Source organism: Dermacentor silvarum, chromosome 11 (assembly GCF_013339745.2).
Source record: "Dermacentor silvarum isolate Dsil-2018 chromosome 11, BIME_Dsil_1.4, whole genome shotgun sequence".
NCBI classification, from domain to species: Eukaryota; Metazoa; Arthropoda; class Arachnida; order Ixodida; family Ixodidae; genus Dermacentor; species Dermacentor silvarum.
In genome coordinates, this window is record NC_051164.1 from 56,610,850 (window position 1) to 56,755,028 (window position 144,179).

General features: G+C 44.9%; 1 protein-coding gene and 1 long non-coding RNA gene across 2 annotated transcripts; both read right to left on the reverse strand.

Moving 5' to 3' along the window:
- Positions 1-11,349: 11,349 nt before the first annotated feature.
- LOC119432602 (protein O-mannosyl-transferase TMTC1-like) lies at positions 11,350-112,612 on the reverse strand. The gene is made up of 18 exons (XM_037699763.2): positions 111,071-112,612; positions 60,780-60,957; positions 59,358-59,431; positions 54,863-55,069; positions 52,965-53,043; positions 37,215-37,318; positions 35,648-35,849; positions 31,857-32,032; positions 27,086-27,253; positions 26,824-26,937; positions 23,565-23,708; positions 21,199-21,410; positions 20,547-20,682; positions 19,420-19,564; positions 17,795-17,932; positions 16,873-16,995; positions 16,073-16,150; positions 11,350-14,642 (listed from the first exon to the last, which is right to left on the reverse strand). Exons 1-18 carry the CDS (start codon positions 111,769-111,771, stop codon positions 14,508-14,510), a joined length of 3,114 nt encoding a protein of 1,037 aa, XP_037555691.1. The 5' UTR covers positions 111,772-112,612; the 3' UTR covers positions 11,350-14,507.
- Positions 112,613-127,897: 15,285 nt separating this feature from the next.
- LOC125941405 (uncharacterized) lies at positions 127,898-129,604 on the reverse strand. The gene is made up of 2 exons (XR_007464242.1): positions 129,501-129,604; positions 127,898-127,997 (listed from the first exon to the last, which is right to left on the reverse strand). It is a non-coding gene; the product is annotated as an uncharacterized LOC125941405 (long non-coding RNA).
- Between the last annotated feature and the right edge of the window lie 14,575 nt (positions 129,605-144,179).

Consider the following 144,179-nt stretch of genomic DNA (forward strand, 5'->3'; position numbering starts at 1 on the left):
CGCGCTGTTCGGAATGCCTTCCATATTAAGAGTTGAGTGAAGTCTATTCAGGTCCCCCGGACTCTTTCTAATACTGATGCAGGTGTACTGCTTGATCACTATCAAATCAGTGGGGTTAAATGAGCGGGCAAGAGTAGATCTATAATCGAGAATACCCGCAAGGTGAATGTTGAAAAAAAATTCTTCATGCTCGCAATTGATTGAAGCAGGACACGTGAACAATAGAGAATAGACAAAGATGGAAGACGACACATGAATTCTCGTCCAAACGTCTTCTGCGCATTTTAATTCGATGAGCCTTCGCCAAGCAGGCGATATGAAATAGTGCGTTTGCGCGAAATGTCATTTCGTTTCTGGGTGCGAAGTCACCGGATCGGGATGGATGGGAGTCGCTCCGTGGCCCCCTGCGCTCGCGGTCACAACGTTGGCGTATGCTGATCGCCGGTAGTGCAGACTGCACGTGCTTATCGCAAAGCGATTCACCGTTTATTATGCTGCGCCTCCGACATCCCGGGACGTGACCAGATCCTATGATTACAACCTGGAAGATATGGCGTATCAACGCACTAGAGTTCGCGCCTTCGGTGTCATGATCTTGTCCTCAGCAGAACACGACCTCCAACAATCGGCGAGCAGGCCGCCCATGCCAGGTCGCACACCAAACAGCGCAGCGTCGGTTACAGCTCGAGCACGCCTCGATCACTACCAGCGCGGTAAAAAAAATAAAAAATAGAAGATATCGACAAATATTCGAAAGTTAAAATAGGGTTCCAATATGCTCTGTTACTTCAACCATGTCCTTTGCGAGAATTGTTATTCGAAAATTTGCATATCCGTTTCTGCTAATGTATTACAGGTTGAGAAGGTTCATTCGTGCCTATTGCGCTCTCTCACCCTCCCCCCCCCCCCCAAAAAAAAAAAGCTTTATTAGAAGGTTACTAGTCCTTGTGTGTTGAACTTTCACCTCTACTTGAAATATACGAATCTCATACCGAAATGCACCATCTTTGTGGGTAAGTCGTGGAACAGCGTCGTATTATCGCACGTGTTACTGTGAACACTTTCAAAAAGTTTTAGAAGTTGCGTTTGGAAATTTAAACAAAAGTAAATGTTATGCAATGGGGATGTTAGGGGGGCCTACCAGCACTTGATCTAGCTTTTCAGCGGAGAACTAAACAAGTCGGTGGGATCTGTAGCGAAGCGGGCGAGCAAGCGCTGCTTGTCTTCTTTTTCTACCTTCAACATCACCGTGGCCAGTGCCTTCGGTACAATCAATCCCCACCGCAAGAGGAGCCATACTGGCGAATTAGGGGTAGGAGAACACAGGGGGGTCGTGGCACTGTTTGAGCCGCGAGACGTGGACAGGTTCCTGACCGCGACGACGCTGGCCTGAAGACGCGTCCATGGGCTCAATAAGGTAGTTGACCGCGGAAGTTTGTTGCAGTACCCTGTAGGAACCGTGGTACTTGGAGTGCAGCTTGGAGGAAAGTCCCAGAGGAGTAGACGGCACCTCCAACCAGACCAGTGAGCCGGGGGCAAAGCATGTAGCCGTAGTGGATGTGTCATGGTGATGCCTTTGGCCCCACTGGTCCTGGTATGTGAACAAACGAGCCAGCTGGCGACATTCTTCGGCGTACGAAGCCACTCGGGAAGCAGTCGTCAACTCCGAAGCATCCGGCCAGTACGGTAGCATTGTGTCCATAGTGCATGAAGTTTCGTGTCCGTAAAGAAGAAAGAAAGGTGATAACCCAGTTGGCTTTGCGTGGCAGTATTATATGCGTATGTGACGAAAGGCAGAATCCGATTCCAATTCCAGTGGTCATAGGAAACATACATGGCCAACATGTCGCCAAGGGTGAAATTAAATCGGTCTGTCTTCCCATTCGTTTGGGGATGATGATATTAGCCGCGGTAGTGCGGTGAATAATGCGACACTGCTTTAGCAATGCTATAATGACGTTGGAGAGGAAAACGCGACCACGGCAGCTCAGTAATTTGCGAGGCGCTCCATGTCGTAATATCAGGCACTGAAGGATAAAACTGTCAACGTCTTTTGCTGTGGCAGGTGACAGGGCTGAAGCTTCAGCTTAACCGCGTAAGGTGGTAGATCGCAACAATAACTCAGCGGCTGCCGCTTGGAGTGCTGGTAAGTGGACCGTATAGGTCAATGCCGACGCGGTGAAACGCGCGAGCCGGTATGGTAAAGGTTGGAAGGATCGGCGGCATGTTGAGGTGGCGCCTTGCACCGTTGGCACAGGGGCATGACCGGACATACTGGCGAACTTAACGGTACATACCGCGCCAGTATTACTGAACCTGGAGGTGAGAGTATGTCTTTAGTACCCCAGTATGGCCGCATTGTGGGTCGTCATGCAAAGTGGCGCATGTGTCGCAGCAGAGGTTTCGGGGAACGACAAGCAACCACTTTCGGCCGCTGGAGCTTTAGTTGCGGCGGTACAGCAGGTTATCCCGAATGATGAAGTCCGTTGCTTGGAGACAAAGCGTCGGAGAGATCGGATCTGGCGACCGGCTAGGCAGGAAGTCTAGAAGCGAACAGATCCATGGGGCCTTGCGCTGCTCTGATGGTATGTCGGAAATGTTGAAGGCGAAGGCACCGCAGGTGGAAATAGACGAGCGCACAGGATCATAAGGCAGAGGGGACCGGGAAAGAGCATCTGCGTCTGAATGCTTTCGGCCTGAGCAATAAACAATGCAGATGTCGTATTCTTGTAGGCGTAATGCCCAACGAGCGAGCCAACCAGTCGGATCTCTTAGTGAAGATAACCAGCATAGGCTATGATGATCGGTCACAATGTCAAATGGACGACCATACACGTAAGGGCGAATTTTCCCGATTGCCCAAATAATGGCCAGGCATTCCTTTTCAGTAACGGAGTAGTTCGCCCCACATTTGGTAAGGGTGCGGCTGGCTTACGCTACGATTCACTCGTCGAAGCCATTCTTGCGTTGTGCAGGAACAGCTCCTAGCCCGATACCACTAGCGTCCGTGTGAATGTCAGTTGGAGCAGAGGGATCGAAGTACCGCAGTACTGGAGGCGAAGCGAGGAGGCGGCGCAGTTGTTGAAACGCGTCGTCACACGCCAAGGACCAGTTCGATAGGTCAGAACTGCCGGTAAGAAGCTCGGTCAAGGGGGCGATTATGGAGGCAAAATTACGGACGAAGCGTCGGAAATACGAGCATAAGCCGATGAAGCTGTGAAGTTCTTTCATGGTAGTTGGTTTGGGGAACGCGGATACGGCAATAAGTTTCGTAGGATCTGAGAAGACACCGTCTTTTGAAACCACATGACTGAGAATAGTAAGCTTGCGAGCGCCGAAGTGGCATTTCTTCAAATTTAGTTGCAGCCCTGCAGTGGAGGCACGCAAGGACTTGCTCGGGGGAGCTGAGGTGTGACGCAAATTCAGTAAAAAATCACGATGTCATCTAAGTAACAAAAGCACGTGTTCCATTTCAGGCCTCGAAGAATGGTGTCCAAAAGTGGCAGGCGCGTTGCAGAGACCGAAGGGTATAACGGTGAATTAATACATCCCATCAGGTGTTACAAAGACTGTCTTCTGGCGATCGGCCCCTGCCATTGGCACTTGCCAGTACCCGGAGCGCGGATCCAGTGAGGAAGAGAATTCCGCTCCCTGTAGACTGTCCAAGGCATCGTCGATACGCGGCAGAGGAGAGACATCTTTGCGCATTATATGGTTAAGGCGGCGATAGTTGACGCATAACCTCATGGAGTCGTCTTTTTTTTACGAGGACAACCGGAGATGCCCAGGGACTGTTGGAGTGCTGGATGATGCCACGCTGCAGCAGATCGTCAACCTGCTGGTCAATGATCAGACGTTCAGCGGCCGACACACGATACGGACGGTGGCGCAATGGGGTTTGTTGAGTGGTGTCGATACGGTGAACGACTGCTGATGATCTGCCCAAGGACGGTTGGATAATGTTAAATGAGGCACGAAAACGCTGGAGGAGCTTGTAGTTTCTGTGTGCTGGATCGGTGTGAGTTCGGCGTCGACGGCATGCGCGAAGACGTCCACAGGGGCATCGGTTGCGGCTGGAAGAGTGACGGAACAAATAGGAAGTGATGCCGTATCGTCAAACAATGTAGCCGGGAGAACGCAATAAAAAAATTTAGAGATCCCCAGGCACTCGCCGCGTTGTATGGATGTTGGGAAAGCGGAGGGATAAGACACGGACAGCGTTAACGTAAGTCAGCGGTCCAACAACGGGTTGCAGAGGCGGGGCAGGTGGCAACGACGCGGCCACTTGCGTTTTAAGTACTTGACAAAGCGAAGGAGCCAAGGATGTCCCCTGCTCAGGTGTTCTACTCGCCAGAGAGAGTTGACGCACGACTTCCTGGCGGAGGAACTATTGTATCTGCGGCATTAAGGAAGAAATGTCGGCAGCGGCGCGGCCGAACTCCAAGGGAGCAAGATCCGTGTGTCCTGCTGAGCAGCACACCGGTCGCGTTGAGGGACGCTGGTTGCACCGCTCGTCGTACTGCTAGCAGAGCTGTATTACCTCGACAACCCTCTGAGGACTCTTGGCGACGAGGATCTGGAAGGCGTGCTCATTGATGCCTTTCATGACGTTCTTTATCTTGTCAGCTTCGTCCATGGATGAGATGACGTGCTTGCACAGCGAGAGCACGTCTTCAATGTAGCTGGTAAAGCTCTCGTTCTTGCGGTGAGCTTCACGACGCAAGCGCTGCCCAGCACGAAGGCGGCGAACGGCGGTACGGCCGAAGACCTCAGTCAAAGTTGTCGTGAAAGCCGACCAGGTGGTAAGACTGGATTCCTGATTTCGAAACTATAGGTTCGCCACATCCGTCAAGTAATAGATTACAATAATGGACTTGGCGCAGTCGTCCCACTTATCATAGACGCTAGCACGGTCGTATTCGGCGAGTCAGTCCTCGACGATGAGGTCGTCGGTTCCGCTAAATTTAGCAGGATCGCGCTGCCGGATGACGCCAGGGCAGAAGATGGCCGTGGGCACGGGAGCAGCAGCCCGGGACGGTCCTGGATCATTCATCGCACGAGCTGGTGGTAGCGTGCGACTGCTAAGTTCCAGGCACTAACATACAAAGAACATATCCCCTTACATCCGACACTGTTTCTTGGCCCAGAACCTATGTTTGAAACCGAGGCAGTGCTGAACTTTTTAAATGATGTTCTGCTGCATATTATTAGCCTGAGAGATTCATAGCCCTCCCTATATCTAGAGGGTGTTGCTGCGAGCGTACTGTTCTTGTAGTGCCCGTCCCTCCAGGCCCTTGTGCCCAAGGATCTTAGTGAGGCGGTAGTGCTAATGGAAGCGACGCACCTATTCGTGTTATTTCTTTCTAGCGTATATTTTATGGTCATCGTTCTCATCACTCGCTATTGGCATTCTTATGCACCTTATAGTGAATTCTTTAGGCCTCTATACAGCCTCGTTACGTTTTGCACTTTCCACTCACCACGTCATCGAGTTCCCGATACCGTTTCTTGGCGCTCTTTGGCCATCCCTGGCCCTTGCGCCAAAAAAAAAAAAACAAAAACACTATGCATCATTATCACCATCTACCTTCACCAGCACCGTGGCCAGTTCCTTTAGTACAGTTACTTTTGTTTTTCAGTGCATAAATCCACGTTTTGTAAAGAAAGTAACTGGAACGCCAATGCATTTCGTCGCAATGTTCGGGAACTAACATCTCGAAACTTTTATTCATTAGTCGATTATCTATTTCAGTCTTTTGTGCAAGAAATGTCGCCTCTTCGAGTAGGCCAGCTCATGAGGTAGAATTGTGCTATCTGCCACAGGCAACCTTTAAAAAAATTTTGAAAGTGTTCGCCGAAACAACCTGTATATATCGTGTACCTGATCAAAAATATGCGTTCCTTAGTCGTTCTACATATTTTTTCGTCAATGTAGTGGCCGATGCCACTACCGGCGGCATATACGCAATATAGTATACGTATACTAAGCAATAAACAGCTTCTGTACTGCAATGTATGTTGGTTGGTATGTATTGTATTGTATGTTGGTACGTCCGTATCTTGGTTCTAGATTTTACGCAATTTATTCTCATAGAGTCGAACCAAGTTCCATTTAACTGCTACGTATATTGTGTAAAGTTTACCGCAGCACAGATGCAATTACTGGATTTCATACATTAGCGCTTCAGTAAGTTTTCGACAAGAATAATTAAGAAATGTGGTCCCAGGATTATTTGCAGGTCGGCTGTTTACAAGTCCTACTCGCTTTGCCCCGTTTCTACTTTGTCCTTTGAGTCATCGGTGAGCGCAGCGGTGATATGCGAATAATCTGGCCGGGAAAGTGTGCAGAGCCACAGGCTTAATCTGTAGACAGTGAGAATAGCATATCTAGACATTGTTGAGTTAATTCGGGAACGCATTACAAAAGTCCGTACTGATAGAACTGAATGAACTGATAGATCAGCCAGAACATTGGAAGCTTGGTTAGTCAGACTATGCTGAACACGGGTAACTGGCGATTGCGTTAGAAAACATGTATACGCACAGTCCTTGGAGGTAGAACAGCACATGTATTGTCATGGAAGTTTTTCTGTAATTATTTCGCCGAATTTTTATAAACTGTCATGGCGAGGGCGCAAGTCAGCGGCAAGCCTTCTCACTGTATTTAACGGTCTTCGTGTACGTGAGCCACAGCACTTTCGCTGATTTCTGGGAGGGCGGCGCCATCACGAAAGTATTGCGCATAGAAATGCTCACAGCCCTTTGGGCCTCGCACGTGTAGCGTTTTTTTTTTTTTAACACGAAAGTGTTTTATTCCGGGGTCCACCAAGACTTCACTGACGTATTTCCGTCACGGAAATACGTCATAGAACATAATACAAAGAAAGAAACCAGAAGAAAAAGTTCCACAAACATGCAAAATTTGGGAATCGAACCCACGACCTCTCGGTCCGCGACGATAGATCGCCGAGCGTTTAACCCATTGCGCCACAAACGCATTCGCAGAGAGCTACACAGACGCGCCTTATATATCTAACACTCCTCCGTGTACCCGCGCTCTTGCTCGGGGCGGTGCCGCCGCCTATGAGCAGAAAAGAGAAGTACTGCATTATGACACTAAAGCCCGGGATACATGGAGCGAACTTTCTCGACGAACTTCACGCGTCAAGTAACGACGCGGCGACACGACGCAGGATGTTTGCTGTGTTGCAATACATGCGGCGAACGCCGCCGCGCGTTGGCCGCCGTGTTGGCGGCGGTCCCGGCCGCCCGCTTCGAACTGAATTTGGCGTTGTCCTTGTAGAATTCACTTAGTTGGAAGCAAATGACTGCGTAAACGGCTTTCGCTTAGTCTCAGGCCGCTTCGACGACAGAGTATTATGGATAACCTTGAGTAGTTTTCGAGATCGCTTCTCGTTTCGAACGCGTCTAAGCCTAGCGAAAGAAATATCCGATGCCAACGCCATCTATCGGGGAAGTCGGGAGATAGGCATGACGACAGCATGTGGCCTCTGAGATCAGAAGATTTCTGTTGAAGGTTGTTGTAGAGAGCTTGCACTGCTTGTCTGTTTCCTCGCAGATCAGCGGATATGGGATGTACAAATACAACGCGATTCCTGAGAGATCATACTAGGAACTACTCAATCGGTGCAGAGACATGCAGACACGGCAACACCAACGCGATTGCAGACGACGCGAAAAGGCGCGCGCGCGCGAAACACCAGCATGCATTGCGACCGGAACTAGTGCCTCCTGATTGGCTGTCGTCCACCGCTGCGCGCTAGACGCTTCCGGCGGCGGCGTTCGCCCGACGAAAATGTTTGGACAGGCAGATCGGCTGGGGACGGCAAATTTCTTGACGCCGGCCGTCGGACGTTCGCCGCCCGACGAAGTTCTTCGCTCGGACGCCGGTTATTCGCTCCATGTATTCCGGCCTTAACGCGCACCGACAGTGAACGCTTCGGTGGTCTCAGTACTACGACGCCTCGATGCCAGCATTCGAAGGGACGCTGGCATCAAGAAGCACTACCAACGCCACCTAGGTGGCGTTCACCGTACTCAGCACAGCGGAGCGTGGCCTCCGCAATTAGCTCTGAAAATGTTTCTGAAGTTGATCGCGGAGGCTGCAATTACGACGCGCTGTACGCGCTGATTTGACTCGGTGACGATTCAGTTACGTGCTTTGTCTTGCGCGTTGTATTAGTGTGTCAGTTACGTGCTTCGTCTTTCGCGTTGTGCTAGCGTGTGCAGCGTAGTGCAGCTTCCATATGCACGACGGTTGCTCATGGTCATCGACGTTGGTAGTCGTGATGGAGGAGACGTGCCACCAGGCGTCAGCGTGGGTGCATCAACGCCTAAGGGCGCTTTAGCCACAAAACACCAATAGACATTATATATCAATGTGCAATAAACATTACACTACTTCTGTGAAGACACGTTTCACTTTCGTGTTCTATACCGATTCCTATATAAGAGGGATCAACCACATTTTTTTCTATATATGTCGGCTTGGAATTGGTACCTGTTGTTCTTCTAATGCATTTATATTATCGGGTGTCTACTTCACCGGGTATGTGTCGCTTTTCAATGAAGGCCTTTCCCGCCAGCGCTTTAACGAGCTGCTCCATTAATGCAGTGGGTACACGCCGCTCTTCAATAAACCTCTCGACCCCTTCGGTCCCTAACTATGCGCCACTTAGTGTGCGGCAAGGGAGGGAACAATTCTTTGCGGTCGCAGGCACCGGTGCGCCACGCTTCTTGTCTCAGAGGCCACGCGCGAACTTTTCGTCAGTGCCACTAGGCGGCGCAGCATGTGCAGAAGGAAGCACGAGATAAGAACCCTGTTACCGCATGACGCTAGCGCAAGACAGGGGTAATTGGAGATCGCAGGGAGAGGCCTTCGTCCTGCAGTGGACATAACTATAGGCTGATGATGATGATGACCGCATGACGCGTTTTTCAGCTTTCGCACGCACCGGCGCGCTGTGTATTTCGGAGACCACGCGCAGGCTTTGCGGCGGCGACGCTAGACAGCGCCGGCTGTTCTTAGGGAAGAACGACAGAGGAATCCTGCTGCAGTACACACCTCGTACATACCTCGCTTTGACGGTGGCAATACTTTCTGTCATTGTGTTGACTCGTGGACAGCCATCGTGGGAAGGGTTCTGCCGCAGTTCTATATGGTCTTCAGTATTGTGGGGTTAGAAATAGCCTGCATGGGCCGTATCCACGAGCCCGACATATGGCCGGATCCGGCTGCAGCATGAAATTCTTAGGCCCAAGCCCTGCCCTGATCGGAGTCAATAATTGCTTACCCGGCCCGAGCCCTACCTCCGGGTCAGGCCGGGCCCACGTTTTCTAGCCAGCCCCAGCCTGTGGAGTGCTTTACTCTATGCAGCCGGACTAATCTCACACGCGCCTCTGTGCACCCGCTGCACCATCTAGCGGAAGCGCAGCGAAGTCCGCGCATGGCGCGTGTCGAAATATTTGTTCAGGCAAGACTGTCTGAAACTATGTGACGCTGGTTGGATTGCACCGAGCAGTGGATAATTTTAAGATTTTCCTTGTAATTGAAGAGCGACACGTATGTAGTAGCCCATACCAGTGACTCAAGTTGGCTTGGTAGAGGTTCATTGAACAGCTGCGCGTATGCAGTGTCACTTACGCAGTGGCGCAAGTTGTTTCAACGGGTTTTTACACATTTATCTCAGCCAGCAGCCCAGTGATCTACCCATTAGATCCTGGAGTAGCCAAGTTGGCTAGACAATGGCTAGACATAGTTGGGTAGCAACATATTGAAACCTCAAAGTGGGTGAGCTGTTTTAGAAATTCTGATTTTATTAAAATATTTTATCATCTAGGGGCAATACAAGCTGTGTTCCTTGGTACTTGAGCTAGATAGTTCGCAAGTGGGCAACATCGACAAGGAAATTTGTAGGTTAATGTCCATGCTGCACGAATAGGTTACATAAAAATAGTTTACTCTAGTCAACAGTTTGAAGAAAACATCGCTTAGGATGAGACACGTGCTCACAATACGCCACACCTTGTTTCTTATCCTGAGCGCTGCTTCAAGGCTTTAGCAGTGCAGCAAGCAACTATTTTGCTTACTCAAGCTGTTACCTGTCATTACCAGAGTCTTTCATTACGGAACCTATCACAGCGCCGTCAGTTTTACCGCATATGACTTTTTCGCAATGTCTACCATCATTCGTCATTGCGTATCGAACTTTTCATGCCGCCAACTTATCACTCATCTGCGACCGCAACACTTTTCCTTATGCGTTCATACTACACACGTATGATTGGAACATCATTCTAGTCGACATTGTATCTTTTTCTGATCACTCTTTTATGTCATTCTTTATCTACGAACCTTAATTGCGATGGTCCTGCATGACCACATAATGTATCCCATCCCCCTACACACTTTTTTTTATACGTGTTGCAATGTTTGCACTTCGCCCGATATTTGTTCTGTATTTTATGATTTGCCGATATTATTGTATAACATGCCGTGTTTTTTATTTTGCTTTGTTTGACATTTATCTATTATGTAACCTACTCCCGTCTGCGATGCCTCGCCGCTTGAGGGCATGTCAAATAAATAAATAACGTAATAAACAAATCAAATATTTGATTATTTATAACCTGTTCATGCACTTGTCAATACCTTGAGTCCTACTACCCCTAGACTGTTTCAAGCGTCAATTGTGCTTGCTACGGCCTTTGTCTTTGCGCGCCTTCGGGGGCTTCCTTGCACCTAGAGCGTTTCTCGATTTATGTAGACTAAGAATTTGTATCTGATTTTCTTCTCACGCATTTATTTCCTTTGTTGTCTACGTCCAGCGTTGAATAAACTAGCCCCGTTTACACTCGCTATCCCTTTCCTTCACCGTCACCACATTCCTTTTCAGCCAGCCACCCCTTCACTATTGTAAGGTAGCAAACAAGGTGCAGCCTGGTTATCCTACCCGCCTCTCCTTTTCTTTCTTTCTGTCTCTGTCCTGAGCTCTAGAGCAAATATCTGCCAACACAGCAAACGGCAGTTCGGTGCGTTTTTCAACGGAATTATAATCCAGGACAAACTAAAGCCCATTGCCCTAGTTTTCATGACATCGAACACAATAGCCATTGATCTCTTATTTTGAGGCTGGCATAACTTAGAGAATTTTTTATTATTTATGCACTAATTTCTGTTGCAGCACCGCTATACAAAAGCACTCTTAATCTAACGTGGCAAGTTTCTTTCGAAGTGTAAAAAAACGTGCAAATTAAAAGGTAAAATGCTCTAGCGTAATGAAACAAAGCGGAATAGAAGAACACGTGAATAAATACATGACACAATGATTTCTTGAAGGCCTCGCTTTTTTCTTCCAAAATGTGGGATAACATGACAGCATGACATTTGCTACAAACTTGTTACACACAAATAACACTCAGCCACACACATGTGAAACGATACCTCCAACAATGGCACTCTTATACACGACGACAGACAAGCATACGTAAGGGGGCAGAGACACTGGCCATTTCAGTTCATTGTGCTATAGGAAAAATAACTCTATCAAACGAAGATTCAGTTATTGGATGGTAAGAAAACTATGCACTCCCATAGATACAAAACCGCGAAAACCATACACGGCTCGATGACATCATTGCTTGTGGCCTATAAAAACACAACTTTTGGTTGGAATGACTCTCTGACGGCAAGCAACAATATCGATGAACACCTAGCATTCGCGACAGTTGGCAAATTATTCACACAGTGAAACACTCTTCATGAAGGGGAGCTACCCTTGCTAGGCTCTGGCGAAGTAAGGCGACATGAGTAACGGCTCTTGTAAGGTCATCTTGCAATCAAGATGCCACTATGCAGCTATAGTGGAAGGAAGGCAACATATTCAATGCGTGAAATATTTTAGGTACGATAAACACCTACGGTACAAAGTTACCACCATCAAGTTTCTTGCTAAGAAGTCAGCTGCGAAGAACAGTTGGTTAAAACTGACCTTCAATCTTGGACAGCCTGTTTGCATTATATACAAAGGGCACGCACTCACAAAGTTACGCCAATGAAACACCACTGATTACAATTTTCAAGGAATAGAAAAACCGAGAGTAAGATAATAATATGGTGTTGTTCTTAGCACACTCCGAAAAAGGGTTGGCGTAGCCTAGGTTGACTTATTTGCGGTTTATTTTCTCTGTCATATCACAAGGTCCAACTTGAGCAATCATTCATTTCGTCAGCCAGCCACGCAAAAGGTCACATTCTTTCATTACCCTTTCGTTGTCATTCGTTTGCGCTGCCTCGAACTGTGCCGATGTAACGCAATCCCTATCGCACACTTATTTGATCACTGCAGATACACCCAACGCACTCTTTAAGAGTAGTATTCCTTGGCATCTCCCACACACGGCACATATTTTCGCACAGCGGGACATCGCAACGTTGTCAGTTTCTGACGTCACTGAAACTTCAGGTTGTAGTCACTAGGTGGGACACCAGTCAGACAAGTTATTTCATTGCGAATAAATGAACCTTCAGGCATGCACGCTTAACATCTAGAAATGAGCCCAGAGCTGTAGCAATGTACCGTGGCGCTCCTGACAACCTGTAACGAGGCTGTAGGTTAAGCAGCTTCGTCTTATATTATTATTTGGGAACTGGTGCTGACGATGACAATTTCTGGCAAACTTATGCAAACAGGAGCTTTCCAATAAACGCGTACTTCAACTTATGATCCTACAGTTTAAATGCAGGCTGACGAAAATCATACAATTAGCTCTCAAGCTCCTGAATCGGCCATGCCTGGTGCACAGACTGTAAATAATTGTCTCCTGAATCGCTAGCGCCAATTTTTTATCCGAAGGTGCAAATTGTGCCGACCAAATCAACAGCCAAACATAAATTCGTAATTTCTTGCCATACGCATGCATCACGCTGCTTCTAGAGCACCCTACGGAATTTAACTACCTAGAAGGTGCGTAAACACCTTCTAGGTAGTGAAAGAAATTTCCACCTAGCATTCCTAATTTACCGAAAAATGGAAGCCCTAGATAAAACATACTGAAGAAGTAGTGTTGCAGGGCAACAAAACGAGTCGTAGAATTTCACGAATGTGTAAAACTCGCTGTAACTAGAATTTATACCTTATACCAGTAGAGAGTTGATCCAGAAGCCTTAGAATTCTTTCTGCACGACGTCCCGTTACTAGACAGTACACCAGCTTCAAAGCTGGAAGTAGCTTCTGCAAATTCAATCAATATTTAGGCGCACGGCATGTGAAGATGAAATTAGACATTTTATTTCATAGGGTTTTCATTGAATGCTTCAGTTGTCACTTCGCACTTCCTCACTTCTATTCACTTAATCCGGAAGCGCCCATAAAAACGGTCCATCACGTCCAGTCACACAGCGACCCATCTGAGCAAATCTGTCACACTTTGAGAGTAACGTTGCAATGTCGCACTCACTCAAATGAGAGTAGGAAATCTAGGCACATTGTTGCATAGTCTTATGCCACCGCTCGAAAAAATGGTTCTTCGCTTCACAGGAATTCCAGAGCTTGTGGCAAGGAAAGGGCGAATAAACAGGACGACAAGCATGACACAGTCTGTAAGCAAGTTTCCATGCCTCACATTTTCTATGCTCGAAAAGGCGTAAGGACAGGCCTATGCGACAGCCGATCATAATCTCCATTCACTTTCACTCCCATTCGCCGCAGAAGCCACCAACGTGTGCCTAAGAAATTTCTTACTGGAAGGTGGCTGCTTCTGCACCACCAGTGGCTGCTTCTGCACCACCAGTGGCATTCGTGGCTCAGGTAGGCTTTACTCGTAAGTAGGGCCATAAACTCAGTGGAACGTGATTGTGATGTTTTCTTTTTTTTTTCGCGCAATCAGAACTCATTGGACTAAGCTTTTGAAGAGTGATATTTTTTCTAGATAATAAAGCAAATAACCAAATGTAAGAATACAAAGAAATACCTTTCAGGAGTCATGCATTTGACTAATATTAAAATTGATTAAAATGCTGAGATGACACCGGGATATGGTGTGAATGGATAAATAATCACACCATGCATTTACCAGAAGGGGCTTATGACGTAGACTGTTCGCTCATTTCGCCTAATTGCAGCCGACAGATTTACCCGGCTTCCAAGAACACTTTTGGAAAGTTATCAGCTTTCCAATCAGGGACAGGAAATTGCACTCTGGATCAGATTGGGAGGTAGCCTTAGCAGCACTCTAGAACGAGACGGGATGTTCCAGAGCACTATTTATGTCAAACATAACGTTAGAACACCAGAACTGTTGTTAATTAGCCCTGATGTCAATATACTACCCATCGACTGTCTTTATCAGACGTCTGCATTCTCATTTACAAAGTTACCTCGTATAGAAAGCGATAGAATGGGAATCCAGTCGAAAGTGCCGTCAAAACATGAATGCCACTATGCAGAAAAGCAACACAGTAAATGCATTTCGACGACGAATCCCCTCTAAACGCAGTCATGGAAAGGCAGTGGCCTAGTGATGCGCCGCCTTAACTTGGCCATGTTGTCAATGATGAGCTTGTTCTTTGGGTCGAGAGACAGGGCCACCTGGTAGTGTCGAAATGCGCCTGGGTAGTCGCTCTGGAATGAAAATTCAGAAGCACACATATTTCGAGAAATAAAACACCCTACAGGTAGCCCTCACTTTCAGCTCTCAAGCAAGAAGGTAAGGGGAAGGAGATTCGAGATGACACGAAATATAGATTCGGAACATTAGAAGAAAAGAAAATTGCGCAGCAGCAGAAAATGTAAACATAATAATAATAATAATAATAATAATAATAATAATAATAATAATAATAATAATAATAATAATAATAAGGAATACTTCAAGTTTCTTTATCTTTATCTTAACTTTCTTCAGGGATGGCATCAAATATCTGGCAAAAGTACTTTAACCAGTCCCCAAACAATAATCGCAATCTGTCTTGACCGCATTCCCTTTCTTTAACGCTGCGAGCCCGGTACTTCCTAGTCACAAAAGGCTTGCGCGTTATCAGCGTGACACAGCACTCTCGGAAGGAAAGTAGCGATAGCTGAGTTTTCAAGAAAGAAAACGCAAGCAAGGCAGACGATGATTATTGTTTGGGGACAAGATACGACCCAAAGGGCGTAAACTTTTTTTTAGAGTGCGGCTCTCCCGTAATTGAGAGTAAATGTAAGCATGAAATGGCTACCGGCAAAGCAGATTGATGCCGCAACGCAGGCCAGAAAGCTTACTGAGCCCAAGTGAACCTGTTTTGAACTGAACCTCGTCGCAAGTCTCGTCTCGGCCATACAACCATCCGGGCCGCACCGGACGCTGCCGGCCTTGTCACTCAGCGTGTCATTCAGGCGGCGCAAAACCCGCGCCACGGAATTCGCGGACCGCTGTCGTTGAAAAAAGCCCAGGCAACTCTGTCTCAGCGCCGAAAGATGACAATCAAGTGTATGGTTTACTGTACTGGCCTTTTAAACGTCGCTATTGGAAATGACAAATTAAACTTCAGCGTACTAGAAATTACAGCTTGAGTGATACTGTGAACAAACATTAGGAAGAAATCGGAAGCAATATTTTTTGTAACTTGTTCGGGCAGTCACCAGCGTATGTAATGCGATCCTGTACAAGGGCTTGGGGGCGAGAGACCGCATTTTCTGCACTTTTGAGTGGTTGCCCGGACATCGTTTTGCTCTTGCAACAATGCCTGTATGTTCTCGCAGGTTCTCGTTTTGTTCTCGCGCCCAATGTCGTTTTGAGTGCCCGGATAAAGGCTCTGGATTTTCGCTCAAGGTTTCTTGAAGGTCGCCGACAACAGGAGCTAAAAGCTTTTGACGCTTAATTACTTGTAATTTACCGCTGCGTGTATTTCTGTGGTCCGTGTCCCTTACAGCGATCATTATTTCACGCTCAGGTGGTATACGCCAGAAGCAGCTGCAGAACTCTGCCCCCATTTTACATGACGCGCTTTATAGAATTGTTTAAAATATAGCGCAGTTTTCAGGAAAAAAAAACATTGTAACCTAAAGCTCACCTCTAAGTGCCTTATCACGGCAAGGTTGAGATGAGCATGAGCGAGGTCTGGATCGAGACGAATAGCCACTTCGTAACTCTGAAAAAAGAAAAGGAAATTATTGTTTCATACTTCCTCACCTTTTCATTGTTGTTCTTTAGGAAACAAGCATTTCGATTGATAACTAAATAAGTTCTATCGCGTGCTTTCACATCAATATATGTACGACCGAAGCAAAAAACGCTTGTTAAACAAATGACATTTGCCCTATATTTATTTCCATTTCTCAGTGAGAGACATGAACACTACGTTTTGTGAAAGCGGTTTACATCACTTATAACTCAACGCCGTAGACATACGCTCGTAGTAAACGGGGGACAAGATTGATTGTGCCATGCGAAAACATAGTTTTGAAACGTATGTCGTCACATAACCAACGATTTATTACTAAATTGTAAAGACTAATAATGTTATTCATGAAAGTACATTTCTTATTATCTTAACATTTTCGCTGATCACTGTGGCGCAGCATTGCTTAATCTCATGCAAATGTCTAGTCAGAAATAAGAAAATGTTCTAATTTGCCAATGCCAGCTTTCGAAGCTCAAATGTTCTTTCCTTTATCATTTCGAATCGTTAGCCTGCTACAGGTGTCCATCCATCTACCTATCGAGCCTCGTTATTGTTTTTGTAAGAGCATCATACCAGAGCATGGTTATTATTTTGGCTGCAAGAGCATAGCTTGCTCGGGCAAACTACTTTCACGCACGAAAAGCTGCTTCGTATGCTACCATGAAGATTGCCGCAATCAGTGTACTAACCTGTGCAGACGAGCTGAGGTCGCCGATGTCCTTGAGAATGTCTCCATGATCACTGTGTATTCTTGCGCAATGCGGGTCATCAACGCCGCACAGTTTTAGAGCCTTCAGTATGTAGTCCAGGGCCTGCGATATCGCAGAACATTTAAAAGTCTGCGATAACTACTCTGCGTATCCTTGGGCCTAGACACGACTACACTCAGCATTGCCAGTGCAACAGCGTTATTCATTTAAAATTAATAGCAAAAATATCCGTAATTCAAGCCATTTCACAGCTTCTCCATAATTACTCTAGTGGTAAGTACAGCCCCCCGTTAAAAAATATCCGAGCAAATGATGCACAGCCAACCTGCAATGCTTTTGGAGAATTTAATCTGATAAAAGCAAATAATGCACAGCCAACCTGAAATCCTTTTAGAGAATTTAATCTGATAAAAGACATCCGCAGTCAGTGCATCCGTCCTAGAATCTACAGTGTGCTGTACACTTCCCGGCGCCATACCGCGCTGTGTGTGGCTAAGTCGCTCGGAAGTTTAACTTCTTTGCAGATTTATTGCGACGAATACGTTTTGCTGCGCTTGTCGCATTAAAAAAATTTGTAGAGCATGCACAACGCTCTTCACAAACGATAGAGGACCCAAAGTCAACTATTACAGTTCCCTTAAGAGATCAGGCTATTTGAGTGGCATACGGGGAGATCATTCTTACCGCGATAGGGGGATTATAAATTCTACAACACTATCTAACCTTTGAGAACGCGTGCAAGGCAAGCACCAATGATTCGTTTCTAAATCAGCATCACGAGGCAAAAGGAACAGTAGAACTTTTTAAGCGCAGGCATTCCGGGAACACCCTCGTCTAGGGATCTTATATACTCGTCAGAGTCCGATCTTCGTGCATCAGTTTGATATAAGGTAAAAGGTACCTCGACTGTGCGGTTGATGTGGTTGTACAAGAGCGCAGCCGTGTGCAAGGCCCCTCTGTCAGTGCTGTTATTCTCTATGACGTCTAGAAGGAGATCCTCAGCCGCTCGGAAGCTGCGGAGCCTAATGAGAAGCTGAGCCTGGAAATGAACATATAATAAAAAAACGTAAACTCAGCTGCCTCTTGACCCTCTTGACACAGCTCGAAGGAGAATGTATCGTCTTTATAAACCACCCAGGAAGATATATTTCGGCACGTACACATTAAAGCAAAACGGGGACACCTAAACAGTCACTGTACGTCAGCATGTTTGCAAAAGCATACCTTCAATTCCTCACAATACATTCCCTTCTGATTCAAAAAGTATATTTGCGTAGCCTCGAATCATGGGAACATCACGTCTTTAGATAAAGCTGCGTTATAACCGAAGTTTCTGTCATGGTTTCTCAATTGTAAAAATATATTTTTTTCTAATGTAGCTAGCGATAGAGTAATTTCAACTAAATGAATGTAGAAATGGCCATCATTCTTCTATGTTGGGCGGATGCGACGGTCTTAGCTTTTCACAGCACATGACTGTGAATGTGCTAAAAGTTTTTTTGAGCACAGAATATCGAGCACAAATCGAATAGTGCCAAAAGCAAGTCGATTTACGAATAGTTTTCGAACACTGAACAACAGTTATGACAAATAACCTAAAGGATGTTTACATCGAACTGATTTTCTTTGTAAGGCGCTAAAACGATGTTTACATCCTAGTATTCTTAATGTTAGCAAGTTTCTCTTATTACGTACTACATTATGAAGAATTGTTTATTAAATGCTCGAAGGAAGCACCGGGGGCAAACAAGTAGTTTATTCGCATGCACGCGACTCTTCAGACAGTGCGAATGCTCGCTGTAAAGCCTAAGCGAAGTAGCATGTTCCACTGCGCAAGTTCTCGTGTTTTATGTCTATACTATGCCCCGCAGGGTTGGAACGTTACCGTACCTTTGCTCCAGTTTTATGTGTAATTGAGCGCAGTTGGTATTTTGAAATATTCGACAAGTATTCGAAAAATATTCGAATTTGCGAATAGTGAGTGTTCGGTTCGAAGACCGAATCGAATAGTGTACTATTCGATTCGTTATTCGAAAGTTACGAATGCTCGCACACCCCTAGATATGACTTTACAATAAATTGGTACCTGCAAGTATAAGCGCCAAAGAACATCGACACCGCAAGGCATTGACACTCAAAGTGTAAGAGCTTTGTTAGGTATTGGAGGATAATTATGCAAGCTCGCGCAACTCTGCTATCTGTCCAGTGTTCCCTGACTTCAACTTATTGAGTACCTAGTATATAAAATTATTTAAACACACGCGAGCACTGAAACTTTTTATGCGTTCGTCGCTTAAACGGTAGACTTGTGGATATTTTGAATCCTCAAGCATTTTGCACCAACGCTTTTTCAGGGGTAAATAATTTAAATAAACATACTTGCACACAACGTTTTTCTCAAGTTTGGTAGATTTCTTTCAAAGGTAAACAAATAAAACGAGAGAAAAATAGCATTTGTTTCAGTAAGCTAGTAATTCCATTCGTGTAGAAATAGAACTGCATTCTCTACTTTCTGAGGGCACTTACATGGTGGACCTTGCTGTCGCGGTGTTCAGGGAAAAGCCGATGAATTTCTTCGAACAACTGCCTTGCTTCGTCCAGGCGACCGGCATTGACGTAGAACACGGCGAGGTTGTCCATCACTTGAGGGTCTGGTTCAACAGCAAGTGCCCTATTCACACATACACACACACACAAAAAAAAACAAATTTTGTAAGATCGCGCAAAGAAACATAGTTAAAGTATCGGAATGTTTAAATCAATATTTAAAGGAAACTTGTTTTCCACAGCACCTTCTAGTACCTAATGAATTTGATTCACGTATTGCTAGTATCCAATTTGTTATGAGTAGCCTTTGAGGATATTGTGTTGCTAAGTCAGTATTGTGTAAGTTGGGGAGTGCAAGTAAAGTACTTTTACTGTACTTGAATGTTAGTGGCCTCCTACAACGTTACAGAACATGAGTGTAAGCCATAAAAAACGGGTCACCGCGGTTATTTGGTGTTTTAAAAACTTTCAATTATTTGAAATGGCCGATTTTATGATCATTGCATTACAACCTCAAAGCAAGATGGGAAAGACCGCAAACGAAATCTATGCTAAAAGCATTTAAATAAAATATTTAAAAAATATATTTATAGCATTTTTTGCTCCTGTGTCCAGACATCAGCGCACGCAATTATGCATTTTGCTGAAGCAAGAGTTCGAGAAGAAATCGCCACGTGACCTTCTTGTTTGCAGTCTGCTTCTTAAAACTTGTAAATGAGCAGTCTCAAATATAGTATTGTCAATTTGACAAGTTTGCAACAACGAATCTTGCTAACACATTTCAAAACATTGCAAGTTCCGCACACGCTTTATTCACCCAAGTGCCGGACCACCAACACTGATTTGCCCACCTTTTGTTATCTCGATACTGAATGCACTGAAATTTTGCCAGCTTGCTGTGGGATACATACGGTTTGACATTCAGTCATTGACGAAGAAGAGAGGCAATCAGTATGTTGGCGTCTCATATTCGATGGCGCTGCCTTGAAGTTAAATGCATTATGAACTTCCCGAGGCTTCGGTTCTTGCATAGATGCCCTTCGTTTACTGAAGAATTTGTTGTAGCATGTATATTTATGCGTCACAAGCGTATCTAGTTAGCATACCTCTTGTACAGGCTCTCTGCCTGCATGTTGAGGTTCATGCTCCGGAGGCTTCTAGCAGCGTTCAGGAGTGCCACGGTGTGATTTTGCTGGAGATCTAGAGCTTGCTGGTATTGTGTCATGGCCTCCTCCGCGCGCCCTGCGTAGGAAAGAAAATAACGCTTATTCACAAGCCTTATATTAGACGTGTTATGTTTTCGAAGAATACGCAAAAGTTTAAGCGCTGTATATTTATTCGCTGTTGTTTATTTATACATACGTTGTCAGGGATGAAGTGACTAGACACGCATGGAACTAACTTATGAGAAAATCTTCTGTGTTCTACATTTACGTTTGAATATTGGTGTTCGAATTCGGTTGTACCTAAGATGGTATTGCGTATTGTCCAGCAGAGAAGATGAAGACAGAGTTGAAAGGCCACGTAGAGTACGCGGTAGCACTTGCCAAGTGAACCATCATTGAGCATTTCGAACATCTTGAACTTTGCTCGTTATTTGTTTACATGATCAACACTACAAGTAGACATGCAAGCAAAGGAAGTAATCTCTCCATACTATGCGCACTTAAATCATGACTGCATCTAGGGCAGCGTCACGACTGAACTTCAGGTATCAAGCTCACAAAAATGGCGGAGCAGCTACGAAGTCGGGCTCACCGTGCGACTGAAGGAATGTTCCATAGTTGTTCCGGGCGTCAGCGTTTCGGTCGTCGCTGCTTAGCGCCATCTGGTGCAGCCTCTCGGCTTCAGCAAGGTCTCCCTTTTCGGCGGCCAGCGCTGCCAGCGACGAGTAGGCCTCGCAGAAATCTGGCTCCAGCTCTACCGCTCGTTCCAGCAGAGTCCGGGCAACCTCCTTTTGGCCTTGCTTGCTGTGCGCGAAAATGGACCGGTAATTTTTGAAGAGCCAGGTAAATGTTTAATTTCGGATAGAATTACTTTTTAATCGATTAGGAACGCCAATGTTTTGTGACAATGAGTAGAATAGAAAATAAAAGTTACTGTAAAAATTCTCCTATCGAATCGGCAGTCTAACAGTACGGCTATATCACTGTGCCCTTCAATGAAAACAATACAAACACTTGAACGCGAACCACAATCACTGGTTTTTCTGCGTGATACTCTGTTTTAGTGGAACCATAACTCATCTCCATGATACTACATGTTGGTGCAAGCCTGACTAAGCGTTAGTAACCTGCTTAGCACGCACAAGTTCGGCGCTCTCGAGAACCATGCAAAAATGCAGCTTAGCAGACGAAAAGGGGCTATATTACACTGGAATAGCTTGGGCTTGTTGGTACATAACGTCAGAGCAATATCCCAAACTTGAGACAAGGACAGAGGATGCAGGACAACGCACGCGCTTTTGTTGTCTCGCTTCCTGTCTCCCTGTCTCAAACTTGCGTTATTGCTCCTTACATTAAACTGATCAGGATAAGACAGGCATTTCCACAGTTTAACCTCTCCTGAAACCCCCTGCTCGTGATATAAAACATTCTCTTCAATGGTTTTCATGTCACCCGCAAATGATCGCGTAAAATATTTATGCCAGATATCAAGCAACATGGCTTCGCATCTGTACAGAAGGAATTTAGCGATATTTTAGATGGAGCTTTAGAGCAACGGGGACACTCATTTTACTTAGACCACAATGTCTTCGTATATGACGAAAAGGAACAGTGAAGTGCGTTTCCGATACCGCAAGATGACATGGAAATGAAGAATGCAGCGTCAACATGCCAACCCACCACACAATGCTACGACTTAAAATGTGTGTTTAGGCTAGACCCGCCGGGGTAGCTCAGTCAGCTAAGGCGTTGCGCTGCTGAGCTCGAGATCGCGGGATCGAATCCCGGCCGCGGCGGCCGCATTTCGATGGAAGGCGAAATGCAAAAACGCCCGTGTGCTTGCGTTGTAGTGCACGTTAAAGAACCCCAGGTGGTCGAAATTATTCCGGAGCCCTCCACTACGGCGTGCCTCATAATCAGAACTGGTTTTGGCACGTAAAACCCCAGAAAGAAGAAGTGTTTAGGCTAGAAAAAGCGGTTTATATTATAACAAACGCGAGGATGTCATTACTTTGTCCACATAAATAGAGATGCGGTTTTTGGCATGTGGTCGTGGCATTTAAACAAAGAACACCCTAAGTAGGTAGGTAAAATTAGATCGGTTCTCACTGAAGAGGTTGGAAGCTGTACGCCTCTGGCTGCTCCATTTCGCCACTATGGGGAAATTGACATATTTATTTATTCACTTTAAAGCCAAAGTAAAAAGGAATATTAGCGAGCCCAAGCGTTCACGCCTAAAATAGAGAAATAATTAAAAAAGAACGAAACACTAATAACAAAGGCGAGCCATGGCGATAATATAAGTATGGCCATGGTCCATGTATTGTCCGAAGGAACAATTGATGATGGCCCCGAGCCCTAACACTAAAGCGAAGCTGATGCCTTTACTTGGTGTATGAGAGGCAGTCTGGCTTTTCACATTCGGAGTATAACAGTCAGTCACATGAACCCACCTTAAAAATTGATTATGCATCTCATCTATCTTCAAATCAGAGGAGGTTAAAGTACGTGTAAAACATTTCTTTAGAACACCGCTCAAAAATGAAAAGCCCAACAACAGACACGCATAAGCACACGCGCGCGCACACGCACACGCACACACACACACCACGAAATTGTGCCTATGCAGCTAAATATGCCCCTGAATTGAGCTGTTCTAAAAGATGCAGAGTCAAAATGCAAATCAGCCAGCGTTCTCAACTACATATGTATCAGTACGTCTCTGGGTAGTATGAAAAAACTGCTCTCAAGGATCAAAACTGCCTACATGCTTCTAAACAGTCGCTGAAGTGCTGGCTATGTCTCACTAACCGAAGATCTAGGCACAAGTTGGCAGTCTTAGCACTACAGGCTCAAACTCACACGTTTTTGGCAGAAGGTCTTTCAGCTTATCAATGCAGATTTGGCTCTAATAATTTAACCCATTTACTTCTTGAGAAGAGGCAAACTGATGCATACCTGTAGATATTGGCGAGGTTAAAATGAGCCCCTGGATGGTTTGGATTGACACGCAAGGCATACCGGAAGTGATGTTCTGACTCTTCTGTCGATGTCAGCACAGTCCCCAAGTTGTTGTGCGCACTGGCGTGCTCGGGCCACAACCTGCGTAAGTCGTCGATAGTTCTAGGTCAACCCTATTGAATTGTGCCGTGACGTACTTTCTTGTTTAACACAAAACACGTTGACAGCATGCTTGTCAGAGCAACAGGAACAGCCGACAACAATAAAGAAACAAGGCTGTGGCCAAACAATCCGACGTATCCCTTCAACTTTTTCTAAAGAAGACGTTAGACGGATCCGGCAACTTCTTATGGGATTAAATCCGACGTCTCTGGTTGGTTTTGGCATGTTTCACGTTAAAATACGACCGGGATAAGGACGCTAACACTCATTGTCTGTCTTTTGTGGTGCAGCATGCCTGAGTGGGCGCAGATCGTCGTGGTGATCATTGCTGCAACAACTGCCGCATCTGGTTCCGTTGCGTTGATGCGCGCTTTCAAATAAAGATAAACAAATCCCATTGTGGTGCCCTTTGACGGGATACCATGACAACATGCGCTTCTCGCAAATACGCCGATGATGTCATTACGCTCAATTACCGATACACTTGAGTGATTGGAGAAAATGCGCCCGCGCTGCAGCATTTAGCAATTACCAAGACGTCAAAGTAAAAACTGCTATCAAAAATTTACAGAAATGTTGTACTGTATAACCAAAGCGCAGAAACGTTTCTCCAGACCGTTGGCTCCATCGACCACTCTTTAAGTCGCCTTCAGTTTAGTTCGCGAAGAGGTGTGAATGAACCTTATCGTACCGTTTGCTTTGTCGGCCACGAGCAGTTGTTTTTCGGTGCTTCGTCGGGAATGCTTTAATCATACCGCTTTGCAGACCACTAATAAAGGTTACGGTGTTAATATAAGTTATGGTAATAAAAGTTATGGTGTCGTATAAGGCTTCGTGGTTCTGCTTACTTCTAAAAGCATTGTCTGTCATATCCGCGCACAGTTTCAATTTGATGTTGTTTTTTTCTACTTAAAGTATTGGATGCTTCATAGGTGGGGTTCTATACAAATGTGATGGCGAAGCTAGGAACGAGCACAAACTTTGACGAGGACACAAAAAAGTATTCTCACAAGAAGGGAAAGCTGAGGCATTGACGTAGGAGGACAAATACCAGGGCCCACTGTATGAGACATACAATTTGCATCGTAGGGCGGCTTGGCACACACTTAGAAGATAGGAACGAGCGCAAAATCTGACGGGGACGAAAGAGGCCACAGGACAAGCACTCGTCTTGTGTCCTCCTTAGTCCCCGTCCAACATTGTGCTCATTCCTAGCCTCCAAGTGCGTACAAATTTGCCCAACAACGATGATTACTGCGCCTCACTTTGAATGCAATTAGTGCCGGCGTGGCTGGATGCTTGTTTTTCCAGTGAAGCAGACGTTTAGAAGTGGCTGTTTGTGTGCTATAGATAAACGTTTGCAGTAGAACGTGCGTAAAGAGCACAAGACTTCGTCTTTGGAAACGCAGACATTGCCCAAAATCATGCGGCAGAAGAACCCTGAACCACTGGAAGTCATGGGTTAATATTACAAACTCAGAAATAATCACAAGTCGGCCGTTCTGTTGGCGTTGCGGTAAAATCTCCGATCGCTATGCTCGATACCGGGGTTGGATACCAGTTCACGCAAAAAAAAAGAAATCTAAAAAATATATTTTCTTGCGGCAGTTTGCTTGACGCGAGGAAAACCGGACATCCACTTCCCACGGACCGTCGAGTCACGCGTTTCAGAAAGTTTATTGCGCTGTCTTTATGCGCGCTAGAGAGGCGTGCAAGACAACGAAATAAACGTACTGTTTTTAGATAGCATATATCACAACAAATTAATAAAAGTAATGCAAACGCAGCGCAATGAAACACTTGTACGCATGACTCGGCGGGGACATATACGTGGCTGATGAGTCGCAGTGAGGACGTGCTGCTTGCTATCATTTGCCATTGCCGTATATAAGTGGCGCATCATAAAAAGTGTAAAAATAAAATAGGCTGTGACGTGCAATCAAACGCCGGACCTGCACGGCAATTACACATCCTACCGCCACTGTACCGCTGGAACTCTCCCAGCTGCTTCTGTAGTAGTAATAATAAGCACTGCCCGAAAATTGTTCAGCCTTCCAACGCATTATTTTTGTTTATTTCGGAGTTTTGAAGCCCAATTATTGCGCAATTTACGTACATTCTGCGCAAACCTATTTATCTATGACGTATGTAGCGTTTGGAACCTCTTCTAAACTCCTCTTTCGGTAGAATAGTGAGCCCTCCGCCGAGCTAGTACTGATTGCAGCCGAAGTGGGCTACGACACGTACGTTCTCTCTTCTTGTTTACGCAAAATCCCACCTTGCACATTTGCTGGAGAGAAGGTATGCGCATATGATAAGTAGCTCTGTACTATCGGTGTCCAATGAAACGGCAACAGCGGAGCACGTGGCCGAAGCATATTTTAAGGTTTAGTGCACGCCTTCCAGTGATCGCCAATGACAGGCGGCACAGTCGGTTGCACCCAACCATTGCACGATGACGCTTGCCATATACTGCGAAAATATTGTTTCTGTTCTGTTTCTCTATTATTTGAAAGTCATAAAATATGAAGCGTGTAGTAATGATGACGGTGCAAACTGTAGCACGCGAACCGCTGTTCGAGTTTGATTTGACGCCGATAGCACTTACGGTTTCGCCATATTGGGCGATCGTACTCGCCCTATACTTCAATATTTTAGCGTCTGTTTTTTTTATTTCTTCTTTTGTCGTTTTCAAATAAAAGTGGACCAGAATAGTTGCAGTGTAGCAGGAGCATCAGCGCGCAATGCTGTCAAATTGGATGGGCGCGCCTGTCAATAGTTGTTACTGGACGGCGCGCACTATACTTTCAGCTTTGCTTCAGCCCTGCGCTCCGCTTTTCTCGTTTCATTCGACGCCGATAGTGTACCTATCATAATCACTGTACTCCGAAGGTAGTGCTAACCTTCGTCGAGTGGTAGTTGCGGAAGAACGTTTCCTTTATGGACCCGCCGTATCGTTAAGAAAACAAACTGGATTGTTTACGCGTACGTCGGATGTAGCTTTTGACCCACAGAAACAATAAACAACGCGTAACCATAATAACTACTCAACATGAGGGACGTCATGCAAAACAGATTTCAATTAGTGTTTTACTCGATTGCCAGCCTGTAGTGCTTGACGGCCAGGTCAGAATTGCCGATGTCCTTCTGCAGATTAGCGTAGTTGTAGTGCATCTTCGCGTTTTCTGGGAGGTCGCTGATGCCCGATCTGTAAGAAAGACAGCGCGTTGTTCACCTAATCTACATATATGCAGCACGGGCGCAGAGGACGAAACTTTAACTCTTATTCAAAATTTGAAGTACGCAAGATGTATAGAAATATGAATGAGGTGAAATTAAATGCTATTTCAACTCACTCGAACAAGGTTTCTCTAGAGGTCCACACGCTGTTCCTGTTCCAGGTACGTGCAGCAAACAGGAACACTAGAACGACGCAGGAGGCCAAGCTGCACCACCTGATTACTCGACTGCACCGCGTGTGGAGGCGGCACAATCCTTCGGCCACGAGTAGAGTCACGCCGATGCTGCAATCGTGGGTAAGTGAGTGTATGAAAATGAGTGCGTATCGGAGAGCACCAAACTAATAAGCTCAAAATTTAAGTAGCTAATATTAAAAATAACATTCTATCAGCGTGGGTGAAAGTTCGAAAACTAAGAACCATTTCTGTATACTAACGCTGGACTCAATGAAAGAAAAGAAACTTGGTGTAGAAATGGAACCGTCGAAAAAGAAGCCCCCAGAGGCGGATGGCTAATACTAAAAGCGAGCACTCTAACCATCTGAGGAACTAACCAACCGGTTATAGTAGAAGTAAGAACAAAAACGAAGGCCTCGATGGCGACGTGAAACGCATTAGGGCAAGATATAAGTTGTTTTGTCATTTCTGTCCACTAACGCTGTGCTCATTCAAAGACAAACTTGGTGTGGAGATGGAACCGTCGAAACATAAGCCCCCGTAGTGAATGGCTAATACTAAATAGCGAAATTTGCTAGCAACTCTGTAGAAATACAGATCTGAAATGACAACAAGGTCAGAAAATGTTGTGAAAAAAAAATTTCTTTAAAACCCTTCGAACGGTCGGATAACAGCGAAGAAGAAGCAAATGACAGCCAAGTAGCCTTGGATCAGGCAACAAGAGACGCTTTTTTATAATAACCCGACCCTCAGCTGCAACACGCAGAAAAAAAAAGCACTGTGCTCGTAGTCTGGTATGAGTATATTGAATATGACGCTGATTTCAACAAACTAATATCACTGTGAGGAGAACTGCCACGCGGTCTGCGATTTTGTGATTCTAAGCCTTTAATACCCAAACAGAATTCTCCATCAAGGAAAAAAAATCTTGCCATAGTGCATTTGTCAGAAACAATAAGTGTTGAATGAGTGATAACTTCATAAGTACAGAAATTCATTATTACTAATTTGCTTGCGGGCCTATCCATAACAGAAAGCTTCCTAACCTGTCGAAAACGCTATATAGAGTATGCGTAAGTTACTCGTGCTTAATTTAGAATTTCGAGGTATTGCGACAGCATAGCACATATAATCGATTGGGCATTGTGGGATTAAGCAGGATGTAGATAAACGTTAGCAATTTTCTCTGCATGCCATCAATAGGAAACTCTCTGACGTATCTTGCCCGTCAGCATCGAACGAATGTGAGGCTATTTAGGCACAATATTTTCAGAATTATGCAATGTTCTGAGTAAGAAAAGCATACACACTGAACAGCGCGTTTGAGTCGAATGCCATTCAGACGTTTTTTTGAGCGATGTAAAAAAAAACGTTTTCGTTTGTTTTCACTTAAGGACGGCATGATACCCCAGCATTCTCATTGCACAATTGCTTCCTAGCAACGCCATGTTGTGTGTTGCAGTTATCATTTACATCATTCTCAATAGCAGAAACTCAACACAAGAGTGCTTAAGTATCTTTTGATCGATTCTGCCTCTCTTATGTTCTTTGGTCTGCAGAGGGAGTAGTGCTGCTGCACAGCTAGAGAACAAAGGGACCGCTGGCCAGATGATTGCGTTACAATCGATAAAGTAGCATTTGCGACGATATCTTTTTTTTATTCCGCCTGTAGCAAGCAGTTTAACCATCCGACGAACTAACCAGTCAGATATTGTAGTAGTAAGAACAAAAATGCAGAACGCGATAACGACGTGAAACGCATTAAGGCAAGCGGCACGTTGTTGTTAAATTCAAGCAACTTGAGGGCAAAACAAAAAGAAAAAAACTCGCGCGTCTTTCGCAGGTTACAGAATGAATGAGCAACGTTGTAATTTTAATAGCAAGTAACACGTAGAAAACCCAAACGAGAATAAGGAAGCGGCGGCAAAAGTAAGCGCTCAGACAGCGCTGTGTGCTAACGTAGAATTCATGCATGCACTAACAACCTCTGGAGGAAAAAATAAACACAAATATTTCTGAACAAAACAACGTAACCGTTCAATACGAAGCCAGGCCTGCCATTGTTTGAGAGAGAAAATGACCAGCTGCGCGGTGAACAAAACGCAGCAGAAACTCTCGATAGGAAGAAAAATCAGGTGATGGGCCATTACCGCAAGCGAATAACTTATTGCTGGCAGTACACTATAGGCGGCGAGAAATGGCGGAGCCAGGAGTTTGAAAAAAAAAAGATGACAAGGATGGTACCGAACGACCATTCTGGCAATTTACTGCAGAAGCGATGCAATTACGTGAGGATGCGCCACATGTAGACGCGAGTTTTTTGCGCTATTATAAAGGAAACGAAACGAATGCAAAATAATGGTCTGCCAAATGATCGTTTTTGTTTGTCTCGTCATTGAAAGAGGTGCTCTGTAAAGCCACCTGTGCCTTTGCGTCTACATTATATCGCAGCGATGTATGCGGTAAATAAACATAGCATAGATATACGCAGAAATGCGAAGTGCATACGCCCATGCAGCGTATCCCAATACGTCAATAGTCAGTGTTAAGTAACGTACGGCGCGGTACTTGCTATGTTAAACGCAATCACTTTGCGGGAGCCCGATGTGCGTGTCCCTTCGCCATACTTATTTGAACGTAGAACACAAACGTTAAAAGACAGGGCATAGTCTGGTACGTCGTGTCATACCTGGTCGATCTGAAGACAATCCATTAGCACACATGCGGCCGTTTCTATGTCGAGAGAGAGAATAAAACTCTATTTTGATGGGACACGGACAAGGGCAAATTCCGGTGGCGAGCGGAGCCCTCAGTCCAGGTACCCAGAGGCGGTAGCAGCACTTTCGGCTCTGGCGATAAGCTTTTCCTGATCAGCTGGTCAGCATCATCACCCAGTGCTAGTGCGTGTAGTGTTGGTAGGGAGGGTGTTGTTAGGGATTTTTTGACAAGCCTATTTAGGGGTGGTATAGGGTAGCTGGCACTGTACAGAAAGTACAAGGCGTTGATAAACGGTGGGATGCACATGGCGTGGAGTAGCGTGAGGTGAGGATAGATATATGTCTACAGTTCACTCCAGACCGTGGCTTCAGCTCTGATGAGGGATGGGTGTGGTGGCAACATGGTTCTTATCGAAAGGCGGAAAGTGTTGCGGTATTTCATGGTAGGTGCGTAATACTTGTGGACTAGGGTCCTGTGCTGTCTCTTGCAGTGCCCGCTTGCAGTGACCTCAGGCTATCGTGTGTGCACGATAGTTTGCGCCGACGGCTTCGTATCATAGTCTCCAGATTATCGTGGTCTGTGGTATATCGTTGTGGCAGTTGAGGAATTTCGCGTGCTGCTTTATGCAGATGACCGTTCGCGTAGGCTCGGCATGCTGATTGACAATCTGTAAGAATATATATTTCGTCATCCTGTCTCAATGCCGAGATGGCGAGGGCAATGGCGGCCTGTTCTGCTACCGAAGCGTCATGTAAGACCACAGCCGAGCGGCAATGGTTACACTTGCACTGTAAAATAATTTATACCCTTAAAAGTAAATAACGAAGTAAATAAAACCATAACTTGCACCCTTACGCCCTTTTGGGTTTAGGGGTGCGAGTGTTAGATTTATTTACACCCTTATTCACATTTAGGGGTGTAAATTATTTGACACCCTTGCTGCTGCCGAAGCGTCATGTCGTGCCAACACGGGAGTGGTCACGCCTACAGGGTCCTGAATATTTCGCTGCGCGTGTTCGAAAAAAAGGTTTTGCGCTCACCACTGCACTGTTCTTGCTGAAATTTAGCAGAAAGATCGCATTTTGGAGTCGACTTGGTTTAGTACAACACTTGGCGCGATTGTTCGCCCACATTAAAATGGTGACGGAATGAAAGGACATTCGTGTACCGTACATAAGGTGCAGGTAAAAAAAAACCCTGTGGTACACATTTTTCTGGTGACCTCAATGACAGCATCTCTCATGACCCACAGTGCAATTTATGAGCGTGAAAGCACGCAATATTTTTTTATGTGAAAGCATCGTATGCTCCGTTACGCGAAAATCTGGCGTCGTCATCAGCGGGGTGACCGAGCAATGGTACCGATAATGGCCGACGACGCATAGTAAAAACGCGGCAAAAATGTTCTGATTACCGTCAAATTTGTCAGGGAGGTTGCTGTAAACAAAGTAAATTTGTGGCTTTGAAAAAGAAATTTCGTACATTTCGGTCTGGGTGGGAATGGCACCCGGGCCTCCGGGGTGCGAGACGAGCACGCTTCCTCGGCGCCACGGTGGCTCCACGGTTCTGGCTGACTAAAGGTGCGCCTATAGTGCGTGCGTCATTGCACACCTCACGTCGCAGCCACCTGGCTTACTAAAAGTCTAGCCTAGCACGTGCGTCATTGGGCGCGTGACGGCGCAGCCAATGAGGAAGAGGTGGCGCCACGTCATGAGGGCATAAAATTATTGAAAACATTTCACGAAAGGGGACTATACGCTTTCGCATTCCTGTCCGTAAGCAGTCTTAAGTGTCTCTGTCGAATTTTTTCAATATTAGGTATTCCATCTGGCGTTCTAAGGTTGATTTTTTTTCTCAAACTTTCGTATTGAACTCGATTAGAAAACAGCGCATTTCGAACGCCTCCGGATATTTGAGCACTCGGGCGTACATGCCATCCCTGTAATTCGCACTGCTCTCATACCTGTTCTGTCTAGATTCAACTGTTCCATACCTGGGAATGTAGAGAACTCTCTCGGCGACAACGAAGCCGACGGTCACAAAGAGGTTGGACGCCGGAAGAAAAGGCAGCACGGTCAGGAGCAGCGCCACTAGTAATCCCGAAGAAGGCTCGTGCAGGCTCTCAGCATTGTTGAAGTAACAGCACTGCTGTCTTGGCTCACCGGCAGACTTCGTGCAAAATTTCAAACGTTACCACGTCATTGAGAACAGCGATCGCCCATATCACACACACAAACCAAACACACATACACACAAAACACACACACACACACGGGTTCACCCCCTCGCGTGCAAAATTATTCGATCCCGCTTCAAGCCTTATGCGAAAACGCCCGTGTACCGTGCATTTGCTGCACCTTAACAGCTTCAGGTGGTCAATATTATTCCGGAATCACTCACTACGGCATGCCTCATAATCATATCGTGATTTTGGCATGTAAAACGCCAGCATATAATTTTAATAGGTGGCAATATATGAACAGTCTGTTGAAAAATTTCATGTGAAGCCAGCAAACCCATTTCCCAATGCAGGTCGAGAACGCCCAGTTCGAGAACACGCATTGTGTGCGCGTTCTCGAACTGCGCGTTCTCGACCTGTATTGGGAAATGGGAGTCGAGAACGCGCATTGGAAGTCGAGAACGCGAAATTGGGAGTCGAGAACGCGCATTGTGGGCGCGGTTGATATTTACCATCCGGAGTACAGTGACAAACTACGAAATGTATGCGATAACAACAGGTGCGCTGGCGCTTAACATTCTACGAGCCCCTCCGCCTTCGCCATTCCCCAAACGCCATACGTAGAAAGGAGGAGTTAAACATTTACCACAAATGCCTCATCCTATGCTAAACGGGGGATAGTAAGCACTCTTGGGGCACTGCTAAACACCCGACCAGTGAGGATGGCTACAGGGCACCCAAAACTAGATGATACATTAGCCCATTCCTTACCGCTAGAATAGTGCTCAGTTTCAGTCCTTTTATGTTTTAGCGCTTTATTTAAGGTTAAAATGTTGTACTCGCAACGTATATCATGATGCATAAAATTGTCGCCTGATTACTGGCAAAATTGAATGGATGTAAAGGAGTAATTGTTGCTCAGACACTTTCTGAGGATTAGTATGTGAAACGTTCAAGAAAGTTCAGGAACATAAAAGACAGTAATAATCTGCGATTTTGAGTTTACGTACTGAAAGTTAAAAAAATCTAAAATAAAGAAATTATGCACCCGGTCTCCGAGTTCCCAACTTTTGTAAGTCAGATTATGCAAGTACATTATCAGACATATTTATTGGCATCAATACTAGGCATAGTGATGCCCATGCTATGCTGGAAAGCAGTAGCTTCGCAAATGAGAAATTGGGTGAGTTCGTATTGTGAAGGGAGCATTTGTTTTTACTCATTGCGGCGGGCACCTGGTTCGTTTTTTACTCCGTATTATTTATGTGCGCGAAGCAATCCTTGTCAGTTCAGAAACCACGCAGAAGCCTCCTCATATTGAGTATTGCCTTCGATCAGCTTTCTTGTGCAAGCAAGGTGGTCTAGTGTGCGTTCAACTGGCGCTGGAGCCTCCATGTGCTTTGTTCGGTTTCTCTATAGTAGTGTGCAGTAATGTGGAGTGTTGCAGAATATTGTAAAATAGCGAATGAGGGCATTGGCGCAGGCGATGCTCGAAATGTAAGAGATTAGACTCCTAGTCAAGATTGGGTCAAAAGTAGGTCGGAAAAGGTCTGCGTGCTCTTGTGTGTGTGCGACAATTTCATGACGGGAAAGATTGCTCGTAATCGCTGATGGATAAAAACAACCCAGGGTGGCTACAATAAAATTTCACTTGATATTTGTCGAACACAATAGCACACACTCTTGAGCTGCATGTGCCTGCGTTTGAAAAATCGTTAAAAGAGCCTAGACGTCGGAGTGGGAAATTAGGCAGCCCGACAGAAGCTATTGTGTCTTCACTGATGCTGTCATTAAAAAAAATCACCCACGATTACGATACTGCCTAATGCGAAATTTGAGCGCAGCTCTACACGTGTTTTCTTTTCGCGATATATTGGCTGGCGTGGACAATCTGTCTCTTGCGGCACGTTGCAAACGGAGCGAAGTGTGGGGCGACTGCCTCTCTAATCGGGAGATCGCGAAAATCAGCGCGTGGGTGACGCGTGGGCGCAGACAAACCTCGCAGACGACGTGCGTCACTCTGGCGCCATCTCGTAGCTATCGTCGCTGCAGTGCCCCTCTTGCGCGGTACTACGCTTTTCTTTTCACGCTTTCGCCATACCCTCTACTTCCGCTATGAGCCTCATGTTTCCACTGCACCCTCCTCCTCCGCTTGCCTGCTCGCGCTCTCTTCGCTCTCACTGCTTGTTTCGTCCCCCGCTGCGCTCGTTCGCTCGATTACACTGGGAACGCCGACGCTGGACGTACGCCTAAAATTAGGTGGCTGAGCTGACCAAAGCGCAAACGTTGCATCGTTATTTGATTGCAGAAGCGCTAGAAGCACTGGAGCCTAGTTTCGATGATACCCCCACTGAAAGTTCTATTTTTGCAGTCTCCCTAATCTGGCAAAAAATGTCAAATCTGAGAAATGGTTCAAGTTCCGCCGTTATTTCACAAGGTGCTTGGCGTTGCTAGTAAAAAAATTCTAACAAAAATGTAAAAAAAAGCGTGTAGAGAACTGTCAATATGATTCATCGACTTCAACTGGCACGGTAACGAAAGAGTCAAACCGAGGCAAAGAAATATTAAGCGGGACCTCCCTGAATGGGAACTGTTGTAGTATGCGTAGCATTATATGGCGGATGGCTTGGTGCGGAATGTATATGTTTGGAAATGTAATATGGGCGTATCTATAATCGTACTCCTCACGCATATGTAAATAAATAAAGCATACTGCATCAGCACAATCACCACACACATCATTACCAAGCATAAAAAAATTGGAAGACGCTTAAGCTTCGCCTTTAAGAGTGGAACGCGATAACATTCAAATATCCCTGGCTGCTTATCAAGCTTCCCGGCAACTGTAACTTTCTTTTTTCTCCAACATCTCCTCCGCATGCGGCTGCGGAGGAGGCGAGCGCCACCTGGATGGCATTTTTGCAAGGAGCAAACGACGGCACGCCGCTGTATGCGTGGCCAAAATGTTGGAAAAGGGGCTTGTGTTTGAGTTTCCGCTTAAGAGAATTGTGTTTTCTCGTATATTCAAATTACAATTCGACGCTATCACATCCGTAGGTTGTATTACGCCGTACTTCACGATTTTGCTGACACATTTTACTTCCACAAATATGACTAGTTCACCAGCGCCTTTGCGCCATGCGGAGGGCCTGCGTGGTCGGGGTGGTTCGGGATGATTTTCTTGGCCGCGGACGCCGACACCGATACCGACGCCGGATTTTCTGCGACACGGGGCCTTTAACGCTATCACGTTAACACTTTAGAGAGAGAGAGACCGACAGAACTTTATTGAAAGTCCTTGCTGGAGTCAAGGGAGGCGGAAACACTATAGGATGTTCATGTGTATGAGTATGCCTCAAAGAGCAATTAACGGAAACTTTACAGTCAAGGGATGCCCAATGGCGCTTTCTTCTGTTATGTGCCCGTGATACAACTGCGACAAAATTCAAATTGTTGTGCACAAAAACGTGGTGCAATTTTCAGACATCGCTTAACTTAGAGCCAGTGCGATAAACACACATAAGTTGCGTTGACATACCCGTGCGATGATTGGTTATTTGCCAGTGTATGCAGGAAGGAAACTGTAAAACGCAATTTCAACTCACCCTGCTATTACGATGCCACGGGCTCAAGGCTCGCCAGGCGAGGGCTGCAAGCGCAACGAATACAACCACTGTTGCCAGATTCCTGGGGTCAAACGGTGACGTCACGAGAGGTACGCTGCCCATCTGCCAATCGTAAGACAGGGTACGTGGACACAACACGAGCCAGGCGTTGAAAGCGCATAGGTAGCTGTAAGTCAGCAGCCTGTCATAAAAGAGAACGTGAATGTGTCAGTCAGCGGGCATCAGCAAATTTTTTTTTATTAAGAGAAGTGACAGCAGGGATTTTCGCGCAATTTCTGAGTGCTTCTGCATTGCTGGTACCGTTATTTTTTTGCAGTGCCCTTAGCACATGTTGAATCTCGCGATTATTAATGAAGTTTAACATTAGCTCAAACGTTGTTCTTGTAACCGAGTGGAGGAATTACACTGTAATATTTTTATTATTTAAACGCTATATAATGATACCTTTGTAAGAACAAAACAATAATTGCGGCTGCAAAATTGAAACCTAATCAAAAATTTGTTTCTGTTGGGTTCACCATTTTTTTTGCAATAAATCTGAAATTTCTGTGCTACATCCTTCTACATGCTCATTATTACTATATCTTCATTGATTTGCTTCATGTGTGACACTTCTCTTACTGCGTATATCTGTTCTGAAAGAGATCTACGCAATGCAATACACCAGATGTATACCAGACGGGACTTAATAATTAAATCGTAAGAAAAGATTTGAAAGGTTTGTTTCGGGGCTTTGAGCTCAAACATGAATACAACTGTAGTAGCGTTTCATTTTTGAGAGCTACATGGTGACAAGTATTTCCTACAAATGAAAGCTCCCAATGGAAGAGTAAGCTTGTTGATCATAGCTCCCATAATCTGAAGCATGGGACCTCCAAGTGATAGAATGCCTGTCAAACGCAAACACGATGAGATTTCTATACAACCAATGCGCTTGCTAGCGCGCTCTAATATTTTTCTATTAAAAGGAGCTGTGAGGTGGTTTCAAATTGTTGTTCAGAACAAAGGTTTTTAGCCGAAATATCGGCATACAAGCTACATTCAAGAGAAAGCCAGAATTTTCATTTTTGGTATGGAGCATATATCGTACACATTGTACGTTTAAGACTAGCAAGAGCACCGTCCTTCACATCTAGTTCACTGCCCTTGCGGTAGAGTTAGTGAAGGTTTCACAAAATGTGCGAAACGAAAATATTTCGGAGCACATCTGATTGATTAGGTACCGGATTAATTATTATTATTATTACTGATTGTTAGATTGATTGATTGATTGAGTGGTCAGTGGATCGATCGATTAGGCGCAATAAAAGTAAAAGCATTTCATGCACCGCTTTTAAATCTCACCATACATTCGCGTCTTTTTTTTTTACTCTTTGCAATATTCAGTGCAGTTAGTAAGCTATAATTTGACAACGCCCCGGCGCACTCCCCGGATAGCCTTACTGACACAAAAGTGTTTCGTAGCCGTCAACAGGTGCCTTACCCATACTGTTCAAATTAACAGATTTTGCAAATAGTGTTAGTTTGCTTTAATTATTTTGTTCACCTGGTTGCACGCATCGGTGAGAAGGAAGCAGGGTTGTCCATCTCGGAAAATTCGGGGAAGCTTCCTTGTAGAATCCATATCCTGAAGCATAGTAGTATTGTCGTCTGCAAAATAATAAAGAAAAGAGCACGAACTGAAACATGATACAAGTTATTGGGACGAATATTTTGTTAAATTGTTTATGAAAGAATCTGACAATTTTATTGTTATCTTTCAATGAAAGGAAAATAGTTATCATCCACGTGATAGCAGCGCGAAACTACAAATAAAACGCCTGACATTTTCTCCGAAAGAAAGCTTTGCAGTTCAAGAAAAATTCGTCCTGTTTCCGGGATCTAACCAAGGCGCAGAGCCTTTGTGGGTGATTTGCTCATCTGTGTAAGCTAACCAGAGGCCTAACAGATAGCATCGCGAAGCCTTTTGGTTATAGTTAAGATGGTAGAGTGATCGCGCCAGAAAAGCGTTGGTTCTCGTTTGATGCCTCAGCTGTACACCGATCTTCTTTGAAGTGAGGAAGCCCTATGGGGTGGGTTCCTTTGAATTTCGTGCCACTGTAGGGTGGAACACATTTTTTTCTTCCTTTCATGAAACTTCCTCCAACCTGAGGATTCTCGGATTCTTGGTTTGCAGTTATCATGGTATGGCTATCGCGCGAGATGGGCTTGCTGTTTAGGAAAGTTCGTAAATGTTGTTGTCAATTCGATAACAAGACGGGTTTATCAATGAGAATGCACGCGCTGCGCACTGTCGACTCTGAGCCAGCATTACCGACTGCGTCGGAACTTGCAATGACATTTCTTCAAATAGTTGAAGTACATCAAACGGAAGTGCAGTAATTGCATTGAACGACGGCTGGCCGCCTTTACTGCTATAGTGCGTCTTGCTTGCTGGATACGAGGTCACCAAATCAACAGTTGGAGCATACCATTAACGTTTTCTGCTCGTGGTACTGCTTCCGCACTAGCTAGATCGTTAGAGCGTAAGTTAAGCCTGCTATCTGAAGAAGCATGTCTTGTGCTTAGCATTTCTCTTAAGCCGGTAGCATCGCCCGATCGATAGGCATGGCGCTCAGGTTAACGAGATGATTTCGGCAACCCGGATGCGGATCTCATAAGTCCTTGCCTACAAGAAAACGGCCCGGGTCGCTGTAATGTAGCGCTTCCTCTCATTCTATTGCAGTTCATCTTATCTCTTTAAAATTTCTTTTAAAGTATGGCTATCTCCTCTCCGGCAGTTTTGGTGTTTTCAGGTAGAACACAAGGATTTACTGGCCCTCTGGCGGTGGCCACCTTTTTCATACATTCCGACCTCCCTTCTTCTCCCTTATAATTTCTACATTTCAAAGAAATGAACGTGTAATTGCCCCTATGCTTTCTATGTTGTCATTGCCTGTTGGCTTCACGTGTTAGTGACTTCGAATTAAGATGCGAGCAGAAATATCTATGCGGTTAAACGCTCCCTAGATGATGCGCTGACACGTCTAGAGTATAAACACACTTTTGCAATGGGGATTGCTGAGGAGGCGGTCCAGGATTAAAATATGACGCTGCCACGTTACTTATTGTGCGTGTTAGTTAGATTTTGATTCTCGTTGCATTTATTTTACGTTTATTCATCTCTTATGCCACCATTTAGGAAAAAATCGGCAAAATATGGCCATACCCCTCTGAGCCCCGCGATGCAAGCTTGATACAAAAATATGCAAAAACACTGAAAGTGCTTGGTCTATCATCCTGTTCACCATGTAACTTCTTTGTAGTGTGGGAATCCTAAAATTTCATTTTATTTGGTGTCGCACGCGTCATGGATATATACTGGTTACTTGAAGTTCGGAAGTAATGAAAATGCGCAATTTTTAATGAAATTGACCGGTTTATTTTATCCCATGCAATGGATAAATTTCTGAAATAACGTCACGACAGTCAAAACAGAGTTTGATTTAATAAATAAGCTCTTTTTTTTCAATTTATTGACATTATACTTGCACCAGAACATTAGCATTGCTATTTATTTTTTATTTATTTTACATACTTTCAAGGCCCGTAGGTGCCACAGAAAGGAGTGGTACATATACAGAAAAAGAATGCAGAACAATGGATAAAACATTTCTTAGATGGCATGGAAAACAGCAGTTTTGAACCTCGATGCGTCTGTAATAGTGGCGACCGATGCGGGAAGGTGATTCCGGTCGTTGCACGTGCGCGGTAAAACAGAGTAATCGCACGCATTCGTACGACAATATGGCACGAAAACTTTATGAAGGAGATCGCTGCGGGATGAAAAGTAAGAAGGAGGAGTTCGAAGTTTCTTTTGTAATACCGGGTTGTGGTAAATCTTGTGGAAAAGGCAGGCGCCCGACGTAGTTAAAGATCCGGTATGTTAAGTGTTTGCTTCATGAGTGTAATGCTAGCATGACGAGAGTGTTTAGATAGAATGAAGCGGGACGCGCGGTTCTGAATGGCTTCGAGGGAGAGGGTTAGTGATGCTTGAGGGGGATCCCAGATGGCCGAGGCATATTCTAATTTTCATCGAACAAGTGTTTTGCAGAGCGTCAGTTTTAAAGATGCAGGAATGGCGTACGAGTTTCTGCGCACATAGCCTAGCGTGCGATTAGCGTTAGAAGTTATAAATTCAACATGCTTGTGCCATGATAGATCGTGAGTGATATAAAGGCCGAGATTGTTGTAAAAATTACCTTGACAGAGAGGAGCGCTATGCAGAAAATACATGCTTGTGTCAGAATATTTAGTGCGGCGTGATATGCGCATATATTTACATTTATTCACGTTTAGTTTCATGTTCTATGCATTGCACCATATAGATAAATTGTTAAGGTCTTTTTTAGTTTAGTGGAATCGGCGGGGTCACTAATCTTATACATTATGCAGTCATCAGCAAATAGGTTAATTGAATACGATTCCACGCAGTCAGGGAGGTTGTTAATGTAAATTGGAAAGAGCGGAGGCCTGAGGACGGATCCCTGCGGTACCCCTGATGTAATCGATGAAAAAGCAGAGGAAGCGTTATTAGCACTTCCGTACTGGGTTAAATTGGAAAGGAAGTCCTTAATCCAAGCTAATACTATAGGATCAATGTTAAGTTGATTGAATTTAAGGTTTAGTAGATCCTGCGTTACGGTATCAAAGGCCTCAGCATAGTCCAAGAAAATACAGTCAACGTCAAAGTTATTAGACAGTTTTAGCAGAGCGCCGCTTACGCTCCGCTCCGCTCACATTTCACGCTCTGAGATACTGCAGGGAACTGCGTAGATTTCGCATTTGATAAGCGCGTCTTGCCGAGACGCGAGCGACGCGCTATCAACTCGGCTGCAAAATGACGAAGCGGCCAAGGCCACGATTTTGTAGCGATGCCTTATGACTTATTCTATACTAGTCTTATCATCCACCGCTCACGGCCGGCTGATCCCGTTTATAACGCGAGCGGACCGTCACTCTGACCACTGACAAAGCGCTATAAGCGCGAAAAGGCATTATTACCGGAAAGGCATCGCTACAGGATACCAGCCCAAGTAGGCACATTGTCACGCTCCGCTCAGTCGGCTTTGTAGCGGAGCGAGGGATGCAATCTTCGTTCCGTTGCCGGTAAGAGCGTTGTGCGCAAGCGCAATAGCGTTCTCACTGAGCGGTTGTGTGGCATTTGCTAGCATATGCCGGTCTGAGCGGAGCGGGCAGCAAGCGCTCAGCTAAAACACTCTACTGTCAGATGCAGCAAAAAGATAATTAGTAAAGCAAGCTAGTTGGGTTTCGCACGAGTACATTTTTCTGAAGCCACGTTTACAGGAATGAAAGAATGAATTGTCTCCAAAAAGTCAACAAGGTGAGAGTAAATGATGTGTTCAAAAAGTTTGCATGGGATGCTTGTCAATGAAATGGGACGGTATTTCTCGAGAGCATGCGCATTGCCTGACTTTGGGACTGGAACCACCTTTCCTTTCTTCCAGTCACGTGGGAGCGAAGAACACTGCAACGACTGAGCAAAATTTGAGGAAGAATGACAGATGTAAACACTTCAGTGCATTTTATTATTTTCGAATTAATACTATCAGGCCCACTGGCAGACTGGGAACATTGAACTTGGTGCACTCGGTAAATTGGCGATATTAGTAATCAGGAAAGATACAAACGCCTCATTAAAACGCTGCAGCAGTGATTAGGTGGAATACTAGCGTCATCAGGGTAAGTTAAATGTATAATGTTTGTGTTAGTGCCATTAACAACACTCCCAAACTTGCGCGGACTCGCTTGAAGAAAGGAGGGCAGTGTAACATTCAAGAAGGTATTTTTAGCGCTATTAGTGATTTGGATGTACTCAGTTTCCACTTGACGGTACGTTGACCAATGAGCGGGGATATTCGTTTGCTTCGCCCGACGGAATAACCGTTTCTTTTTGTTGCGCAGGCGTTTAAGAGAGTTGTTGAACCATGGCAATCGAGTGTTTGAGGGTATCTTTCTTTCAGGTACATAGATGTCAATTAAGGATCATAGTTTATTTTTGAAAGCAATTGGCAGCAAACTGTATAGTGTATTAAAGAAAGTCACAGGCCTGCGTGGCACACGCAGCACAGTCACAGCGTAAGCTGGTGGAGCGGCTCAAATGTAGCTCCAATTTCGGCACGATGCACAACATGGTCTTCGCGGCCACGTCTCTTCGCCTCGTTTTGACGAGAACAATCTGAACTGTCCGCCCGGCGTCGACGGCCAGCTGCGGCTTGTAATGCTCTCTGCACAGCAGTCTGCTGAGCCCAATGATGCCTGGTTGTAGCCGCGCACGTAGCTCTACGATTCACTTCTTCAGCAGCGGTTCGTACCTTGCGAGGAGACGCCATAGCGTGTACCGAAGAGGTATCTAGAATACGTGGCGCACATCTCCCATCCCTTGACCTGTGGCCCGGTACGTTGTTGTTGTTGTTGATGAGAGATGATGATGATCGTGTATTGGAATCTCCAAAACGGGCTGGTAACAAATAGTCACCTAGCCTGCTTGAGTTAACCAGGTCCAGTTACATGCAGCATGCAACTGCTATATGCAACTTACATCTCGGGCACGCTGCGTTTACAGGCGCCTTAACTAGATGGCGCCACTAGAATGGCGTAGGCTCAGGATCTAGTTGATTGCGCGCCTCGTCTGAATCGCATCTCGTCGTCTGTGCGCCTGCGCGCCTGCCTAGAGCACGTTTATAGGGCATTTTCCGCTACCTGATAGCAAGTGCTTGCGTGGCTCAGTAGTAGAGTATGCGACTCCCGCGCAGCGGGACCGGGTTCTATCACGGCGGGAACCGGGGACTTTTTGTCGCATTTCCGGTGATTGCGGTTACGGTCATCGGACACCGTCGGTGGAGGCGGCGGCGGACACCATGGTGAACCGAAACGGCTATTATAATGAGCCCATAACAGCTTACGCTGTAAAAATCTGCGTACTTTGTGATGTTGCATAACGTAGCAACAGAGCTGCGCACTTCGTGCAAGAATGAAACAACTCAACAGCTACTACGAAGCTCCTACAATGATAGCTTGGTTAATGCGAAAAGTCATAACTTCTCCAGATGCTTGAAGACAAGAAGAAAAAAAAGCAACGTAACGCCTGTTGACTCTAAAAATAAGCGCGAGTCAATTACACCAAGACACACCCCGTAGCAACTGGCTCAACAGTTAGTCCTCCTAAAGTGTAAAGCAATCGGAGACACAGCATAGTGTGTCCAGTGTGCCAAATAGAAAGTGACGCTAACAAGCGGGAATTTTTTCGAAATAACGCAATAACATTTATCTATAGCAGGTATGACCATCACTTTTGCCTTCCATCACAACCCCGTGACTTATCGCTCAACACATTTGTACACAGACGTACGAAAGAACGCCTTGTCACCTTGCATAACACATTACACGGGTTATGGGTCATTACGGCGCCGGTTGGGTTTGTGCCATTCGAAGCACTCGTGGTCTTAACTTTATACCATTCTGATCACGCTTTGAGAGGTTAAAATATTCCTTTGTTTACCATCGACAGTTCCACTCTACAATGGTCTTACAGGCACTATTCGAAAATTACCTCATGCGCAAATTTCGAAAAGATCTCTCATCATTTAGCCCATTCGTTGTTAAACATAACTGTGTAACCGAATAATTTATTGCTATATATATATATCCCTGTGTACGTATTTTGCTACATCTTTCGTTATGACCTACCACGCATGTAGCATAACCTTTGTATACCCATGCAGTTCCATGCTTTGTACATATTCACTCATTGCCTCCCTCGTTGCCATTCTCACTCATTGCCTATGCAGATCATCTTGGCTTGTGCCTCATGTTTGCTTTGATATCATAATTTGGCTTCGTTAGTGACGCTCGCACTTGTCTGTTACCACTCCTCTTGGTGCAATGGCTCAATGTGTTCTCCATAACGCTCCAGCCTCAGCTAAAAACTAAAAACATTTTAGCTGCATTGTCGAGCAGCCTAAAGAATGCTTGGTTCGGGATTATTGCTTTATTATTTGTGGCGAATCATCTTCTGCAATGCTGATCGGAATTTTAGAGCGCCATTATCAGGAGTTGTGTGATGAAATTAGCAAATTTGCGGACACAACTTATAACCAGCTAACGCACAACAGGGGCAATTGGAGATCGCAAGAGAAAGTACTGCAGTGCACATAAATATCGGCTGATGATGATGATTGCAACTCGCGAACAACTTTTTTTCTCTTGGTATGAAGCGAAAGCTATGGCACCAAAGTGCGTCTCTTGCACCGCTGCTGGAGCAGTCCCGCACTTTTCTTGACGTTTACTTACGTCGAAAATAGAGAACAATATTGTTTTGTTTTTGACAAGTTATTGCATTTTTCGTTTCCCCTTTGGATATTTCGCACACCTGAGACCATCGCACTTTTTACGCATTTCTCAAAGGCAAATTGGCGCCTGCGCGTTACGGTGAGTGTTCGTCGCACGCAGTCCCGACTGCAGCTATGCTGAGAGACTGATGACCAACTTCAGCAGCAAAAATGCTGTCGAAGCACACAAAACTAAAACACCAAGCGAAAGCATCTAGAAGTCACAAACGTCGGCACGTTCAAAAAATTCAGTGAGCTGATTTATGCTGCGCCTACTCTGCAGACGCCGGCGTCGGTTAAGCGTCCTATAGTCCTAACCGATGCCAAGATCATACTGCCGCCACGGGGCTGCGACGCAGGATGCCGTTCACCACCGGTCGGAACTCGACACATATGTGTATTGGATATGTATAAACATCGATTAGCTTGACAAGTTTACGCCAAGAAAACTGTCTGCCTTCTCTAAAGCAAAAGAGCCACGCAAGGTCAAAGAAATCAAAACCTAAATCGGTGTAAAACTTGCCTACACTGTGTACATTGAATACACTGTCTACGAATACGCGTGCACAAGCTCCACCGTCTTAGCTTTCGCTTCATAATAAAAGAATAGGTTACCGAGAGTAAATCGTTCATGCGTGTGTGTCATCTTTAATGATACGAGCCTCACGCACCCGCTTACTGTAATAATTGCGCGATATGGCGAATAACTTTCGTGTGCAAGAGCCCCACGTGAAAATAAGGAATCACTTGGAGCGTGTTGGTTACTAGCCTATGAGCTGATTAGAAGAGCGTGTCACTAAGATGTCCGCCGAGCCTTCTTGTTCTAACGGTACGGATTTTATTGTGCAGCATGTGCAGGAAACAGTATAGGATACATTGTAATCCTTTCTGGCTTTCAAACAATAATAATGGCCATCACCTGCAATTGCGAGAGCACATAACGGAAAGGCGTAAGCCATTTTCCGAACGACGAGTGCGGGCACCGTTCCCTAACAGAAGGCGCTATAGCCACCGCAAGTGCGCAGGAACTGAAAACACTCCGAGTGAGTGTGTCGCGAATGGGAGATTCTGCTCCGAGTGTTATCACACGAACGTAGGCGCCAAAGTTATCATGCTTCATTCCCGCATACGCATGTATACGCACGCAAGCAATCAAGTAAGCAAGCATGCACACGCACGCGCAAAGAAACGTTGCTCATCAAGAGAAACACCAGAAAAACAATAGCTACTGCTGTGCTTTGTGCCACCACCTCTCCGGAGCCCGCATACGATCGATGTGAAACGAGGCACTAATTTGCACCTGGTACCGTACTCCGTCTGCTATTGATCGGCATCCATTGCTTATGTGAGCGTGAAGGCGACTTTCGTGAAAGGAAACAGGGCATTTGCATCGCAGACACCATTCCTCCGTACTTCGCCGGTAGTGACACTTTTCTGTGAGCAAACGACACCGTACAAAGAGCTGTGAAGGCACGATACGCCGTTTACATATTACGATAAAATGTTCGCTTCACTGTTTTAAACGCTTTTAGAAGATCAGGACATGTCGGAAACGTATTCTGGCAACGGTTGGCTTGCTGTGTAGGTGGTTCCGCCCAGTGAATAACTTCTTAGCATTTCAATAATTGCGGTATTGAGCGGGGTAGCACTTATAATGGAAATTTTCCAATTTGCAGCAAGAAGGCTACTTAACTACCACCGTAAAACAATGCGGGCTAATTAGAAAATGTCGCATGTCTATCTGACTGAGTTGTTGCAATCAACCAGCCCATGCCGACTGCCCGACGAGTCCGCACGCGAACTGCAAGCGCAAGCCTTCCATCTGGAGGCGTCGACAAGACCCTTCCATCAATGACAAGCTCAGAGCCTGCACCGTGAACGCAACTGCTTTATCTGCTCTCCTTCTTTATTTTTATTTTTAACACAAACATACCTTGGCAGGAAGAAACGCAACTTTGGGCATTTCATTAGAATCTTTGCATCGTTATCGCTCAGGCTCACAATTGCGAAACTACTTTTTTTTTAGATTTAGTCGGCGCTCTGGACGCTTTCAGAACATCTACATCCACTATTTTATCTTTTCTCTCAACTTATCCTGCACCCGCGCTGTGGCATTTATGTTTTTTAGGCATACGACCACAGCCTAACTGCAGGAAGTGGCAATTCTAAGTTATGTTCCCAGAATGATAACACACCCACCAACGGTTGCTTCATGGAGAAGCGAGATAACGACTAGACCAGCGAGAGGCGCCCAAATTTGCGTGTTATGTTCTAGAAATTAAAAAAAATTATAAAAACTTACAGAGACCGAGCGCACACGCTGGAAACTATGCGACGCGAAGCTTTAGTAACGCGGTTAGTTAAGTTCTTTTTAATAAACGGTGATGCGTACAATGTTGTTTACTTTCACGCTATGCAACGAATAACCTTCAAAATGTTTTTCTTTATCCATCACAAGGTCCCAATTTTATTGTCATGCAATTTTATGTTTATGCACTGCATCTTTCACAAGGTATGCCGAAACGCAAAACTACAATTCAGGCGGATGCACTGTGTTATACGAACGAGCAGCGATGTCGCAAAGACGAAGGCGACGTGTTATGCTTGTTGAGGGAAGAATGGCGATGACAGGTGTATGCACCTAAAGTACGACACCTGTCAAGCAACATTTAGGAACTATGTACCTCTCGTGTCATTGTGGGGCATATCCCTTCTGGACGATAGGGAACGGCCATATTTCCAATGTAACATACCCAGTGGCTAAAAAGAAATAACGTCAAACACTCCACGAAGTATAATACGCCATTTTATTAACAAATAGATGTGCCTTATGCATATCTGTGAGCCGATTCGAAACGTTCAGGTTTTACCGCAATAGCGTTAAGGGCCCCGTGTCGCAAAAAAATTCCGGTGTCGGTGTCGGCGGCGTTGTCCGTTAGAGAAAGCTCATACCGAACCACGCATCCCGAACAACGCAGGCCCTCCGCGTGGCGCATAGGCGTTACTTAACTGAATTTCTGCAAGTAAAATCGGTGAGAAAATTCATAGGGTATGACACACACACAACGTACAGACGTTATATCGTCGGACTGTAATTTTAATATACGAGAAAACATAATTCTGTTACGCGGAAACTCAAACACAAACCCCTATTCCAGTTGCCGTTTAACTTGGTGGGAGCGGGGCGCCTCGCTCAGTTTCTTGCAATACCAACCAGATGGCGCTCGCCTCCGCGCATCTGCGGCAGCGGCGGCACCCGCCGTGCGGGGGAAGAAAAAAAAAAGAACCAAAAAGCTCGCCTTCGTGCATAGCGGTCGCCGCCAGTGTTTGCAGGTAAACATTACGGTTACATAAGCTGCAGTTGCCGGCAAGCGTGAACAGCAGTCAGGCATCTATGAATGCTATCGCGTTGCACTCTTAAATGCGAAGCTTGTGCGTCCTCCAAGTTTTATGTAGTAATCGTAGTGGGACACTATCATTCTCGAGGATTGGCCAACAATGGGCATATGCACATACTTACTGGCTAAATGAAATCAATTACAGTAAATCGAAGAATCCTGTAAATACTATTCACCATTCCAATAATTGATCGGTATGATTTATTTATTTGTGATGGTGTGCTTTATTAACCCGTCAGCCGACATTCTATGATCAGGGTTTTGTGTAGGAATTTATTAAATATAATAATCATAATTATTATCTGCATACTTGGTCAGCATACAATGGTTGTATTAGCCACGTCGCTGGTAGTTTCATTTAGGATTCGCCAATATATTCTCAAATATACTCGCCGAGATAGAGGCCATGCTTGAAAATTCTGTTTGTGCCCTTAGAACTTTTATTCCTGAACTGTCCTTCAAACTGATGTGTGCAATATGGACTTTTTGTATTAGGTTCCTTTCAATTAGAGCCTCGTTTTCATGTCTCTTGCTGATGTCACTGTCGCGAATTACTGACCTCTGTTGATGTCATATGTTCCTTAAAGTCTAATAAACTTCTCTTTTGACCTAACAGCACACAGCACCCAGGAGCCAGGTAGACACGCAAAACCCGCGATAGCGGGCTAAGGAAGCTTCGCTTTAAAAAAGGCAGTGCTTCATGCTCAAAATATTGAAGGATGCTTAAGCTTCGCCTTTAAGAGTGGAACGCGACAGCGTTACCGGGCCCCGTTCGCATCGCATTTTTCTTTCAGTGGGCTTCACTACAACACTGAACAGTGGCAAAGCCTGCTTACAAAGACCAAGCTTACACCGATCACATTAATGTCGGCTTCACGTTTAAAGAAAAACGCATTGCTAGAAAGACGTTTTGCCAGGGGCAATATAAGTCGTATTTTATTAAAATGTGAAGGCCCTATCACATTTTTTTATTTTATTAATTGTTTGGTATTATACCAACGCGCGCGCGTGTCCAAAACGCACTGGGCAGGCGAAGTCCCAATTTGACCTGCAGAGGATGCGAGCGCCATCTGGATAGGATTTTCGCAAGTAAACTACCCGAGCGTGCCGGTGTTGGTATGGTAGAAATGCTGGAACAGGGGTTTGTGTTTGAGTTTTCTCGTAACAGAATTATGTTTTCTCGTACATTAAAATTACAATCCGACGCCGCCATGTCCGTAGATTGTCGTTAAGTCGTACTTTACCATTTTTTTGACGGATTTCACTTCATAAATTCAATTTTTGTGCACCAAACCTTGCACCACGTGGACGTCCTGCGCGGTCGGGGTGGTTCGGCATGATGTTCTCTTTCGCTAACAACTTGCGCCACGCGGAGGGCCTGCGCGGTCGGTTCGGGATGATTTTCTCCGCCACGGACGCCGACATCCACGCCGACGCCGACGCCGGATTTTCTGCGACACGGGGCGCTTAACGCTATCGCGTTAAAATCTGCGCCCTAATGTGCACTGGGTATATGCCAGTGGAGCCATTTGTCATCGTGATGTTCCGAATATGATATATATATATATATATATATATATATATATATATATGAAGGGAGTATTTTTTCGGATCCGGTGTTTAATAAATGAAAAGAAGTGGGGGCGCACGTAGAAAAGAAAGAAAAACATGTAATATCGACGTGTCGGCCGGGGTCCGGCCTTCATCACTCGTGATGAAGGCAGGACCCCGTCCGACACGTCGATATTAAATCTTCTCGTTTTTCTACGTGCGCCTGCGCTTCCTTTATACGAAATTGGCCGTCGCCCTGCTTCGAACAGAGCGTCTCTCGCACAGAGGGCCGAAACGGTAACGTTTACGCCATGAATGCTTTTCCCCAACTAGGCTTTGCCTCAGAATCGTATCATAGTATTGGCACATAAACACCCAGATTTTATTAAAAGTAATAAGTAATCAGACGTAAACATGTGGGCCTATCGAGAAGATAGTGCAGTCTAACAGTATAGGGCGATATTGAAATTAGTGAAATAAAAAAAGTCGCAGTTTCGCCCGAAAGGCGAAGCATCAATTGCGATAGCATATTTACTAATAGATAGCTAGCTATACGGAGTAAGGATAGTAGTTTTATCGGCTGCATAAACTTGGACACATTCGCTTACTAACTGAGTTAATAAGCGTAGTGTCAGCGCGCACAAGCAAACACGAATAGATCACACTCGATGGCCGCAGACAACCACTGTCAAAACGCTGGCGTGAGCAAGCGCGCGGCAGCAGTGACTTAAAGTTCGTGCGGTTTATCGCTTCAACAGAAACTGAGCGGCGACAGCACAGCGGATTCGAAGGTAAGAGCCGTGTGGAGATCGCTTTCAAGATATTGTGCGCGCTACAGCCCTCAGCAGCGCAAAGTACAAGTACGCAGTGGCTGGCAGAGTAGAAGCCGCGCCCCCTCCTTCCCGAGCTGCCTTCCCCGCTTTCCTCCTTTCATGTGGGAAATTGAGACGCCAGTTCCCCTTGCGCCCGGTCGCAAGATACGCATTTGGTGCCGCGGCTAAACGTCGCCTCTCATCCCCTCCCTCCCATCGCCCCACGGCCTTTCGCACGATGGAAGACGTCGCGTTCGCTCTCCACCGCGTGTTCGCTCTCCGTGAAAGCGCGCGTCCCTCGCACGCTTTCACTCGCACATATAGCATAAGGCGCGCACCGACGATTTTATCGCCCTTGGACTGTATACGGAACCTCACAGCGACGGCGACTGCGACGGCGACTGTGACGACGACTGCAGAAAGCCGCTTGGAGTCTCCATATAAATGAAAAAAAAAAAACGTTAGGCAGTCTGACGCCCCTCCTACTGCCCTCACGCGAGGCTTTACGTCATAAAGGGCTGTGCGCAGTGCCTCCGCCCCATTCCCGCGCACACCTAGGTCTAGAAGGTTTTGTCCTTCATAGAGTTCAAATGGAGGTTGAATTGCCTTCCAACTTGTTTCTCACAAAATGTGTATCCTGCTGTAAGGAATAGAGAAGTTTACGGAGATTATCTAGCACACATACAAATACCACACACACACGCGCGCGCATATAGCAAGTGCGCGCAGCAAGAAGGGATTACATGTTTTGTCCTTCCGCCACAAATCATTCACTACATTTGTTTGTTATATGTCACAACGAGCAAATTCCTATACAAAAACATTGTTTCCACAGCTGTTCTCGTATATAATAAATTGCGCTGCTGAATACCGTGACGTACTTTAGAATGGCGCAGAATTGATGCGTTTTCTGGTGCATTTGTATAAATGGCTGCGATAGTACGTTTGTCTCACACGCGCACGCGCATAGAAAGTGCAAGCACTACATTTTGTTTTTGATTTTTAACCTAGCAACAGACACGTTCTACTGAACAGTGTGGTTATACTGCGACTGGCGGATTATCCTAGCGTAACGTGGAATGATTGAATTTACTGCGGCAAGCGCACGGTCGCATGCACAACTCAATTGCGGTTCACTTCCTATCAATTAACCCTCCTGGAATACGTGATAACTTTGTATTAGTTGTCTTTATAATTTTCGACCTCAGTGTGCGGCTATATATTTTAAATAGCGAGAGAGACGGCTCAGTATCCTGTGGAAGTCACTATAGGTCGTCGGAGACAAATGACTGCCTGGCCTGCTCCACAGGCGAGGACGCTGTCCCTCTTAGCGTACCATGCTTTGGGCTAGCGTCTGGACTCGACTATAAAGAACTTCCACCATGCCCAGCACATATTTCATCATGCACAGCACATTTTCCAGCATGCCCAGCACATTTTGCAGCATGCGCAGCATAATATTCATGATGGGCAATGCTCGGATTTTCAATAGGGTTGGGGAAGGTCGTCGGGTCAAAAGGTGTGTGTACCGATTTTCGCATTTTATTATGTTGACGCCAGTTATTCCAAAACCTTGTTCGCCATTCTAATTTCGAGTTCATTGGATTTGTTCGCGCCAATTTGACTTCTGGGTCACGTTCAATCCCTTAATCTGAACCTAATACAAAAGCTTTTCACTGCAACAATTCCAGCGAATAAATTATGTCGTTGTAATTTTCCCACGATGCATCTATTTTCCGAGCATCATATTATATTATTCGTCTTTCCTAATCCTGTCATATGAAGTGCAGGTTTTTGGCCACTTCACAAGAACAATTTAAAGTATGCATTTAGCGTGAGTTTTGCAAACTGAGTTGCTCAGCAGTGCTTTAGTGAAGTCTAATAAGAAGAGAAAAAAAATGCAGAACATTTTCAAGTGCGCATCAAAAAATGACCATACCACTTCCGCGTAAAGCGTTTTTAGAGCGTCCATCTCGCAAAGCCATCAGCGAGGCAGAAACTGCGTGATTCCGGCAACCCTGTGACGGCGAGTGAAAGCGCTTGGCCTGCGACTACACGAATATGTATTTCCACCGTATCGCAGCCTCGGCGTTGCCATGACCATTTCGCGCAGCACGACACCTGCGCAGTAATCAGTACTGCATTGCGCTCCATGTACATATCAAAGCGCGAACCACAGGGACCGCATTCCGGCCTTGATTACTGTGCGGCCATAACGCAGTCAGAAATGAACGCAGTCATAACGCAGTCAGGAATGAACGCGACGACGCTTTGTTAACAAAACGCGCCAGCAGTGAGCTCAACGTGGGCACCACTGCGTTTGCATAGCGGGGTTCCAGGCACATTAGAGTTCGTAGCGTACATTCTCGCCCACTAGTGACAGATATAGACGGCGGTACGTGAATTCATTGTCGCAAACTTTGTCGAACATGTTTCATCGGGTGGTGGCGGTGGTAAACAAACGACGACCTAGGAAGCCTCGTTCTAGACTTGATGTTCCCGTGTGCGAGCTTCTTTCACTTCGGCATGCGAGGGCTGTTGGCATCGAAAAGAAAGGTAATTGCTAGACTTTCATGAAATACTGGGTTCTCATGCACCCTAAAGTAAATTCTGCAGTTTTACTTGCGCAAACCACAATTTGATTACGAGGCACGCCGTATTGGCGGAACTCCGGAATGATTTTGACCATCTGGGGTTCTTTGAAGTGAGCCCAATGCACAGTACACCAGCGTTTTTGCATTCCGCCTTCATCGGGGTGTGGCCACTGCGGCCGGAATCGAACCCTCGACATCGCGCTCAGCAGCGCAACGACATAGCCACTGAGCTTACTTCGCTAGTGTTTTTCTGCACCCTCCGTAGATGTATATCATTGACACAAACAACATTACTCGAGAGCTTTCCAGTTTTCCAATGTTAAAGGAGAAAATCTCAGAGTTCGGTACTTTTTTTCTTTCTATCATGCTCACGAAATAGCTTTATCCTGCAACATCAGAACATTTACCTACGCCTCCAGAAGTTGCAGTTCCACTATCCCTTCAGACGTCTAGCCTTTTACGTTCACATGCTGCACCGCAGTTTTCCAGTGAGCGTCTATTTTTTCTATTGAACATTTCAACGCAAGTAAATGAGAAAAAGTTCCACTTACCAATGCCGCAAGGGCGGCAAGGTCACGATCCCAGAAGCATCGGTAGACCGTATCTCGCACGCAGTGTCTGCAGATTGGCCTGAAATTTATTTTAAGGCCATCAAAGCTGTGCTTGCAAAAGAACTAGACATACGTGTGTGTTTTGAAATTTCCTTCATGAAATACTAAATCATGCTCCGATTTTATGCCTGACCTCAAGCATGATGTTCCGCTCACCGATTATGAGAATTCAAAGAGATGAACTGTTTCCTCGACTGTAGGTACCATGAAGCAAGACAGCAGTGCAGACTTCATGTTAAACACTTAGAGCCGGTTCCTTCTTAAAATTGTTCTATCGAGTTGAGACCGGCCGTTACCATTTCTCGAATTCACAAATAATGAGCTATTCGAAGGCTCGATTGACGACTCCAGTTGGTTGTGGTACTTTGAATATATTGTGTCCGGTTAAGTGAAGCTTTTCAAGGCATGGGCAAGTAATTCATTAGCACTGTATGTCACTTTGGTGCAATGACGATTCGCTAAACACAGTGCAGCGTGTACACATAGCGTAGACTCTCTCCCTCTTTCCTCTTTCTATTCCCACTTTCTCTTACCTCCAGTTTAGGGTAGCAATTAAACCGCAGGCTACTTTGGTTGACTTCTCTGCTTTTTCTTTTCCTTCTTTCTTTCTCTCTCAGCTGTCAGCATACTGTATGCCCGTCCCACTATTTATTTACTACACGAAGTCATACGAGACTAAACAATATTTCCACGGTAACCCGTATGGCGAGGGTGGAACATGAGTACATTAAAACAAACACTCGCCAATACTATAATCAAATCACAAAAACAACGTTTCTCAGCCCGCACGGGTCCGTTGTTCACAATGGAAAACAATGTTCGCCGTGGAAGCTCAAGGGAAACATTTTATTTAGCTGTGTATCAAAGCGTTCATTTCAGTACGATCCTGCTAAGAGCTTCATTATTTAAATGTTCTATCAGTTGCGCTGGCCCATACCTCCCTATCCAAAATAGGATGGAGAAAAGTTAAAAGGAAAACCAACACTTTTATATCATAGGACAGGCTATGAAAACTTTCAGATATAGAAGCGAATAAATGTCAACCCCGAGATTCTTACCGCGGTAGTTAGCTAGGCTATTAAGGGACAAAAATGACAAAATGGTGTTCTCCTTTCCTTTATAGTGTCCTTGTCTTGCGTTACGCTTGCCGAACCCCCGATGTGCGTCAGCGTATGATTTCATAAGTTATGGAAAAATACGAAAATACGCCCTCATGCCTAATTGACGAGCCACGGCGTTGTTTTTAGCAGTATATTGTTAGCCATCGTCGTTGGTGAAGCTGCGAATTTGTATTGGACCACAGCTCGCTAATTCCTTCTAACAACCTGTGACATTACGTCAATTCTTGCGTTCTTTTTGTAGTCCTTCAGAAGTGACAGGCCTACCCGACCCAGACTCAATTCTCTTTCTCCCTCGCCTGTGTACCTGTAGCTCACTGTACACTATTAACATCGTTCCGCATAAGTGTAAGAGGGTATGTTGAACTTACTTAGAAATATGTTCCGCTTAGTTGGTGGAACCTGTTCTGAACAAGAATATGATGTTCGTTTTATTTAATGAGACTTCGGTGCAACCATAATAAGGAGGGATATACAGTAACTGCGGTAGGAAGCTCGACGCTCAAGGAGACTTGCTTCGCGTAGGTCTCATTCAGTAAGTGGAACAGTCTCGAAAATATGTTCGATTTCATTATGTAACCTACGTGGAGCGGAATTAAGAGTTTAAGTGCGAGCAGGTGGCAGTGCGTCCACGCGTTATCGCCATGTAGTGTGTAGTGCATGCTGGTAGCTTGCAAACCAGAGGGAACTGGTTTTGCAAATAGCGCAGCAACAACTTACCACCGTCGTCGGTGGGACGTATGGCACTGCATCTGTCGTTCTGGAGTCGTAGAATCAACGACTAGTGCGCGGAACCTCAGGGCCATGCAGAGCGGCAGCACGGTGATGCCTTGCTCCTTGGAGAGCAGCGCGCATACGGCACACAGACCGCAGGCTGCGAGCCACATCGACCTTCCGTGACCTCCTTTGCCACGACTGGATTGGCAGCTGCGTCAGTGAAGAATGATTACAGTGTATTTCTCGGAATTCAAGACAATACTGCGATTTCATCCTACTTGCGACAAACACAATATAAAAATTTCGTAATATATTAAAGAGCACGACGTGAACAGAAAGGGGTTAAAAGTTCTAGGGAGGCAGATACATAATCAATAAAGTGGGGAGTTTCCCATTTCGGACGCCCATTCCTGATGCTTTTCTGGGCAATTACGATCCTGATAATTAGGCGCTTCGAATTCCATTACACAATTCGCGATGTTTGCAGGTGTAGCCTCGCAATGAACAACAGAAGACGTGGGCTTGAAACACGAGGGGAAAGGGGCTATGGTCTCATTTGAATGAACCATTGTCAGTGCATGCTACGGATTGCTTGCGCGAGAATGAAGAGATCATTAATAGAATTGGGACCACGGACAGTAAGTTGACGAATAAATTATCGTCAGACATGCAGAGCAGAAAGAAGGAAGCCTGATATTAACTCATCTTTTTAATCGTGTAACAGTTGCAGTCCTGTACCTATTAGACAGTCTTGGCCTAAAAGTCACAACGAGTACGGAAATAAAAAGGCCAAGGATGGTAAAATAAATATGATGCGTTTTGACTGTTATCTCGGAAAAGCGCAAGACAGGGAACAAATATACGAGGTGAATCGAATAATTGACATGGATGTGTGCGCAACGATCAACACGGCAAAAACAGAAGGGGGTATGTCACAGTCCTGTCGCTCTCAGAAAACGCGGTGTTGCTTTCAACGCTTCATGACGTGAAGAGTACTGGCGTTTGCTTTGAATTATCACCACTGAGAGCGTGTGCTATAGAATCCTCGTAAATTCCTCCCATAAACAAAAATCACGTATGAACACGGATGACGTCTGCCTGTAATGTCAGGAGTTGAAGGAAAAAAGTACAGGACCGAGCATGTAGGAGGAATTTCATATGAGTGGATGACTGTGTAGTTCGTAGGGAAAACGCAATATAAGAAAACTGTATTTACCATAATATGTTTTTATTTTCTCTTTATATTTGCTCCTGATGCTCTCGAGAGAAAGTTGTTCGAATCGCATGACTTCAATAGCGTTCTCAACTGCCTCAACATCTTGAGAAGCCCGGGTACCGCATACCAATCCGAACTTGCAAGGTTCAGCTTTCTTCTTCAATAGCAACCTATGGAATGATGGCTCTAAAGAAGAAAAAGCCATGCCGCCTAGCCTTTATGAAGAGACGGGACACAAAGCCAGATTTTGAGTTTAGCGTGTTGTATCGTTATGCTTCTTTGCGGCGCACTAGCACAAAGCTAGCATACGAGGCTTATCCATAGACAGCTTACGCATCTCTCTCTCTCTCTCTCTCTCTCGCTTATGAAAGAGCACTAAAACGAATAGCTGAGAGCCAATCCTCTTTCTTGAAAATGCTCATAACGGGCATTCACTCGTAGAGACTGCACTCGGCTCTTTTGAAATCCAAAGCTTATTTCCTGAATTAAGGCGTCCATTAGGGGCTTCTACTCCCGCAAGGTGCGGTCTCTAACATGTGCGGCTTTCTTTTTTTGGGAATATCTCAACAAAACCATTGTGCTTGAACAGGAGGCGTGCGCTAATGCACGAAACTGCGGCGTCAGCCCTGAAAGCCTATTAGCAAGATTGCTGAGAAAGCGTGCGCCAAGGCGTGTTATGCTTTCGGTTTAGCTTATCTAAACAAACGCGTGCGCACATAAGCAACTTTGTGCACTTCTAAACATTGCGCACTGTTACCATGCTTTCATTGCTGCAAAGTAGAAGCTCATGCTCGCTCACCAACACGCAGTAATGTAGAACGCATTGATCAGACGGAAACTGTCGACGGGCGTTTCAACTCGTTTTCACACCTTCTTTCGGTTCATTTGATGATTGGTGGCTTTCGTCTCATTCTCACTTTCTTTTGTGTTCAATACTAGCAGAAAGAAAAGACGCTAACGAAAATCAGTAGTTCCTAGTAATTCTAGCAAACTTCAACGCCCATAGTTAAGTGAATAAAATTAGTTTTGTTGACTCCCTTCTCTCAGTACTCACATAAGAGCTTGCCGAATGGTGCAGGTCCTTATTATACTGCTTTCTGATGTCAGGCTCAAACTGTGCGCTTCATACCTTATATCTAAGCACTGTGCTTGTGTTGTCACATATCACGACAGCTTGTCGATCACCCCAGTTATATAGTCCTGAACTCACCTATATTTTTTCTCTGTGGAGAGAAAGGGATCAGTAAGGAGGAGAGAAAAAGTAGGAAACAAAGAGAAAAGGTAAAGGGTGAAAACGACGCAGGACTTTACCGCGCCAAAGTGAATATATTTAGGATCCTTTCTTAGCAACGCCCTGGAAAATATTTAGTGGCCCTAAAATCGGCAACACTCACGACGAAATGCTTATCGTAAAACTGCCGTCAACATTAAAGTTCCTCCCAAATACAGAAAATAAGCAGCCTATATAGATAGCGTGGAGTCACAGAAAAAGAAAAAAAAAAGAAGCCGGTATGCTTAGTCTGATTGTATCGTTGTTTACTTCAGAACTTCCTTATTTAAGCTGACCAAGAACGGAAGGAAAAAACTTTCATGCCCAATAAACAAAAAAAACATTCCGTTTGCTGCAAAAAATTGCAATATCGTAAAAAAACACCTCTTGTCATGTGAACGTTTTCTTTCTTTTCGTTAGACTCCAGTAAAAGTGAAACGCCGGAGCTCCATATATAAACAATATAATTGCGAAACTCATCAAAACTCAATAAAAACCTTCTAATTCACCATTCATGTACCACTGACAAGTCATTATCATCGCCTTGGCGCTCTTTGGCCACATCTGGCCCTTGCGCCAAAAAAACTCCAACAATCATCATCATCATCAAAACTCAATAAACAAGTGCGCTATCTTTGCCAAAGCGGTTCTAAAGGGAACAAGGATGGCCACCAGTGATGCACTACCGGTGAAGAGCATCTTTCCAACTTACCATACGAAGGAAAGGGGGGGGGGGTGATCGCGAAAAAAATTGCGTTGTTTTCTTAGCAGCTGCGCCAATAAAGTAAATAAGGCGGTATCATGACAGGTTAAAATTTCTTTATTCACTATGTCACAACATGTTAATAGCTGATCCATCCGCATTCATAGCGCCTGCCATAAGCCGCTCTACTCGGTCTGTTCACCCAAAAAAGGTATCTGAGCTTAAATGCAGGACTAACGCGTTCATGTAATCTTTCTTTCCTCGGAGAATTGCAGACTGAAAAGCCTTATCTGCTGATGTGGTTTACCGGCCAAATATTGATTCATTGCCAAAATCAATCAGAAATTGAGCACCGTAGGCGCCTTCACACTTGAAGTGCGTGCGCATGTTAGCATTTTGTGTATTGGAATCAATGCTGACACTTTTTTTTGTGCTTCGCGTGTACGCATTCGCGCGTGTGTGTACTTTGATGTTTTCTTTTCTTTTGTTATGTGATTTTGTTTTGCTTTAGTGCACTGAGCTTGTATTTGGTTGTATTCTTGTTCCCACTCCTGCCTAAGGCCTCAAAAAATGGCCGGCAGTATGTAACAAATAATTAAAAAATAATCCATCAATCAAAAAGATCATAGCCTTTTCTCTTTCTTCTACCGCTGTAAGTTCTTGATCCTGAATGTTCGCTGAACGTCAGTCCTATAATGGTTAGTCGTAGTGAAAGTTTGGAAATCGCATTTCTATTGTGACAGCGCTTGCTGTTATTTTTTTGCGCTAAGCGATCATATAGTCAATGGTATGAGCGTTTGCAAAGGCGATTTCGTAACTCAGCTCTGCCTGACAGGCAACCCAAAGGACATCTTGCAACCCAACGGGAAAAGTATAGGCTGAGAAATGCATGTTTCCGGGTCCAGTAAAAGAAACATTCCAAGTTTAGTATTGCCGTAAATAAATAAAGCATTGAGCGTGCACTTCTCTAAATGTAAAAATACCTGAACGAAATGTTTCATTGAATACAAGTATAACAGAAGTTCTCCGGGAAGATGAATGTATTTAACAAAATGTGGGTCTGTGCTGGACCCCGAAAGAATAGAAACAAAAAATGAATGCCGACATGAAATGAACTGCCAATTACAAGCTCGGTTAGACAGTCTTATTTTTCGAGGAATATTGGCCGGAATAAATATTGGATAGTTATATTTATTCTGTGTTACGATGCAGTAGTAACATTCAAATGACCGCTTGTCCATAGCGTCAGGCCCACTTTCGCTGCCCGACCAAAGGTGCACGACCACTGCCCGCTTAAACGCCGACTCACCAGTGGTAGCAGAGGAACGAGAGGAGAAAGAACAGGCAGCACAGCACTTCGGCTCGGCCAACTATGCTGGACACCTGCGCAAGAGTGGCGGATGGAACTTGTCAGAAGGCGGGCCACCGCAATACATAATTGCATGCGCATCACGAGCACAGATGGACGCATAACGAAGTACTACACACATGAGCAAGAGCTAACGAACAATTTCTGTGAGATGAGAAAGCTTCGCTTTATAAATGGTCGGTACAAATTCTGTCGTAGCGCCCTCGTGAAGAGTCAACGAAGATGAAACACACATTGGTTAAACTTGCAGTGCAAGGACATATTTGCGAAAAAAATCAGGTTAGCACCAACAAGTTTACATTTACATTGATAAGAAACTGCTTTTAATCAACAGACAAAATTTGCAAGAAAACGGAGTTAGTACGCACACTCCCAACGCTGTTCGCGAAAGGAAGGAATTTGTAGTCGTCCCCTGAATCAACCGCTCCGGAAGAGGTCAGTCGTACAATCAAGACAGTGTGGTAATAAGTGGCAGACTGTCATCGGTGCACTGAAAGAACATGTGAGATATAATCTCTTGAGTCTCGCATGCCTGGCAGGTGTAGTCGTTTTCGCGGCATATATTGTGGTGATAAAGTCGTGTAAACGCCACTCCGAGTCTCTGTCTGTGTAATAAAGTTGCATGGCTTCGCTTTGTCCTCTGTGGATTCATATACTGTCAGTCTGTTTCAAGCGAAAGAAGGCGATTTCCATAATACATCCGATTCACCCAGTGGTGAATGACTGGTGGTTGCTGAGTGGGCGTCAGAATGTGCAAACTTTGATTCCATATATGCTAACTGGTTCCTTAGATGCAGCAACAGCTGAGTATCAGCTGAGCAACAGCAACAGCTGAGCAGCAACAGCAACAAAAGCATCAGTAACAGCAACAGCTGAGCACTGGTGCAATAGGACGTCGTCTTATTCATGTGTTTCTTCATATGACGAGTTGCTCATTTCATCCTATCTTCATGATGTCCCTCTCATTGCAGAGCTCACTTAGAATCTAAAATTATTGTCTACTGACATGGTACGCCAATATAAAAGAGCCTTAGAGCTTTAGAGCCTTTTAGCATAGTTGTTTATTCCAATTAGGTTTAAAACGTTTTGCAAGTGGTCTTGAAGCGCCGGCGTAGGCCGCTTGCAGGCGTCACTATACATGTATACTACTAGTGTTGTAGAAACATGTCTGGCAGATGTCAGAAATTTTCACTATTGCTCGTTAATGTGGGACGGATGAGAATTATTTGAGGGCGGCTGTTCGAGGGGATATTACGAGCGGTTTAATAACTGCTGTGAGCGATGGCAAGGTTCAGTATCAGAAAAAAGTCATCTCTGACGAAAATATGTTACAACCTAACAAAGCAGTACAGGCAGACTCACGGCCTCGGTGTGTACTGGATGAGCAGCGAACAGCGTCGCAGCCAGGCACGCGTGGAGGGCAGGTATCCGCATCACGCAGCGTGCGACGATGGCCACCAGAACAGAGCATGCGCAGTGCAGAGCCACGTTGACCATGTGGTAGCCGCGCACCTGGCGCCCATTAGCGTAGTAGTTGGCCCTGTGAGAAAAGAAAGCATTACGCTGGTGAGAACAATTTTCTCGCGTAGCGCGTGTGAGAGCTTGTCCATTGGAAGGGTCCTGACACGCCATTCGGCGATGTTGCAAGGGCATTTAACATTACAATTTTACTTTTGTCATTGAGGTTGTGTTGTATACTGCATAGAGCAGAAACAAAATCACCGTTTTTATTTATGTAGACTTTAATTTTCCTGGCAGGAAAAGTAATTATATTAGAGCACAAAACGCCATTCGTTGAACGGTCATGCTATTTTAATCAAATAATTTTTAAACAGCCATAAAACGTTCTGGTTACACCACCATAGTTTTGTACCAGCTATTTATGTTAAATTATTTGCAATTGACTACCGGAAAAACCTCACTAAAGTAGTGATGTTTTTCGGGAAGGAGACATAAAGTATGTCTCTCTATGATCAGAAGGAAACTGTTATGTTTATGCAGATTGTTTCCCTCGGTTTGCTTTCCTGGTTCTCCTTTCTCTAATTCTTTCATTGGGACAAGAGGTTGAAGTTTACTCTCTGGAGATGTTGCTCCTGTGCGTACTGCGGGTTGCACACAAAACACATGGACGAAGAGGAAGCAAAGGAGGGCACACGTGCAAACTACCAATGTGTTTTTTTTTTATTGAATAGCATGGTAGCTTCTGCATTGATGATGATCATAGTGATCTTTATTGGCATCTTCTTCGAAATGGGGCGGTGACAAACAGTCACCTAGCCTGCTTGATCTAATAGGGTATTGCTGCATATACCGCAGTTCTAGCAATTTGACTATCTCAGCTTGATATTTTCCTTCATCATTTTAAACATCTCTCTATTTTACTTTTACTTGTACCTTTATTGGTACCGGTTCTATTATTCTCTTCCCTGCTTTTTTTTCACCAATACTCGAAACGACTTTTGCTTATCTACACTCCTGACCAGTTATTACTTCCATACGCTTTGCATTTCAACGCTTCAGGAAGGTGGTGGTTTCCTACGGTTCTTGCTGGGAGAATATCTTGGCATTGCATGTGTAGAGTCGTTTACAGAGTTTTGCTGTAACAGATTCATGCCTCATCCTGTTCCGGAACAATGATGATGACGGTGATCTAACGGCATCCCATTTGAAACGGGGAAGTGACAAATAGTCCCCTAACTTGGTTTAATAAGGTATGCATACCTGTTTTTTATCGAGCAGTTTTTTTATACATCTCCTTAATCTTTCTTTCTCCTTCAATATTTTTCTTGTATGTTACAAAACGTACTTTACAAGCGCCACCTAATAGCGATAACAAATACTGAAACAATTATCAACTAGCCTCCCCGAAGCCAAGCGAGCATACAACAGCTCACTGATAGCAAAAATCATACAATCCCGCGACATGTGCTGCACAGATGCGCGATTTCTTTTTCAATCAATAAATTAGAGTGTTGACCAACCGGCGATTTCCATCAATGTGGGCGGAAGTGTTCTTTCGGAACGACGCTATCCGGATAAATTCATTCCTACTGTTGCGGAGGCTCAAAAATTTCTAAAATTAAATTGTCCAGATTTAGATGCCAGAGCCACGACCTGACTATGAGGCACGCCGTAGTGGGAGGCCCTGGATTAACTTTGACAACCCGTGGATCTTTAACGTGCATCTAATGCGCTGCCCACGAGCGTTTCTGCATTTCGCCCCCATCGAACGTTGGCTCGGGAGAAATCTCTCTTTCGACTGTTGATAACGTTACAGTCTAAGAGAGGAATGCGAGCGGGCAACGAGAATTGATTGCAATTTGATTGCAATGTTGTGATGGCCTCTCTAAGCATAGGCGAGGCTGCATGAGAGCACAGTGCTAGCAGCACTGAGAGGCCACCCGCCTAGCAGCTTGTTAGAGCGCCGTTATGCAGGCGTTAGAGCGTCTGCGCTAACGGCTGTATAGCAGCCGTTATAGCGCAGCTCACTTAATTTAATAGCTGATAGAATACGAAACAGGCAATGGCGTGTCCACGGACCACGTGCAGCGAAAAACATAGCAACAGTCGTCTGCATCAGTGCATACGGGGTGTGGAACACGTGCGGCGAATTGCGGTGACGATGTAATCACGTGCAGCGTCACTACATAAGAAACCGCGCTACTCATCGGCTGTCGTCGCCAGTTGTAACGGCACTGCCGTGTAGTGCAATTAGCACACCTCATTACTGACGAGATCTCAAGCGCACTACAGGTATTATAGCTGCCTGCACTGTATCCCGCCAATGGCACTGACTTTCTCTGGCGCCCACCGTCCAACATAGTCTATGTACCAGTGAATTGCCACTGTGTTTTAGAGCAATTCTACAAGCGTCTTTTTTTGAAACATTGTGCAACTATTCGCTGGAAGCTCCTTACTGTGCTGAGCATTGTGGGTATGAAATGATTCTCTGCTTATTGCGTGCAATATTAGATGGCAGATACAGTATGGCACAAAATACAACGCGAAGGCGAGTGGCGATGATGATGTTGAAATGATGGTGATATGGTGATCAGGATGATTTTATTTCTAAAGGCTACATTCGCCTCGTAGTGAGTGCCATCAACTGTACACGTAAGCGCCCCTGTATTCTGAATAACTTGTGGCGCTTTATTGAGATCCGTTTCTTTCTTTCACGTCGTAAAATTACCCAACGAGCCGTTTCAAGCCTTTCGCGACTCTTGGAACGTCTACCGTGGTGAGTCGTAAAATGCTTAGAAGGACATGTTCGCCGGATTTGATGGTGAGCAATGTTTTGTGATGCAAGGGCCAAGTATAGCCAATAAGTGCCAGGAGTCCTCCAGGTTTAACACGTGTGTATTCCATAAACGCATCTGATTCTCGCTAAATTTCCAATCTGAACACCAAGTGTATTTGCGCAAAAGTTACTCTATTAAGAACGCACTTGCATTCTCATCTCGTGGCGCAATGTCATGTACGTTATTTCAAAAGGCTGCCGTCATGAGCTGAGTTCAAGAATATTCATAATTTCCAGAGGTACGGCGAGACATTTCACACATATACATGGCGTTCCAGCTAACTTGAGACATGCCTTCAAAATTTTTAATGCACGTGTACGCTTCAGGAATGCAACCAATTTAGTATATCCAGTGCCCTCTTGAGCAACTCACGGAAATTTTATATTTAGCTTACAGCGTTATTTACCATCTTTATTTAACGAACTTGTCTAGTATTCATTTAAATGCGAAATCTTCCATGGAGGAATTATAGAGCCTATTGAGAAGTATGACAAAATTTCATTCCTTGAATATAGCAGCTGTGTAATTATTCGAACTGCAGACAGAGTACGCGAGATTTTAACGAAGTACCACGTGACTAGGCTCTTGTGCGGACCAACATTAGTGTCTTCAAATATGATACCAAGGAATGATAGTCTGCAGGCCGACCAAACACTGGCAATGGATCGAAGACCGTTGACATTGTTTCAAGTTTTGCCTAGAAATCGTAAACTACACGAAGCCATGTTACGTAGGACAAATCTCGCATAGAAATTCTTGAACTTATGTGAGCCTTTTTAGTGTTGACACACTAGGTAAAGGGCAAGGAGGTATTGACGGCGGATCGCCATGTCGAGACGATGGGTGGGCCTCGGCCTCCCATTTTCGCTTGCGGCCTAAAAATGCATTGGGTCTGTGTGCAGTATCGATTATTCGTTGGCATGATACCTGATCGCTCTAACGTAGCTGCGTGCAAGTGCCATGTCACGCGGAATTATTCAAATCTCATCTAGATTCGTTTTGCAGCCCCCACCCCCCCCCCCCCTTAAAAAAAAATGTGCAGCTGTCTTCACAGGAACAAACTATTTGGATAGTTCTGAATGTGCTCTGCAACGTCTGTATTTTAGATTGTGCGTTGAAAGCAGTACTTTGAAATTATATTAAGCAAATGTTGTCAATGCGGGAACTAAGCTTATAATAAAAAATACGTTGAGTGGCTCAAGCAAACAGTTAACGATGCCTGTCACGGGCAGTAGAACAAAAGACTTCCAACCGACGCTGTAGAGAGAGAGGGATGGGAGAGATAATTATTTGCACACAAAAAAAAAACATGGAGCACTTTGGTTACCATGACAGTAGAAGCATGCTGCACCTTCGAGAAAAAAGAGAGATAAAAAGGGGGAGGGGAGGCAAGAACTCAAGCAGTATTGTTTGGCGCAGTTACATATACAGTCAAAGAAAATCACAAAACACCAAGAAGTTCTGTGAAATGTTATGTGTTGCTGCGACATGTTTACGTCACTGTGTACTTCAACAGTGAACATCAACAAGTTTTTTTTTGCGCCCTGTAGCAATAAACTCGAATACAATTAATGCCATTTCTTCACGCGAATGTGGAGATACTAAGTTAAATTCTGTAATGCGCATGTGCATTTTTTTAAGACTTGGCACAAGTTAGCCGAAACACTCGGTTTATTGCCCGTTAAAACATCGGCTTGTTGGTTATTCACTTCCTGGCTGGAACACCGCTACGATCAAAGACAGAGTAAATAAGGCATGTAAATAAGCGGCCACGCTACGTTCCCTGGTAATTTATTTACTTCTTGCGAGAAATCGTGAAATACGCTAGGAACCTTCTGTAAAGTAAAAAAAAAATACGGATATGCACAGTGCGCTCATGCAAGATGAATGGTCTCCTGAGTCGTTATTTCTCAACGCGATTCCAGGCCCAAATTTGACAAGTGCGAAGTGGAAGCAAAAAGCCAGCAACAAAATGACTCCGGAAATTACAGACGCCTATCGAATAACAAAACTCGAAAAAAGTGCGCCAGGACGCTATCTCTTCTGTTAACTGACAAGAAAATAGCGTACTTGTCGGCAAACGTGTCACTACCCGCATCTCCGGCACTAAAACAGACTTTAGGGTTACCACCAGTTTGTGTGTCTGTCGCAAAAGTGAATCAGTTCTTATATAGTGCACATTCTCTTTAAGAGCGCAGCTCTTAGGCGCCCGTTCCAGCGGCGAGCGTCGGCGGCGTAACCGAGTGAACGAGCACAGCGAAAGACGAAAGCGACCGCGGAGCGCAGCGGGCGATGAAAGACACGCGGAGGCAAGCGCAGAGCAGGGGCAGCGGAGCCATGAGGAAGAAAGCGGAGGAGGGTATGGCGAAAGCGTGATAAGAAGAGCGTAGTGCGGCGAAGATGGCTACGAGACGGCGCCCGAGTAGCTCGCGTCGTCTGGGAGGTCTGTCGGCGGCGGCTGCTGCGGACTGCGCCCACGCGTCACCCACGCGCTGGCTCTCGCGATCTCCAGATTAGCGAGGCAATCGAGCCACACTTTTTGCAACCTGGCGCACGAGACAAATTGTCCGCGTCAGCTCATGTATCGCGAAAGGAAAGCACGTATAGAGCTGCGTTCAAATTTCGCATTAGGGAGTAGCGTAATCGTCGGCGACATGTTTTTCCTTTTTTTTAACTAGCCTTCATTTCGTCGATGTCCTGAGCTCTGTTTCCGCCTAGAAATATATACTGACCTTGCAATTATTCCCCCTTTTACATCCATGATATTTTCTTCGCCGCTTAGCCCGTTGCATTCAAAAATCAAAAAGCGTTTCTATTTATTTTTATTCTTTTTGAAGAGTTCGCCGAAAGGGTTCATTATAAAAGCTCTGAAAAGAGAGCGAAAGCGCGACAGCCTTTAAAGCGTGCCGCTGCCGTCAAGATGAAAGTCCGCAGCGGCAAAATATTGGCGACTTTTGGTTTATATATATCTTTTTTGATCAGGCTCTTCCAAAGACATTCTATTTCTTTTTTTTTTTTTTTGCAGGGTAACATCTCACGTCGTCTCACGTGCGTACTTATAGAGCCGCCTTGTGAAAGAAGCAGTCTTTTGGAGAATTACGCTCCCTAGTGATGATGTCTGCTATCTTTTGAGCGCAGTTCTTTTTTCTTTCAGCATGTCATTCATGCGATATCAGCTGAAGCCAGACGCCCCGCAGCTTCTGCAATGTTTTTTCCTGTTCTCTTTTGTCAGGCACCAGTCCCCCTCAAAAGCACTCGAGCAGCGAATGCGTCTGCAGCAAATCTTCCTTGCTCAAAAGAACGCATGTCGCAAATGCGTGACTCACCCCATATGCTACGAAAACAAAGAAAGGAAGGGTCCCCTGGATGAACCTGAAAAGTTTATCGGTAGTCTTTTTTGTTTTGTTTTTTTCCCTGCATGCATAGTGTAAGAATGACATGTTATATCTTTTTGTAGCACTACAACCACCGCACGAGATAAAAATCTCGCTTTAGCATAGTTGAAGCAGCCGTGATAGAGCAACCTCAACTCCAAAAAACACGATCGATATTAAACACATCGATTTAAATAAATAAATAAATAAAAACAGCAGGACTTAAGCTACCGCTTGTTAATGATGTGCTGCTCCTTATCAACGACATTTTCTTAGCCCAGACCTCTTTCATGGTGGATATACGCACCACGCATGGAAAATTATACCGAAGAGGAAATTGGCATGAAAACGTTCTGTCGATGCTTCTATGCTTAGAAGTTAAGCCTACTTTTAGAACATACAATCTAAGGTGCAAGTACGTCCAGTATTAACATAAATGAATAAATGAATGAAATCAGTACCGCACAGGATCTAAATTATCCCCGCTTATGTTATCAGAATTCTCTGCTGATTTCCAGCTTTTATTGTATTTGTGTTTTGGGCAATATCCTCGCCTAACTTTATGTACAAATAACCAGAAGTAAAGGCGAATTACAGCTTTAATGTTTCTGCAACATAGTTTTCTTTTTGTTGACTTTGCTTGCGATAATTTTTGCTGCAATACTGCCTAACTTGTAATGTGTTAGGTAATGTAATGCAATGTATCGATTACATTAAAACCCGTTACATTACAATAATATAATGGCTTTCTCTGCAACGTGTTCACAATCCTTTCATTTCAGATATCTCATTGCTCAAGTCCCTTCTATAGGTACTCTCTGCAAACGATGAGTTCAAGTTTTGGTGAGGTCTGTGTTGCTGCGAAACCAGTATTTGATGAGGGACAGTTGATCGTCTGCACTTCTCAATTTGGAAAACAGCAATAATAATAATAATAATAATAATAATAATAATAATAATAATAATAATAATAATAATAATAACAATAACAATAACAATAAGAAGAAGAAGAAGAAGAAGAATAGGTATGCAATCTTCAAAAAAAATGTGGCAAAAAGAAAAATGAAGACGGGAAAGGCAGAAGGGAGGTTAACCGGTCCAGAAAAATGCAGTTTGCTCCCTACAATGGGGGACGTGTAGAGGGATTTTGGAACATGAAAAGAAAACAATCAAAGAAAGCACCAGTGCGAATGTGTTTTAAGATTTTAAGTAAGTCACTTCAACGCGCGAAGCTTATTAGTGCCACCAGTGTCTTCTGGTGTGGCAAACCTGTAGGCCGGCATTCCAGGATTGCATCCTTCGAAAATGAGCCATCGTTAAGACGTTCTAAAATAATCGGAAGTGACGGCACCAGTATACACGTCAGGCTATATTACGCCCCTCTGTGTCGTAGCAAGGACAGTGGCTAAAAACGTACTATGGTGTGCACACAGAGTTACACGGCATGAAGTAGCGTGAATAAGCTACTTGCTACAAATAACTACTAATAACTACTAATAGCTACTAATAACTGTGTGTTTGGTTGCGATTTTATATAATTTTTTCGTGTCTATGGCTTTCAACATTTGCATTTGTATGTGAAAAACTGTAGCCGGCGCCAATCACAGGCACCCGCATCTTCTAAATATTATATATTGTCACGAAATCACACTCGACGATGTGCACACCGTCGGCAAGACAGACAGCTGAACAAGATGGCGTGGATCCTCTAAAAGCCCCTGGACGGACCGGTTTGTAAGGACTGTCAGAAGGAACTACGACATCTCCCCTGACCGTTATTGAAGGTACGGCCACAACGGGAACTCGGTATCTGCTTCACAATCCACGGGACACCGAATTATCACGTATGACGATTCTCGTCCTTTACGACAACTGCCTTACCGCGTTTCGGCGAAAGAGCGCAACGTAATTAACGCAAAAGTCAAAGACATGCTCGACGATGACGTCATAAAACGTCCTAAAGCCCTTTGTCGTCGCCGGTGGTCCTCGTCAAAAAGAAAGACTGAACGATTCGCTTCTGCGTTGACTACAGAAAGTTGGAAAACGCCACAAAAAAAGGACGTTTATCCGCTTCCGCGGATCGATGATTGATTAGATCAACTGCGGCGAACCAGGCATTTTTCATTCATAGCTCTCAGGCGTGGATACTGGCCGATCGAAGTTGACGAACGAGATCACGAAAAAATTGCCTGTGTTACCCTGCACCGGCCATCACCAGCTTTCTCACGAAATTACAGTTGAAAATGTGCATAGCATCGGCAAGACAGACAGTTGGACAAGATGGCGTGGAGCCTTGAAAAGCCTGCGTCCTCAGTCGCAACTTCATTTTTTTTTCAGCGCCCGAAATTTCCAGAGCGCGGATCCTGCAGTAACACGTCTTTCTTAGCGCATGGCTTCTGAGACCTAGTGGCAATAATAATATAAATCACAGGACAGGATAGAGGGGTATTGTATAGTATGATATACTATAATGCTAGCAGAGCGCTGCTAACTCTTTTGAGACTTGAAGAACTAGTTGTCTCACTTAACTCCATTTTAGAGGCTTCTCAGAAGCGCCGACGCAGTAAGTTTACTCTCATTCTGCCTCATCAAGTGCACGTACTTCTGTGAGAGCCACGAGAACTCCCCCAAATGGAGTCAAATATGGGACCATCTTATCTTCTAGTTAAAGGAGTTCCGAGCATTTCCTGTATCTTCTAAATGTATATAAGTGGCGAAAATACAACTGGGAAGCAGTTGTGCGCAGTTGGATAACATATCACAGGGTCATCATCTAGGCCTTGTACGAGTAAAGTGTGTATCAACAAGCTAACATTTCAAGTGACCTCCCGTCGTGGTCACTGAATTTAAAAAAAAATATTATTTTCTTATTTATGTCCAACATGCTTATAGGGAAAGCCACAAGATGCTAACCGGTTGCCGATTAAAGTTAATAAACTTGTACACAACCAGCTATGGATTCCTCCTTTCTAAAATTTTTGCTGCAATTTAATGTAACTTTGGTTATATAGGCAACTACACCCTTATTGGTGTGTTTGGGTTATAGAGACAGCTGGTTTTTTACACCGCAAAGCTGTGCGCGAAAGTTCAGGAGTCGCTATGTAAAATTCCTGACCCGACGGCCTTTCTCGAAACACGACATCCATTCTTGTAACGTGTGTGCGTGTTTTTTTACTTACTTTTAGCGTATTTGACATTATTGCTGTTTCCACAAGCTCCATTCTTTCAAATATCGAAGCTGAAGTACCTCGCGTTTCGTGCTCACGTCCCCACACTTCCCGTGCACTCATGGGAGGCGCTCAGTCCCGGCTCGCTGGCGCTTAAGAGCATATATCGCGCTCCTTCAAGTAGCGGGGGAGAGGGTGAGGAGGGAGAAAAGGGGGGAGAGGGGGAGGAACGCCTCCTGGGATGGTGTAGATGTTTGCGCCGAGGGCATCGATTAATCCCCGGGCACTTGTTATAAACGACGACGGGCTTCATATCGAAGGCTGACCTCCGAGCACTTCAGGGAGGCCCCAGACCCGCAGGGTGTATTTAGCTTCCCCTCATAGCTTTCTTTCTTCTTTTTTTATTTTATTATGCGACACTAGCGACTTGCTCGCTATGTTTTTGTTCATTACTTCCTGGCTTATAGAGAAAAAAAAAAAACGTTAGCTGGAGCGAATAGGGAGCCACTGTGGGTCACAGAGCGGACCGCCAGGGTACAGCAAACGGTCGATATCGGTTCCGCTTAACGACCTTCAACTGTCGTGTCTAAAGAGCTGGCTTTCGCTGCGGAGCCAATTGTCGTTTGTCAGTGAAGTCAATTAGAATTGTGGTGTGCGATGCGCAGCAATAAAGGGTCCTCGTTAAGTTCTTATTCTTTCCCTAATAACACTGAATAATACTGTAATTTTTGGATACACTTCCTCATATTCTAGGTCACGGGCAAAGTTTAGGTGTCTTCAGTGCTGTTGAACTAAAAAAAACGGTTAAAATGAATTCTCGAATGATCTGCCGCAAGACGTGCAGTGAACAGAGACAATTGTTCCAACCTGCACATTTTTCTTGTATAAAGAAACTAAAGCATAGAGGCAATCACTCTTGAAAAAAAAGTCATCGATGGTGATTGCACGGTTATGTTACTTTTCGCACGCTGGAATAAGTGAACAAAAGAGTGAAATCAATTTAACGGCTGCTAAGGGACCCCATATTCAATAGGCATGAAGTTCAATTCACGAATGCTCGAAATGGTAAACGATTAAATTGTCCGATATTTCACTGCCTTACAGAATGTATATTTTCTGCAGATTTCATGACCAGAAACGCATTTTCAAAATTACCTTTCTTATTAGCTGTAACATCTGCAGAAAATCACGAGTTTTGAATTTCTCTGCGTTGAGCACAGAAGAAGCTACCGAAGTTTATCAGAATCTATTTCTTGATACCTTGTTTCTTGATTGTCATTTGCTGATGCGGTGTCGTGGTCGCTTAGGCTAGCCATATTGAGAGAGAGCTGCTAAAAAGGGGAGAGTAGTATTGCAAGAAAGGAATTGATTGAAAAATACGACCCGAGGAATCATTTTGTGCGAAACTGTAAGTACAAAGAAAACCAACACTGTTCCTATTTCGACCAGTCGACGCGCACCCCCCCCCCCCCTCCTCCTGATTTTGTCCTTTCAATTGTCGCAACGTGGCACCCCACCGGGCACGGTCAGCAGGGCCGGAGCACTAGTGATACAAAAAAAAAGAAAAAGAAAAATGTAACGAGCCTTTGGATGCACACTATATGAACTAAAAAGTTGTCTCCCAGTAAGTTTGACCGTGATAACGACAAAAAATATTAAAGAAAAGGACAAACAGAGCCGCCTTCCTCCTTAGGTACACGGTGTGCTTTACAGATCCCGAAGGTTCTTGCGCCGTCTGGCTTGTCATGGTAGACGTCATCTGCAGCAGACCTGCGGTTCCTTTTCCTTTGGTCCATCGCATTTCCACAAAACGGCGATTCTCGTAAGTTTACTATTTAAATCTGTGCAACCTAAACTGGAGGCATTATTTATTAAGCGTTTCCCACAGGTGAGTGTAGGTATGCAGTTTTCCGCAAATAACAACAAAACGAATATAATGATGCGATGCGGGAAAAAAAATAAGCACCTTTCGTAGACTTTCGGAAAGCGTGCTCGGTAAATCTTCCTTTGAGGAAAAACACTGCTGTCGTTTTTCTTGCAGGCTAAAAGAGCGAACTGAATCACCGCGCGTCGTTGGGGTCATTTTTCTTTGGAAAGCTAAAGACCGCAGCAGACTTGTCCCTTTCTGCTTACTGTGGGATTGCGTCAACTGTAGCACGTGACTGTCAGTAAAGAGGTGCCACAGCTTTGTCCTGCAGACTGTAACTTTTGCACTCTATATACACTGCCTTGCTGTTCTGCGAAGGCTTTAGCACCATAGAGCACCGGCGCTATGAACGTAGCAATAAGAGCAATAAGCTAATATACCGCGCAGACTGTATGCTAGTTGATCTTTTCGTTGCTTTAGCATAATTGAACTATGCAGTCCATCTGAGCGCCTGTGATAGAAACGTAACAACCACGATTAATAATCACACAACGTAATGAATGGGGGAAGAAAAAGTACACATCGAAATATCTGCCTGATCAACTAGACGTAGCACCCAAGTGGAGACGGCGGTGTATATTTTTCACGTTTCGTTACAATTGTACTAACCGAAAAGGCGTACTTTATTTCTTGAAATCACTCATGGCTGTCAATCCCCATCAAGGATTGAGGATACCACAAAATCAACAAGATGATGCATATAGTGCAGCCAGAATACAGGCGAACATACGTTTCACATAAACTACACCGAAAAAAAAAAGGAACTATACATTCATGTTCAGCTAACACAGAATATGTAATGGTAGCATCAGATTTAGAAACTCGAGGGGAAATCAAATTAGAGACCATAGCATATTACATTCAGAACGCATGTAAGAAATAAGCGACCAAGAAATAATGAAAAATATCACCAGCCCTTCCCCTCTCGAAAAATAGGGGTAAGCGAAGCTTGTCGTGTTTGTATCTCAAAATTACCTTTTTATACCGCCGAACTTGCTGCCTTTATGTAAATTATACTTTCTTTCTAAAACGTTTGTCCCTCTAAAATGAGTTTATCTCTCTCTTTCTCTTTCTTTTCTCTCTCTCTTTTCTTCTCTCTTTCTCTCATTCTTTCTCATTCCTTTTCTCTTTTTTTTTCTCTCTCTTTTTCTTTTTTGTCCTGGTATGTGCCATTGAGCTTGAACCCTTTCTCCACTATCCCCACGATCGGCCCGCTTTTCAGCATGACACCACCACTGCCGAAACTTGTGAGCCTATAAAGCTTCGCTTAAAACATCGAATTACAGAATATCACCTAGCACTCTAACAGGAAATAGGAGCGGCAGATAGGGGAATTTCTGGCGCACAGGAAGCACAATGACTACGACATCGGACTGCGAAGCTAGCAAATATTTATTTGTTCTCTGATGACATTGTAGTGCTTACTATAATCTGCATTAATAAGCAGAACAGTCTACGCCAATAAACGCCAGGACAATAACTTTATTCACATGTCATTGTTTTTGTTATGTTCTCCTGCGCCTACCGCTCTTTCATGGTTTTTTTTTTTTTTTTTTTTTTTAGTCTGCGCATTCGGCCAGTGAAGCGCCGCGCGCAAATATAATCGAATAAGCGTTCCTTGCCACCAGGAAAGAAAGAAAGGAATCGTCAACTCGTCAACCTCAATTCTGTTGCACGAAGCCTTCAGCTTCCCGTGTGCTGCACGCAATTGCAAACGTCCGGGCAGAACGCTGTATTTTTTTTTTTTTTTTAATTTTAGAGCGAGGGCTTCACGCGGTGAGCGCTAACTGGCTTGTCCGTGCCAGCGTGTGTGTGTGTAGGCGGCGAACGGCACGTGACAAGCGAACCAAGGAAACGGTCGAAGCACGTCCCCGCCCACTCGTGTGAGGACAATGAGGGGAGAGGATGAATTGCTCGCTGCTTGGTTGCCTCCCGGCACAAAGGCCAGGCAGCGAGTTGCGAGCCCCCAAAAAGGGGCGTAAGGACGTTACTTTTTCTTTCGTGGTGCACGAAGAGTGATTTTTTCTAGCGCGCTAGGAAGTAAGGAGGCGCGATCTTTTAAATTAATTTGGATTATCATGTCGAAAGAATGTAATATTAATTACAAAGTGTGATGAAACGGGAACTCGACTGAAGTTCTTGTGAAAGCAAACAACAAAAAGAAATATATGCCGGAGTAACCTAAGGGATCCCTTCTCGCGATTTCATCCCTTTGATACAGGAATTTCAAGACTGCTTCCATATCTTTCTAGCACAAGGATATCGTGATCCGTTGGCGCAGCGCCGCTCGAAGCAAGGACAAAACGCGAAAATAGCATTCGACCCTTACGTTATTCTGTGCCTGCATAATGTAGCGATTCCTTCTGCTTGATTCTATGCCATTTTTATCACTCACCAATCACCGCAGGCTGATCGCGTTGATAACGCGGACGGAGCAATGCGCTATGGCCACTGACAAAACGAAAACCGGGATGGTCATTGGCATAGACTCATTGCATTATCCCGGCCTTATATATGGTTAAATTCTCACCATGTAAACATTGCACGTTATGAAGGCCACAGCTCACGTAAGCCTTTCGCGCGCATGCGCACACCCGTTGCCGCCTGATAACGCTACCTGTTAAATAATTCCCGCTGCGTATTTATACTCAGCCAAAAAAAAAGAAAAGGTAAATTAAGGCTACCAATGAGCTCTGGCTGTTTTATCTTTCGTTGTCTCCACTCATGCGTATATATGAAGCAAGCTTTTGGAGCAGTCATTGAAATAATCCAAGTCATCAGCTTCGCATGCAGACGGCTGTTTGTACCTTGAATTGAAGTAAACAACAAGCATCAAAGAGCGCCTGCGAAAGAACGGTCATTAATCGTATCTTCCAGAGCTACGGAAACAACGAATCTGCGTGTAACGTTTATCATTAAGGAACGCTTTGTCATCGCATGAGTGAATCGGAACGCAACATTTTCTTGCAAACGTACTTTGATATATAAAAGTAATTGCAACTCACTGTACAGCTGGAACTTAACACAAGTATCCTACGGTAAATAATGAGGTAAAAAAGGGGGAAAAGAAAACAGGCCACAAATCAAACGCAATACAATATGTAGTTCGGCGCCCATGATTTTCGCAAATCCAGTGCAGTAAATAACCTCAATTAAAGCGTATAAAAAGGTCACGCATGTGTGGGCTCTTTATTAATTTATTCTTTCTTTGCCTTTGTCAGCGCGCGGACGTCGACGCATCCTAAAACGAAGCCGATCTCAATAGCGATATGCTGGCTGGTGCCATTTTGTAAGTTTGCCCACTCATTGACTGATGGCCACTTAGGTGAGCAGTTATGTTACTAGTTCAGAGGCAGGAATCTTACAAATACAACGCGTGCCTGCACAAAACTAAAAACGGCTCGAAACACCCAGACCACGAATCCTCGAAGAGTTCTTGTTAGTGCTTTGGAGGCTCAGCACGTAGTGACAAGATAAAAAAAAAAAAAAAACACTAGTGGTGGGGGGATATGTGGTCGCCCGCTGCTTACGCGGCCGTATAGGAAGCCTGTCACAATGACAAACACCGTCACGCCTGAAAACGCGGTAAAGCGTACACGCACCGCCACGTCGAGAACGTCGCTGAGTGAGGACCCCCGGTCCCCCTCCCGCCCCACGCGTTGTTAAACGGCGGGAAACATGCACGCCAACGAAAGCCGTCCGCAGTACACGCAAAACAGAAAAGAAATGAGAAAGGCGAGCTATAAGAGTAAAATAGCCAAGTAGGAAAGCTGGCGTGATCGAGGGGCACCCTACCGGACGTTCGTGTGGGGTCGCCAGGGTGCCAGACGCGTCGTCGAAACACGGGGGAGGGGAGGGGTCATGGTTACTTGTTTGCCAGGGCACCGCGAAGGGCAGGACGTCTGTGGAGCCCGCCAACCCCCCCCCCCCCCCCGGCCCCCTCTGGAGTAGCGGGAAGGGGGCGGGGGGGGGGGGGAGGAGGCGACCACTCTACCCCCGGACTTTCTTTTTTGCCCCCTCTCTTCACAAGCTGGGTGCCTCACGCAGAGGCTCTGTCGTCCCCAAGTTGGGTGGCCTCCTGCTGCTGCTGCTTTCTGACGCACTGCCCATTGTGTGGTGTCGTGTGCCGACCGCAGTCACGCTGCGCACCCAAGTCACGAAGCAAAAACCGCGCGGGTCTCTTTTTGTGCGAAGCCGCCGCTCGGCAAGTGGTTCCAAAATTGGACGCGGAGTGAAAGCCTGTGGTCTGGGGGGACAGAGACGAAGTCTTCCGTTCAGCGTCGTTTCTGCGGGCCGTCGCGCCGCTTCAAGTATACGACGGCCGTAAACGCGCGTTGCATGTGTCACTGCGCTACTGTGCAAAAAATGTACGTTAAGTTTCTACGACTTACGCCTAACTTTCTTTTCGTGGTTCCTATTACCGTGTATATTGCTGCGGTGCGAATGCTCGAGTAATGCTCTTCGATTAACTGCGGCGTCTAGCACTGGTACTTGCTTGATACGCAGGTGGCAAATCAGTAATAACAGTTATTTTTGAGCGAAATGGTCATTGTTTCTGCCGGTCAAGGCAGTAATTCGTAAACACTAAAAACGCTTTTTAACTGCAGAACGAGATGGTGTTAGTAACTTGCGATTACCCGTGCTTGTGAAAAGTGCGCGTCAAAGAGGCGAGAAAAATCTGAACACTTTGGTTACGGCCCATGAGTCGGCAAAAAGCTGAAGTATGCATGTGTTTGCCTTGGGTGGTCTGGTCAGGATGGTTCGTTATTGATGTCCGTAATGTGTTGATTACATACTAGAAGAAGTGTTCGTTGTTCAATAACTGAGTACAGGCCAAGCGCACCTCAAAACGCGAATGGTCAAAGAAGCCGATTGTTGCGTTCAGCTTAATCAAAAGGGGGTGAAATACGAACTCGGTGCATTGTCCGTCAAAATTCACGATATTAGTTGAAACAGTAAACTCGCATCATATCGCAAAGCCAGCCGCCACATTTAGCACGCTGAGAAAAAGCGAAATAATCAAATGCGATAGCCTTTGTCATGATTTTATTCGTGATAGGCATTCGAGAGATTTCGGCGCTTAACTTGTACGCGTATTTCGCCTGTGGTGTTGTGATGGCGGGAAACAGAATCGCCCGTACTGTACACCATTAAGCCAATAAGTCTGTTCCAGCTGACGAGCTATAAGGCGCGTTTATAGTATGACGGTATCGGTGTGTGTGTGCGTGTGCGTGCGTGCGTCTATGCGAGTGCGTGCACGCGTCTATGCGAGCGTGTGCGCGCGTGTGTGCGTGCGTGATTGCGAAGCGTCATCAGACGCCGGGTGCGTCGAAGCGCATTGGCCGTGCGTCCGGTTACTTAGGCGCCGGGAGCGTCGGAGCCAAGGTTTTTTTTTTTTCAACCTCCTTGGTCGAAGCGCAGTGGCCGCACGTCGGGTTACGTTGGCGGCGCCAGTACGACGAACCATCGGTCGAACTATAGCCGCTGTTGTTCTCGCCAACGTGATATAACGTGGGCGCGCGTTCTCGCTACGTCGGACTATATTTAGGCCTTTACAGAGCCCTGACAGGAGACATTTCCGCCGTTGCCAGAGTAGAGTTGGGCCCGGCTGCGAGTTGAAACCAAGTCTCACTACTTTACTGATCACCGCAGTGCCTTCATAGGCATAAAAAAAGAATGATGAATACACTCTGTATTCATTGCAAACATGTCTGTATATCGTTGCGAAAGCACACCTCGGCCACAGCTCGACATTGGGACTAGCCAGGGCAGTGAAGCTTTCGCTATAAACCAGGGTTAACCAAAGCTAAACCACACCAATCTTTGTAATGGAATCCAAAAAGACATGTTTTCTTCGTTATTTCTTTAGTTCCTCTACAGAAGCAAAATCTGGTCGGCTGCAGCTCCTCTCACGTTAAAGTTGCGCAAAAGACGGCAGTAACGAGCAAGGACACGCATTTTAGTGCACCACAAAGCGTCCTTTCGTTTCTTTCTTTTTTCTGGCTTTCGTTCGTTCTGCGCTCGAAACAACAGCGGCGTCAGAGAAGCGACGGCACGCTGCAGTAAGGGGGGCGGAGATACGATCGAGAAACAGGCGCATGCTCGCTGCCGCCAAGAAACGCGTTCATTTCCGGCCAAGACGAGCACCTCTCACAGCCAGCTAGGCTCTCGCGGCAGCTTGTCATGCAGCTTGTAATCGTTTGTTACGGTCCACGTGGGTGGCATCTCGCAGTCCTTGCGTTTTCATTTTTTTTTTGTTCTTCCCGTTGTTTCTTGCTTCTTTGGGAAACGCATGCCGAGCGCACCGCAGAGGAATGTTTGCGAAACTTAGCAGTGCTGGGCTGCCCATCAATACTCAAATGTATGCGGACTGACATTGCGGTACTTGGAGGCTTGGAATTGTTAGGCGTGAATCATGAGTCGGCCATGTAAGTTTGGACTTCGTCTCATTCAGTGGTGGTGTCGCGAATGATTAATAGTGAAGAGTGAACAAGCTGTAATGAAAGAATGTGGGCGATACGAAAAGATTTGTCGCACAAATTACAGACACGTTCAAGGGCTACTGAGAAAAATTGTAACTAATAATTTGTTGCGTTAAATGAAAGTGCTGGGCGTCTAAACTAGAGAAAAAAGTTGTGACATACTGTGACGTCACGACACGGTATGTGGGAACAGGGCATTGCGAAGTTTTCACACTTGTTCCGGTTTGCTTGGTCGTCTGCTATAGTGGTATATGCATTGGGCCTGACAACAAATAGCAGCATACGAGGCGACCGAGCAATCCGGAGCGAGTGTCAAAACGTCGCCATGTCCTGCTCCCACGCAACCACATATTGTGACGTCACGACACAGTATATCCTCCTGGGAGACTAAACCGTTACTGGCTGTACAAAAGCTATCATAATAAATTATTTAGGGCTCTCTGAGCCCGGTCACTATTTTTTTCTATAGCTTTGAGGTGTAGGACCTTCATATACCGCCAAAACAATGTTTTTGAAAATATTACGTCAGCATCTACTTTAAGACATCGAATGCCGTTCCAGATACTGAAATTTAGATTATTTCTTAGATTTTCTATCTTGAACTGCTTCCGTGGCTATGCGAATGCTATATCAAACCCGCTTACATGATATATGCTATCTAGTTCCAACAGTTGTGTGTATCTTTTGCTTGCATTAACATGTTAACGGCTTTGCGGTGGCACCAATGTTACGTCATCTGACGATGTCACGGCATTGTGAATACGATTAGCGTACTTGGGTGGCTTCACGCAAGTCTTTCTCTGTTACCATCTCGGTGTGTAACTGCGTTCCCCTACCTTTTAAACAAAAAAAATTATCGCAGTCTCACCCAAAAAGCCAAGCATCAATTGCGATAGCAAATTAGTATAGAGAGCTATACGGAATAAGGATAGTAGTTTTATCCACTGTATAAACTTGGACATGCAGCAGCACCAGCAACGCGCAGAACTGTTGTCGACGCCGTCGGCGTTTTGCCCGTGCACGGTCGCGGCGTTGGTGATTGTTGCCCGTGCCTCTAGGGGCGGCTCGGAGGTTTTCGACGAGATACGAACGGGACACTCGTCGAGCAGCGTCGGAAGTGTTTACCACCTTCTCGCCTCACAACGTTTTTATATAACTAGGCATTTGGTGCCGCAGCTAAACGTCGCCTCTCTTATCTCCCTCCCGTCCTCCCACGCCTTTCGCGCGACGGAAGAAGTCGCGTTTGCTCGATATATATGGTGATTGTAAAGGAGGAAGGAGACGCTGAATTCTGCAGCCCTTCTGGGAGCACGGCGCAGAACGCGCGTTTGCTCTCCGCCGTGCGTTCGCTCCCCGTGAAAGCGCGCGTCCCTCGCGCCGTTTCACTCGCACATACAGGATACGGCGCGCGACAACGATTTCGTCGCCGTTGACGTCATACAGAACCTCACGGCGACGCCTACGGCAGAAATCCGCTTTGGAGTGTCAATATAAATGCTATTTCAATAAAAGGGAAGCCTTTAAAATGTACCGCCGTCAGCACGCTTAACACTAATGCTCTGCAGCGTGGCCAGGACAGGCTTGGACTGACGCCAGCGCCGCGAAGTCTTGTGCGCTGTTATCTCGGTATGTTTTCCGGAGGCTGACGATAGCTGGAGCGCAGCTCGATTTGACTGTTCGACTTGCCTTTCACTTGTGTCTGATTGGCGGGGAGGGTGCCTCACTTGACAGGTCCGTTTCGCCACGTTTCGCTCGTGGCTGCGGTCTCACGCGCATCCGGAAAACACGTTGCGGTTCGCTTATCTCGACAAAGCTAGCTGTCGCACGCCATTTCGCTTTGCCGAGATAAGCAAACCGCAACATGTTTTCTGGGCACGCGTGAGACCGCAGCCGCAAGCGAAACGTGGCGAAACGGACCTGTCAAGTGAGGCACCCTCCCCGCCAATCAGACACAAATGAAAGGCAAGTCGAACAGTCAAATCGAGCTGCGCTCCAGCTATTGTCAGCCTCCGCAAAACATACCGAGATAACAGCGCACAACACTTCGCAGTACTGGCGTCAGTCCAAGTCTGTCTAGACCACGCTGCAGAGCGTTAGTGTTAAGCGTGCTGACGGCGGTACCCCGCGCTGTGCGGAACGTAAAGCCACGTCATACGGGGCTCCTCAAGACAGAGCAGCCCGACGCTTCAGCGAGCAGCACCACGAATGCATTGGGTATGTGCTGCTCTTCAATGAGTTCTTCTCGCACTCCAACTTGGGTTCCTGTGTATGTGCCACTCGGTTTGCGGCCAGCGAGGAAACAATTCTGATCATTCGCCCGCACCAGCGCGCCATGCATTTGGGACACCATGCGGAGCTTCGTGGCGGCGCCGCTAGATAGAGCAAGCTGTCCGCAGGAAAGTCGAGCTTAAGTGCAATGCGTATGCGCACCGGCGCGCATGCGCCAACGTTGCGCAGATTTAGCAATGGTGCCGTCAGATGGTGCAGCGGGTCAAGACGAAGCATCAACTGGTCCGCCGTGGAAATAAGCAACAGACGTTTACAGCATTCGTGCAACAAAAGCAGGGAAGAAATTGATACGACCGAATCCGTTACTGGCATAGGTAGCGGGAAGGTAGTTCTAGAAGGTTTAAGGAAGAGAAAAATAAGGAAATGCATGCAAAATGCTGGAATGAAAAACATGTAAAGCATGCCTGATTAACTCAAGCAGGTTAGATGACGGTCACTGCCCCGTTTAAAAGGTGATGCAGATAAATTATCATAAGCGCAAGACAGGAGACGCACTCCAGTATACGTCTCTTACGTGACGCGTTTTCACGGGGGCAAGAACTACGTGATGTGCCGCTACATTTCTTCGATGCTTATCGCATTACTGTCGACAGTAATCGTGAGATTGGTTCTGCTGGAGCAATTTTTTAAAGCAACCTTGCAAATTTTGTTATCTGTACCCGCGAAATAAGTCGTATTTTAACCAAAGCACGTTTTCTCGTTGCTGCGAATGACCAATTGAAGCAGAAAATTATATTATTGCGATAGCAATTATATGGACACTCCAAAGCAGATTTCTGCCGTCGGCGTCGCCGTCGCCGTGATGTTCCGTATGACGTCAATGGAGATGAAATCGTCACCGCGCGCCGCCGAACGCTGTATGTGCGAGTGAAAGGGCGCGAGGGACGCGCACTTTCACGGGGAGTGAACCCACGGCGGAGAACAAACGCGCGTTCTGCGCCGTGCTCCCTTAAGGGCTGCAGAAGTAGGCGTCTCTTTCCTCCTTTACAATCACCATGTATGTAGAGCAAACGCGCCTTCTTCCGACGCGCGAAAGGCCGTGGGGGGGGGGGGGGATTGGGGAGGGAAGGGAGGCGACGTTTAGCTGTGGCACCAAGTGCCTATTTATATCAGAGGCTCCGGCAACAGTTACCAACGCCGCGCGCATTTTGTGCGAACGCGGGCAAAACGCCGACGGCGTCGACAAGTTCTGCGCGTGGCCGGTGCCGCTGCATGTCCAAGTTTATACAGCTGATAAAGCTACTATCATTACTCCGTATAGCTCTCTACAAATTTGCTATCGCAATTGATGCTTCGCCTTTCAGGTGAAACTGCGACCACTTTTTTTTAGATGAATATAAAAACAAATTTACGGTGTGACTGAATTTTCTTGAACTACATCTGTAGGCATGCAAGTTTAGACTCTTATTCACGTAGTTAGGATTTCATTGTTTGTGCTTACAATGTATAGTTTTGATCAGTAGAAAGAGAGTATGCGACATGAAATACGATGCCAACTTCTGCGAAAGCAACGTTTTATTTAAATATGAAATAAGCATTAGGCTATCGAAGCACCAATGCTATATTACTATGCAACTGAAGCAATGTCCTTAAAAGGAATAAAAAATGGGGCTGTATAATTCCTGAATCAGACTGCGTGGCCGCAGAAGCTCCGGCCGCTCAGTACTGCAGAAATATATGGAAGTAATAACTAACCAGTATGCAAGTATAGTGCATGACTGGAGATAATGCCACTTTGCGCCTCTGGTAGGTCGCAACATTTGTCTCTCGGGTCGAAAGCCCTTCTGCCGACGCTTCCTGTGGCGGCATTAGCTAACTCATTCTGTTAAACTATTTGCAGTTGATGTAGAAGTTTCTCACGACAGAATCAAGGTGTTTGTAATCGAACGCCATTAAATCACGTGCCTCTCCGCAGGCGGCTTAGAAATCAGAATTACAACTATGTTTCCCAAGCCTTCACGTCATCAGCGTCGATCGCCAAGGATAGCGTGGCCCCCATGGGGTGCATTGAGAGCCGAGAAAGAAGTACCGAGACGTCCAGACGCATTTGCACGGTTGCTGACGTGAGTAGCCGTTTCAATGATCTCGAGACGCGAGCACACCGAGAGGCAACAGGATCAGATTTGTCCATGCGTTCTAAGTCTGCGTCTTTAAGCTTTTTAGTGTGGAGGATTCAACTACTCAGTACGTATACCTATACAGCACGTTAAATGAGGGATATGTGTCTTAATCGTATAAGTCCTCGTTTATTTCGCACCATCGAGTCTAACAAAATACACGCTTAAAAGCATTCGTGTGTTTCGTTGGATGAGTATTTCTCTTGTTTCTAAGCACGAGCCGTCACGAACAAAGAGAGTGCATGTTGTTTACAGCCACGCCAATGGGGGCCTGTGAAGTGGCAAGCCGTATACGCGACGTCACCATAACATGGCCATGATACTCTGATATCCAGATCCAATATCAAGGTGACCGCCGAGACACGCCTCAACTTTAACGGCGAGATAAGACAAAGTGTAGGGAAACCCTGCAGCACCATTTCCCGTGACGGGGGCGCATGGGTGAGAAATGGCTACTCGTTGAAGCTGAAGTAGGCAAGCATGGCGCCGAAGTGCAGGCGGAATGGAAGTCTGCTGGAGACCTATCGGAAAACCGCTTTAGTGGTAAAAATGTAACTTTGGCAAAAAGTGCAGCTTCGGTGTGGGTTCGTAAAGGGTCATTTTAATGACATCATTTGTTTCGATCACTGTGGTTCCGTGTATAGCCCGTCTGCATAAAAAAAAAAAAAAATGCAAACACGGCCTTGCCGAGAACGTAGACGCTCGGTAAGCTGCAGCATCCTCAGAGCAGCGGTGGCTTGGTAAATGTGTTGGTCATTTCAATGTGCGTTTTAGCTTATCTGCCTCCACACTTTGTGGGCATGTAGTCAGTGCGCATTAACGCGTGCGGACGGGCGCGCGTGTTTCTGTCAAAAAAAAAAAAAAGCCCGTCTGCACGTAGTTGGACTTTTTTGTCGCTTCACGTCCCTTCGGGAGTAACGGTAGCGATCAGTAGAGAGCCGCATGCACCATGCAAACAAAAGGATCGTGTCGTGACAGGAATCGCAAATGGAGCCTTGTCTGCTGTGTATTCGGGAACAGAGACAGACGCATCCGGTCGGCCTAGAGGGGGGGGGGGGGGGGGGGGATGCACAAAGTCGGACAACAATGCGCGCGCCGCTGGGATGTTGCTTGCGTAGGGCTGAAGAGAATAAATTGCAAATTATAAACGCAAATGCGCCGTTTCCTGAAGCATCGCAAGGTGTGTACGTTAGGATAAAACGGTACGTGAGGCGTAAATTGAAACGCCGGCACCGCGCGTCGATACGGAGAGCGAGAGCAGCGGGCGCGCTGCAGGCTGTATAGTTCTGCGTGCATGCACGTGGTTGCACAAGACCCGTGTTTGCAGAGGCCTGTCCCCGTCGAACCCCTATTTACTCCACCTGGTACTGCCATAGAATTCTTTCGAAGAACTAAATCGAGTAATAGCGCTAGGCGTAGTTGTTGTATGTCGAATGGCGTTCTCTGGTTCCGTGTCGTTTCGTGCTTCCGGCTGCTATTCTGTCAGTATAAGTAAAGCGCTCTGGGTATACACGGACGTGCACAATGACGCTGGATGATTTCGTGTAGTCGCTTTGTATAGGCTACACGTGTATTGATCCTCAGAGCCAGACGGGATAGAGAGCTGAACCACTGGAGCACAGGAACAGACAGGTTATTATTATTTTTCCCTGATAGCGTTATCAGCAGTCCGAAGCGCACATGTATAGGACATAGTTTCAAACTGTAGTGGCGACCAGAGTAATTAGGCTTAGAGTGCACGCAGTTGCCTTGTTGATGAAACAAATGTTTTATTACGGTACGACTCGAAAGCGCTCAAACTGTTTGCCAAACACATCGGTTACAACATAAAGGTATCGATACATAAGATCTTTGAAAAAAAATTAAACAAAAGAAGAACGATGCGGTCAGATTGTAAAGACATTTGTTTAGTGGTGTCATTACATGATACCGATCCCGATAAGTACTAAAAAGCCAATCAGCATTTGTTTGTCTTCTGTTTATAAATATGCCGCACAAAATAAAAAGTTACATGGAATGTTTCCAAGGTAAGCTTTGTATTGCGACCCCGTACTATGGGGAGAATAATTAAATCTAGGAATGCAGGCTAAATAATAATAAAAAATTAACTGGTGCGGTAGCTTAGTGACTATGGCATTTCACTGCTGTGCTCTAGGTTGCGGATTTGATCCCGGCCTCGGCGGTCGCATTTCGCTGGGGTCGCCAGGCAGAAACGACAATGTACGTCAATTTTGGTGCACGTTAAAGAAAAACCCCGACTGTCAAACTTAATCCGGAGTCCACCACCATGGCATGCCTCACAAGCTGATTGTAATCTTGCCGCGTAAAATCCCAGAATTTATTGTAAGCTTTACTAGCATTGTAAGCTTTACTAGCGTTTATGCTATAGTAAAGCTTTATTGCGATTTTTCCGTGAGTGGTGGCCAGTTTCTACATTCAAAAGTGGTCAATCTCTGTAATGGCTGAAAGAGTGCCGTGTGTCACGTGGTGCACCAGGCGCACGTGAACTCTGGTGTAGCTTCACTTCTTCCGCAGGCTTTTACCTGCGTTCTCTTTATGTAGAATGACAGCTATGGTATGCGTGCTGACAACATTAAGCATATTTGCCTCTGTAATAGTTCTTGCTTCTATAGGCTGAACCCGCACCGTACAAACTAAAGGGATAGCAAGAAAAACAAGTTAAAAGCAGCTGTTTGGAAAGCCTAAATGATCCCCCAATTCTTGAATAGCGATTTCGGGAGACTCGAGCCACTAAGGTAAATCTACTAAGCTACTAAGGTAAATCAAATGTGAGGAAGCTCTGTGATTACAGTTGTCGATTTATCTTTCTCAGTCGGTGATCTGCTAGCCTACTCGTTACTCAGACGGTAGAGCGAGCACCCTGGAAAGGCGTTGGTTCGGGGTTCAAATCTACGACCAGGACAATTTTTTTTTAACCGTGAATCTTTCTGTATGGGTTTCCTTAGTAAATTTGTACTACAGCCATATGTATGAACATTTTCCCCTTTCAGCAACTAAGCTACCACGGTAGGTCCATGAGGAAATAAAAGTTCTGAAGAGTTAATTTCCTCTGGCTTTTTTTTAAAGATTGCACTCTAGGAATCTAGGTGCTCAGTAGTAGCAGCAATAGACGTTGCTATAAATTTGTCGCGCCAATTTTTTTTACTAATATAACACTTGTTAAATGATCACGGCAATTTTTGTCCAAGTCTTCGTAGTGGTCATGAGTTCGATAACTTCCAAGGGATGCCACCAATACAATATATTGCCATATATTGCTATACTTCTTCATATTGACCCAAATATGAGTATTCATGCAATGGCAAACTCCTCCAGCTCCACTAATACTTTTCACGAGCTTCCCCAACGTCTCCTCTCTATCCGTTACCATTGTTTGGTCAATAATTCCTCTCTTTAAATGAAACGAAACGCTCCCTACACTTTGGCGAATAGCTATCAGAATATGTTTGATGTCGTGTGCGTGTGGTGATAAATATATAAAAGTTCCGGAGCAATACAAAGAGGGTGAACGACGCGTCCAACTGCATTTCGGATACAAAGGTGCCACCAAACGCGTACCCTTGAAATTTGAGGCGGCGCTTCGCGTTTAGTCTAAGCAGGGAATGTGATGTCTTCACAATATCACTGGGGATTTGGCAGCGACCAAACCTCGCCTGCGTTGCGGAAGCCCGCATTGACGCCGTGTTGTACTGCCGCTGCTCCTGATGCGAGCGATCACTTTCCATGCCGTGTCGATAATTTGCCACGCTGGAAATTTGCCGGAACCGCATCAGTGCCTTTATATGTGCGCCTGCATTCTTACCAGCCTTTGCCCTGATTTCTAAAGTCTTTGACATGATAATCGAAAATGGTGGCGCGCACGGTGGGCGGATAGTGGGCACCAACACCTGCAATTTTAACGTTATTAGCATACTTCACTCAATTTCCAGTAGCTGTGTTAAACCGTTTTTCCGCCGGTTTGAATCGGTGATTAGTCTATCTCGTCTAATGGGTGAAGCATCGGCAACCTGTGCTCAGCAAACCGGGTTAGAAAACAACCGTCGGACCAAATTGGGTCACTACGTATGTGACCCTAGGTATATGTGGCCCTCTTCAACGAGCCTCTTTTATGCTAACTTGGCTCACTGGGTATGCGGCCCTAGGCATGAACCGTTCCTCAACGAATCCTTTAAAATTTATCAGCTCCTGGACGGAATCAAACCCGCGTCATATGTGGTTATCTCCAGACAATGTCGCCTAAATATATCTTCCCACACACGCCACACGCGGACTTCATGGCGGCGCCACTCGATGTCGCTGCGCCTCCAGTGGGAAACGCAAGAGATGAGTTCAGCTGCATAAACGCCTCATGCACGACGCATTTCGGCGCATTTCGGCATGTCAGTACATTACTTCAATGCTAATCGCATTACCGTCGACTTTCATCGTGACGTAGATTCTGCCGGAACTTTATTTAGAAATCGTAGGCATTTCAGACGTACTTCTTATGTCGAAGTCCTCCAAAACTGTGAGACTTGGAGTGTTGGCTATGACTACTCAGTCACCATTTTAGAAATCTCTCTTCCGCGTTCCTCTTTGTGAGTCCCTTGACAGCCTTGTTATCTTATTTGATCTTCGTCTGCTATCTGCTCTGACCACGGAAGGTCATATTTTCTAGGTAACCAGACTGAAAACTTGATATTCCGACGTCAGTATTTACTACGTACACCTGTGTCAACAGTAGTGTAATAATTGAACTCATCTCTAGATGTCACATGACTTTCAAATAGTGACATAGAAGCACTATCTTAGCACTGAAAATTTCAGTATTGAAAAAAGGGGAAAAAATTCTGTAGCAAATGCTAGCGCAGCTATCATTGAACAGAGCTTGTCGCATAGTTTCTAACGACTGCGGAATTTCGGTGCGCCATGTCATAGAGCAACTTCTGCAGTCTAGTTTCATGATGTCTAAGTAATCGAAGGCGTCCTTTACGAGAATGCAGTAATAACGCAATGATTATGTTACGCAAGAAGTCATATCAGAAATTCAATGGCAGCTGATACGGAGTCCGTCAAGGACGCCATTTTGGATACTATAAGGAAGGCATTTGCTCAACTACCAGTGCCTAAATTCATTTTTTTAGGTTCAACAGCAATGATGTGCGTGAAATGTCCTCCACAACTCCGCGGAAAAGAGTGCCGGAAAACTTTATCACGGGGAGCCCCGAGTGTTCGGATGGCAGTGACGATCATCTTCACAGCCGAATAGCTTTAAGCTTCTTTCAGGTGAGGAAGGAAATAACGCCTAAAGCTGGTAATGGCTGGCGCTCTCTTTTGATGGAGCAGTGCCACTTCCGGTCGCATCGCGATAAAGGCGTCTTCCGCTGCCGGTGATTTTGCAGCGCCCATATAAACTCGCGACTTACGATAAGGCAAGTAATGCCGATCGTCCCACTCGGAAGCATTAAGGGCGTCCCGACGTCGTCAACACAACCGGGCTCAGCATCAGTCAAGCACCGAGACACCGCAGCGTAAAAAAGTTCGGTACAGCCCTGCTCCGAGATTTCACTTCGGAAACAACACCCATCGTCAAAATGACAGCATCGACTTTGAGAGAGGGCCGCGCAAACATGAAGCGGAACGAAAACAAGCAAGAGAGATAACGAGCCACCCATAAGATAAAAAGGATAGGACGCCGATCGTAGCGCTCTGATTTTTCATCTATCGATTTTCTATTAAGCCACGCGCGGCGCAAGTTGCTCAAGCTGCAAAAAAAAAAGCATAAGTGCGAGGCGAATTTATTTAAATGGTATTTTGTTGTTGTTTTTCTCTTTTTGTGGAACGCTCGTCGACCGTTGTAGAAAGTCACTTGCACACGGACTATATTGACGACGCAGCAACATTGTATTTACTTGGGATCGCCGCCTCCGGTGGATATTTTATTTGAAAAAAGGCGTCGGTTAATGTCCGACAAGGGCGACAGAAACTTTGGTCTCCTGTGGCGCCGCGACGGCCGAAGTTTCTAACGTCGCTATGGAAATACCTTCGTTGAAAAAGGAAACGTCGCATTTAGACGGCAATAATCCCTACTATAATAATAAATAAATCTTTTTTCCGATAATTGAATATGGCGGACTTCAGACTTTTGCCACTATAAAAATATTTCCTACCTCAGAAGCGCAAAGCCTCTCCAAGTAAAACGATACTTTTTTTCGTTAGGACAACTTATGCTATTGTTTTTTTTTTTTTTTTTGACTGGTTGGACTAATTCAAATGGTTCGACTATATGGTCGCGAGGGTGCCGCGTTTTCGAAATATTTCAGCACCTGCGACTGATATGCATCCCCTGACCGATAAATGTGCGTTACCGAACAGGCAATAGGCCAACCCCCCCAAAAAATCATCAATATACGCGTATACACAGCAAATAAACATTTCACAGGAAACACAAAACATAAACACGCTTTGTTTAGAAGGTCCAACAATTTTTGCCTAGATCAGTGACCAGAATCCGTATTGTTTTTCGGTTAAATATGAAAGACCGTAGTAATAAAACTGGCGCAGCGCTTACTTCCTGCTTACTCACAGACATTTGTTTACGTACTGTGTATAACTATACGTAGCGAAATATATGCGATGTAGATGGCTTTTCAAGAAGAAACATGCCCAAAATGCGCGCTCTTATTTGTGCACTAGGATCGCACTGATAATCAGAATTGTGCGCGCCTGATATCACTTAGCAAGAAACTCGTATTTGTTTCTTGCTAAGAAGAGCAACAACTAAAAAAAAAAATAAAGTCACTCATCAGCTTCGCGCCGCACAAAGGGTCCGTTAACATAAATGAGCGCAGCAAGGTCCCTCGACTTATTGCATTTGAATTAAGTGCAATGCAACAAACAACGCAGTTTTATATTCAAAAGTGTAGTTTTCAACAGCGACGTATGACAGCTTGTGAGGTATGCGGTAGCACCACTAGACGCACCTGATAAATAACACCCTTATGACGTTGAACACAAGATGAGCATTATTATCGCATGTCTGTAACGATATCAAGAAGTGCAACTCTCCCCGAAAGCTTTTAACGGTTTTTGGTGCATGCACAGATAGAACGATGTGGTGTCTATAGCATATAAAGAACCATTGTACTCTCCATGCCTAAAATAATTAAAATATGCTTCCTAACGTCCAGAAACAGCGCAGAAGTTAGGAAGCAATCTGGAGAGGTCTTCTGCAAATTTTCTACTGCGTGAGGTTATTTCATCATCATCATCATAGCCTATATTTATGTCCACTGCAGGACGAATGCCTCCTTCACGATCTCCAATTACCCCTGTGTTGTGTTAGTAGATTCCAAATTGCCCCTGCAAATTTGCTAGTTTAATCACTCTATCTAATTTTCTGCCGTCCTCGACTGCGCTTCCTTTCTCTTGGTATCCATTCTGTAACTCTTATGGTCCACCGGTTATCCGTCCTTTATCCAGGTTATCCGGTTATCCAGGCTATTTAACGTGCAACAAATCATTATATCCATGAACAAGAGTTCCTTTGCATTTCGCTTCCATCGAGTTGCTTCCGTCGAGGCTGGGTATTGAACCATAGACCAGCGCACAGATGTCGAACGTCATAGCAACTGAGTAACCGCTGCTGACAGATACTCTCCATTAGGTGTGTGCGAATATTCCAAACTTTCTAATAATGAATCAAATAGTGTGCTATTCGATTCGGTCTTCGAATTCAATAGTCACTATTCGTAAATACGAATGCTTTTCAACACGTTTCGTATATTTGAAAACGTCAACTGCACCCAAATAAACATAAAATTGAAGCAAAAGTACGGGAAACTGTGACACCCGCGGGCATAGTAGAGACATAAAACATGAAAGCATGCGTAGTGGAGCAGGCTAAGTCGCTTATGTAGCCATCCATTCTGGCGATGCAGCGATCATTTGCGCTCTCCGAACAGTCCAGTGCGTGCGAAGAAACTACTTATATGTTCCTAATTCTTCATTTGTGCTTTTAATAAACGCTACATAACGTACTCTCTAATGATAGAAACTTGCCAACTTTAAGAATAATAGAATATGAACATCGTTTTATATTAATTGTGATAACAGCCTGTTCATTATTCTAAATCTATCCAACATTCGATTCGATTCACCTCTGACATTATTCGCTTCGTATTCGATTCGGTCACAAAAATCACCATTTGTTCAGCTATGCTCTGCACGTTTCATATTCCTCGGTCACGACCGCCATGTATTGAACGACCGAGCTCTATTACAAGGTGTGCTGCTTCAGAACTCTATGCGCACGGCTAGAAAGGAATATAGAATAACGTTCGAAAGCATGCCGCTTGCCCCCACAATATATATACGCGCATATGCCTGAAGCCATATAGCTACATTAAGAAACCAGCTAGCCCTTTAGAAAGTGCTGCTTTGCGCATACTAATAGCATCTGCCACGCAGGCTTTTCTTTCTTGTTTGTGTGTACACTCGCACTCTTTCTCGATGAATGCAGGCCATCTTGTATGCGCATATGCGTCGACACCGGGTGCGCATTCGTCGTCGTGGGCGAAATTAATCACCGCCGCGAAAGTGCCGCTTGTCAACAGTAAGGCTCCGTGCAATTTTTCATCATCGGGCATTAAAATTTTTTGCCCACGGTTGCCAAAACATTTTTTTAGTTTAGTTTCGGCCTTAAAAGGCGGAAGGGTTGGTGGAGAGCCTTCGAATGTATACAATTTACCTGACACAGCAGATAAAGATGGCGCTGACCAACCTAACACTTGAGAGATATTTATTGAGGTACACGTTTATTCTTGTTGCACGTACGTTCCACTAGGTGAGTGGATTATAGTTGCAGCAATGTTACACTTACTAAATAAATCCCGGTTGGCCAGGATTTTGAGACATGTACACGTTGCGCCAGTCTTTCGGTTAAATGAACTGAATGAAGAACAGTTGAGAAAAACTCATATCTAAGGAACAAAATTTATTAACGGAAATGAGTCGCGGTTATGCATACTAGGGACCCACCGGAACAACCTGACGAAATTCCAGTAGCGTGCCACGAAGCACGCAGGTTCGCAGGACATCTGAATATTTTAGAGCGACGCCTATGCGAGTATCAGTTACGGTGGTGCGTGCGGCCGCCGCCGAAAGGGGGCGGGAAGCGTGCACGTTCCGCCACCTACAGGGAAACATATTCACTCGCAGTGTAGGAAAAGAACTAGGAAGCTTACCAGCAAGTATGCGACCGGTACAGGATGCCTTACAACGCGTAGTTAGAAAGCGAGACACACCAAGGAAGGAGAAACATGTGCTCCGGTAAAGGTAGAAAAAGGGTGCTGCTGTCATTCGGAGCTTAAAAAAATTAAAATATAGGGTACTACGTGCCAAAACCCCGATATGAGTATGACGCACGCTGTAGTGGAGGACTCCGGAATAATTTGGACCACCTGGGGTTCTTTATCCTGCACTTAAATCTAAGTACACGGGTGTTTTGGCATTTCGCCCCCATCGAAATGCAGCCACCATGGCCGGGATTCGATCCCGCGACCTCGTGCTTAGCAGCCCAACACCATAGACACTAAGCAACAGCGGCGGGTACTTATTCCGCCGTGCCCTTTCGGAGCTTCTGTGCTTGAACAATCACACAGGGGTGTATGCATGGCCATAGAAAAATTCCTTCTTGAATCTAAGCGATTTCGTTGTTAATCGCATTAATGACTTCATTCCACCCGCAATGTCTGATTGATGATGATGATTGATGATGATATCTATACACATTTTCTTTCTTTTTTGTGTTCTATTATAATTGCTTTTTTGTGAATTGTCTTAAATTTTACTCGCTTTAGTTTATTCGTCAAAATTATGCATTTCTAAATTTATTCTCTTGACACATGTGTAAAATCTGCAAGACTCTCGGCTAGTCCACTTGAGTGGGTATGTGCCAAAGAGTTTAACGTCTTCATCACCATCATAAAACCAAGGAACATGTTTTATAAGATTGTGACAATATCTGCAGAGCTGTCGGTTTAAGCTCTCGTGGCCTCCTTGCAGCCCTTGAGTTCGTTGGTAGCAGAGGGAAAGTAAAAATGGCCCCAGTAGAAATTAGTAAAAGGCCATTGGAGATTTGGTGGCAGAAATGTAGGGAGACCCCCCCAAAAAAAAACCAGAATTTCACAAACAAGTTCCCAATAGTGGTTCGGAAAGCTTGATGCTGGGTATCACCAGCCCTTCCCTGTCGAGACAATAGGGGCAAGCGAAGCTTTTAGCAAGACGACGCTTTCTCAGGCGTTCCGCTTCGTTTGCCCGAAACTCGGGGTCCTCGGCTCTTAATTCGCTGACCTTTCAATTGGGCTTCGGAAGCCGTCACACTAGAATTGGCATGCTAGAAACGGACGAAAAGTTCCGCTTACCCCATTTTCTCGACAGGAGAAGGGCTGGTAATTTTGTATCTTTAAGTCCCACGTGCGACAAGGGTAGTTTAAGGGCGCGTTACAGGTCCACGAGCCTACAAGGGTGTGTGCCATTGTGCTTCGACCCTTTCTGCACTATCACCAGGATCGGCCCACTTTTCTCCGTGACACCACCACTATACCACCACCTCCACTGCCGCCACGCACTTGTGAGGCAATATACGTTTCGCTTGAAAAAATGATAGGTAGGACAATAGGCGAAATTACAAAAAGCTTGGTGGCGCTACCCACCTTACTATTTGAATGGGGATGTTCATAGCGTCCATCCATCCATCCATCGGAAATCTGCCGCCAGCTTGTGCGCTCCTCCTTCACTTACCCTGCTAAGGCCGCATCCTTGCAGGATTACACATATCCGATCTGCAGGCAACTATACCATTTTTTTATTGCACTACAAAACGCTTTGCACGAGTACAATGTCACCAAGTACTACATAGCAATGATGCCCCGGAGTGGTCACAGAATTGCTGTTCAGCGGCATCATTATCAAACTTGGCCAGATCTCTAGCGATACAATAAATTTAATTTCTTTGGTTAAGTACATTATGTAGAAATTGTAAGCATGCTGTTGAAATGTAAATGTTGGAAAACTGCTGCTCGGTTTGCATTCTCGCGAGACAATATGCAACGAAACTGCTGTTCTGTGAAACAATGTTACCAAATACTAGATTGCACTGATACGCCCGAGTTGACAATGATGCCGCTGAACAGCACTTCTGTTACCAATGTGTCCAGCAGTTTAGCGATATACTTCATATCATTTCTTTGTTGAAGTACCTTGTGTAGCAGTTGTCAGCACGCTTTTGAAGTGTAAACGTTCAGAAAAATTCCGCTGCGTTTGCTTTGAAATGTAAACGTTAGAAAGGTTTTTCTGCGTTTGCTTTCTTGCAAGCCAATATACAACGAAACTGTTGTTCAGGCTGTTTAGCGATAGAGTAAATATCATTTCTTTGATGAAGTACATTGTGTAGGAATTGTCGGCACGCTACATTAGAAAACTGCTGCTGTGTTTGCTTTCTTGCAAGCCAATACGCAACGAAACTGCTGCTCTGTGAAACCGAGCACGAGCAGCAAGGAAGATATTAAAATGTTGAAACGTCTTTTCCGGAAATATATAAAATATACTGTCGATAACTTACGCTATCGCAAACCAATGAAGTAGCGTTTTAATATCAATCGGGAAAATTAAAACTACAAAACTCTATCAACAATTGCAATGGTAGTAAACTCTTTAAAATGAACGAAAAAAAAATCGGGAAGAAAATGATATGTAGAAAGTTTGACGTCACTGTACAAGGCTCTTTAGACAAACGGAAAAAGAAGTTACAATGTGTTTCTTGCGTCAAAATTTACTTCACTCCCGAGAGACGTGAAGCATGCAGGCGGACGGTTTAAGTTGGAGCTAAGCAGAAGACGACGTTGCCACATAGTGGCCGCTTTCAGACAGTCGCGTATTCCCGAGAGATCGAAGCCAGTGACCGAAGGCGCGGTATGGCGGTACATTGAAAGTCGCCTCTAGAAAACGCCGCCATCGAGCACTGAGATAACAAGAATAAAAAAAAGAAAGAAAACAGAGCGACAAATGCAGCACCCTTCGGGGATCTCAGGCTGCGCATCGTATAAGCTCCGGGGTGGTATCGAGGACCAAGGTCTCCAAGGAGAAAACAGCCAATGCTATCGCTGTCATTGATTCTCCCGAGGCGTTCCATAAAAGCGATGCTGAGAAACGTATTGGGCGAGACTGCACCATCGTCGTATGAGCGCATGCGCAGAGGGGACGCTCGCATCCCGGGAGTCTTCAGCGGAAGGGATTTTGCGTTGGCTGATATGATTTTCTTGCTCCGAGTTCTCTTCGTGTGCTGCCATTAATCTCGGAATGCATCTTTACATTTTACTCTTGGTGTCACAGTCAACGGATCATGATATCTTTACCACAGATTTTTGCTTGTTATAGTTCAACGTATATAGTACATACATTGAGTGAGTTTAAAACACAGAGTAAACAATATCGCAACTAACCACTCTCAGCGAGGCAGAGCAAAAATACTGAACTGCTACCCGTGCCCGTATATCCACAGCATTAAAAATAACAATCTGGGTGGTGATACTAGACAGTATTAACACAGCCACTAATGCGGTAAATGTGTAAATCTACGCTGTATACGTGCTGTAGTGTATCCACTGTATTCATATGTTCTAGCTCGTAATGTCGCTGAGCCTATGGCATCACTACAAGTCTAACCAAGGCTGAACAGCGAATTGTGACAACGAACTTGTGGTGAGCGTCCTGGCGCATTTGTACCTCCCGAGCTGTCAATTTATCTGTATTTTCAGTAAAACTGGCTAAGCCTTCGCCCCTTGCGTTTTCCTTTCCTGCTCCTACACTTTGCTCTTTCCCGTTCAAATGTGTCCATGTTTTCAAAAAAATTAATCAATCAATCAATCCTTTATTTACCATGCCCAGGAATAACCATGAGATCTAAGTGCTGGTGCAAGCGTATATCACAAAAAAATTTAAATAACGACAACGATCGAGTTGTGAAAAATGCCGAGATCATGAAAGTAAGCGCAAATAACCTCTGTATTCTGTGGACGATTGAGCGTTGGTGATGACAGGCAGGAACATGAAATATCTGTGTTCTCTGGCGATCTTGCACTGAATACGACAAATGCTACAACCGAGGAGTTCGGGGCAGGTGAGGATACCGTGAAGTATTTTGAACAGAAACATACGGTCAGCGCGATTGCGTCGGCAGCGAAGTAAAGGGAATGACAATAATCCAACGATGTTATAATAATAATAATAATAATAATAATAATAATAATAATAATAATAATAATAATAATAATAATAATAATAATAATAATATAATAATAATAATAATTACCGCGGTGTGTACACAGAATTAAAATCTGTCTTGTTTCTGGAGTTGTAATCTCACCCGGCCTCACTCAGCTAACTTAACAGCAATTAAACTGCAAGCATGGGTTCGGTATAACCAGGGTTCATCGTTTATAGCGTATTTTTTTTTCTTTTAAATTCAGCGTACTTATTCATCTCCTTTATATGCACTCCAATGGGTCTGTTGATATAATTTTTGAAAATATTTATTTACACCTGAACGTTGACGGACCGTTTTTTTTTTGTATACAAGCTTTCGCGTTATTATTACGGTTTCTTTCCTTTTTTAGTGAAAAGCGTTCACAAAGTTTGTTGGCTCTGAAACGTGATTGTATGACTGCGGACCCTTCAGTTGACAACTGCAGTTAGATTGAACGCAGAGAATAATAGCTTTTAAGACGCAGCCTAAGGCAAGGTCAAACCATCGTATGGTAACGTGACGATACAGGCATTAAGCGTGGCGCATTCGATATTGCATCACAAGTACACTGACAAAATATGCCGCTGCGCCAACATATGGCGAAAGAGCTCCACACAAATATTAAGAATTAGTAGTAAATGAGTGAGAAATTACAAACGGTGGATGCTGTCTGGCTCCAATCAGACTGAAAACATTGGCTGTAAAAATGCCTAAAATATATACGTGTTGTAAATGTGGGAATGTATGTAGTGATGTGTGTTCCTAGGATGAAACATATGCTGCGAAATCATAGAGAGAACGAAAATATTGCAATAAATCTTACGTTATTACTTGTTTTTCAATGGCACGAAAGCCTCATTATAGGGCCCTTGAATGCAAGTCTCGAGGCATATGCAATAATAACGCTGCTGTCACAGCAACAGTCACCCAGCGCGCTGTATGTACTACGAGGACTGAGCAAAAAAAAGCGAAAGGAAAACTCCAATAAAAACATTAATAGTGGGTACCGAATCGGCAAAGTTACACATTGAAGCCAGAAAGAAATAAGGATGGTGATCACCGAGGCTGATAATCGACGTTAATTCAGACGTTCCCAGATAGAAAGTCAAAATAGTTTTACGCAATTTATCACTCTCGTTTTGCTGCCATCTTGGAACAAATGTTGTTATTTCTTTTAGCTTCAATTCAGAGGAATATGGACAATGTAGACCTGAAATACCAAAAGCACTAGCAACCATTGTGCTATAACGTGTTCAAGGCTTGTGTGTCACTCAAGGCTTGTGTCACATTATATTTTGCAATTAACTCTATTTTCCCTATTTGCTTACGTATTCTCGAAATTGATAAGCTAATTTTTCTGATAATGTTTAAGAAGTAGCCCTGGACGCTAAGATAACGATCTGTGCCCTTGCTGAAGATCTCGCGTTCACTCAACAAACTAAACGCTTGACCTGCTCTGGAGTTGAGATACACTGCAATATACTGAATAAATACTTCAAAGCCGGTGTTCCATGTAGACTTCTGCAGTTGCACGTTGGCTCAACATGCACTAAAGCCTAGAGCAAAGTCTGACTTCGTCTCTCTGCTAATAGATTTTTCATGCACAAAAATGGACAACTGGTGCCTGAGCACTGGGATAAATGTTTTCCTTGAAAAAAGAACGTCGAAGTAAAGCAAAACAAGGGGAAATTGCGAGGCGCTATAGGCCACAAAGGTATTTGGGCTGTGAAATGCCATTTCGCCATATTTTCGAAAGACGGTGTTTAGTTTACTTTAGTGCGAGTACGAGACTTTTGGCGTGCTACTGGGTAGACACGCATAGGCCTGTTGTTGTAAACACACGTTGCCCGGTCGAACGCCAAATTACCGCTTCTATTGAATATCATTAGTGCGCTGGACCAATTTCGCTTACTGATAACCTCTTGTGCGTATTGTGCAGATTGTCGCTGCCTCTCAAAAAATAAAAAGATATATAAAATATGAAACACATCAGCTACACTCCCAGGCGTCTTTTTCACAGATAGTTAATATAGCAATTAAATGAAAGCATCACTACGTGCTTGGGTAAGTTTTTCGAAAAAATCCTGAAACCATTGCGTTTTTTTTTTCGTGCAAAAGTAAGCGCAGACTCACAAAGCTTTCCTTTTTTATTAATTGCGTGTTCAGGAGAGGTGGGCATCATGCGTGATGTCCGCTGCTACTACTCTTAGGCGAATAGTAATTACAAAAGTTGTCCGGCTAAAAGAAACAAACGAGCGAGTAACTAACATTGCTAGGCCGGCTAAAACAGACCCAGAAAAGAGATAAAATATTATATAACAGGCAAACATACGTTCCAAAGCGCTAATGGAGAGTTCTCATCTAGTTGAAACTGGGGCTAGCTACCTCACGACACAGAAATTGCGCAGCAAGGTAACGTTAATAATGAATATAGACTGAATATGAATATAGACATAATAATGAATATAGACAAGTGACAATCCCTTAGTCACTTGTAATTACAAGCGAAGCTTGTCTATTTCTATAGCCTGAATTAACTCCCGCGTCTGTTCGCAGAAACTGTCATCATCAGCAATGGCTCGAGCATCGTCGCCTTCTTCCACAGCTTGTACGTTGGTGCTCCTCGGCGCAACCGCGAGAACGCGCTCGTGTCATTTCTCCCGCGTTCGTTGTCGTCTTCTTCCCCAGCTGGCTTCGATGCCGCTCATCACTCCGGCGTGGAATTTCGCTTCTCTTCTGTCATCGTAATGGGGAGGCCGCGTTTGCGGGGGTATGAACCGTTGGTTAAGGGGGTATGAACCATTCATTGTCTCACGTGACGCATAGATTTAATTTTGACGCAATTCAATTTCGAAGAATCGCAAGTGGCAATGGCGGGCAAGTGCTGCTAACCACGCCGCCGAGCAAACTCGAAACATCAAACGCAAGCGTTTGTGGTTCGACAACTTGTTCCTCATCAATGTGATCCGCTTCGACGAGAAGCGACACAATGCCTTGGAAGTGTTCAATGAACATTACGCTACTAGTGGAGAATATATTCATAAATTTAAAGTTTGCGTTACGTGTAGGGTACCTTTAATCAAGGAAAAATTGCCTACGTTCAGCGCTCTGAACGGGTCCGTACACCCTCCATTTGTTGTGACAGAGTGGAAGGGCCGACTAAATTTTTTAGTTGTAGGGGTAGCCAGGCTCTCCCTTGAAATACAGTATACTATACAATATACCATACAATACAATACAAATTCCAGCAATTCATGGAATACAAAAGTAAAGAAAGAAAAGAAAGTAGAAGAATGAGATTTAGTGAGGGCTTTCTATTCCATTCCAGGAATTTATGTGAAGTGCTACATTTGCCATGCAGTCAAGGTGCCGATCGGGATGCTAACCAAGAGGTGGCGTAAGTACCAAAGTTCATCGTCAAATATTATTTGTGCATACAGACGAAGATCAAATTCCAAGCTGTTTTTCCAATAGGAGTCCTCCACACTTTACATTACAAACTCATCCCTGACTTAAGAGCGCGTGCTTTCTTCCCTATTCTCACTGCCCACTACATAATTTGTCGCCAATCCTATATTGGGAATGAGTACGAGAAAGATCAATGTAGTTCAGAACTTTCACCCATGCAGTGTATATCTCCCGCTGACCTTATTCTGCCTCTATGTCAAATTGTCAGCCACGTCGGGAAGCCGAAAGGGAAAGAAAGAAACATTTTCCGCTAGCGTATCGCTATTGTATCCCTCTGCATCCTGCTATGTTTCTCGGTAAAGAACCACTTTTTGACAGCAACGCAGTCCTCGCATTCTTGAAAGATGTTGTGCTACATGTTATTAGCCCAATAAGTTCATAGCGCATGCTCTCTCGAGAGGATGTTGCTGTGCTAGTTTTTATAGCACATGCCTCCAGGCCCTTGTGTTTCAAGAGCTCTGTTTAGGCACTTGTGCTTCTGGCTAATTTTCGCATCTTTAATATTTTGTAAGTCGTATCATTCCTTCACAATGCATTGTTCATGCCCATAGTACATATACTTAGTCATTGCCATAATCTTATTACGGATAGATTTTAACGCACTTTACAGCGACTGTTTTTAGGCCCATTTACAGCCATGTCACATCTGATGTTCATATAGTCCACTATTCATGTACCACTAAGCCATTACCATCGTCTTGGCGCTCTTTGGCCACATCTGGCCCTTGCGCCAATAAACCACAATCATCATCATCATCATCATCATCATCAAATTGTCAGCCACAAATAACTAATCTACGTTTTTCTTTCACGAAGTATTTGCGGATTCTGGACTCGGTGTTATGAACACCAAAATACTACGTTTTGAAAAGCCGTTTAATTTCGCTGCAATAAATTCGCACCAATCACAGGAACCTGAGAACCATATTGCAATTTACGGGTTCAAACCGCGATAACACCTGAACTGAAATCAAACGACACTCCAATTGCCGTTCATTCGAAAACTACTCGCTGAAGAATTGAGCAGATAAAAGGCCCAACCGGCAACGAAATTTTACTTTAGCTAAATTTGTTATGAGTAGTATAACACCACTAAATCAATCTTGGAAAAGCCGCTGGGCTGGTAATTGCGTAGTTTTCTCGTTAGCAACCTTTAAACAGCGCCTAAGCATACGACGTGGGCGTCTGGTTGTTGCTGCTATGACGTGAGTGCCAACATGAAGCCTTCGAGATATCTTACAGCCCGGAGGTCATTATCTCGGAGGTAATGCTCAGGACCCGCGTGCTTCAGGTCATGCGTCACTGCCGGAAAGCCGTAATGGCGCCTATTTTTCACAGTTTCGCAATTAAAGAACGGCCATTCTTGCGAGCTGTTCGTGAAGCTACCACTCGTATTTCAACCGTCAAATATTTACAGAAATCTCCTCTATGTCTACACTATCTTAAACTAGGCTTCGTACGCGGTCCAAAGTATTATTCCAGTTGACAATTAAGAGCTGGTGAATACGTAGTTGCAGGTTTATCATTATTAACTGTTGTCCATTCCTAATGTTTTGCAACTTCACATCTCAGTACCGAACATTCGTTACTCACCCCTGCAAAGCTGCGGGGCGATGGACCAGAGAGTTTCCACTTTCGGGCCTATACGCGTACGTTCGCACATTCTTGCTGCAGCATTGAAGCAGCCGTGGTACCGATCAATAAACGTGCACGTGAACTTGCGTGCAAAAGGTTATCCGGCATTTTACTCCCGAGTTACTAATGCAATCCGCGGAGTCCACCAGGATACACAATTTTAGCTAACGGGTAGACGGCTTCCCTCTCGTTACCAGACGCCGCTGAGGGGCACATTTCTGTGCGTTTCTCGCGTTCTTCTTTTTCCCCCGCGGCTGCGGGCAACCACGCCCTTGGAAATGGACTTCGCTTCGCGTGAGGTTGTTCGCGTGTGTACAGACATAACCCTAGACGCACGACAGCCAGACCGTAGCCGATGATCTCTGTGTGTGGGGCTCTGCGCAAGCTGTTTCCGTTATACGGTGCAGCATGGCGTGAGCCTGCAGCTTTTCTCACCTGATATATACGTGAAAGTGGTAAGAATTTTGAGGTGCATTTTCTCACTTGAGCGAGGTTCTTCCGATATCTGTGTATTGTGGTCATTGCCTCTGTTGATATTTTTTTTTATTTGTAGATCAGTTGGCTATGGTTTTGCGCTGTTGAACATGCGTTCGCAGCTTGCGCTAGGTCACGCGGCCACCGCGTCCGGATAGGGGTGACATGTGAAAGTGTTCGCGTACCGTGCAATAGGCACACATTAAAGAACTTCAGGATGCCCCACTATGGTGTGTCTCGTATCAGATCGTTCATGTAGCACAAGTAACCACAAAAAATTGTTTATTTTCCTTTCTTTACTGTGCTCACGAGTGCTTCGTGTGCAGTTGCTTGCATGCTTTAGGCAGTTAACATAGAGAATTAGAATTTTCAGGGGAAAGACGTTATACGGTAATCAGTGCTAATATAAGATAAGCTGCATTATTGATGAGCTTTGGTTGATAAAGTAGGCATGAAAGACAGATCTTCTAATTACCTTTCATTGATTACATACCGATAACGTTCGGAGCCTATTTTTTTCTAGCCTAAAGCTTTGCTTTTGTTGATAAAATATGCATCAAATGCAGAGCTTGTAATTGCCTTTCATTGATTACATACAGATAGCCTTTGGAATTAATTGTTTTTCCCGCCTTAAACTGGTTTAAAAGCATATCTGTTTCAGAAACGACGCTTGCCCAACACTTTATAGAGTTCTAACAAAATGCGAGAAATAACCGGCGGGCTCTACCCTCCAGTACTTATTGGTCCCAATTACTTGAATTGATGACATTGAATTCATTTGTTGAGGTAAAGGATTTAGCTAAGAAAAAAAATGCCAAATTATCTACGTTACTAATAAAATTTTACTTCCGGAAACGCGTTCTTATAATATATTGCTTTGTATTTGCGTTCATATACCGCGAACTTCTTTTTTTTTCACTACACCTTGTGTGTTTCTTTATTGATGACGATTTACTGTTCTTAGTATGCGCGTAACAATATGGAGTGCCTAATATGCATGACTGTCGTTATTGATACCATGTGTTGTCAACGCGTCGCAAGAAAGGTATATGCTGCTAATAACGTTTTTCTTCCGTTGTAATGTAAACACTTTCTGTATTGCGGCGTAGAGGAAACAAGTGAGGCGCCGGGACCTCGTCAGGCGGTTATCTTTTCGTCCCGAAAATCCGACGAACACTCAGAGGATCTATACTAACGAGCAAGATAAAACTGCGCATGAACCGTATGTCATGTCGGAACCTACCAACACTCAACAGTTTTGAAGAGGTTCAGTATAGCTTGGAGAGATTACTCCTCTTAATTTCTTCAAGACAACCATCATTCGACTGCGCGACTAATGTGGATAATAATCTCGCCTTCGCTTACTTAATTAACTGTCGCTGTAACAGCTGTGCAGAAAACAGCGCCCACCAGGGAGGACAAATCAGTTTAAGATAAACATAGCTGGCAAATTCACGGCCCGCGTATACCAAGAGAGCTCCGACCAACTAAAAGATCCGCAGCGAAATTACAGTCAGTTGGAGAACAGTGCTTAAGGCAGCGTAAAGTAAGTCGGCGCTGCTGGCGATTTAAAGCTATATATAGCCACCCTCGGTGTCTCGTTCTGTTCTGTATTAGATGAATCCAGCGACCTCTAGCCGATCCGAGTGTGCGGAAGAAATGCGACAAAAATATTCCCTAGTGCTGATTGCTTTCAAAAAAAAAAAAAGACAGCGAAACAGCGCGACGTAATTTCCAGACGCTAGCAGAGTATCTGGCAAAAGGCCTCACGGTTAACTTTTACGGAAAAAACAGAAAAAAAAGAAGTAAAAACGAAAACTACTTGAAATAAAAGCAGACGCACACACCAAACTGCGAAGGCCTACTTTTTCGACATAGGATAGCAGCGTGTTTTTTGTCACTTCGTTTTGAAACCGATAGACGTCGTTTCCGCCACAGAGGAACGACTTCGGAGTCTCCTGTAATCCTCAGAAGATCTTACAGAGATCGAGAAAAATCGCCTCTCTTTTTACGCGCAGATACATTGTAGCTTCTACTGCTCTAGAAATCTTGTCCAGCGAGCGACATTTACCGAAGAGCGGGAACGCTCTATAAATTGCCTCAATGAGCCACCACTTTGTGCAGCCTGTATAGCGCTACACGCCGGGAGCAATGGGCCACCAATATTGCGCTCCGTTGTGGTCCACACTGTCGGCGTTCAGTAAACCATTAAGGAAATGGGCTGCACAAGGGCTGGCGAATGCTTTCGTTTTATTTTGCTTTTTAGATGAAACACTTATAGGTGAGTGTGACATCGTGACTTTTGGGAGAAAGGTGAAGTTATAGATGGGATTGACATTTATTCACGAATATTTATTACACTCAATTGCATCGCTTATTCTATCGCGGTCTGCTTACCCGGCGTTTATGTACGTCTTACGATCAGTAACCGTCGCGAGCTTCCAAAATGCACGAGAGATGTGCTAGAGGAGGAAAGAGAAGGAAGCGGGCTATACGTAGAGAAGCATGGGAGCTTAGGAAAAGGAGGAAATTTGGCGAGCCTGCCAGGATTGATACGGCCCAGTCACCGATACTCGGGAGTTGTAAAGATGGAATGGGAACGTTTGGCGGCGGTAGCGAAGGATTTAAATATGTCGAAGGAGGAGACGATGGCGTTTTTTGAATACACGCAGCAAGAAAAAGAAAAAGAATACGAACGAGAGCGCGAGAAGCACGAACGAGCACGCGCGGAGCAGGAACAACAGCGCAAAAGTGAAAAAGAAATTTTAGAGTTGAAGATTAGACTGGCGGAGATGAACGCCAGGTCTCGCAAGGGGTCGATTGTCCCTAGTACGGCGTCATCCGACTCTACTTCGCCCAGACCAAAGCAGATTTGCCCCAGGAAGTTAATGGCTCCATTTGACGAGCGTAGAGATGATTTAGATGCGTACTTGCATCGCTCGCTTTGAAAGAATAGCGGTCGGGCAAGGCTGGGCAAGGAATGAGTGAGCTAGCGCCTTAAGCCTGTGTCTAGTTGGTGAGGCTTTAAGTGTGTTTGGACGGATGCCCGCCGAAGAGAGCTTAGACTATGACAAGGTGAAAAACACTTTATTACAAAGATTCCGGCTAACTGCTGAGGGCTTCCGCGAAAAGTTCAGGTCATGCAAGCCGGAAGACGCGGAAACTGGAAAACAGTTTGCATGTAGATTAACAAACTACTTTGAGAGATGGATGGAGTTGTCAGAGGCCGACAAGACATACGAAGGGGTGCGAGACAAGGTCGTAGGAGAGGAATTTCTCGCCAGGTGCAGCGACAGTCTGGCGGTATTCCTCAAAGAGAGGAAATTAAAAACAGTAGAGGAAATGGCGGCGCATTCAGATCAGTTCGTAGAGGCGCAGGGACTAAGGAATTTAGGAAAGAGTAGCAAGGACGCGCCAATGGCAGCAGTAGGGGAGACGAGGAATCGGGGCCCCATGAACAGGCAAGGGACGCCCCAAAGATGTTTTCTTTGTAACCGGCTGGGACATATAGCAATGAACTGTCGGGCGAAGGATAGTAGACGTGGTCCACCAGTGGTTTGCCAGCTATGTCCAAAGAGAGGGCATGGAGCGCACGAATGCAGATCAGGATACGCAGACAAAGCTGCATGTATGATGAAAAGTAAAGAGGGTGAGCCGCCATATTGGCGGCTCACATCAATCCATCAATCCTTGGAAAGGGGTGTGTGACCTCAACCCGAAGGTACCCCCACCTCAAAGGTGCTTGGGGCGCCACATGGGAAATGACCGCCATGGGAGCGGCCCAGACACCACTTTTTTTCCGTGATCATGTTGGTTTCGACGGGAATTCAGGGCGCAGGCTCCTTTCCCAAGCGTATCACCCCTGAAGGAAGCCGAACGCCAGGCCGGGGTACGCTTGTACCCTTTTGAACCAGTGGGTGCCCGGCGGCGGTGAGAATCGAACCCACAGCCTCCCGCAGCCGAGGCGGGCGTTCTACCACTAGGCCACGGCTGCGGGAGGCTGTGGGTTCGATTCCCACCGCCGCCGGGCACCCACTGGTTCAAAAGGGTACAAGCGTACCCCGGCCTGGCGTTCGGCTTCCTTCAGGGGTGATACGCTTGGGAAAGGAGCCTGCGCCCAGGCTCCTTTCCCAAGCACAATCACCCACCAAATGCGTAGTAAACCCGACCGTGCTAATATTTGAACCTAATGAGTGCAAAGAGTTTTGTTTCTTTCACGAGAACCCTTAGCATCTTCTTCGCTTTGCCATTCAATAGTGACGTTTGGATTGTGTGAGGCTGTAGCAATCCGGACCTTCCTCATTGTAACTTGCATCGTCAGCTATAGTGCGGGTAAGTGCAACTGTTTTTTTTTTTCTATGGCTCTCTCGATTTAGCAACAAGGAGTGCATGTCACTGCTGTGCATGTCGTCGGCATTGTTTCACCAACAGGTACGGACAATCGTATGCCTCACATTAGAGCTTTTCCTTTCCAGGTAGAAACAGCTAGTTCTTATTTTCTTTATTTTTGCATGCGCAAAGAGAAAAATGACGGAAAAAACTATTAGTACAACTATTTCTTTTGAGACTCATTCCGAAAAGTACTTCTAGTTTTCGAGAAAAAGGCATTCTTTCGCCGTAATTTGACACACATGACAAACTCATCTAAGACATACCTGCTGATCATCATTAAGCAGAGTCAAAAGGCACATATATACGCCACATTTCCCCACACACATGAGCAACTACAAGCTGTTTAATTACGTGGATGTAGATTGTGCGTGACATCTAATCAAGAAGGCGCAGTTGTCGCCGTTAGAAAGGCTTTTCATTGGTCGGTTGGCTTCACTAATAAGTTTGCGGTAATAAGGCCGCCATCGTAATAAGATCCAAAACTGGCCAGTGCCGTATTTGCCGCACTATAGGTTGGCAGGCCTATATTTACATTTCAGGACATTCTCCGGTCCTTATTTTCCGACTGATGCGCCTTTCTAGAAGCCCGGTGCATTTTCACCGCCTTTGGTAGTTTTGTCTAATTCTTTATTCACAACTTGGTAAGCAGTCATTTACGAACAGGGGGGAAGCTTTTCGTCTTTCTTAAGGACCCTTCTGTATTGGTTGGGACCCTGCGCAAGTCATTTATTTATTGTCATTGTTTGTTGTTGTCTGTTTTGATAAGCGGCACTTGCCAGTAGGCCTTAACTTTAGCGGGTTTTTTGAGGGCAGTTCGTCGCGCAGTATTCAAAAAGCAGATCAAGGCTTTCGTGAGCTACAGCGGTTCGTAGGTACAGGCGACTAACAAGTGTGGCAGCAAACGGTATCATTTGCGCAGTTCGCGAGCCAGCGACAAACTTTCTTCACGAATGAAAATCTTAGTTAACTTCGTTCCGTATAATCTTTGAAGACGCATAATACGAACCAGCACCCATCGAATAAGTTGCATTGGCAACAGCTGCTTACTTATGGACACGCTTGACGAAGATTCCCAATCTGTGAAGTAATCACGGCTTTGTGGCGAAAAAGTACAGACGTCAACGGCTTTGACATCTGGAAGGAATACAATGAAAAACTTAAAAAAAAGATGAATTCCGTTCTTGTGTAGTTTGAACATTTCATATCACAATAATAAAACCAACCGATATGCATAAGCGCCGATAATGACTTCATTCATACGGGCTGTTGTTGTCTGTAACACAAAAACCTACATCACTTCTGCACCTGCTGAAGCTTTCGAGGTTGTAGAGCGTGCTTCTTCCGAATTGGTTGGGTGTTCGAAACGGCGTGCTTCCGAAGCACCGTTTCGATTTTTTTACTTAATTCACATGCGAAATCTGTGTTTTGCGCTCAAAGGCATACAACAAACAGTGTGAAGTCATCGACCATGTCGCAGTAATGTTCATTGCTTCAGTAAAAAAGATATAGATGCACGATTAAAGCGCGATTGTTTTGGGCGATTGACAAGTCGTCCGAAGCAATAAAAAGATAGAGGGTGGGGGATGTGACAAAACGCAGAAAACTTTCTGAGCATTCCCACAGACTCTCGAATTGAGGGATCGAATCGAGAAAGATTTTCGTTACTAACAGTTGTCTTCACTAATCCTGTGCCCAGCTTCAAAATTGGCTTGCATATGCTATTGAACGCGCTTTTAGCTCAAGAACCTATTTGCTACCTGTACTAGTGAAAGCATCCGACGTATCTATTTACCGACTGTAAGCAAAAGCGGTGCAAAATTTTTTTCCTGCTTTTTTTTTGTCTTTATTTTTTTTCCCAAGCAACCAACATCCCGCAAACGTTTGGCTGCCCAACTGTCAATCTCGGAACATATTTTGTTTCAGGACGAGTCCAATATTTTCTTTCTAGAGTCGGTGATGCGTCTTCATCTTTTACTCGCCTCTCGCCTCTTCGTCGATAGGCCAAACAGAGAGCCGACGTAAGCAAAATGAGACGTGCGCCTGGTAGTCTCCCGGTTTTCCCGCAACCTTTTCCCACTACGCGAGCAAAATGTAAAGTTCCTCTACGCCGCGTGCCTGACGTGACTGGCCAGCTGCTGCGGGTCATTACGCGCGCAAAGGGCGCTTCGGCAGTTTTCCTTTTCCCGCGCTTTCTTTCAGCACTTCTTTCGCTTGTGCAAAGCAAACTGGTATAGAATAAAGGCGAAAGGTTAAGCGCCCTATCGAACGCCAGCCGACGCGCGCGGGTGCGCGAAGAAAACGGAACCCGCATTTGCAATTCATATGGGGAAGAAGGCTTTTCGCCTACCGAGTTCCCGGTGCATAGTTTGCAACACTGTGGCTAAACTTCCAGAGGGAGGCCAACACTATAAAAGCGAGAGTCTAAAAAAATTCGCACAGCGCTGTCGCTCAGTGAGCGTGAAGATATTTCAACCGAAGAGCTTGTGTGTATCGCTGAACTTTATGCACCGATTGTCGGCTCATTGACTGCCACCCAAAGCAGAGATATTTATGGCACTGTCATACCGAGCGATTTTGAACATTGCCCCTTCGGCAATCTCTTGAACTTCACCGCCATACACCAGCGTAACTTAATGGGCGGAATTTTCAAGCACACATGCACACACATATATAGCTGTGGCTAAGAAAATCACGCTGGCCTCTATAGTATAGTGAAGAAATTGAGAGTACGATGTACGTTGGATTTGCACAGTATATTTTGCAAACGTTTCGGCTAGTGGGCCAGCCTTTGTCAAAGGCAAAACCTGTGTTAAGCACCAGCACCAGTCCAGCACCAGTACCAGCCATGTTAAGTCCATGGACTTTAACAAAGGCTGCTGGTCCACCAGCCCAAACAGCAAAATATACTGTGCAAATCCAACGTAGGTCGTGCTTTCTTTTTCTTCATTATATTTAAAGGCTGCCCATTACCTTACGCTAGGGTATTGCGGTGAAGTACCACAAATTGTGTAAGGGGTAATTTCAATATTCTTGGAAATGGGGTACTTGCATCATATTTCCATAATGTTTTTGAGAGCAGTACATGCGTGTTAGCACCTTCTGCAAGTCGCTACGTACTAATAAATTGTAGAGCTATGTATACCTTTATAAGTATATTTTACACCTCAGAAAGCTTTATTTGGAAATTATAAGATACCGCAATTTCTTGCTAGTGTTTCTGAAGTGCATGGTCAATGCATTTAACTATACGACCGTTTTCATATTCCCTTTGTCATAATATCACAACTGAAAGACGTTGTTCAGGAGTGTTATTTTTGCTTTTGTAAGTTCGCATTCGCAAACTCCCATCATTTTTTTCGCGAAGGTATCTTTTTTTTAAGACTCCAGACTGTCAAACTACCAAATTACATTATTCACATTTCTTCACGACGATAAATGTGGGTGCCGTTCTTCTTTGACCATTGGCTTCGCTTTTTATGCTACCTTATCTGATTTTTTAAAAGTTATTCACGTATGAGGTAGCATCTTCATAAATGTTTTGGGCGAGATATCTGAGCGCATCTAAATGGGGTTTATATGCGCTGAACGAAGTAACTTCGCTGGCCACATTGTTAGTCGGTATGTTCGTATGCTCGAATCTCTAGGGTTTGTACAAGCGAACTCCTACGTAATTCCACTGAATATGGGACCATTACATTTTTACTGGAAATCGGCAATCGTAAACGCGCGTATTAGCTATACGTCTGGGCAAGGGTAAGGGGTGAATGGCGGCAACAAACACGTTCCAGAAAAAAATGATTAAGTAATGAGTTAGTTGTAGCGCTTCAAATTTTTGCACAATGCAATATCGTCTTGTAGAACGTACGTGTATGCGCCTGCTTTGTGACTGAATTATTTCACTTTCGCTAAACAATGGTGCACATTGCATACACAATGAGTACATAATTGTATACAGAATATAACGTCATACACGATGAGTGTACTAAGAAATTTGTGTATTCCTGTAGAAGGGAACGTAATACTAAATCCGGTTGGTTCCCCTTTTTTTTTTATAAAAGCACACTCGCTACTATTTCGTTAATGGTGAAACTAATCGTAACACAAGAAGATGCTTCCCCTGTCACACTAGTAATAAAATGTGCCTTGTAAATTAGAGATTCTTGTTGCTACTTCTGGTCCTATCAAGATGGTAAGAAGGCTACCTTTTTATTCTGTTGTGCATTATGCACCCTTAAGCAATGGTAAAGTAAATTAAATGTGCTTGTGGGCTTGTTCTGACGTCTCCTACCACTAAGCAGTACCGTGGAAAAAAAGAAATGCTCACAAGAAAGTGTTATTAAGAAGGATTAAGAGGAGCCCCTGATACGGAGCTCATAATAAGGACATAAACTACGCGTAAATGAATTCGGTGGCGCCCGCTTCTCTTGACCACCAGCCTTCTAGGCTGATAACAATCTGTTTAGGCCAGCACAAAACGATGGTCGCAGGTTGAAGTGCTCAAATGTGTGCGAAAAGTTATGAGCATTTTATGAAGCTTTGATGTATGCCACAGCGGGAATTTTTTCGCCTAATTGGTTTTTCGTGTTTAGCACAAAATCTCGCTGTCTCAGCAACAGCACTGTCTCATCTAAGCATTGCCTTACTGCCACACCAGCTTTCGAAGGAGCAACACGCCAATGCGAACAAAATTTCAATTTCTAGTGTTTCTGAGCGCCCGTACTCACCTGAAGCTGAGCACTGTGAGGGGCCGGTACGACTTATGGCTCCGGGGATCGGCCATCGGTCGACCCCAGAAGTCGTTCATCCAAAGCGACGACGGTGACGACGGCGCGTGTCGCCTGTTCTCACCGGTGACATCGGGGTTCCCAACCACCGCCACCATATCGTCGTGCACGAAATCGCCATCCAGCGAGTTCATGTAACACAGCACAGCCACGACACCGGCACACACAGCGGGCATCCACGCGGCACCGGTCGGACACCACTTCCGTCCAACACCGTAGTCCACACACGTCGTCGGTACTTTGGCGGCTACACAGTCGACACCGTCCCGCCGCTTTTGCTGGGGATGTTGGCGTCGATGGCAATGGGATGACGCCTGCCGCTGCTCCTCTGCTGGAACTGCGCTCGAACTGGCTTCTAGGTTCGCAGGACGTTCGAAGTAAGAACGTGTCCTCGAAGCTACGGACGCGCACATGACACCAAACGAGTCGGTCAACGCGCGCACTCTGCCTGCACCGCACGCTGCTTTGCACCGGCGAATTTTGCAAGGTGCGTCTCGATGGCAGCCTTTCCGCTCGCCATTCACTTGACTCGGTGTTCCCTTTGCGCCCACCGTCGTGGCGGACGCACCTCCAGAAGATTCAAGGTATGCGTGGAGCAGGGTCGGTCCCGCGCCTCCGGCTAGCCAGCCTCCTACAGCCATAGTCTAGTGCCACACAACAAACACAGTTGGGAATGGTAAAAACACCTCCACACGCAGATATCGCAGTCTTGGTCCATATGCTCTCTTCAACAGAGCTCCGTAGTCAATGAACTGCACACACACCGCGGAGCCGGACGCGCTGTGGACGATTCGGCACTTCCGAAGCACGTGCAGAGTAGGACGGCTCACTAGCGTCCGCTAGAGCGCGTCTAGGAGTATTTCCGCTCGCGACCGCTGTCTCCTTCGATGCTCTCGCCGACGTAACATCATAATCCGCGGTAAATCTGTGCGAAAGGTGCGATGCTTGGACAGTCAAGTAGTCGACAAATACGAGACGGCGACGTTGACCTGCCTCCGTTTGCGGATGCGAGCAGCGGCCGCATGCTCTGCACGCCAACTGCTCACACTGTGGCCTGTTTAACAGTTGAGAAGAAAGGGGAAAAATAACATTAATAACAACATGGAATTATCCCGAGACTACCCGTACATCTATCGACACGCCGTCAATGTCCCTCAGAGTGTCGTCTACACATTACATGGGCCGCTGGCAAGGTGCTGAGACCGTTCGGTGAATCGCGTGTTGGGACGCTAGTTCCGCTGAAACTACATCTCCAGGGTTCCGCACTACTCTGATGACCAGCCGACGGGACGGTGATACTTAAAACTGAGACAGGAACATTCGGGGACAATGTTCGTATAGAGGAAAATATTCAGGTTGAGAGGAGGGCACACGGCGTGATAGAGAGGATACAGAATTCTTACGCGTGCGTGACCGTGCCGGACCTTGCGCGCGAAACGAGCTAGCGGTCCAGCGTCTGATCTGGCACTGCCAAAAGACCGAGGAGAATCTGGCTGACACGACGAAACGGAGCACCCCTGGCGGCACTGCGCATTGACTGTGGAGGAGAGGCGACGGCGCAGCGTTCGCGTTTGAGGGGGTCCCGTTGGGGGCTCCGGAATGTGCCGCCATCTATCGGTCGGTAGAGAAGCCAGCTGCGCAGGTGCCGTAAAATCCCGCTTGTTGGGTGCACGGACTTTGAGGCGCTGGCTGTCCAGCTCAAGTTTAGCCTGCCTGTCGGACCGAAAAAAAGTAGTCAAATGAGATGTGTAAGAAATGAGGCAAATTGCAACACCAGAAGCAAAGGCCGATAACGATAAAGGAATGGCTAAAATAAGTGATACATGAAATATGGAGTTCACAAATTGAGAAGACAAAAACTGAAGAATAATCTAGAATGCAAATAATGTTTTGAATGGCCAGATGGACGAATAAGAGGATGGCTGGAAAGGAACATTCAGCGAATAATAGTTCCGTAAAAGTTGCAGCGGTTTCTTTTTTCCCTACTATATTCTGAACAACTCGAGGAAGTGCTGTGTTCTACCGGTGGGTAAAGAAGTAGGCAGTGAAGGTACCATAACAAGCATTCTCCGCTTACTTTGGCAACCCTGCTACTTGGCTGCTTGAAAAAAAATTTAAGGAAATTATTAGACGCACGAAATGATAACACTGGAAATGGAGAAAATAAGATTGTGAACAACGAAGAAGCATAATGAATAAGGAAAGCGCAAATAAATCAGATAGGAATGCCGAAGTGCAGAAAAAAAGGAAAATACAAACAGCTTACTGACAAACAGAAGGTGAAACTATGTGCATAGGCAGATAGACGAAATGAGGACGGAAAAGTTACATTTAATGAATAAAATGCACGTAAAAAGGGGCAGCCAATTCTTTTTTTTTTCGGTTGTATTTATGTTCTTCCGGGAAATAGAGAAAAATAGAGGCAGCGAGACATTTTCTACCTCAGCCTATGCACGGCCCCCCATTTATCGTTTACAGGTACGAAGACACGAATTTTTTTCCGAGAAATCAGGATGCTATGAAGCAAAGCTAATATGAAAGCAACATATGGATAGAAAGGGTTGAGGTACGTAATGAACTCGCAAGAAAGTAAAAAGTAATAAGAAACCGACAGAGAGAGTAAAGTAGTGATAGAAGGCAGTTAAATAAAGCCCTTAACAAAAAAATAGAAAAGTGAAAGGAGCGAATAAACAATCATGAAAATAAATCCAGAGTGAATAGTTGGACGGCAGAAAATTGCGAAAAAAAAAATAAACGGCTTACAGGGGAAGTCTGTGAGGAGGAACAGAGAGAGAGAATATTTGTGAGGAGGATATCTGCGAAAGCGAGTGAAATCAGCGTTCAATGCATTTAGACTATATATACTGAATTTTGAAAAACGCTGGGGGCAGATGACACAATTGTAGTCCTTGCGCGTAATTATTCCAAGAGGCGGACATTTCCCGCAAGAGGAATCGAAATGCATTTTCTAATACATAACTAAATTTCACTATATAAGGTTTATGTACGTTCATGAAGGCACATATTGCACTTTACAAATTGCAGCTGGATATTCCTCAAGGCATATCCAATTGGAACGAATTCTCTGGATAGCACTAGTTTCTAGATATTCAAATCCAAACTCTACGACGAAATACATTGGAATTGATGTTATTTTTTTGCGCTTCAGCACATAAAATGGCGTGGGTGGGTAGGTGGGTAGGTAGGTAGGTAGGTAGGTAGGTAGGTAGGTAAATATTTTATTTTTTTCTCCGGCAAGTTAACGGGTGGGCTTCACCCTGCCTAGGCATCTGCCACGAGCCCTTGGGCTCTGGGGGCGTCGTCGGCCCGCTGGACTGCGCGCAGTTGATCTTCTGTGGCTGAGCTGAGCAGCATAGCACACCAAAGCGCGCGGAGGCTTTCGCTAGAGGCTGTCTCCCCGTTGCTACTAGTCAGCCCTTTGCATTACCACAGCATATGCACAAGAGTTGCTCTTGAGCCGCACAAGTTACATTTGTTTGTCTTGTATATGTCTGGATAAAGTATATTCCACATTACTGGATAGTATATTCCACATTACTGGATTATAGTATGTCCTTCTTTGTAACTGCCATCCTTGGACAGACTCCAAGGACTACCGTCCATGGCCCGCAGATGGGAGCGAAACCAAGACCTCGAGATTGGCAGTTTAGTGCTATAGCCACTAAGCCACAGTACATGATACATGCGTTATACCACATATGTCTCTACTCATTAGGTTTTGAACTTAACATGAACATTTAATACAGGTAATACACTTCAACATTTAAATCACTTCAACACGTGCACCCCCTGGTAACACGCAGAATATCAGGCCAATAGTCAATCTCTTGCGACACATTCTGCAACATGTCTGGTGTGATTGTGCCAATGGCATCTCTGATGCGTTGTTGCACTGTCACAATATCAGGAACTGCTGTTTCGTACACAATTTATTTCACGTACCCCCAAAGAAAGCAATCAAAGGGGCTGTCAGGTGTTCTCGGGGGCCATAGAATTGGGCCGTCTCTGTCAATCCACATGTTTGGGATAGTTTCATTAAGAAAATCGCAGGCTTCTTGAGCCCAATGAGGGGGAGCGCAATCTTGCTGGTAGATGGTAGTGTCTTGCACATCCTGTAGCTGGGGAACGGCCTAAGTTCACCAACATGCCTAGGTAAACATATCCACTTTTATTGCTTTCAAGGAAGAAAAATGGGTCACTCACACGACAAAACATTAACCCACACTTCACATTACCCTTTGGAGTGTCCCGAATGTGTTCTTGTACGACATGAGGATTTTCTGATCCGCAGATATCCGAACATTATGGCGGTTAGCTGAGCCCGAAACATAAAATGTAGCCTCATCGGAAAAACACGCACGCTTCAAGAAATAATTGTCCTCATCCAAACGGTTCACCATGTCTTCTGCAAATTGTTCACGTTTTGGGCGATCATCTGGTCGTAATGCATGAACAATTTGGACCTTGTACGCATATGATTTGAGACGTTTGCCAACTACTTTGTGCACTGTAATCTTTGGCACTCGAAGCTCCCGCGAAGCTTGTCGAGTCGATTTCTGTGGCGACCTCGCGAATGTGGTTTGCACTGCCTGCGCAGTCTCCTCCGCAACAGGTGGTCTGCCGCTGCCTGTCCGTTTCTGAACCGACCCCGTTGCTAAAGAAAGTTTCCATCCATGTTCTGATTAACTTGACATCAGCTGCTTTCTTTCCATAATGGGACCTAAACTTTCGCTTCGCAGCAATCGGTGATTTCGTTTCTGCTAGCCACACACCACATTGAGCTTTCTCCTGGAGGAATGCCATTTTTACGGATGGATGGATGGATGCTATGAGCGTCCCCTTTGAAACGGGTTGGTGGGTTGCATCACCAAGCGCTTGTTATTATTTTGACTAATGTCCTACCTTTATTTTTGAGAAAACACACAAATACAGACTTCTAAGCATCAAACTTTTGGAACCATTACTAGAAACCATGTTTCTATATGTCTCCGTGGTTTGTGGTGTCCCTACTTTTCTGCCACCAAACCTCCAACCGCCTCTTACTAATCTCTATAACGGACATGTTTACTTTCCCCCTGCTATCCCTGAACTCACACACAGCGTTCCTTGTGGACAAGGTGTTGAATGAGACACAACTGTACAGAAACTGTATGGGTTCACTTGTACACCTGTAATACAAAACAAACGTTGTCCTCATAAATATAAATATTATGTCATCTTGAAATCAGAGTAAACATTTATGGACACCCCGTATATCTGATAGCATGCCCGTATGTTGATAGCAGTTCCTCGTGGGGGTGCTGTTTGTTTTATTTATTTTATCCATCTGGATTTTTGATGACATATGTGTGTAACGGTGGACCGAAAGATGGTGTGTGAACGGAGAGGAAGATGAAGTTTAAAGGCAGTGTTCGGGTGACCATGTTTATCATCAACGGCAACCTTATGCTCACGTCACATGTGTATAAGTTCCTGTGTTTTCAGTAAAGCGTAAACTGCAACTCAGCGTTCATGCGTGTGTTTGTTCTGTGCGTCCGTGTTCAATTTGCGCTGCTTCTCACCACGAATTCTACATATTATTCAATGGTAGCATATCACAAACTCCTCCAAATGTCTTTTTGTACTGGTTGCTTGACAACTATTGCGATACACAACAAAGTTCTATTGCATCAGTGCTTCATATTGACATCGGCGTTGCTTATGTGCATCAAGGGACAGTTCTTGAGCCTCCGGAAGCAGAATATGTGCACTCAGGGGCGCTTGGGATGGAACACCGTTGGTCAGCTGCATCCGAGCTGCATTGATTCTCTTATTGAATAATCAACTAATCAAGCGTATTATTTGGTTTAGCGTCCAATAGAAACATAAGGGCCCTAGGGAAAGCAGATCAGTAGTATCCCAATTTATTAAGGAGAAAGCCTTACATGACTCATCGTTCAGTCGACCTTCAACGTCCTTGAGCGAAAACCGTGTCGTCAAAGTGAAATCGTACACGACGGCGACTCGGTGTATGGTAACTCACTTACTAGGCCGACCCGGCATCGTGTCATACTTATAGACAAACGCTCACGCAACAATTCTGATGGTGCGCGGGTCGCCGTTGTCATCGTGTTCGAAGCCAGGACCAGGCACTCCAACCCAGGACCTTCGGTGAGAGTGGAACCCTCAAGCTTATGTGTGAGTCGAACTCACGACCTTTGGCGTTAAGGCGAAGTTAATTAGGGCACATTTAATTATAGTAGAGGTAATTAACTCACTCAAACCCACACCTTTGGTGGGAGTCGAACACACGACCATTGGTCTTAATTAAGGCGAGGTTGATTAAGGCACAGTAATTGAGGCAGCGTCAAATAAGGCACTCGAGCGCGCAAACTTTGGTCGGAAAAATTAAGTAAGAAGTGACAACGCATTCGAATGAAAATTTCATGTAATTTGATGAATGCCTCTAGAGTGAGCAGGCTTTCGCCTTCACCCTATTTGGCGTATGCTAAACTGTTTGTCAATATTTTTTCAGTACCAAGGGCAGGGAAGGGGGATGGGGGCGAGGGGGTTTCTTTCTTTTGCTCCTAAATCAAATTGGGTCAGCGTTTTCGCATTAGGCTTCTATCAGAACTTCGCCACAGGGGCTGTGAATAAAACGCGTAAACTGAGCACAAGGCAAACTCAGTCACTATGGTGGGCAAAGCGCTAAATTGTTAGTCTGTATTCTTGCTATTCGAAACGCCAAATATGAAATTTGCTCGTAGAATTTTCCTGCATGCTCCGTAGAACTTCAGCAGCTGAAAACCTCCAAATCCACCCTGTACTTTGTTAAAACTTGATATAAATGAATGGCATCTCAATTGTTAAGTGCACTTCAATTCCATTCAATTCAATTTTTGTTTCAATTTCTAGAATGAATGAGGTGAAAGTAAGAAATTGGCGGCATATCTGCTTTCTTCGCTTCAAAGGACGTCGAAAGAAGCTGGTCTTCAGCCACCCCTGATAATTAACACCCTCTAAACGAATGAATTATGGCTTAAGGATCAAGAAGAAGGTAAACCGAGAAGGAGATAGGATAGGGCGCCAAACTTTCAACTAGTTTTATTTCCAGCACATCACCCAAATATATCTATTTCCAAAAACATGCGCACGAAGGCATGGCGCAGCATGTGTCACAAACTACCTCACAGCGCTATCTAAAAACGAACATTCACTTTTGCAGTAGCAGTGATTTTATGGAAAAAGGAAGTTACGTTCTTCAATAAAATCACTGCTACTACAAACGGGAATGTTCGTTTTTAGCAGAAGGCACACTGATACAACCATCACCCTTCTTCCTTATGTGATACGCCTCGAGCAATTCACGTGCTAACACTTCTCTGCTTCTTCCTATCACGCGCGTGTCATCAAACCGTGGTGCACAGCCATGCGAGGCACAATGGAACGGCAGGTGTGAACCAACACAATTTTTTATCGATAAAACATGCTCCCTCTGGCGGTCATTAACACAGCGGCCTGTTTGGCTTGCCACAGCTCAACGGAATTTCGTATACAACGCCCACCATGCAACGTAGTACCGGCTTACTGGCGTGCTTCTTTGCGCACGGAAGCTTTGTCTTTTGGGAAGAAATGCGGGCGTACAGCTTAGATAACTTGTTAGGGTCCAAGAAACCCACCGGAACGTCATGCCACTTAGCAAGTTTTTTTTAACACGAAAGTGTTTTATGCCGGGGTCCACCAAGACTTCACTGACGTATTTCCGTCACGGAAATACGTCATAGAACATAATACAAAGAAAGAAACCAGAAGAAAAAGTTCCACAAACATGCAAAATTTGGAAATCGAACCCACGACCTCTCGGTCCGCGACGATAGATCGCCGAACGTTTAACCCATTGCGCCACAAACGCATTTGCAGAGAGCTACACAGACACGCCTTATATATCTAACACTCCTCCGTGTACCCGCGCTCTTGCTCGGGGCGGTGCCGCCGCCTACGAGCAGAAAAGAGAAGTACTGCATTATGACACTAACGCGCACCGACAGTGAACGCTTCGGTGGTCTCAGCACTACGACGCATCGATGCCAGCATTCGAAGGGACGCTGGCATCAAGAAGCACTACCAACGCCACCTAGGTGGCGTTCACCGTACTCAGCACAGCGGAGCGTGGCCTCCGCAATTAGCTCTGAAAATGTTTCTGAAGTTGATCGCGGAGGCTGCAATTACGACGCGCTGTACGCGCTGATTTGACTCGGTGACGATTCAGTTACGTGCTTTGTCTTGCGCGTTGTATTAGTGTGTCAGTTACGTGCTTCGTCTTTCGCGTTGTGCTAGCGTGTGCAGCGTAGTGCAGCTTCCATATGCACGACGGTTGCTCATGGTCATCGACGTTGGTAGTCGTGATGGAGGAGACGTGCCACCAGGCGTCAGCGTGGGTGCATCAACGCCTAAGGGCGCTTTAGCCACAAAACACCAATAGACATTATATATCAATGTGCAATAAACATTACACTACTTCTGTGAAGACACGTTTCACTTTCGTGTTCTATACCGATTCCTATATAAGAGGGATCAACCACATGTTTTTTTTTTTTTTTCAAATTGTGTGCGATTTCGTGCATGTAAAGCAAAACCAGTGGTTTCTTCTTCTGAATGGCCTCGCGCTGTCTGCTGCCCTCCTTTTATTTCTGGAGCAAAGATTCAGCCACACTGGTTATGACCAGCGAAGGAAACCCGGCTGCAACCAACCTCGAAATCTGTAGCTAAAGACTGTCGTCCATTGTGTGCTCGTAAGACTTCTTTAAAGCAGACCTTAGACACAGTGTCACGATAGCTCTTTTCATTGTTTTTTTTTTGTGCGCGGAATCATAAGGCAGAAGGTCCTTACGGGCACGGGGGCAGTACCTCCAGCACGAATGAGTAGTGTTTAGTAGCAGGTTAATGTCTAAAAACTGCAACTGATTGTCAAGCGGAAGCTCATGGGTAAACCTTAAGCCTTTTCCATGTTGTCTTAAAACAGATACTACGTGATTCACATCGTCACAAAATGTCAACGGTTTGACGTCTTTAGAAGTACAAGAAGATCATCCACGTATCTAAATACCCTAGGACATAAATCTGAGTCAAGATTGCTAGCAAGTACTTGGTCAATACACGAGAGAAATATGTTACGTAGGAAAGGAGCTACACACGACCCAATGCAAACACCCTCGCGCTGCACATATATCACGTCGTTAAAAGAAACAAATGTGATACTTAGTTAAAAGTCAAGCAGCGTCAAAAAATTGTCAATCGATAGACCACAAGAATTCATGGAGCCAGTGCTTCCATGATGCTCAATACAATCTCTGACACAGGGAAGAAGTTCATTGTGAGGAACAGAGTAAAATAAGCCCTCAACATCGATGCTAAAAGCACAGCTAAACGCACTTTTGCTACTAAAGAAATCGGTCACCGCACCTGAATTTTTTTCTGGCAAACGGGTCATCATAGTTAAGCTTATTTAGCTGCTTGAGCAAGAATTCACTAACCAGTAGCTGTCAAGTGCCCTTCTCTGTCACAATAGACCGGAACGACCTCTAAGGCTTGTGTCTTACTGTGAAGAACACGTCTAGGGTATTGTCTTTGCAATCACTAATGCACTTTGCAAGTTTGCTGAAATTCAGTTCCCTGCATAGAGACATGGCACGACTTTTTACCTTGGCAGGTTTTCTGTTGAAGGGGCAAAGTTCTTCTCAATAGCACCGGTGGCCTTTTCCAAGAAAAGGCACTGAAGTAACACAACAAAGCCTCCTTCCTTATCCGACTGCAGAAGGAGCAGCTCGTTGTTTTTGAAGAAGAACACAGTTCTTACCATCACATTCGTCTGCCATGCTTTGTAGTTGTTCCTGAGGATACTATTTAACGAACATTTTGTAGGCATATGTACGTTAGGTGCAGTAGGCATATGTACGTTAGGTACAATAATTCGTACATTATAAACTGCCAGCTACTGAGAAAAAAAAATGTCCACAAAAAAGTATTTGAACAAACCAAACTGTTCTTTCTTCTTTTCTGGTAACTCATTACAGTGCATAAGAATATCAACTGTCTTTTTGAAAAATAAACATTCGACGTGCACTTTTTGCGGTTACACAGAAAAACAATACCAAGATAACAAAACGTATTACACCACGTGTACCTAGCATACCATGCTCATATTCGCTCTCCGTGTTTTGACGTTCCCGTCATTGCACTTATTCTGGAAGAGTAGCGTCGTGTTCGCAGCAGCTCGAGCTCAATTGAAATTTATAAAATGAGAAGTTATCAGAGCGAAAAAAAATAGAAATGGCAATCGAGCTCATATCTACATCCTGCCCCGACGGAGGGGACTAGTACGGAAGCAATTATCCTCGGGCTGAAGAAAGAAACATCTCTGCTATTTAATCTTTCGTGTTCGTTCCTGAAAAAAAATACTCTTACGTTCTGAATAACCGGGTGGCAGTATTCGGTATCTGCTCTTTCTTGAGCCGTCGGTATACGTTTTGTGGACAGAAAAAAAAAAATTGTCTGCGCCGTATCTTTCTTTCTGATCTCTCGCTAAAATTTGAGAACTGACGTGCAATGCGGAGTAATCCACGAAAGCGCTTGCTGAGCACTTCACGACACGCATCTCTCGCTTGTACTCTTGTGTGTGCGTGTGTGCCTTTTAATGCCGGCATGCTGCTGCTTGAGCAAAGAGCCAGTACTTGATGATTCCTCGTTGAGCATTACGACTCTTGCACAGTCTGTGCAGAGCACCCGAAGCAAGGACGTGTGCGTGAGGTTAAAGGGAAAAATAATATTATTCAGCACTTTTTCTGAAGCCTACATCCTCCCGCAGAATGCCACATCCTTGAATACTGAAGCAAAACGACCATTCTAGTGCAAACAAGTTACGTATAGTTCGGCATTAGTAAAGACACGCGGCAGTTAAGCACTCGTACAAAGCGTCGTACTAATGTAAGAGATAGAAGTGCGAACTGGTGTAATCTTTCTCTGACATACTCGTCGCCATTTCAGTAACAATAAATATTTTACAGAATTAGATCCTAAACTTTAAAATGCAGAAAAGTTGCCTCATTTGCCATGCTTAGTCGAAAGAGCCCACGTGATCTTCATTTTCAAAGAGCCTGCGTGACTGATGGGCATTCGAAGTAGCAAACGTGAAAGCTAAACTTGTGGTGATGAGCGTATATGACGTCACCTTGACATTTAGATACTCGTGAGCCGAAGTGACTTCCACCCACCTTTAATTCTTGATCATCAAGGAAAAGAAAGAACATGTACACTGTGACAGGAGCACAAAACAACTGCAGAAAGGTTCACCCGGCAAAAAAATAAACATGTAAAGTGTGGCTTGCATCTGGCTCCAGGCAAGACGAGCCACCATTAGGGCGCTCTTAGGAAGCGATCGTCTATGGGAAACCGATCCGGAAAGCAGCAAACGTCCCTCACAAAGAGAAAAGTGAAGGAGAGTAAGCGTGTTGGTCCGCGGTGAGAAAGAAAGCAAAGATGATATTGGGGCGTTTCAAGCGGTGAGATTGGCTCCTCTCATCCCTTTACCCTCTTGTTTTTTTTTTTTTTTTGTTTTTTTCACTCACGCCTCCGCTTTTCCGGCAGCTGACGACACGGACCGTCGAGACGAAGTGATAAAGTGACGTCATCCTGAACGCATTCGGAACTCCCTCCCTATACTGCCACGACCATCAGGAATACTACTCAGCGACTAAGTGACGTGCCGGTGCAGCATTCGTCCCCACTACCACCATAGTGGCCGCACAGTATAGAAAGAAACGGTCCTGCTTCGCACATAGCCCATTTGCTGTTCACCGTCGTCATCGACCAATGAAAAATCCGCGTGACATTCACAGTAGCTCATCACGTGGGGCTTTCAAGCCAATGTATATCAGAGCGTGAAAAGAGTTATAGCTGACCAATATTATGAACAAACATACTTTTAAGTTGCTTGCTGAGTTCTAGGACTTGCTGCATATGTATCCATGAGACGGAGGTTCATAACTGCTTTTCGTCCTTACTCACTGCATGTAATAACACACTTGAGTCGGGGGTACTCTGGCTCCTTAATTCACTAAACTTGAGCTGCGCCTTCTAATGAGACACGCCTCGATTTCTGTGTGGGACTTTTTTTTTTGTGAAGATTGATGAAATGTTGAAAGTGTGCCATTTGTTTTATGTTTATTTATGGAAATATACGCTATATCATCCATGCGTTTGTCATCCCACAAGTTTCATACGTGTATTATTGTTTTTTTCACTCTTCCAAACGCAGTGCATGAACAGTAGCGAGGATATGCAGGCTCGAGTCCACATGCACCGCGACAACAACCGAAGAGCTTGGGAAAGCTGCGTTGTTTTTCGTCCAAGTGTTGACACTGCAGATGGTCCTTCAGGCTGACTCGCTGGTTTACTGGTCATGGAACTGCGGTTCCTCCCAATCCGGCACCCTTCTCTAACTTAGAACAGGCGAAGATAATTCGCATTTTTTCGACCGAACTTTCCGGTAGACCTTATCGACAGACTTGTTCATGATTTGCTTTAGAAGAAACACCCTTACTTATATAAAAGAATCAATTTACGGTGACAATATTCAAACCAAACAAGACGCTAGAACTTTTAAAGCGTTCGCTTTCTTAGTGTAGTTCACGCACTTTCCGGAAGCTATCTATGCTTTAATCTAAGGGCTATCTATCTTGGTTTAATTGCGAAAGGACACGGACGAAGGCAGAATAAGACAGGAAAAGCGCTAACTCTCAACTAAATCTTTATTCGAAAAAACGCATAAAAGTGGTTGAAAAAACCGTAGCCTAGAAACATCACGTCGTCTAAAGGATAACACTTAACTGATAAAACATATCAGAAAGTGGTGAAGCGGCAAGAATCTAACAAGAAAAAACCACTTAGCATGGATGCACGTGCTGAACAAGTACTCAAATTAACTGTCCTAACAGTGATATTTACGTATGCCTGGCTAACAGAAGTTTCTCGTAAACTTTTTATCTGAAATGCCTCAATTATTTTGCATGTAATCTTGGTAACCATTTTGTAACTCTAATGGTCCACCGGTTATCCATCCTACGCATTGCATAGCCTGTCCAGCTCCATTTTTTCCGCTTAATGTGAACTAGAATATCGGCTATCCCCGTTTGTTCTCCGATTCAAACCGCTCTCTTCCTGTATCTTAACGTTAGGCCTAACATTTTTCGTTCCATCGCTCTTTGTGCGGTCTTTAACTTGTTCTAGAGCTTCTTTGTTAACCTCCAAGTTTCTGCCCCATATGCTAGCACCGGTAGAATGCAATGATTGCACACTTTTCTTTTCAACGACAGTGGTAAGCTCCCAGTCAGGATTTGGCAATGCCGGCCGTATGTACTCCTACCCAATTTTATTCTTCTGTAAATTTCTTTATTTTTTTGTTGTCATGTGTAATTGTATCCCAAGCGGTGGTTTCCCTGGTTACGACGGTGAATCTCACGTGGGCATAGGGATGTGGAGCTGCTCTCTCCTTGGCAATCGTGGATTATCGACGCAGCATTTTTGCAGTCTTAATTAGTGTTTAATTAGTGTGCACCGTTGCTTCATTATGGCGGCACTCACCCGCGCGAACGCGGTACCACAGCCGATACATTTATTCTTATGTCGGGAATCGTGCAGGAAATTATGATTTCATAACAAATGCTCGGATGTGCTTCATTTCGGCCGTCAAAAAGAGTTTGCTTTACTGCTCGGAAATCAATCTCGATAATGCTGACTTTGCAAACTCGGGATGCTTTTGGATAAGGGATGCTGGTGCTAGTTTCTCATTCTCGTGTGTCCCCTGACAGCTCGGCAGTCTTCGTATTTTGCGCTCGTTGCGTCGCGTCGAGGCACTTGCCTAACCAGTCGCTTCGCTAACCAGAAACCACAGCCTCTGCTCATCTCTTTGACGAGCCGTCTGGGCCGGCTTCATCCACTTATTTGCAGGCATTCTCAGTCCATTACTAACATGAGGTTTGAATAGTCGCTTGGAGAGCGGATGGTATAAGATATATTGCTAATTTATTTTGTCTTTCTTTTTACGGCGTCCCATACTGACACTATAGCTCCACAAACAACAGGCACTACGCCTTCATATCGTACAAATGATAGCAAATAAGAAACAATAAATGAGCCTGAATTGAAGGGAAAAGAAAGCTCCAACCAAAATTTACTTTAAAACCCGACGTTTCTGAGCCCGACCGACTCCTTCTTCAGAGGTGAAATGGCAGTTAGGACCAGTGCTTATATGCGTTTTTTTAACGCTCCCAGTGTTCTGTCATAGCACTGCGTTCTCTGATTACGTGTCGAAGCTCATTCTTGTGTTGACGAACCCTTTAGGGGAAGTTTTTGGTCTAGCCAATATATTACGTGGGACATTTGGTGCAGGTAATCTCGTACACAATGTTCAAGGCTGATATCTGCCGAATGTTTACTTTTGATTCAAGGAACGTGTATATTTCAGGAAGCCAAGCAGAAAATCAATGCAGAATTCTTGGGGAAATTATTCTTTAAATAAAACAAGTGTAGTCTACTAGACCTAATATGCATTTTGTGCATATTTGCAAAAAAAAATGAAGGAATGTCAAGAGTGTCTGAAATGTACCATGAAACTGTCCTCTGTTTGAACAGCATCTTACGTGTCCTTGAAATACCATTCCAGTCACAGACAATTTCGACTCTGACCAAACGATCAGGCTGAGCGATAATGCACCTGTCGTTATTTCTAGGTAACGAACATAATACCCAGAGCAACGCCATCAGCCATAAAGCTAGGCTAGCTAGAAAGGGCCGCCAGACTATATCGATGCTCGAAACCGAGCGGGTTACTCTGCTTAGAGGTAAGCGCGGGCTTATGCTGATGCGTGTATCAGAGTTGCCAGAGCGCAGCCGCATTCTCCGCAGCAAAGCAGTAGCATCCCTAATTAAGCCAGCCGGTGAAAGGCCAGCCGGTTGTCCCCGCGCTTCGGTCGGCATGGGACTGTGTGAGCTCGCTAACGAGCGTGGAGCGTCAGCCGCAGCCGGCGACGGGGAGAGACGTCTTTCTGCAGTGCCGCAGCTCTTTCCCCCTTCCTCCTCATATGGACTCTCCTCCACGTCCATTCCACTCCTGTCTGTGGTTGGATAACGAGCTTCCGGCATGTTAGACTGTTCGACCCTTTGCATGAGTGTCGAGTGGGTCTCCGCCGTTCTTTCGTTACCGTTCTTTCCTCGTTGTAAGCCGCTGTAAGATTCTATTCCAACGGGCATGCTGATTTGAGTTTTTTTCTGTTAAGATCAGACGCGCATGCAAGCCACTGCAATCGGCACCTTTCGTACAAAGTTCGTACCTGCTGTGTTTGGAACGCGCTATAGTGCTGCATTCGCAAGTAAGTTCTTCGTCAGAGTACTTTTCGTTTCCTTTTTCGTATGCGCAAAAATGCGGACGCCTCTAATCAATTGACGTGCTTCGCAGTAGCGTGCCTCGATAGTACCGTTCTTCAGCGTGTTCACCAGTGCCGTCTCACGCAGCGTTGCAGAAGCTTGGCATAATTACGGTTTAATCACCACCGATTCTAATCCGGGCGCCACAACCCAAGTGCCTGTCGGTTGACGAGTGCTCTAATGCTCTCACCGACAATGTATTCTCAAGTGAGCGCTCCGCAAGAGCCCGCAAAACACGCACACGTGCAAGCGATGGATATATACGCATGGCAGCACACAACGCTAAGGTAACGCTCTACACAAGCGCACCCTTTACACGCACCTGGCCGTTGATACGCAAAGGGCGCTACGTACGCTGGAATAAAACAGAATTAATTAGTCAACAAAACTGCTTCCTAAACTAAACTTTCCAAATCAGAAACCACTTCCACATCTCTTACCTAGGCACCTCATCGGCTTGAAAGAAGAAACTGACGATCATTTTATCTCCTGTCGTTGGGCGGGTATTCGAACTTATTATGCTATCAACCATTGTGGAAGTGTTCTTTCTGTGATTGCAGTTCCGAACTTCTTTCTTGTGCATGTTGTTGACAGTTGATGAAACTGGTCGCATTGGTATTTTTTTCTATATCATGAGACAAACCATATATATTACATTGCGTGATTCTTCTTACGTATTATGCACTGAGGCTGGAAGAAATCGGATTAGGTGCGAGGCAGAAATGTCAGCGTAGACGAAAAAATCTCGTCCAATTTCTCGTCATAGTACTTTGCTCTCGGATATACTGGAGACGTGCGGCAGATCCCATCATTCCATATTGAAAAATCCATATGCACCATAACTCCCATATCCAATAATTCGATATGAAACATATAGGATCCCATACAAGAACTCGTTTTTCCTATATGTCATATGATGTTATTAGATATAGGAGTTATATCCCTTACAAAAAATGTTGTTGGAATTCCATTGGTTTTCCATTGATATTTCGTGCCACCATCAACAAAAAAATTGTGGAATTTTTATTGGTATTTCATTGTAGATTTGTTGAGTAGTCATGGAAAAGTGGCCACCGTGAATCCATTGGAAATCTATTGTAGTATTATTGTGTTGTTTTTCCATTGGTTCGTTATTGTATATTCATTGGATTTAGATCGAGATGAATTTTCATTGTATTTTCATTGTACTGGGATATATCTCACTAAGGTCTAAAGTAGCAAGATTTGGCTCACTGAGGCTGAATATTAACTGCAGCCAACAGGAAAACAAAAAAGGCACATGAAAAGGCATTTTTATATAGTGATTTTATTTCCCTTGTGAGGGGAGAGAATAGGCTTTCTTTTATATAAGAAACACTTGCGCCTGGAAACTTCGTGCTGGCATATTCTGAAAAAAAAAAGATATGTAATCAGTAAGATAACCAACATGTACCGTCATCAATAGCAGTGAAAGATTATGCTTAAAGCCATAAAAGTAAGCAAGTTATATTAGTGCTTAAAGCTTTTGTGGTTTAATGCAGGTGAAATTGTTCTGCCTAAGGTATAAGAACAGTATAACGAGCCATGGTAAATGTGGCAAGAGTGATGTCTCTGCTGCGACACAGGATCGTCAATGAACTTCTATGCAGTGAACTATGAAATAAGTGCATATATGCAATAAGTGAACTTCTATGCAGATTAAACTAGCTTGATCTTATCATGCACGAGAACAGACCTCTAATATTTTTGTGTTCTTTCCTAAATGCTTATCACAAATTACAACTTTAAAATTAACATATGGTCACTATGTCAACACAAGGCTTGCAAAGCATATTTGAGAATATTGCGTCTGTTTGCAATGCACTACTTCCTGTATAGCACTTTTTATGACTAAGTAAAAGACCTCAAATCTTCATAAGGTCCATGAAGCCTGCTGAACTAAATGAACTTCATGCATAATGTGCCTGTGACACAAACGTGAAGAGGCTCTTCATCTTCGTATGGCTGCTAAGGTCCTGCTAATGGCGAGGCTAGCATTTAGCATGAGTAGGGTTAATGCCACCTTGTGATAGCAATAAGCTATATGTGAGAGCTGAGTGAAGCCGAGAATCTTCTATTAAAAAAGATTTGCAGGTCTTTTAAAAAAAAGAGCAACAAAAAAGGTAGCGTGTCGCAAACAGCTAACAATGTTTTGAAATGTGCCATCATAGTCATCTAGAGCACAAATACACCTAGGACTGTGTGTGTGTGCTAGCGGGTGGGCTATGATGAATTCATAACTCAATCGATCATTTATTTTATCTCTACTTTAATGCCCTCTGGTTTCGACAAGATGTGCATTCGTGCCTTTCGCTTTCATTTCATGCTTCTTGGCTTGATCAAAAATATCTGGATACAACTGAGATTCTAGTTCTTTCTTTTTATTGCTCTTTCTTTTGCAATATCCAAACCATATATCTTCGTTCTCGTTTAACTAGTGCCAACAAAGGAAACACTTGCATACACACAAATTGTCTTCTAGGTTTGTCACCCTTACTTGGATTAAGCAACACTAGTAGCCCTACATGTTCTCTATTACAAGAAACCTACACCTTCTTGTTTTCTTTCTGTCCTCTTTTTTGAACACTTACAATTCCCTCACCTTACTCTATACACTGCCTGCATCATTCTCATCTTCCCCCAATGAAGTGGGGGAGCAGAAATCAGGTGCTGGCTTGACTTAAGACAATTCCCTTGCGAAAATGTTGGTCCTAGTGATATGTTTGTTTAACCATTCTTCCAGCCTTCTTCTTCTTCTTCTGCAAGTTCTGTCTTGTTTGAATTTCTGCAAACATTGTGTGCTAGTAACCACTTTACGAGATTAGCATTCTAAAAATTTATGTATGATGTGACAATGTTACAAGGCTCTCACCAACAACATTGGCATGCTGCTCTTGCATCTTCTTCCAACTTCTCCTTTCGGGGCCTGGGATGCCTCGTGAACTGTTGCACTTGAGTGGCACACATGCTGCATAGATAGTTTTGAATGAAAAAAAATTACCATAGCTATTTTTTTCTAGCAGCAAAAGGAACGTAAAAATCGGCAGTATGAGCACATCATAACTTCTTTTTAAGATCCCACAGTATTCAATATTCCTTATAAAAGCTGGCACGGATTGAAGCCTAACAGGAACAACATTGTTGCAGTGTTTTTCTGCTTTTCTTGTCCATAGTCATGGAATTCCTACATAATGCTGCTAGAGGGCCTCAACACCTACACACTCATAAGTATTATGGAGCACGTGCACAGGAACTTTTTACGAGGAAGGGCATGTTAAACTGTGGCTTGTTGTCTTACCACTGTTTATTCTGTGTGTAAGAATATTCACGAACGCAGGTAACAGTCTTTTAAACATTCTTTTTACATTCACACAAAGCATTAACCAGTTGGTATAATGTTTTCTGCTGCTGATGTGTCACGCAAGTTTGCACCAGCAACTGCCATACCCTTTTCTCCAGATGCTGTGGATGCCGCTATTTAAAGAATTGTATAAACGCAGTATTGTGCAAGCTACACAATGAAATGCCCTCAAGTATAAAAGATGTAAATAAGAACTTGATGCTTATTTAAGTAAGTGTATGTTGGTACCAGCTACTGTGTTAACACTGTTTTTATGTGACTGAATGAATCAGTTGAACTTTTTATTGTTCACGGCATATGTTTTAGATTTTTAACGACAGCTTTTCGCAGAACATTTAAAGAACTTCAAAAGAAATGTCTGACAATATAACATCGGCTAAAGATACTTTTCTGCGCCGAGTACATAAAAGTCGCAATTCTTGTCAGTCCTCCGACTTGTATATTTTCTCTCGCTGGCTTGCATACTTTCACAGATCTTATTTTCCATTTTCTTTTACGCGAAGGAATATACTTATAGTAACACCTGACTTGCATGTTTTTTCTATCATACGCCACGAGTAAAATATTGGTTTTCAAATTATTAACAGTATAGAACAATAATTTCGTAGAAATGATTTTGCAACGTGAAAAAGATATCCAAGGATGGGAGGGAAACTGGTGGCGTCGATCCCATGCGCTGTGAGCATTTATTTTCTTTTTTTACAATACGATAGCATTCCATTCGCGAACGATCAAACTGGCTGTTTTTTTTTAGACATGACACGATATCGTTCACGACATTTCTGTATGATTATATTATAACGTACAACAAAAAAACGGACAGCGAGTTCGATGTTTACATAAACGGATGTGGCATGGGCCCCGCTGTAATAGTACCACTTAAAAAACAGGGTCAGACATTATGTTCATCAATCACATTCTGACATTTTACGAGCCAAAACCATAATATCATTATGAGCCACACCGCAGTGTATGGCTCTAGATTAAATTTAACCACCTGGGAATCTTTAAAGAGCACCTATATCTAAGCACGAGCGTTTCTGCATTTCGCCCAATTGAAATCCGGCTGCCGCGGCCGGAGCTGAACCCGCGACCTTGCAGCGCAACGGGTAGGGACGAGCATGAGAACACATAAACAAGCGCCCCTGTTTAAGTGGTTTGTTGCAGTTCAGTATTTAGGTGGTCTGATTGCGACAAACCTGCTTAAACTGCAGTACAGATAAATCGGCCTGGCTGCTAAATGCTCAGCTTAAACGGACGACATGCCCACACCTTGGCGCTCCATCGGCGGAAGCCGAAATGCAACACGCCACACGCACACCGGACCGGCCCCGCACAAAATTCTTTGACACTGGCGCCGTGAACCAAGCGTGAAACATACATTCAGCTGGGAAATCAGTTATACACAGAACACGAGACAAGTGCTTACCGCAGTCAAAGAATCGTTGGGTCAGTCGGCGCTCCTTTCTTCGTGCCCGCGTCCACGCAGCCGAGTCGGTAGCATACCTCCGCGTCAGCCAATGCACGGACGGTATATAGATACATCCCGGTTTTCGTCTTGTACGCTCTTGACAAAATGTTCCTTATCGCGCAGCAACAGATGACAACACACTCACGTGCTTAGAGCTCACGACACACACGTGGCGCACACGCCGACCAAGAAAAAAAATGAGAAATGGCGACAAAAACAAACGCAAAAAAAATTATATACCAATGTTGCTTGTTAACTTTTTTAGATTTCGCTAGGTTTGGTAAAAACATCGAACATCATTTTTTTTCGAAAAACTTCAGTATTTTATTATATGTCGTCTGCTATACACAGAGTGTAATTCAATAAAATACATCCTTGTGCAAATGACTATTGGCTGCGTTAAAACAATCATTTAATGTTGAGGACAACACTTAGGCAAAGCCTTCGAGATCACCTCAGTGCAACAGATCTCAAAGGCCACACTTCGATCAATTTGGTCACAACGCAACCGATCGCAAATGATCGCGAATCACCACTGTTCTGGCTCATTCGCTAAGAGCTTGATTTCTCAGTCGCGCGAACGCAGTGGCAAAGCTGGTTAACCAATGCGCTGAAGATTATGTTACGCGGCGATGACGGCGCGAGCAGACGTGAACGGCATCAATCGCGAAATGTTTTGTTGATGCGATTGGGCAGGTCGCGCTTGCTGCTGTGAACATGAGTCTCCATGAGTCGAGTCGCCATTTACAGATCTTGTAAATCTTGAATAAACCAAGCAGGCTAGGTGACATATGTCTCCGCCCTGTTTCAAAGGTTTTTGATGCCGATAAATATAATCATCATCATCATCATTGTGGCTGGTCGCACGACCTCTGCCAACCGTCGGTGGAATCGCACTGCATTTTGTTGCCTGCCTTGCCGTAAAGTAATAGTGAAAATTTACTCGAGGTCGCCAAACCACTGGCTCTGTATCCGCGTGATAGCTTGCGATGCCACGTAATAGACATTTTAGTAGACACCAGTGGGATCCATAAATCGACGTATGATGGGTTCGAAACACAAGTTCAAAAACCAGTCATCTGTTAGTATTCTGTCTGCTTCTGCATGCATTGAGCAAGGCATGCTATCGCCAGCCATTGTAAATAAATGATGAGGGGTATTAGCGCAACAAAAGAGGTGCTCAGTGGTTAGTTCGTGGACAGCAGGAAACGTAAGTTTGGGCAAGTTGGTGCGTCATCCTGAAGTATGTGCTTACAGCGCGAGGCTACACGTGGGCGGAGAGAAGTAAACACGGACAACGTTTTCGCTGCTTTGTCGCAGGGTCTCTTTTCTGGATCCGCCAATGGGTAAGACGGGGGGAGGGGGGATTGGGGGAGGTGGGAGAGTGACCTCAAAAATTCAAGAATGGCAATCTCTGCCTACGATGGCAGCGCATATCCGAACGTAAAGCAAACAGTTAGCCAGGATGCCTGGCTTCCCTCATTGGATCGCGCGCCTTAAGTGAGAAAATGCAACGAGAAATCCATGAAAATTCGTCAACAGAAAACTTATTGAGCAATGCACAACGAAATTTTTAAGGAAATCTCATTGTGCTGGCTCATTGAGTGTTGTAATTTCATAGAATTTCCATGGAATCAATGATAGTTCAACAAATCGACAACGGAAATTCAATACTCATTTTTGTAAGGGATGGGGAATACGGCAGTTTTTCAGTAGGGTTTCTTCGCTGGAACCACGCCTTCATGGCGTCGGAAGGATGACTGCTGCACGCTGGGGCAGTCGTCCTTCTTCAATGTTGCACTTACGCGTAGCACTTGTGGTGAACCACGTGATTTTCCAGTTGCCGCTAACACTACCGTCAAAGTCCCAGTACGATTACTTGGAGTCTAGCATTGAAAAAGCCCCAGGACAGCTCTAGATGGGCCACACACAGGTGCCTGCGACAAGGTCTTGCACTAGTCTGTGTCGTCGCCTCTCCACCTTCTTGCATCCCAGCATCTGCTTTTGCAGTTGGGCCGACTCAGGGAGACTCCTGCAGGGAGAGCACTTCTTCAGAGACTTTGGAGGTGGACTGAATCTCGTGTCTTTGTGCCACTAAGCACAATTCATGTACTTGGCTTGCAATTTACTAAAAAGCTAGAACGACTGGAGCCACCCTGGTTGTAGGAAAGTGTCGAATGTCACAAAAAAAAAATAGATGTTCCACCTGTTTGCACCTAGCGCCTTTACTCCTGCTGGCGGAAGCAAGATTTCTGATGACCGAACACCTCTACAGAATGCAATCTACGACCGCTATCTTAAATTATCTACCGATGGCTCTGTTGGCAAATGGAATGTAGCTAATGCAGCAGCCTACGCAATTCCAGTTATCAGTGTCTCATGGGCGGCCACACTTGACACGGTCGTGTCTTCTACGTGCGACATGTGAAAATATCTCAATTGAAGCAGCCTTGTGGAAGTTGAATTTCTATGAGCCCGAGCCTTGTTCTTTCAGACACGAAAGGTCGGATGTACCATCGTTTTCCAGTGGGTGCGTTCAGATATCGGCGTAACAGGCAAGGAGGTCGCAGACGCTTTTGCGGGCAGAGTGTTGCGGTTAAGGACGACAAACAAGGCTCCTCAATACGCAAAAAGAGACAGGAAGCAGGTCGTCTTAAGCCAGTTTCGTTTGTTGTACTCTCCATTATATACCAATCATGTGTGATTAAAGGACCTGACATAACTGAAAGCGCCCTTATTCATCAAATTTGCACAGAGTCAGCGCACACTACAGCATGGCGGTGCACGACAGGACTTAGCACATCGTCGTGTGTGCGTTGTCAAGCTCCATGATGATATTAACCATTACTTACTAGAGTGCCCTGCATTTGACGCATAACGGAGAGAATTAATAGACGGCACTGAGGCAATGAGGCCTGCTAGGTGGCCTCACACTCGAGTGCAAGCGATTTCGTTCCCGCAAGGACATTGGATATTTAGGGGAGAGCTGCTTCGGCTGCTCCTAATGTTTCGTCGTGTTACGGGCTGGAGTATGAATGGTGAGCCGCATGGGACAACGTGGTTTAAATAAGGCACTACGTGTTGCGCTCCGTGTCAAGTGCCTTTTGATGCCGACTGTCGTTACCAGATGTACTGTTACGTGCTTGAGACCGTGCAGCGTTTGATAGGTGGCGCTCGGGCAGAGATATTGCCCGCAACTTTTGCTAGGCTAGGTCCGCTGCAGCAAGCAACACTCCTCCTCCTCCTTCTGGCGACAGTGGTAGTATCGGAAAACACGTATAAGGAAAGTGAAGGGACAGAAAGAGAAACGTTTATTAGCTGTTTCGCTATTGTGTGGGACTAGAGGGAGTGGACGTGGTAGTATAGAAACTCACAGAATGCGGAGTGGGTCGTTGATGTTGTTATTCTGGTTGTTGTTGTTATGCTGTGTGTCTTTGACGCTTAACCACCGTGGAGGATTGGTCGTGAATCAGCTGTTTAATAGACACTGAGAAAGAGGTGGCAGTGGACAATTTCAGAATTGCCACTTACAGATAAAAAAAAAATCTACTGCGCGAGAACAACTAGCAGCACTGCAAATATTCTGCTCTTCGCTCTCCAGGGCAAATTTCAAAGTGGTAAATTGTTCTACAAAAATGTGACCTAGCATTGAATCAATCTGCACGGTAAAACGTTGGATACGCGCATTATTTCAGCGTTGTTATTCTTTAAAGTATTGTATAATTTACCCGCCGTGGTTGCTCAGTGGCTATGGTGTTGGGCTGCTGAGCACGAGGTCGCGGGATCGAATCCCGGCCACGGCGGCCGCATTTCGATGGGGGCGAAATGCGAAAACACCCGTGTATTTAGATTTAGGTGCACGTTAAAGAACCCCAGGTGGTCGAAATTTCCGGAGTCCCCCACTGCGGCGTGCCTCATAATCAGATCGTGGTTTTGGCACGCAAAACCCCATAATTAAATTAATTAAATTAATTGTATAATTTATAGCAGCCCATATAGTTAGACACATTACGGCAGTACGCATTTGTCTTAATGGGAGAAGAAGAAGAAGCCAACTGTTCTATTCGGACGTCTGTGTTACCGCCCTGCAATACAGGTAAGTAATCGCGTCAACAAATAATCAGTCCGCAAAACAAGACAAAGCAACGGATGATGATTTATACCGTGCGATTAACTGCGCCGCTGACCACTTGGCATTCCCAAATAATCTTTAACGGGTCAGTGATGGGTGTTCTAAGTGGCTCATGACCCTTGAACGTTTCAAAGTGCAAGGTGATTTTCTTCTCCCGAAAAACTGATAACTCTCACTTTTCGTATCGTTTTGATACAAACATAGTTGACTACACCAAAAAATACAAGCACTTAGGGGTCTTTTCAAGCACAATCTCTCGTGGACAAGTCACATCACTTTGATTTCAGCTAACGCTTCCAGGTCATTAGGATTTCAACGTCGAAATTTAAGAACTGCGCCTGCGCCACTAAGAAAACTAGCTTATTTAACTCTAGTCCGGCCGCAAATTGAGTACGCCTTTTCCATATGGAATCCGCATCAAAAATATCTTGCCCACCTCCTGGAAGGTATCGATGAGCGAGCCGTTTTGTTAGAAGCAACTACAGCAATCCGTCAAGTGTAACCAAAATGAAACTCGACCTCTCTTTGCAAGCACAATATACTCACCGTGAAACGGCTCTGCTATTATGTTTTCATAGATTCATTCACGCGGTTGGTCTGTCATTACCAAACGTAAAAAAAAGCATCCTCGACTTCACAACAGCTGCATGATACCTTTAGTTACACCCTAGTTTATGGCAATACATACGCATTCAGCTTTGCCTGAATGCACAAAAGCTTTGCCTCGTGCGATACGTTTATGGAACGCTCTCCCAGACGAAATTGCCTCCCAATTAAAACACTCTGTATTTCGCGATCTTCTAAACGAACGTGTTTTTTTTTTTCGCTTCAGCCGTATAGCAAATTTTTGCTTTCTTAACTCGCCTGAATTTTTCTACGTGCTTACTAAACATTTTCATTTATCATTTGGATTATATAGGCGTGCAAGTGGTGGCGTCAAAGCCATGTGATGTGATCGCCGTGATATGACATTTCGCAGCCTGTGTGTGTGTGTTTTTTTGCGATTTCTGTTTTAGTGGTATAATATTTCTGATATATTTACGTTGTTTAGACAATACCCTTGTTGTACTACCGCCTTTTTTAATGCTTATATGACCATGTACATCCCCCCCTTACCGAATGCCTTCTTGAAGGCCTGTAAGGTGCTGTAAATAAATAAAAAGAGAAGCCAAAGTGAAAAACTGATACTTGAGCTCGTACTTCTAGATGTCGCAGGAATTAGGTAACGTTTATTTCTTTCGTTAATCAAAACAAGCTCATAACAGCGTACGAACCGCTTACTGCGTTGCACGTCGCAAGACTTGCCATTGTACATGCCATAAGCACGGCGCAGTTCTAATGAGCACCAAACTAAGGTGATACGACAGCCTCGGTTAGCCCTGTATGCTAACCGATAAAGTTGTGCCTGCAGGCGCCACCTCAGTTCGGCGTTATAAAAATAACTTCTCACATAAAACCTGAACATATTATGTCAACCAATAAGTATCTCGAAAGAACACAACGTCTTATAGCTCAACATATTCAACACCTCATTTGATGTACTTTATTTTTTCTTTAACCCTTTCCTTATGCGCCACTAGGTAAAGTAGCAAATTTGTCACCAACGCTCCAGAACGTGTAACTGTCACTGGGACCTAAGTGGCATAAAATATCTAAATGTAGTGCGGGAATTCATTATGTATTTCTTCATCTGCATATTATCGTCACCGTACATGCGTCCTTCATCACCTGTGTGAAAACATCAGCCGGGATCCATTTGCCGTATCTCTAGGGCTCAGTAAAAGGTCGGCCCTACCTGCTACGTAAGAAATGCATAATAAACGCCCCCCGTAGTTGGGCGTGTATATCACTTTGCTGTGCCACACACATGTCGTCCTCATTCTTTTCTCGAAAAGCATCATATATATTCTTCATCCTCGTAAACTAGGTGAATAGACGTCTCACCCTATGTGTCAACTTGATTTGGTGTTTGTATTTTGGCATAACTTGTAAGCGGTGCAGTGCGTCAATATAAGAACTGCATTAGGCTAATGCTGCCACCTCTTCACTGGGTAAACGTAAGCATTGCATGAGTTTACCGGTTGCATAGGTTGAAAGTGATCATCATCGTAAGCAATGTCGTTAGTTGAATATTCATTAATCAACCGCTTCTCTGCGCTTCATATATGCCCCAATGTGTTCGTTGGTTCTGCACAAGTTTTTACACGTGAAAATTTTTTCCCGACAAACCTGGGCACATGTTTGGTAGCCTAATGGTACTCTCGGAGGTTGCATCAGACGAAAATTTTGGCTTTCCAGAATATTTATCCTGCAGATTTCGAGTTTTCGCACAACTGATTTCACATAGAAAGGACTTTAGGATAGCATTATTCGTCGGTGAGGCTAAGCTATATGCCCGTCGCGCAAGGCGATGCTTACTAGATTGAACCGACTACATCACCAGTGAACGTGCCGCTGACCGCACCAACGAACACTTTATAACGTTTATTTCCTGAAACTGTCCTGACTGCGAAGATAATTCACGCGAAATACAAGGCGAGCAAATGACAGAGCCGGGCAAATGTTACAACTATCTACCCCACACAATTCGCCGAGCGCCAGGCTGGTTGGGAGTAGCGTCAATACTGAGGTCGCGAAGAAGCAACGGCCGGGCAGGATGGCTGTTGTTTCTTCGGAATTGGACAACGAGCATTTTGTTTCCCCGAAAACGGTATTGTTTTCTCCATTAACACGCTTGCTGTCCCATTCTATAGGCTACGAGCGCGGTTTTTAATCACCGAAATCCGCGTGCGAGAAGCAGTTCAGCCTTTGCTGTCAGCACGTGTCGAGGACGACGGCAACCCGTGGCACGTGACCACGTGATTCGCCGTCCGACACTAAAATTCAAATCTTTCCGGTCGTCTGGATACAGTATTACCTGTATAACATGCGGGAAATTGTCACGAGCCAGGCAATGACGGTGAAGTGGCGGTAAATGCTGCTTCCATTGGCTGTGCTAGCTGTGGCCGAAATTCAGCTTGCTTACATTATCCATCTGCAGGTTATCCAGTCTTTCCAAGACGAATGGTCAGCACGGTGCTGCTGCCTGCAGTGCTTGTAGCTCTAGTGCGAGTATCGACGCACGCCACGAACTCTCCGATGATTGGCGCGACTACCCGAAGCGACATCATGAATGGTGTCTCTCGCTCTCCAGTGGTTGAGGTGACATTTATGCCGCTTCCAAATTGCTTTTCAGATCATTTCGCCATGTTTGCATGACCAAATTAATTATACATATTGTGACGAGGTCGTAACAACACGGGAGGAAGGTTGGTGACAACTAAATAAGGAAGCGTAAACAGTTTCATACGTAATCAAATGCTTTAACATGTGTTACTCATATTTAAGTTGTGACAAACAGCTAGAATGTAATCGAACAGCGCTTCTGACCGGACGAAGTAAAGACGACAGACACAATGCTGACTAACAATCAAGGTTGGTAATAAGCGCTGCGTCCGTCTTCTTCACTTCGCCCTACGTGAAGCCCTGTTCGATTACCACCTAGCCATGCGCCAGCCAGCCCACTTCAGCACACCCTTGCAGAGCAGTAAGTGCAGCTGGGAAGACAGGCAATGTTTAGGGAAGAGAATCAGCTGTTTATTAGAGTGATATGACGGTTGCCGAAAAAATTTCTCGGCATAGGATGAAAGCAGTAAAAGCAAAGCAAGGACAGTCAGGATAGCGCCTGGAGAGGCCTTCATTGTTTTTATTTTATTCAATAATTTATGCTAACTCTAAGCGTTTTTTCAAGCTTATACAGCAGCGGCAATCAACTAGAGCTAATATTCTTCGGAACAGCACGAGCGAATGCATGTATAGGAGGAAAAGGGTAGGAAAAAAAATTAGACTGTACCCGTCGCACGATGACTGCGGAGGCTAATCCGTTTTTATCGAAGCAATATAGCAACACAGTGTAGTGTGAATCCTCGAGATACGTTACTGATCATATCATATCGTTACTGCATATCAGCGGTACTCCTCTCTCGCCCTTCCCTAGGCACAATCGGTGCCCTCTAGCGGCGCTGCAGTGAAGCCTGCGCATGCAGTTTGAAATGTATGTCGTGCTGATGCATGGGTGAGCGCTGAGAAATGCGCCATGTGGCATCCGGGCTCTTCTCTCACGCTTCTTTCTGGACACGGTCCGCCACCTAGCGGCGTTACCGAGGAAGTCCGCATGCAGCCTCTGATAAGAGATGAGTGGCTTGGCGGTGCGTAGATAGATAGGTTATAGATAGAAAGTCAGCCCCGCGAAAATGCGTGAAGTACCCTTAAAATTCTAATCGCGTTAAAAAAATAGGACCACATAGTTATAATTTTCACAAGACCATCCAACAAACACTCGCTAGTAACACAAAATTATTGAGTCGCTATTAAAAATACAAGAAGTCAATGATGATGGTGATGATGACGTCAATGTTAAAAAATATTTATGGCACTCAGCCCCCAGAAGCCAACACATGGGGCAGTAACTTGGAGGTCAACAAAGAAGCTCGAGAACAAGTCGAGTACCGTACAAGGAGCGGTGGAACGAGAAATGTTAGGCGGAACGTTAAGACACAGGAATAGAGCGGGAGTGGATCAGAGATCAAACGGGGATAGCCGATATTCTAGTTGACATTAAGAGAAGGAAATGGAGCTGGGCAGGCCATGTGATGCGTAGAGCAGAATAGCTTTTTCAAGATTCCTCTCGCCTTCCACGAAAAGATTGTTTTGATATCGTAACTCCGCATTAATTGCGCTAAATTATTCCCAAGTAAAATCTCTCTCGCTTCTGCGGCACACGCTTATGACGATGTATTTTGAGCAGACTTCTTCAAGAGCGCTAATATGATAGAAACCTAAAGCCAGTCAGAAGTGCCCAGGATTCTTTCTATTGACATGACAAGAAAATATGATGTCGAGATTCGTAGGTAGCCATTTAGGATAAAAACATCACAAGGTTTGATATATCTGAGCGTGTGGTACTGGAATTATTCTTCGTACGACTTTTTTTTTTATGTGATGACCACCAAATGTGATGACTAACACTCATCACATTTGGTGCCTTGTGGGAAATTCTTTAGCGTTATACGCTCAAAACTAATCAGAAAATGTGGCGCAACACTTATTTTTCGATTCGGACATTCCTTGTACGAGCCAGTGCCAACTACCAATGTCTATTCAAGTTAACGCTTTTCTACATTCATAACTCGTAAGTGCTCAATCTCTCTGTTTTTCAGCTTTACCCGAGCAGCACCAATGCAAACAGAGCGACACTTACGGGGGCCTATCCTTTGTGGTTTGAAGCAGGGTTTAAAGAACAGAAGCGTCGCAAGAGGCACGCTCGGTCAAAGAACTTCACATCCACCAACGTGGCGGAAGCGCAACGAGTTACCTCGTGGATGCCCGTGAGACTAAAACTGGCTGGGACAGGCATAGCAGCAACAGTGTTTAAGGACTCCGCTGACGAGACCGTCCTCATATCAACAAAAAAGATATCCCGAAGGTTGCTGAAACAAATCGTGATCGCAGGATCGATGAATGTCACTTCAACTGCCGAGTCAACGACGGCCCCGTTGCCGACACTGAACGCTACACTCATCACAACGTGGCCCAAGAATGTCGGAGTGACTGTGCTGCCGACGCCAGCTCAAAGAAAGTACGAAAAGACAGGATCTGGGAACGAGCCTATTTTCTTCCCAACTACACTTATAATGCTGACCGCTATTCTAATGACGGTGGTGACGTGCGTAGGCGCGGCGCTTATTGTACTTGCGAGCAGGAAGCGGGATGTCCAGACGCGCCTGTTTAGATTCAGTGTTCCAATGAAGGGTCAAGAAAGCTCGGAATAAAGTCCAGTTTGTGTTCCATTGCGTTGTATAAATGTATAGCAGAGCCATGTAATTAAAATCCCATAATATGTTGGCTAATGTTACCTGCAGGTATAGCCGAATTGCTTTAAGAAGTAATCACGCCTGTTTGTGTGTATAGAACGAACAGAGGTCCGGAAATAAATCTTTGAATTTACAGGCTGTAAAGTAAGCTGAATAAATTTTCGCGATTGTGATCTATAACTTGTAATAACTACAATAGATTTGAACTAAACTTACAGGAACTTCAAGGGACTGTTTCACAGCCTCTTATTTCTCGCACTTAAACATTCATACCAAGGTATATAAACACTGAGTGATTAAAGGAATGAGGTAGATTCAGTGATGACTAGGTAGAATAAGAGTAGATATATCCGGTACTATCCCCTATGTTGTAGTACCCTAGGGTATATACGATACAGTTTCATTTGAGGAAGTTCTCACGTCAAACCAAGGCTGTCTAGGGCGTAACACATCGCCATCTAGAGAGCTTTCATTAGAAAGGCCTGTAGTTACTTCAGTATATAGTACCACTTGGCACCTATTTCCAAGTGCAGCGATGCGTTTGTTTTTCTTCCTTATGCGGAACCGTTGGTTACCCAGTGGCAAACTAAATTAGTGTACTGTTGTGAGGATTTGAGTCGTGTGCGTCGTGCAATTACTATGCCTTAGTCTCAGTGCATACTATTCCTTGTCTGACTGTTCGAAGACGCAATAAGTGGCCTTGGAGTATGTCAGTTCAGTTTCAGTTTATTTCTTTCGTAAGTGGAATACATGCTTGAATATATGAAGTAAGGATAGTAGGTCTTATCGGCCGTATAAACTTGCTTGCACAGGCCTACTAACTAAACAAACATGCATGGTGTCCCGCGCGCACAAGCAAGCATGAACGGATCTCACTCGATGACCGCGGAAACTGGCTTTCCAAACGCTGGAGTTAGCGCAGCAGCGGCAGCGAGCGAATTGAGCTTCGTGCCGGCGCTCAAATCAACGTGATCTTAGCCGCTAAATTACAGGGAGGGCGGATTCTGCCCCGGCGCAGATGGCTTTGAAGATACAGCCGCGCGGGCGGGCGCTCGCGGCGCAATTTCGACAGACCGCGAAAAAGCTCCCGGCGCAATTTCGACAGAAAATCGCTGCGATTGCTGCGACGTTGCGACGCTGTGACCAACCGGTTGGTCGCAGCCGAAAATCGCAGAGTTGGCACTGCCACTGCGATTTTCGCCGCATTCGTCGGAAATAGCACTTGCGGTGCGATGAAAATCGCATTATGTGAAACGGCCTTAAGACGCGGTCCCTCCACATCCCTACCCTCCCTCCGGAGCGTTGTGCGCGATTGGAAGGTAGACTACGCTTCCCGCTCGTATGTGCGCGATCAGCGGTTGCCGGCTCATCGTCGCATGCTTTCACTCGCGCCTACAGCGTATGGCGCGCGGCGACGATTGTATCGCCCTTGGACTTTATGCGGAACTTCACCGCGGCGACGACGACGACGGCGTAATTTCGCCTAGAGTCTCCCTACAATAGCTATCTCAATAAAATTAATTATTTAGACAACGCGACAGAAGCTTCTCTGTCTTCGCTACTGGTGTTATAGGAAGATAATTTTGCTGAGTCCACTAAAGCGCAAATTTCATGTTTTCGCATAAGGGAAGGGCGAATTGCACTGCAGGCTTGTTTCGACGATACCTTCTTTCGAAATGCTTTTTACTTCAGACACCCTATTGGTGCGAAAATTCTAAAATCTGATCGTTAGGTAAAGTGCAGTCATCATTTAGTACGGTGCCTGGCGTTGCTTGTGGAAGAATTTCAACTGAAATATATAACATGTCTAAAAACAGTCTATCAAATTGATTGATTTCTTTGGGCCCGGTCAGATACGAGTTAGGAAGCAAAGAATCAATCCGGAACCCTCCGAAATGGCATCCCATGCTTTTTGCCAAATTCAGGTGTTGGGTCCGAAGCAGTTATGTTGCTTTATTGCTCTGCTAGATTTATGGAAACTGGCTGTACGGACCCCTTCGTGAAGGTACATTATGCCTTTATTACAGCCCATGTTTGTAAACGTAGAAACTCAACACAACTTAGGATATTTCTTAACGGTTTCTGAGTGTAAAAAGATGAAAATCAACATCCTGTGTTGCACGTGCACTTAGGAGCCTCGCGGAGAGATAAATAGTTTTTAATCTCAAACAAACATTCCCGAGTTCACAATCAGCCAACTAAATCAAAAGGACCCCTAAATCATGCTTCTGTTCGCCTGCTTTTGTATGATAAGCGATCCGGTAACCAATCTTTTCCTGCCGTCATAGTTCTCCTAGAAACGTCTTTTCGTAAAAAAAATTTGCGTAGCTTGCACTAGTGGCGCAAGGCTAAAGAAACGGCGGAGCTGATCGGCACCTAGCCAGTCCTGGCCTTACGTGTTAAGCTTTTCCGGAATTGATTGATAATTGATCGATTATCAATCACCTATTGATTAGCTATCATTTGGCTACCGCAAGGTATTGGCCACGTACGAATTTGGGCAAGGCTAAGGACTACAAAGTCATCCTCAGCATTTCCCGCAGTTTAATAATTATTGATCGATTATCAATTAGCTATTGATTCGCTACCAATTGGCTACCGCAAGGTGAAGAGAGGCGCAGCTGTGCGCAGTGACGTCATCGCTAGGCGAGTTTTTGCGAACGATACACGCGGAA

What these genes read in the sequence shown, in the direction of transcription:
- LOC119432602 (XM_037699763.2), bottom strand. Translation starts at nt 111,771, where the DNA reads ATGGCTGTAGGAGGCTGGCTAGCCGGAGGCGCGGGACCGACCCTGCTC. An exon ending in CTCACAGTGCTCAGCTTCAG is followed by an intron (nt 60,958 to 111,070) that starts GTGAGTACGGGC and finishes CTTTTCTCACAG; the next exon opens with GGCCAACTACTACGCTAATG. An exon ending in CACTACAGGCTGGCAATCGA is followed by an intron (nt 23,709 to 26,823) that starts GTAAAACACTAA and finishes CGACTTACGCAG; the next exon opens with GTTGTGGCCCGAGCACGCCA.